This window comes from Apteryx mantelli, chromosome Z, assembly GCF_036417845.1.
Source record: "Apteryx mantelli isolate bAptMan1 chromosome Z, bAptMan1.hap1, whole genome shotgun sequence".
NCBI classification, from domain to species: Eukaryota; Metazoa; Chordata; class Aves; order Apterygiformes; family Apterygidae; genus Apteryx; species Apteryx mantelli.
In genome coordinates this window covers 49193700-49337878 of record NC_090020.1, presented here as the reverse complement: position 1 = coordinate 49337878, position 144179 = coordinate 49193700, and the positions used below count along the sequence as shown (strand labels likewise).

Here is a 144179-nt window from a genome sequence, read left to right as displayed (position 1 = left end):
ATGCTAATAGGAGATGGAACATGTGAGATTGGTATTGTCAGGGTAGAGCCCCCTGAGACACCACAGGGAAATCTGAAAAGAGAGAAAACTATCTGCAGGGAAACATACAGCATCTTAAAGGAAAAGTCTCCTCATACCTGATGCCTATATCCTACCTGTGAATTTCAGTTGCCTTATTTTCTGCTTGCTTTGTAAGCCAAATTCTTTCTGATTCAAAGAAGTGCAAGTGTGCAAAACTTACAGTATAGTTCCACGGCAGATCATAAAAATGTCTCTTACTTTTTAATAAAATACTTGAATATTTAAGACTGGTAAAACAAGAATCTGCATTAATTTTACCATTTATAATTCAGCAGATGATTGCATACATGCCACCAGGTAAATAATTCAAGAGATCATGGTCTAAATAATACATAGGCAGACTAAAACATTAATAGAAAAGGCAAATAGCACATAGATGTCAGATGTGAAGTGCATGCTGTTTAACAAATTTAAGGCTAGCCTGCTGGTCAATAATAATACACAGTAAGAATGCTAGAGAAGCAACATGCCTCCATAGCTACAAGAAGTACTAGGACATGGTTGAACGTATGAGAAAATCACTGACAGATGAGCATTGCATTCTCAGGTGATATAAATCAGGATAGCAGCAAACACTGGGAATCTGACCAATGAATTTAAAGAAGATTCTTTTTTCAATTTAGATTTGTGTTTATTTTTGCAAAAGAAAAATACAGCATGCACAGGGAAAATATGCATGCAGAACTATAATAACATTAATAGAGTCGTACCAAACATCATATTGTAGTTAAACATTTCTCTAAAAAATAATCGGTTTGGCATTTATCCAGCATTGTTTGAACTGAGCACTTTTTAGAGCAGATGCATTTAAGCCTCATGCAGGAATTAAGATTTCCTTTTGTTGTTGCTAATTACGTTCATTTTTGCAGAACTGACTGTTTACCATATTTTTCCACAGTAATATATCACTGCTTATAACAACTATTTTATTTCACCAACTAATCATATAAAATTGATATTCATGAAAAATTAAACTGCACTCTAAGATAAAGGAGACAAATACTACCTTCAAGAGCATCTTAATTCAAATTTTCAAAGGGGATTCAAACCTACTAATTCCAAGGGGTTCAGGTGTATAAACTTCTACTTGCACTTACTTTAAGACCTTAAATGGAGTAATATGGAGAAGAATTTTAGGGGAAAATGGAACAATTAGGAGAAATTAGGATGAGAAATTGGGAGTAGACTACACATTCAGAATCATACCTGGAAAGTTGCTCACCATCTGAATTGAAATTATGTGTTTGAGCTTGAGTTTGTAGATCCTAAGTATTAGTCCTGGTTCTGAATAAAACCCAGATGCAGGAGAAGCTGACCTATTTCTTTAATCCTGAAATCTGGATGGTTCCTCATGTAGGCACAAAGGGTGCTGTCATGAGGGCGCAGGGATGCTGCCATGTCTGGGCCACCTCTAATTCTGGACCCAGAGGAAGCTGGGGTTTGTACCGTTTGGCAGATAGGCCCGTAATGATCTACCCAAGAGACTGACTCAAAACAGTCTGGGAAGCAGCTGAGGTGCAGACTGTATGACCTGTGAGAGCACACTGATCTACAACAACATATTTGGGAGAGTTTTCATGTGATTTGAAACCAATGAGTTATAATTGATGAAGACAAGCATCTTGTGACTAAATAGATATTTCTGTTCCTCTAAGCCAAATTAATCATATAAATCAGTCTTTCTGGCCCTGCAAGTGCAAAGACACTACATAAAAATATTTGATAAACTGCCGCTTTGTTCTCACTTGTTTCGAGGTAAGCATTCTTTATTAATCCTTTACTGTGTTTAGGTTTCCAGATAATGGGAGGAGGCTAGATACTTCCATTTGAATTAAGCTCTATTTAATGCTAAAAGTACCGGTACTGTCAAAGAGTTATGCCAGACTTGCTGAGCACAGAATCTTCCAAACAGATTTTTAAACTTTCTCTTGCTCTCAAACACCACCTCTTCCCCTTACATACAGTTCTCTTTTATAACAGCAAGTGACCTAATCTGCAGTCTTAGAACTGACTTAAGTCTGCAGTCTTAGACAGCTATATTGTCACCTTCCAGACTCCTCACCCCAAAAATCCACCTTTGCAATGACCTGCACAAAATTTTTTCACAAGTAGCAGGACACGTATTAGTGCAGGTGTTCCTGGCCCTCTATTCGTGTTTCCTCTGAGAAGTTTTATACCGTGTCTCACCATATAGAAAGTTAGCAAACTCTTTTGTCATCACAGGTGTGTCAAAGCCTAGCATGCCTGACATGCCAAGCAAATAAAATCTTGTGGCTTCTGTGGTGGCATAAACATTAAATAATAAAAGCTGATTCTACAATTTAGCCCCATCCCTCAGTAAGAGGTAGAGGGCTTCAAACAGCACAGTCCTATGGAGAGGGAATGAACTGTACCTTCTGAGCAAGAGTGCTTTGCCAGCAAGATTAAAAAGAAATAATATTGCTAGCTTTGCTGTGAGCTATCTCTAACTTACCTTATAGATTTTTCACTTTATAGAACAGGATAGATATTGAAAAATTTTCAAAGTAAAAATATTGGGAATACAGTGTACCCAAGAAAGAGTTCCAGTTTACCAAAGACATGTTCCACAGGTATCATGTGTCAAACTGTTGTCTTTGTAAAGAAAAGAACAGTTGTCTGGTGAAGACTAATTCCAGCATAACTTGGGAATCATTTAAATTATGATTAAATAATATTGGGGGGGGGGGAACAGAAGTCAGACATCAATTCATAGCTTTGAAGGCCAGGAGCAAACATAAGTCCTTTCTACATCACAAGGGATTCAACTATACAAAATGAAACCAGTAACTTGCATTTACCTAGAGCATATTTCCCAGAAAAGAAAGATGACATGCTTTGATCTGAGAACAGCAAAAGAGGGAAAAATCTATCACCTTCATTTGCTGTAGTGGTTTCTTAGTTCTCAAACCTTTTTTCCATCTCTCTCCTGTACTGAACCCAGTTTTTCATTATCTTTTTAAGAAGTTGTTATCAGAACTGGACAGTCCCACCAATTCATTCTCAAGATTCTTTTCTTTCTTGTTTTTGCTTCTAAGTCATATTGGTAGAGGAACACTCTTACAGCTTGTTTTCTACTCTCGCTATTAAGGTGCAACTCAAAAACAATCAATCGGGTAGATTTTCTAGAACGTTTGCTATATTGGTTTTGTTATATTGGTATTGCAGTTTTTGGTCAGTGTGTTACGTGGTCAGATAGCTTACAGTATATAAATATATCTACTCCTTTACCTTTCTCAAGTAAAGGTGTTATTTCAAGGAATAAAATCAGGCTTGTTTAAGAATATCCATTTTCCATATAATAGTATCAACTGACATGAATTACATTTTTATCCTTCACACTGTTTACCAATTGAGTCTTACAACAGCTATTTCATAATTTTTGTGGAATTCTCTAGCCATCATTATTTAGATCATCCTCTTAGGTTTTTTTCTTTTTTAATGCAATTATTGTCATTAATCTTCCCATCTCCCTATCTGAAAAAATGACTATTTTCTTCATGAATATTGTAAAATCCCTATCTAGCTATGGAGTTTTATATGAAATCCTTAACTCCCTTATCAGCTTTCTTCATTTCAGAACTTCTCATCTGTATCAGTTTCCATGTGACAACTAATTTCCTATTCATTACATACTTTCTATTCATTATATATTATATTATATTGCTATCTAATTTCTAACTGCTACATTCAGTTCACAGCTGAACCAGAAACGGCTTATCACTCAAATTCTTGATTCTGTATGAGAGGAGATGGACTTCAACACACCTTGTAGGTGTTTTCAGTAAGCATTTTTCCTTTACTTTGTTCTCTTAAGAATATAGAAAAAAGAAATTAGGAATTTGAAATTGGCTCTATTTTTGAAGAAGACAATATGATCTGATGGCATGATTAAACAGATAAGATGCAAAATAGCTGTTGTAACAGCTGCAGAAAGCGTCCTCTGCAAAGCACATGGCTGAGCTGCTCTTTCCTCTTATGCACAGGCTGATCTCAGGAAGCTGCTGTAATAGCTCTGGCTGAGAGAAAGACTGCAATTTGGCATTACACAGTATTTAAAAGATGATTTGAAGATGAGGGGTAAAACAAAATTACTAACCAAACCGATGATTTTTATACCTCAGTTGACAGAGATAACAAGAAGATTAAGAAAATGATATTATGGGTCACTAAAGTTGAAATGAAAGTGAGTAATGTGAAAGATCAGGTGAATAAACTGGAGTCTTAGAATAGCAAATGTCTATATGAATAAAACAAAGATTGAAAGATGATGATATGGGCAGGAAAAACAATCTCTGTGTCTCCTTGACTTGCCTGAAGAGGAAGGGAAAATAAGAAGAAAAGAATTAGCTGAATACCTCTTTAAAGAAATGTTTACAGCAAGTTTTATGGATGCATTCTTTGTCATGCAAAGGGCACAGAGCAGAGCACCTAGTGGCCTCCACAAAGCAAAGATAATAAAGTTTCTTAATTACAGTAACACAGATAAGCTGTTACAGCTGGCTAGACTGAATAAAAGTCTGATTTATAATTCAGATAAGTATTGCTATTCCTTGATTGCAGTACGAAAATACAAAGGAAGCAAAATCCATAGAAACTGAGAGGAAGCTTTGGGATTATAAAATTGAATGCTCCTTTCTATGCTGCTAAACTTGAAATTGTTGTGGGTGAAACCAGACTGTTTCTTATATAGTACAGGAAGACTATCAGTCTTGATGTACAGGAGAGATGAAAAAATGAGATCCCTATGAAACAGGAGGAGTGATATCCTGTACATCCTAATGTACAGATTTATGAGTCCTCACAAGAGTGAAGAGTCCTCAAGGTCTGTTCTCAGGATTTCTTCTGGATTTTGTCCAATGACTGTTTAATATATAATACTAAAGCATGACAGAACAGTGACTTGCCTTGTCGCATTGTGTCCTGTGCTAGTATTTTAAAATCATGATTCTTCTTGCCTGAATGTCTCTCCCCTTTTGGAGTAGTGGGGAAGGATAGATACCTTACATATATGGTTGTCAAACTTCGGTAGGATCCCTGCACTGAACACATGCAGAGTGCCAGCATGCACAGACATGTTTAGGAGGTTTTCTCCACAGCCAGTTCTTTTTGTTGTGTTTTGTTTTTGCTTTGGGTTTTGTTGTTGTTGTTGTTTAAAAAAGCAGAGCCATGAGTTTGCCCATGCCCAAAATGCATGGATGGCCTGGGAGAGGTTTCTGCCACTAAGCCCCAGTGGTACAGAGGAACTTTCCATAGGGCTTTTATTAGGCGCCTAGGACGGAGAGAGAGAAAGGATTTCAGCACATCCATCTCTTCAGCATTTCCTCTTAGACATTTTAAGGACTTTGGTGCTCAGCATGCTGGTCGCTGTGAATGCCTTTTTGAGTGTCTAAATCTGCTCAAATTGCTGTAGGGAATTTAGTCACTTGAACTCAGCATTGTGAGTCTCACTTGTAAGAAAGAAATCTAATGTGAAGGCATAGCAGTAGAGAGCATCACAAAAATCTAATCCCCTCTTGGCATTTGATCCAAGAGCTTCGCAAAACCCTTCAGTGGGAAGTATCAAGCAGTCTTAATGCTCTCTACCCTGCCTCTTGCATGTGCGCGCACTTTCAACTACTCTTTGTGGGTAGCATTACCTCTTCCAGGCATAGGGACTTCTATTTGCAACTGTATTTATGATTCTTTCAATCTAAGAACAATGCAAATTGAGTAAAATGCTCTTGCCTTAAAAATAGCTATTGAGTGAATACTTTATAAATATTCTGTTTTGCTGTTTCTCTTGAGGAATTTCCTAGTAGGGGGCTAATGGAAAGAACGCCTTTCACTGTGGTAACTGTGGAAATTTCTGCGCAGATATAATGGCTGGAAACGTGATCTGATTTTCGCAGGCTAGTTCTTCAGAGAGACCTCTCTGAGCAACTCACTGCGAGCCCTGCCCTGGCAAGAGACCAAGTACCGCAACTGCACTCCCAAGCTTTACACCTTATCATATGCTAAACCTCTCCAGGTGGTGGGTAATATGATAGTCATAATAATCCCTTCCTTTGCTTTCTGTGTCCACAGTAACTTGCTGACAAGCCTTCCTGATAACCTTATAAAAACAGAAGAGGTCAATTATATACAAAGTATTTTAAAAACGACAAGCCTGTGCAGAGGTGGAGGAGGGGAATAGAGCTGGTGCAGCTCACAGACTGGTGTAAAATTTGCAAACGTTATCTGTAACTGCCCATGGCGATTTAAAAATAAACAAATAAAGCCACTGGATGGCCAGTCTCACCAGCGGTGAGTGAAAGTGCAAGCAAGTGAAAGTGCTTGCCAATAGCAATCCCGCCACATTCCTGCCACCCAGGACTTCCCTAACACCTCCCATCTCCAAATAGATATCAGACTGCAAGAATCAAAGAGATGGACAACCTTTGGAAACAAATATAACAGCTTGTATGTCTTAGTGGGCAGGAGAAGAACATGAAGGAGGGGAGTGGTCTTATTTACAAATATTTGTCACTTCTAGATGTATAAACCAGAATAAACTGTCTGCATAGACACAGTCATTGCAGTACCAAGAGAAGAACCTGACAGACCCAACACAGCTGGGTTTTCCCGTTGTGCAGGAGAGCAGTCCAAAAGCCTGAAGAAAACCTTGGAGGCACTTCCCCAGGGGAGAGCATACATATTGCAGATTGGCAAGTATATACACTCCAGATAGATAGAGAGCAAAATGCAGACTTTATTAGCAAACATGCAGTTTTGGAAAGGAAAAGATAGTGAAATCTCCAAGTGAAATCATAGGTTTAAGTCAAAGAGAATATTAGAAGTTGTGAAATAGATTATCACACACACAGTGACCAGTATGAAACTTCATTGTCCAAATGATGTTTTTGTATGCATAATTTCAATAGTCTGAAGTCTGTGAATTGTATTTTCAGTCAGATACTGTTCTCGTACAAGGCTCAACAAATCCTAAATCTTTAGTAGCATCCCACCATATAATTCACAAAATCTGGGAGCACCATAAGTATTACATGCAGGATTCATCACGAAGCACAAGCAGCACAGATCACTAAGTTATCTCTCCTTTCTCTATAGCTTATTTTTATTATACCGATCCTAAAACATACATGATATGCTTCAGAGAAGGTGTTTGTTCTTGTCAGATCAGGCTTTATATGCATTTCTTTCTAATTAGGCAGAACACTAAAGCAAAGGTTGATGGCTCAGTTATTGTACATTCACACAGTGAATTTTCAGCAGACTTTATTGCTGCTTTTATGGTCCAAGTGCCACTATCATATAAGGATCTTGACAAACTATTGAGATAGAAATTTTAGCAGTAATAATTTCCATAAACTGGAAGAAAAAGTTAAATATACATTATCATGATCTGCTGCTAGAAGACACTGAAGAAATGCATTAGACACACATCAGCTATTTTAATTACCATTTTTAAAGCTTCACTAGTTCTTTTATCTTTTGTGCTTAATAAGCTTTTATAACAGTTTTATTAAATTTTTCTTCTCTATTTTCTACAGAAACTAAGGGACAACTGAAATATTTTGCTTCCAAGATGCAGCTTTTTTTTTTTTTTTTTTAATTCCTGCTATGTCTCCTTACTACGATACTGATTATCTGAATAGCTAACAAACAGGAAGAACCCTTGCACAAGACCAATATTTCTGATCTATTTTTCTTCAGCTCCTGAATACAAATAAATATGGTTTGATATTCTAACTTGCCTATGACTTCAGAGAGCTTATGAGATGATACCCTGAGAAGAGGTCAGGATCCTGCAATGCAGAGTCCTAATATTCAAATCTGAGGTTACTTGAAATTTTCTGTGATGCAGACAGAAATTTTTGTGGCTGTCAAGAAACACATATTGGTTCCTTTGTGTGGAAAAATTCTTCACAGTAATTATATGTGGTTTTTTTAATACCTGCTAAACAACAAAGCCATGCCCTGCAATAGAAATTCTTTCTTAGCTAAACTGCCCTTTAAACAGAAAGGCATACTCCTAAGCATATAAAGCATGCAAATGGTCAGTAAGAATACTAATGGAGTCTGGGTGTTTGACACAGACCTCTGTTTCAGGGTTAGAAAATACACGCTGTTAATTTCTGAGGACATTGCCGGTAGTTGCACAGCAGGTCAGAGAGTAAATTAGACACCTCTGGTAAACACAGAGTAACATTTCTGTCAGAGCCATTACTCCAGATCTATTTTTTAAAACATCCAACACAATCAAAAAAAAAAAATCTACTTAGAGACCATAAACACAGCCATAGTGCCTAAGAGAGTATTAAAATGGAAAAAATGCCTGCCAGGTTCTTAGGTGTACAAGAAGACACCCAAATGCCTCTGGTGCTTACCTAGCCATTTGAATTTTCATGCCAAGAGTGACTTACGTGCTGATAATTCTGTTCTGAGCGCTCCCAAAGAGAGTAAGCATCTAGAAAAACGTGTCCCATCTAAAGCTGTTTGAACTTCCCAGGCAACGCGTTCTTGCCGTCTTGATATATCATTACGGTCCCAGTCCATTGTACAGGCTTGCTGATACCTAACACACACTGCTTTCACCACATGGCCCAGTAGCTAGGGCTGCTTGAATGGGACTATGAAAAAACTTGCAAGAGTAAACGTTACTGTGAAGGCTGTGGTGACAGGCAGGCAGGCATAAGGCTTAGTTCCCATCCTGTTCCTCCTTCTGTGACTCTGTGTGTACTACATTAGAAAGTTTTTATATAAAAAAACATAACTAATCAGAACTAAAGCCAGACTGAGTAGCTACATTAGACTTTCTTTACAATACCTTCACAACAGCAGTAGAACCTGAGACTTTCTGCCTCAGTTTTCTCTGGCATTTTTTTCTTCAGCTCCAAGGCTTCATTCTTCACTTATCTTTTAGATAAAGTCTGTGAGCTGGACAAGGAGACTACAGTGGTGCATATCCACATCATTACAGTAATAGCACAATAGCTAAAATTAATTAAGACCATTTTATGCCATTTTAATTCACCAAACAATACACTTTACTCTTGTCCAACTATTAGCTTTACAGATAACTTTACAAGCAGTGCTGTCCTTCTGAATACAAAATACTTTGAGAGCTTAGAGCAGAAGAGTGCAGGATTGAAACTGCACTGATTTGTGGATGCAAAGAGCACTGATCAGGCTCTCCACAAAGCCCCACTGACTTTATTGTTCTTCTTTCTATTTTTACCCTGTGTATGACTTTCATTTCTCTAGTTCAGAGGAAATCTCAATAACAAACCTATCCCCGAGTTCAGCCTTCCGAACTGTTTCAAGATTTTCCTCACATGAAATCATGTTCCAAAGGTCTACAATATAACATTTAACCAAATTTGCTGGAGTCAGCCTTAAAACAGATAGTGTCCCCAAATTTTAGGTCTTTGGCTAAACTAGCAATAGTGGAAAAACTGTTGAGTTTAGGCAGTCATTTTTCCAAGATGGTCGGATCTTAATGTATGATAATCCATAGAGGGAATCATTGGGTATCACAGCCACATATCTAACTTGTATAGTTTATATATATATATAAATATATAGAGAGAATTTTATAGTTATATATATATAGCTATATATGCTTTCTTATGTCCCCTTCCTAGATGCAGATAGAAGGAAGGTTGTCTCAGAGCATTTTAGTCTTCCTTTGTTACCACTAGCTGGTATCATTGCAGTCACAAACACATAGCTTCCCAGCAGTAAGCCACAGCAGCAACAGCTTTAAAAGGCCCTTAAAATGAACTGTAATTATTTAGAGTCTTTAAATCTTTTTTACTATCTTTCTCTGAGATGAAAGCTTTTAAAATCCAGTTCTCTGGAAAATGAATATTCATATAATTGAAACAAGAGCCAAAACTACCAGGAATGAATCCTGTACATTATCTTTTTATTTTTGGTCCCTTAAACTCAGAATGTATCAGATTGCCAAAGCCAAGGAACACATATGATAACTTTTTCACTTAACTGGATCTTTCTTGCAATGAATAAAGCTGCTTGCAAGGCCATTTTTTCTTGCTTTGAGAAATGTAAACACAAAACAGCAATAATGATGGCTTTTTTACTAAAAACAACTCAAATCACAAGATGAAGTACTTTAATAATGTTGAAATTGCCATCATTTTCAAAATGGAACTTCTTTTTCTGTTTTGAACCTTCTGCTATCACTTCTTTGATAGTATCGTCTAAATAATAGCAACATAGAAAGTGGAAATTAGAACAAATTATCAAGCAATCATAACAAGATCTGGACTTGTTTGTGAGAAACTTCTTTTAGTTTCTTCCAGAGTTTCACTGTGTAAGAGGGATTTTCTGTTTTGAAACAAGAAAAACAAACTGTTTTCATTCCTTGAGGCTTCTTGGACTTTCTCTGAGCTGAACAATTTACTTCCCACAAGGCTTGGTCTGAAGATATATATCAGTGCATGGACTTGTCAGTTCCTGTCTTTCCTAGTGTTTGAGATCCTACCCCTTGGGCATCTAGCAGAGGAAGGAGGGAGGGAGGTTTTGTGGGGACTGCCAACCTATGCTATGCTAGGTATATATGCTACAGCTTCCAGCAAAGTCCCTTTAAGCCTGGGGCACTATAACCCTTGGCCATGAAGTCTTGGCACTCTAATGCCATGAAATCTTCCCAAATTTGTGATTTTATTCTCTAGATGGTGCTGGTCGGCAACCAGTGCTCTAGGAAGGATGGAATGGTGGAGCCAAGGGGAGCCTACAGTGCACTTAAGTCATATACCCACTGCAGTGATGTATGTATGAAAGAGAGGACACTTAGGTGAGGCTCAACTCCACAGGCATGAAACAGAGTATATGGTGGATAGCTCACATGAGGGCTGAGATTTGGAACTGTTAGCACAGGAACTGTCTTTGATATCTTGCTTTCACCCATGCTCAGGTGGAAAAAGGGATATATACCTTTTAGGAAAAAAAAAAAGAACAAGAACTGCACTAAGAAACCTAACTCTAGCACACACAAACATTTGCATGCTGAAATTATCTCTGGTCAAAAAGATTCAAAGAAGGATAATAGAATTTGCAATAGCTGACAAATCTAGAAAACTATGAATACCATAAATGTATATTTGCCTTTAAAATGGGGAGGAGGACTGTACTGCTCTCATGGGTGACTGGGCACATGTCTTAGACAACAAACACTCTTTCTGTGATCCATCTCTTCTGTTCACGGCCTGGTGTAAACAGGTATCCCTTCTTCGCAGAGTTAACTGAGATTTGCCATACTGTTTGCCCTTCTGACCCACATATTTTATGGTAAACTGTGCTTCTTGGATTGAATTGCCCATTTTGCAAAGAAAATGCAAGATAGAGCCAACAATTTGTAACGCCTTCCCTAAACTCGCACTGTATTCCCAGGAGAGACAAAAGTTCTCCCACAAGCTACTGGGAAAGGATCAGAGCTGCTCACCCCTACTGCAGCACAAAGAAACAAGGGATACATCCCAGAAGATTACATGTAACAAGATGAAATTACACATAGTACCTGAGCTCATCTAACAGATTGCTGCTGCTGGGAAGAGAGTTAGACTGGTTTAATCTATGTAGTATAATTTTATTCTTCATGGAATACATGTGCAGCAGCAATAAAGCTCACTAAATGTTCACACTTAAATCATTTCATACCGACAGAAAACAGAAATGCAAGTTAGGGTGAACGGCATCTCTTATAATCCATAGCTTGGATTTGTTTTCCTTCGTTCCAGCACTTAAAAGAGGCTGGCTCTGTCAGATTCAGCAAAGAGTTTTCAGACACAGGAAAGCCCGATATCTTTTTTTCACTTTAAAATTTTATCCATCTTCCTTTTGTGAGGAAAATATAATTTCCTGATTTCCTGAGCAGTGCTTCTATACTATGAGTTTCCATCACACATATAAAAACAACAACAAAACGCTCATAGCATTCAGCCTTACTTCCAAGTACTATTTATACAGCACAAGGTTATTCACATTAGGTATGCTTCTTGTGAAATATGCAAGCTCAGTAGGTCCTAATGGTGCTCAAGAACTGAGCCTTATAGTAATATAAATTTTAACTAACAAGGTAATGGCTACATTCTTGGGGATATTCTACTACATGCTCTTCTTCCCTAGTTAGCCACATTTCATTAAAATCAACATGATGATACAAAGATAGCTTACTTTTCCACTTCCATGGACACATTTGGTAAACCTTTAACTGTATGCAATAGCTACATCATATCAATTTGGAGTATTCTCCAAATATCAGTAATGCCTGAGACCAAACACTTTTTCCAGTTCCACTTCCTCTCTCCTTTTATAAATTCTTAAAAATAATGGTCCAGATTCAGATGGTCTAAATTCTCTGTGCTTTATATTGCTTGTTGGCAATTGCCACGTTTTCCTTGCCTGAAGGCTTGTTCCACTTACATTACATTAGAGTACATCAATCCTATGTAAACTTCCCCTTAAACTCTGAGATCCTAAAGGTTTCAAGCCAGCTTTGCAATTAGGAATGGAGGCATTTCAGAGAATTGCCTTCATTCAGAGACTGGAGACACTACAAGTAAGCAACATCTTTTCATTTATTTAAAGTCAGCTTTCAGGATCTCACGCTTGTTTTATTGGCTATAGTATGTACTAAAACCACATTTACTAAATGTTTGGGGGTTTTTTAAGGAGATCTACTATCTTCATGCCTTTTAGAAGCTATAAACCTTCCTGTCACTAACAGCTAAAAATGAGTATCTTTAAGCTCAGCAGACAGAATTCTTCAGTTTTGGGGCCAAAGACTCAGAGCTTAATTCTGCTGTCATACATCAGCTGTCAACCATATATACGGTGCAGGATAGATAACTTTCTAATATTCATCTTCCGATAAACCTTTTAGCTGACAAACAAATGAATCTGGAAGTTATTTAAAACCTCAAATAAAGACATAAAGCACACTTTACAAATAACTGGTTCAGTCAAGGTGCAAAGTAGCCTAAAAAGGGACCAAAAGGGACCTAAAAAAAAAAACAAAACAGAGAGAGAGAGAGAGAGAGAGAAAGAGAGAGAGAATTTGGAGAAAGCGAAAGTAAATTGGGAAAGACAACAGTCTGAATTTGGAAGTCAAATCAAATGTAAGAAATCACCTAATAGTTTCCTATGGATATAAATCCCTGTTGCTGTTTGGAAATAAAAAGAGTTATGTACTTTGTTCTACTGAAAACTGGCTGTTTATTTATGTGAGTACAACTTGCTATCCTATTGAAAACTGTAACAAGTCTAACTAAAATTGAACAATACTGTCTCCAAATCTTGAAATCAAATCAATCCATTAATGAATTAACAATAACCTGGAATATAATCAACAAATTCAATTACTAAAAAGACCACAAGCAAAATTCAACTCATGATGTTATCCAGCTTAGTACGAGTCTCCTGAAAGAGTAATCCAGAGATCTGAAAAGTAGAGCTTGCCTCCAGCATTTTGAGGTTGCAACTGCACCATTTCAGGGTACTATTTCTCAAGCAACAGGTATAGCTAACTCTTATTCTGCCTAAATATCTCCTGGGATAAAGAGTGGCTTCAACTCTTAATAGCTCTTAATAACTCTTAATAGCTCTTAATAACTCTTAATATAATAATACAACTCTTAATTTTCTTGATGGAGCAGTTTTACAGAAACACTTAAAATGCATTGTTAACAGTGATTAAGTTGGTCATTTCTAGAAATACACCCGTGCACACACTAATTTGAAATACAACTTCATTCATACTATAAGATTATGGACAGTAGTCATAAGTAAATGCTTATTAAGAATAAAGAAAAAAATTATTCTTTAGTTTGCGTGGTATCTCAGCAGACATTAGGCAGCCTTTGCCAGAGCCCATAGGATGTTCAAAGCAAACCAGAAGATAGACCTTGACACTGAAAACCTCCTCCCCAAACCTCTGCCCCAAGTAGAGGTCAGAGCTGCCATTCCAGATGCCACATACTGTCATTTTTAATTAACATCTCCAACCACGGTTGTCCTTTGGACCCTTGGCTCTCAGGTTGGTACAGCTGGGGGAAATTCTCAAGGTTTATTTATTTATTTTTACTCCTTTTCACACTTATTACAGGACAGCAAAGGCTCAGACCTTCCAGTACGACGTGGATGCCCCAGGAAAGCACACCTTTTTGTGTATTTATGGAGACCTAACTTCACAGCTGAGACAACAACTTTTTTTCTTCTCAAGTGTTTCTGCAGAATTGTTCTAAACAAAACAGGGGATTCATTTCTCTTACTCTGATAATATGAGTAGGGTAATAGTTTGATCTCATGCCCTTTAAGCAGACCTCAGATACCATCTCCTTCACTGCCTGTTCATATTCTCTCATTTCTATCAGCAAAAACTGTGCTCCGAGAACATCAGCTGGAAAGGAGATGTCCTTTCCAGGAGGTGTCACACAGCACCAATGCAATGATCCTTCTCCACGTAGTAGTGGAGAGGTTCCTGAAGCTTAGTCTGCCCGATTTCCTTTCTTGTATGTACATACTGTCTTTTTTTGCTCAGACTTCCCATGTTTTCATTTACATTTCCATTACCTAAACAATTTTTAAAGTAGTCATGACCCCTTTTGGTTACTTTGAGGAACCAAAAGTAATTTTGTTTGCTTGTTGTCCAGGGTGACTGTTATCTGATCACATTTCTCACTCTATTAATACAACCTTCTTAGGTAGTAGTTAAGCAATAATTCAAGCAACAGTTTGCAGGTTTTAATTTCAGACACGGAAAGCCCTGATCATGTAAGCCAAAATAGCTGCAGTAGCACAGCTTGTAAAATTAGATGGAAAGTTTTTTCTATAGAGGAGACACATTTGATTTTGCAACTCTGAATATATGTGAAAATAATAATATAGGGAATTTTTTGATTTTTCATTACTGTTATTATAGTGCTTCTATAACACTCTTTCTGCAAATACCAGTTTTATTTTACAGTTTTAATCAATATTTCACAGTGTAGAACATGCATATTCTATCTCTGCCAAGATTAGATCATAAAGTGTAGACATTTTTCTTCATTTTTGTTGCTCTTTAGTAAGCACAAAGTATAATTTTTTACTTCATGAGATGAGAGAAAATTTTTCTTTGCTGAACCTACTGCTACTAATTTGGTTGAGTTTGTAACTTGGAAAGATATACTGTTTAAAAAAGCTTTTTATCTCCTTTTCAGAGTAGGGCCTACTAATTTCTTTATTTTTACCTTTTAAGGAAGTAAAATCAAACACTATTGCAAAAACAATGCTTTCCAAAAAAATTTTTGTTTGAAATATGTGGTAGAATTCTCAGTTAACCAAGGTTTTCTGACCAATTTTACAGTTAGACCTAAGGTGAAGATCACTCCTAGTGAAAAGCTAAATTTAGAGGACCTTTGGGCATCTTTACACAAGCTAATACAAAAGCTGTAGAAGCTCTGCTGCTGCCACAGCATGATACATTTCTATAGTTTTCTCAAGCCCCACAAACCTAAATGAGAACAATTTTTGTAAGCTCAAGACAAAAAAAAGAAAAAGAAAGTAAGAAAGTAAGAAAGTGATCTCACCCCAGGGTGAGATGTGTTTTTTCATCAGAATAAATTTCCAGATGCAAACCCTTGCGTTGCATGAAACCACTCTTCCCTCGCACTGGTATTTCCACATCATTCAGACAAGCACTGTGCAGGAAATGAAAGAAGGAACAAGACTTTCACTTCTCCTGTACAGCAGCGGGAAAGTTATTTGCAGCCTGGCCTGAAACCACTTGCTTCAGAAGCAACAGCTTCCTTTCATTGTGTCCCTGCCTGGTGCTGAAGGAGAGGCACACACAGCAGAGACTAGAGGAGGTGAAGCATTAACCTCTGCCACATAAAATCATCCTTTTTCCAGAAAAGCTCACAGAGCTCTAGGAACTCACCAGAGCTGAAGTACTGCTCTGTGTTGAGCAAAAAAGCCAGGGAGAAGTGGCCATTTAACTAACGAGGGGCACGCTTGCTGAAATTAGAATAATTGTGTCAGTAATGATTAACAGTGGTATAGACAACTCACAGCTAATGAAGTATCTGCTTCCTAACAGCTAATATCACAAAAATCTGCTTCCTTTTTCAGCTCAGTCTGCACATTAGGGGTTTGTACACCCCCGAGGAAGAAAAGGAGAATAAAACTTACATAGCAAAAATAGAATTAATTAACTGAAAACACATAACACATAAAACAGTAATAAAATGGCACTGCTTTGTAAGTAACTAAAAGTTCTGAAGAAAATAGCATAGGCAATTTGGCTGGATTTTCCTATGTGTGTGTTTATTTTAAATACAAACATATGCATTTCACTTCAGAAGTTTAGCGTGATATACATATATGTATGCATATATTTGTATTCTCAGCCTGTGAAGCAAAATAGGTGCAAATGCACAGTCGCAATTAGTGAGACAAGGAACTAACTCCATGTCAGCTGGGAATTAGCAAAATGAAGAACTTCTGGGCTAAAAATAGCAACTGATTTAAAAGACTTTTTTTCTAGGTTGTAGGGGACCTGATCTGGAGCAGACTAACATCGGCAGGAAGACTACAGTTGCTACTCAGTAGCAATCTCAGTTACCACAAGTTAGAGAAAACCAAGTATCTACTTAGTTTTCTGGTGTACTGTTGGGGAGGAGCAGTTGGGTGGGAGATTGCCTCAGGAAAGCAGCTCTCAGAAACTCAGCCAAGGAGTCATGGATAAAAAAAAAAATGAAGAAAGAGCAGGCCACTGAAGCACACAGCAACTGAAGACTCCACTTGACCCTGTCATGGTTTGCTGTGAGAGGGGTAGGAGAGAAATAAAACTGTACTCCCCAGGGATTGGGTGTCTCAGCTCCCTGGAACTCCTTTTTTTTCCTGGGGAAAGCAATTTTCTAGAGGCCTGTCAAGGAAGACTTTCTCCTGTTCAGCTTAGGGGGTGTCTGCACCCTCCACCCCAGAACCAAGCACTGAGGTAAGCACGATGGGGAAGCCGTAGGGTAAAACATTCCCTCTCTATGCTGCTATTTGGCTTTACCATATTCAATATTTAAAAGTATGATGTTTCTGGGTATTGAGGGTCTGTAAACCTACAGGAATGGAACAGTCTCATTTTAAAAATTAGTGTCTTTGGTTACGGGTGCTCATACAAGTCCCTATTACCACACTGAGTTCATGCAGTCCAACCAAAGCTGAGCTGCCACCAGAGGAGCTGGCAAAGCTTAAGTGGGAAAGCTCATCCCTAGCAAGCATCTCTCATGTTTTGTTAGTCTATGTAGTGCTTTATTATCATCAATCAGAATGATCTGAAAAAAAAAGGGGGGGGGACATAAAACCAGTGTAAAGGCTCCTTTTTGATAAGATTACCAGCTTTTGAATCAACACGATTTGTCTTCTGAGTATTGCTCTTCAGCTGCTGGCTGGCTTGCTCCCTGTCTGAGGACATCATGTTACTCTGTCATGTAACTCATTGTATTTGGAGTTGCCTTAATTTATGTAATCAGCTACAGAAGGGAGAAAGATCCTTGGACTGAAAAAGTAACTGTCACCAATTTTAAGTTTTCTGTTTGTATTGTCTGTGTGTGAATGCATTTGCTGCCGATCTGTGTCTGCACAAAACACAGCAACCTGTTAGCAAACGAAGAGGTTATATGCAAGTTGTTAAAGGTTTCCAAAACTTTGTTTCATTCTTTTTCCATACGAGGTGAGGTCAAACTGATGATGACCTCTTTCTGCTTTCATGCAGATATGCTAAAAGGCTTTGGTTTTGTTAGCATTTTGAGACAGCATCTGTAGAAAGGCTTTTAGCACTGTGAGGCTGAGCATGTTTCCTTTCTCACCTATTCCAGTTTTGCAACACTGCCATTCATCTGAAGAAAAGTTTCCCCCCCTCCATCTGCTGGGACTTATGCACACAGAAAATGCAGCACCTGCACAGTTAGCACGAAGGGGGGGGGGGGGAAGATCTGTGCTGCTGCTCTTTCTCCACACTGCCACTGCTTGCTATAGTCCCTGCATTGCTTTTTGCCTTGCCTCCACCTCCCGTAAACTCCATTTCTTCTGACATTAATCAGCCATGCTCAGTCTTAATCAAGCAATACACATTCTCCTTAGGGGAAGATTTTTGCCAAGCATTTGGAGCTGCATATTACCAATCTCCAGGCAAGCTGCAGTAGGAGCCTGGGCTTAGGCAGGAATAAGTTTGGGCATTTCCTCAGGTGTGTAACAGAGCTGCTGTGTTCCCCATTCTGTGTATAAAATATCCAACAGCTTCCCAGTTATACTTCGTAATTCTGGATTGTATCAGTGCAATATGGATCAATATAGGACAGCTGTGGAGGTGTCCAGACCATGGGCATGTAGGCGTGCCAGTTACCTGCTTTACGTGTGACAGTGGAGACGGATCTGGATGAAATTAATGATCCTAACTGAAGGGACAGTGTTTCTCAGGCCAGCTCCCAAGGGCCCTTTCCACTTAACTAAGCGGAAGATAGACTAAGCAGCCCCTTTTTCCCTTTGGGCTGATAAACGCCTAGTGACGAGATATGGGACCCCTCTTCTCCCCAAAGGGTTTGTTCTTTTTAGTCATTTTTCAGCTTGTTCCTTGGACCCCAATATTCATTTCTGCTCCTCTGCAGAAATCAAATCATCCCAGGTCAAATTTGCAGAAAACCACCTGAGATCAAATCATCAGGAGGAACCAACATCAAGATTAGCCGATATTCCCACAGATCAACCTCAGCTGAACACTCAGTTGAGAAAGCAATATACTTGGCTGCAAAGTTGAACCAGCCATAGCAAGTAAAGGAGAATAATGACAACCTCTTTACATTTCCAACACAACTGGAGGTTTAATGTATCATCATCTGCTAGAAATGACTATTCAAGACTTGCATTTTTATGTTACTATTACTTCTCCATCATTGCAGCTGTTCAGTAAAATTGGACTGAAGAATGATTTAGTCTGTCTTATACACTCTTAGTAAAGAAAGAAAAAGATAAAACATAAACACTTCTATTTTGCCCTCTAAACTATAACTCCATGCCAGGAAGATTTATCTGATTTGAAAAAAATCAAAAGATGTAAAAATTAAAATACAGTAATAAAGAAAGAAGAAAGAAAAGAATGAAAAGAGAGATTGGTAAGGCAAAGGAACACAAGAATTTTATATAAACAATTAGGAAGTCAAAAATGAAAGACATAATCATAGACCCTGTCCCTGCTTGACATCACCTACATGTCTAACTAAACAAGAGTCAGTTATAGCTCCTTTAAATGGGTCATCAGTTAAACAAAGAGCATGTAGATGGGAAAATAATTTTCTATGTATTCTGGCAGAATATAGTTTTTTAATTCACGGCACCCTCTGAATGACAATAAAAGCAAGACTGTAAAAGCTGTCATTTTTAAACAAATTTGGAGTTTTGCTTTGTTTCTTGGAACTCACCCTATTATTTAAATACAGTCTTGTTTTTATTTACCCATAGAAAGAGAAATTCATTAGTTCTAACAAAGAGGCAGGTTACATCCAAACTGTTTACTTTGAAAATATCATTTATCTTAAATTCAGGGGGGAAAAAAGCAAATTTTTTAATATAAATTTTCCTTTTTATTACTTTTCCATGGGATGTTCAAAATGTCTTCCATTGACAAGGGCTTGCTCTGAAGGCAGAAGAAATACAAGTGTTTTTTGTTTTTTGTTTTTAATAATACAGGCTTTTATAGGTATTATAACTAAATATTAGGATTTCGTACTTAAATCTCATGTATATATACAAAAGCTTCCTATCAAGTAAGATTTAATCAATGTCACAATCTCAGGGACACTGCGAGGAGACCCAAGAGAGGGTTTTCTACATTCTTAATTGACTAAACTTCAAGAAGCAGAAACCTAATCATCAGAAGTCGAGGACTGAACATCCAAATTAGCTGCTATTCATATAGTCCAGTCTCAGCTGAGACACTCAGCTGCAAAAACAGTATGCTTGGCTGCAAGTATGAACTAGTTGTAGGCAAGTAAAAAAGAATAATGAATAGCAGAGCATAAAATCAGAAACCAGAATCTCATACTTCTTAAAATTGCAATGCATTCCTTTTCAATATCCCAGGGTTTTGATTTTGTTTGCTTTACCATAGCTGAGTCCATATGTCTGCTTTGCTTATGACTTCCATAACAAAACCCATTATTTAAGTTTTTGAGAGGCTGGGAGAGGGGAAGGATTACCCCCCCCCCCAAAAAAAAAAAGAAAGAAAGAAAGCTTTCCTCTTATAATTTGTTTTTTGTTTGTGGGGGAGAGATACTGATCTCTACAATCAAGAATTTGGGGTCATGTAACATCTAGAGAAAGTCTGGTTCCAAGGGTGTTTCTGGAGTGCGTGTGTGTTCCTGTGAGAGAGAGCAACCGCATGTGAGAAGAAGCATTTGTCTTCGTCTTAGCACAACTGGAAACAATTTCTGACTTCTAGTCAGCACCTTTCCAATGAAAAATAAACTTCACTTCTGATAAAAAAATAAATGCAACTTTCCTGCCATAACTTTTCCTGGGTTTGTTCAATCAGATTTTAGTTTTTAACACCTTTTCCATCCCAGAAGGTTTCCCCTTTTTGCCGTCACAGCCAGCTAGCCGCAATCACAACCCTGTCACCGCCACGAGGGGCTGGTGGGAGACATGGACTGCCCTGTGCAAAGCGACGTGGCATGCAACAGCACACTGCAAACCTGCGGCGTCCGATTGCTCCAAAAACAGGCAGGTCAGTGAGGCCGAGGTCCCTGCATCCCCTCTCTGCAGGGAGCAAGAGTGTCCCTGCTGCTGGGGACTCGGCAGCCACCAGCCCCAGTGGGCTCTGCCCGGTCAGACACCGCAACACGCTGAGTGCAAACACCGTATTTGTGTCCGACTGCCTCCGAGGGCCATTTGGTACTAAGCTGAGAGGAATCAGCAGTTTTGTTGTAATTTGATGTGCAGTACAGAAGCCAGTAACTGCCAAAAAAAAAAAAAAGAAGTCCCACAAACACATACCCCCCGCCCTGCACCCCCCAGTTATTACCTCCCAAGGATTCAGTCTGCAAGAGATGGTGCAATTATGCACTGTGGGCACTAAATAAAATCATCTCTTCCAGCCACTGATTAGAGTGAAGATAATGTTTTACTCGGGTGGTATCAGCTGCAGCACTTCAGCTGGGCTATGGCTGCTGCCTTTAAAAGACTTTGATTTGGCTAATCACAGCCATTTTTCTGGGACGCTAACAACAGACTCCAAGCAGAACAAATTCATTCCTGACAGCGCCTTGCAGCACCCGATGTCAAATAGTACAAATGGAAGCCTGAAAAATGTGATCCATGTGGAATTAAAAGCCTCTGCCAGAACAACCGGACAACCTGCAAGTGAGCACCAGAGAGGCAAAGGGTTATTGAGAACTTCCTGGTGAGCTGGCGTTAGCCCTCAGCAAATGACCGTAAATTAAACACCCATTCAATAATTCTCCTTAACATGGTTTGTATATTCTTTTCTAAAAGACTCCTCTGACAGACTTCATTTTAAAACATATATGAGGCAGTATGCAAAAAAGATATGTGAGACACCTTGCAAGTGATAAAGGGGTTGTATTCTGCCTTGACCCATGCCCACGTCAGAACATGGTTAGTAAAGAATGAAGTGGGACCATTTCATTTCCAATATCATCATCATCTTCCCCATCTTTGTAGCCTGGTGCTGAGGATCTTCTGGGAAGAAGTCTTCCCCAGTACAGCTGGGCCACCGCTCTCCTTGGCTATGCACCTCTGTCTCCTTGGAGGTGGCTAGGTGTGGGGGGATGCTCCCAGCTTCCCCCCACCAGAGCCAAGTCATTCACAGCCACTCAAACTCCTCCCTTCAGTGCTGAAGAGTGCGCGAGGCAGCTAGCCTGCCCTTGGGGGTGTTCGGCCACCCCCCCAGCCCGTGACTGTGGGTGCCATGGTCATAACAACGACGGAGAAGTTGAGCCCTGCAGCAGCGAAGAACCAGGGCCTGTGCCTGCATGAAGGGAACTGCAGCTGGCCTAGCAACTCCACCGCCACCATCCCCTGAAGGGTACAAACAGGTTGGCCCCGGAGGCCGTCCTTGGCTCTTCGTGGGTGACAGAGGGTCTGCCAACTTGCGGAGCCCCTCGGGACGGGGATGCCCTCCCGCAGTTACTGCCCTGGGTTTGAGCCCTGGGGCTGGCCACTGAGGCAAAGCATGGGTAAGATTAATCAGAATTGGTTCGCCTAGTTCATTTGTTTGGGTATTTACAGATAGTATAAATTAGCTGTCCTTTTCTGTTTACTAAGTAGTTACTGTTAGCATAACTTTTAGTGTCATTAGAAATAAGTATTCTAGTTGAGCTGAGTTTCTGTTAATACGAATTCTTGCTTTTTACCATTGCAGCTTCTGTAGTAAATGTTGGTCTTTGAAGCAAGTTGTGGAGTCATGCAGTAAATCTCCTCTCCCCCTCTTCCTCTCCCTCGCGCCACACAAAACCCACGTGGTCCGGGACTGTAAGATAGTCGGTTGTCCCGCGACACCAGGACGCAAGAGACACATTGCTCTGGCAGTAAAGGCCTTTTGCTGGCTATAGTTTATCAGCACATCACTGCTTTAACTTCCTCTTCTCTGTGTTACTGGCAGAGGAAAGGAAAAGGGTGCGGTGGTACAACAGGGGCTATTACAGCTTCCTATATCTCAGAGGTTGCATCATGCCTATCGGAGCAACTTCAAGCCAAAAAAAAAAAAAACCCCACATGGGATTAATCGTTCGTCTATTTGCTTTATATTCTTTCAGCCAAATCCAATCAGGAGGAATGTAAAATTTAAAAATGATTGCTAACAATTAACTAGTTTCACTCACAGAATGAAAAGCATCAAGTAATGATGCATTTAAATTGTTCTTACTGGAATATACACTTACTTTTAAAGTTACATGAATGCCTGCAGTGTATAAACCAACTACACACTGGTTTGCCAAGCACTGTGTTAGCATGAGACTGTCTGATGTCACTACAGTTTCGTCCTGCAGACCTCATTCAGGCACCTTTCAGAAGATATTAGCCCTCTCAAACTGGATTATCCGTGCCAAGCCCTGTCCCTCTTAGTGCAGCCGTGTCCTCTACTAACTACAAACTGCTAACTGTGTTTGAAACACAAGCACTTTGAGTCCAAATCTTGTGCAAGGTGACCTTATTATCGCTCATGGCCCATAAGGGCCCACAGCCACTCTGACATAGCCACGTACCCACCAGTCACAAACACAGACAAATACCTTACGACAACCCGAAGACCTGTGACACGAGACATGAAGTAATTCACACCATGGCCGGAGAGACCAAGGACTTGCCAAGGCTGAGTCTGCAGCTACCTCTACAAAATAGTAGTGACAGCTCCCTGGTATGTTTTGCTGATATTAGCAGAAGTTTTCAGACATTGGACCTGCCACGGTGGCTCCCTTGTGGCTTCCTGCAGGCAGAGTGACCGCAGAGCAGAGGACTTTTTCTCTCGAGACAGTTCAGGGATGGAGAGGTCTCCTGAGGCCACTGGCTTCAGCAGAGCTTGGCTCAAAGGCTGCTCTAATACTGCTGAGGGGCTGCTCCATGGATCAGAGGACACAAAGGGGTATTAAGCCACCTTTGCAGCTTGTTTCTTTTATCAAGTGAACTAGAGATGCTAAGGCTGCAGCCATCCCATTAAATTACATATATTTGAAAGTTACTACCCTCTGAAAATCTGCATAAACATTTCATGCATATTTTATAGCAAAACTGACAAAGCATATTTACAAAAAAGTGGTATGAAACAGCTGAATAGTTTTGGGAAAAAATATATGCAGTCCGATTACGATCACATTCACTTAGTGATATGAGATAATGACTTAGAAAAATGATGGTAGGAATGTTATTTGCTTTTCAAGGACAAAGCTTGTGGAACTACAAAGACAAAATATCATTTTAAATGAGAGAACCATTAACTGACTTTCTCTTCTTTTAAGATCCTCAAAATAAAAAGAGAAGTTAGTTTCCTCAATGATAAATGTTAAAAAAAAAGTAACAGATAAGAACTATATTTCTGGATTTCTATATATTTCTGGAGTTGTGTCGTCAGGTAAGGGAGTTACGGGAGGAGGTCAGTAGGCTGCGCAGCATCCGAGAAGCAGAGCAAGAGATAGACAGGGTATTCTCGGAGACTGTGCAGCTTCGGGAGTCCCAACCCCCTGCAGCAGTGGAGTTGCCAGAGGGCTCTGTGCCGTGTGAAACGGTACATCATAACATCACAGAAGAAGGCTGGAAACTGGTCACTGCTCGTGGGAGGAGAAAGGCTCCTACTCCTCCTGAAGACCTGAAGCTGAAGAACAGGTTTAGTGCCCTCCAGGATGAGGAGGAGATGGGCATGGCTGCCAGGGAAGTACCTGGGACAACAGACCCTGTGCCCTGCCGGAACGCCCGGAAGAAGCGGCGGGTGATTGCTGTGGGGGACTCCCTGCTACAGGGGACGGAGGCATCTATCTGCCGACCTGACCTCATGTCTAGAGAGGTTTGTGGCCTGCCGGGGGCTCGTGTGAGAGATGTCATGCAAAGACTGCCAAGGCTTGTCCACGCTTCGGACTATTACCCACTGCTGCTCTTCCACGTGGGCGCCAATGACACCAAGGGCAAACTGGAGACCATCAAGCAGGATTTCAGAGCTCTGGGGATGGTGGTCAAGGGTCTGGGAGCCCAGGTCATCTTCTCCTCAATCCTGCCAGTGAGGGGGATGGATGAGAGGAGGAGGAGACGGACTTTCCAGGTTAACGACTGGCTGCGCCGCTGGTGTTGGCAACAGGGTTTTGGTTTCTACGACCATGGGACCCTGTTTGAAGATAAACAACTGATGGCGAGAGATGGGATCCACCTCACGAGGCGGGGCACACAGGTCTTTGCCAACAGGTTGGCCAACCTGGTAAGGAGGGCTTTAAACTAGGAAAGATGGGGGAAGGGGAGAGTTATAGTGACAGGGTAGTTGGCAAAAGACTGCTCAAGTCAGGATGCCTCCAACAGGTGAATGCAGCCAGGGAAGTGCGCATGGGATGTGGCTATGGAGGACCCTCTTGTATCCCTCCTGGGAAACCTGCATGCTCGATCACCTCCCTGAAATGCCTGTACACCAATGCACGCAGCTTGGGGAACAAACAGGAAGAACTAGAGATCTGTGTGCGGTCGCAGGGCCATGATCTCATTGCCATTACAGAGACATGGTGGGATAGCTCGCATGACTGGAGTGCTGTCATGGATGGCTACGTGCTTTTTAGGAAAGACAGGCCAGGAAAGCGAGGTGGTGGAGTTGCTCTTTATGTGAGAGAGCAACTGGAATGTATTGAGCTGTGCCTAGGGGTGGATGAAGAGCGAGTCGAGAGCTTATGGGTAAGGATCAAAGGGCAGGCTAATAGAGGTGACACTGTTGTGGGTGTTTACTACAGGCCACCTGATCAGGATGAGGAAGTTGATGAGGCCTTCTACAGACAGCTGGAAGTAGCCTCACGATCCCAGGCCCTGGTTCTCATGGGGGACTTCAACCACCCCGATATCTGCTGGAAAGACAACACAGCTAGGCACAAACAGTCCTGGAGATTCCTGCAGAGCATTGGTGACAACTTCTTGACACAGGTGGTGGAGGAGCCAACAAGGAGAGGTGTGCTGCTGGACCTCGTACTAACAAACAAAGAAGGACTGGTGGAAGATGTGAAGGTTGGGGGCTGCCTTGGCTGCAGTGACCATGAGATGGTGGAGTTCAGGATCCTGCGAGGAGGCAGCAGGGCACCAAGTAGGATCGCAACCCTGGACTTCAGGAGAGCAAACTTTGGCCTCTTCAGGGACCTACGTGGAGGAATCCCATGGGTGAGGGCCCTAGAAGGAAGGGGCGTTCAAGAGAGCTGGTTAATATTCAAACATCACATCCTCCAGGCTCAAGAGCGGTGCATCCCTATGAGTAGGAAGTCAAGCAAAGGAGGTAGGAGACCTGCATGGATGAGCAAGGAGCTCCTGGCAAAACTCAAGCAGAAGAAGGAAGTATACAGAAAGTGGAAAGGGGGACAGGCCACTTGGGATGAATATAGGAATGTTGTCAGAGTATGCAGGGATGCGACGAGGAAGGCTAAGGCCCGTTTGGAATTAAATCTGGCTAGAGATGTCAAGGACAACAAGAAGGGCTTCTTCAAAGACATCAGCAGCAAGAGGAAGACTAGGGAAAATGAGGGCCCTTTGCTGAATGGGGTGGGTGCCCTGGTGACGAAGGATGCAGAGAAGGCAGAGTTACTGAATGCCGCCTTTGCTTCAGTCTTTACTGGTCAGGCCAGCCCTCAGGAACCCCAGACCCTGGAGGCAAGAGAGAAAGTCTGGAGAGAGGAAGACTTTCCCTTGGTGGAGGAGGAGTGGGTTAGAGATCATTTAAGCAAACTTGACACCCACAAATCCATGGGCCCTGATGGGATGCACCCACGAGTGCTGAGGGAGCTGGCGGACATTATTGCTAAGCCACTCTCCATCATCTTTGAAAGGTCATGGAGAACAGGAGAGGTGCCCGAGGACTGGAAGAAAGCCAATGTCACCCCAGTCTTTAAAAAGGGCAAGAAGGAGGACCCAGGGAACTACAGGCCAGTCAGCCTCACCTCAATCCCTGGAAAGGTGATGGAGCAGCTCATCCTGGAAGCCATCTCCACGCATGTGGAGGAAAAGAAGGTGATCAGGAGTAGTCAGCATGGCTTCACCAAGGGGAAATCATGCCTAACCAATCTGATAGCCTTCTATGATGGAATGACTGGCTGGGTAGATGAGGGGAGAGCAGTGGATGTTGTCTACCTTGACTTCAGCAAGGCTTTTGACACTGTCTCCCATAGCATCCTCATAGACAAGCTCAGGAAGTGTGGGTTAGATGAGTGGACAGTGAGGTGGATTGAGAACTGGCTGAATGGCAGAGCTCAGAGAGTTGTGCTCAGTGGCACAGAGCCTAGTTGGAGGCCTGTAGCTAGCGGTGTCCCCCAGGGGTCAGTCCTGGGTCCAGTCTTGTTCAACTTCTTCATCAATGACCTGGATGAAGGCACAGAGTGCACCCTCAGCAAGTTTGCTGACGATACAAAACTGGGAGGAGTGGCCGATATGCCAGAGGGCTGTGCTGCCATTCAAAGAGACTTGGACAGGCTGGAGAGGTGGGCGGAGAGGAACCTCATGAAATTCAACAAAGGGAAGTGCAGGGTCCTGCACCTGGGGAGGAATAACCCCATGCACCAGTACAGGTTGGGGGTTGACCTGCTGGAAAGCAGCTCTGCGGAGAAGGACCTGGGAGTGCTGGTGGACACCAAGTTAAGCATGAGGCAGCAATGTGCCCTTGTGGCCCAGAAGGCCAATGGTATCCTGGGCTGCATCAGGAAGAGAGTTTCCAGCAGGTCGAGGGAGGTGATTCTCCCCCTCTACTCAGCCCTGGTGAGGCCACATCTGGAGCACTGCGTCCAGTTCTGGGCTCCCCAGTACAAGAGGGAAGTGGCACTACTGGAGCAAGTCCAGCAAAGGGCCACAAAGATGATTAGGGGACTGGAGCATCTCTCTTATGAGGAAAGGCTGAGAGAGCTGGGCCTGTTTAGCCTGGAGAAGAGAAGGCTGAGAGGAGATCTTATCAATGTGTACAAGTATCTTAAGGGAGGGTGTCGAGAGGATGGGACCAGACTCTTTTCAGTGGTGCCGAGCGACAGGACGCGAGGCAATGGGCACAAACTGAAACACAGACAGTTCCATCTGAACATGAGGAAAAACTTTTTCACTGTGAGGGTGACAGAGCACTGGAACAGGTTGCCCCGAGAGGTGGTGGAGTCTCCTTCTCTGGAGATATTCAAAATGCGCCTGGATGCAATCCTGTGCAATGTGCTCTAGGTGACCCTGTTTGAGCAGGGGGGTTGGACTAGATGATCTCCAGAGGTCCCTTCCAACCTCAGTGATTCTGTGATTCTGTGATTCTGTGATTTTTGCATGTGGGATTTATTGTGCCTTGAAAAAAAAAAAAAAACATTAACAGCTTTCCTCCCCTGCCTCCCCGTTGCTCACTAAGACACAAAGTGAGGTTTTACAGTCATATTTTTAAAAATAAGATGCACGCACACCCCTACCTCTTTTTGATATTTAGTTAAGTATTGAAGTCTGGTTTGTTACTTTGTTCTTTAAATACTTACCATGAAGGAGACGTGTTCAGGAGAAACTGGTATTTTGTAGTCCTTCAAAACCAAGCTTTATTTTAAATAACACTTCAGTAAGGAGCTCCCTTTCCCTGGAGTTTGAAACATTTAAATATATTAGCCAACTGCCCTTTACAAAGCCTGTGTGTTAAAAATCAGTTCTGGCTTAAAATACTAAATACAAAACATATAAAGCATAGAGGTTTTACCTAAAATGTGCATAAATGGCTAGAATGTATGTTTACAATCCTGCATGCAGGCAGCTACACTGCGCCTAAAATGAGCTGCTCTCACAGGAGGGAGAGGATGACATCCAGCTGCATGAACTCTACTGCAGGACCTGCCTTTAATTGTCTAACGCCAAAAATCTAGACACTCTCCCACCAAAAAGCAACTCATTGTATTCTGCCTTCCTACCGGCTACCTGTTGATACTGCTGGAAAAACAGAATAAATACCTACCCATGGCTTCGGTGACTCTGGGGATGCTTGGTTCTGCAAGCGGGCACACACTAGGAAAACGCATTAATGATGGGTCAAATGAAGCTGCTTGGACGTTTTTGCCCGCAGGGAGGAAAGTCTGGGGCAATGAATGATACCAAAGCCCCAAAAAATAAAGGGGCAAAGGGCTGGGGCAAAACAGACCTTAAAGAGAGACTCATTCAGTGTATAAACTCCGTATTGCCCCTCAGATCCATCTCACTCTCTCTTGCTGGCAGGATCAGAGGTAGGCAGTCAATTTTCCTGCTTTGGATCACCCTCTCAGCATCAAGCATGTCATTTTTAGGCATTTCAGTATGTAAATTGCAGTGTACATATGTGGTAGGTGCTCTAGATTTTATCTGCAAATAGGTCACATTCGCACTATATAAAACCTCCCTTCAACTAAGCGAAGACTGAGTTTTGAAGGACTGAAAGATTAGGTACTGCATTCTGGGTCTTACACCGCGACAATATTTTAAGCTTTCATTGCCACAAATATCAAAAACTTAAATGGAGAATTCCACAGCACTTTTTAAATTACAAGGATTCTGGTACAGATCATTCTGTTACATTTCATCACAAAGCTTTGAAGCCAGCTGTATGAATCAAGTCTGCATTTAGTCTTTAAGTGAATGTTTTTTTATCAAAACAAAGATAATAGCTTTCCAGCCTTACAGCAGAAATAATGGATACAAAAATAAACTAAAAATCACAGGGCGTGACACTTCTAGAACAAATATATTTTCATATATATTATGAAAGAAGACAGGGAATAAAATTTTGGTTTATATACAGCAAGATTTCACAGAAATTTGCATAACATAATGAAGAGATCTTCTGTACCTCCCTTTCTCATGCACGGCAATTTTTCTTAGCACCTTCAATAGACTGGGACAAGCTTAGAATTATCTTTAATGTAATAACATAATGATAACATGATGATGAATGAACCTTGAACTTTAACGGTTATGCTTGAAAGTGAATTTCCTTCAGGTTCTGTATCTTCTGATCAGTAAAGCATCTTTTTCAGAATAATAAAAAGTGAAAAAAATTATTTAGTCTTCAACTGCAAACTAAGATGCCGTCACATTTCTCTAGTTTTCTGGAACACTGCAACAAACTCTTTGGATTTTCTGGACTTTCTCTTCCTCACTTCTTATGTCTTTTTTTGTTCTGGTAGGTTTTCTCTCTCCCACATACCTCTAACAATGCCCTTCATTTCCTAATTTCTCACCTTATCTCCATCCTTCCTCTCTCTTCTTTTTCAGTACTCCTCCCAATGTTTTGAATCATCCTCCCAGTTCAGTCTTTGGTCTATCCCAGTCCAATTTTCAGCTTCTCTGCTTTAACACTGCTATATTCACCAGGATTCTTTACTGGTTACAGATGTCTTTAAAAGTTTTATCTCAAGAAACTACTCTTTGTCTTCCATTACTTCTTGGTTGTCTTTAACCCATTGATCATACTGTTAAGATTCTGCTTGTTAGACACATTTTGCTTTCTTCAGTGTATCTTTTAGTGGCTGTGGCCCCTTCTTCAAAGACAGGCAGTCCTGGGAAACACACAGGTAGGACAGCTTCTACTTATTTCTCTAGACCATTGATAGACCATCATGGTATCTGTTAAATTTCTCCACTTGCCCCTGCTGAACACTGGCCCTATTTCTACGTTTCTATTCCTATCCAGTCTGCCCACTCTACTCTAAGCTTTATTGGGTCCTTCTAGGCTGTAGCATTATTTTTACTCCTGGCACGTATTTTAATCTACTTTTTCACAAGCACCATGTGGTCTCAGGATGGGTATTCACTCCTCCATTCCAGCACACCAGAAACATGCTGACCATCTGTGGGAGGCCCACTGCTATGTGTTAGACATAATGTACAAACACACCCACGCATCTGTTGAAGTGTCGCTATCCTTGATTAAAAAGGCAAATCACTACATGTACTGATCATCCAGACAACAACAACAAACTTCTGTGTGTAGAGGTTCCCGTTCTAGCTCCTCCAGCCTGGGATGATTTTCTCTTGCACAGGATAAAATAGTTAGTGTGCCTTGAAACTAAGCTAATGAATTCTGCTGTGAGGAAGGAGATATTAGCGTAGCAATGAACTCAAACTAATGTGATTAAATAGGTTTAGGTTCAAAGTTGACTTTTATTCAGTGAGCTCAGAAAACAGGTTGCAATCTGTTATGTAGTTACTGTCTCACACACTAATTCTGAAAATCACAGCCTCTGAAAATGTTTTGCCTTGAATACCTTCCTGGCTGATCAGGTTGAGAAACTTTTACTTTGAATATTTGGACTACAAAACTTCTACATATCTGCCTGAATATCAAAACTTTTCCTCATATTAATCTAGTACAAATTTTCACTTTATACTATATGAGTGAAGTGGAATAGACTTTGCTAAGGGCTTATGTGATTTTTCTAAACCTCTTGGAAGTCTTGCTATGATGGACATATTTTTCTGAGGAAAATAAATGTGACCATTCACTGTTCTAGACAGGTAGACATGTGAACTGATAACACTTGAAAGAAAAGAAAATATAGGAACCTAGGGATTAGTGTGAAAATGATTGTAAATTTACACCTGAATGAAGATAAATAGCTCTTCCATTAGATACACTTATCTCATTCTCAGTAAGGGATGAACAGCTTTGCTATTTTTCTCCGCTAACTGGCCAGCAACGAGAGAGAATTTGTTTTAAAAACATGAGGTATTCAAAAGCACATGACTGATTCATACATTTGGAGAATGCTAGAAAGGTTACACTAATTCCTTAACTTCATAAAATTAAGAAACAGATGAGGCCTGCCATCATTTCGTATTTCACATATATTTGTCAGCCAAATGGATAGCTTAATATATTGCTCTTTTCACTGAGCAAATCTTTTGTGTAGGCTTACATTATTTTGAGTATAAGGAGCCTGAAAATTGAAAATCATCTTTGACCAGCTAATGCTTGCCTAATATCTTGGAGAGTCAAAACAATTGATGAAGGTTTTAGTGGATTTCAATCATCAGATATCACCTTTGAAGAAATGTGCTGGCATTTCTCAGGCGATACAATTAATTTCATGGCAATACTTCACTAAACAGAACTAATAACTGAGACATCTTGTACAACTTCTGCTGTTCCACACAGGCAGGGCTTTTCTTTCAGAGATTACTGTCACCTAAATCTCCAATTTATGTCTCTGACTGGACTGTAATGGGACAGGACCATGGGAAGTGCATTGCCAGCCAGGGCAGGGGCAAGGTCCTGCTGGGCAAGGCCAGTCGCTCTGAAGCTGTGGCCAGATGCTCGACACCATTAGTCCCTGACTTTCACTAACCCCTGTGCAGCTGTGGTGCTGAAGTAATATACTGCGCTCTTTAGTCAACCTGGTTTACAGCTATGTAAGCTCACAGGGGCAGAGCCTTGTTTGAAGACTTGGGGGCAACTGCTTTAAAAGAAAAGGTAAGAACTTGGCCACTGAAAAATCACGGAATTGCCTGCCCGTTTCTTCTTTATATCTCAAAAGTGGTTGAGGTCCTAGAAGAGAGGAAAACAAACCACTAAAACCATACTCTGATTTATACATGTGCAAACTGAGAACAAATTGAGTAAGCATGCTTTCTGAGTGCTCTGTGATGATGCCTAGGCCTTTTTCAAATGTGGGAACAGTTTTAAAATAATCAGTATGTGGGCCTAATAGTTGCCATATTCCTAATTATGAGATGCTACATCTGTTCATTTGCGGTTGCATTATCTCTCTTCCCTTCTCTCCCCCCCGCATCTTCAGCCTGTCTTTTAGCTTCAATAGTCATCTTAAAGTGGTTATTCAATCAAAAATGGTTCACTTTATGATTTCAAGTGTCTCATGAAGTCAAGAGCATTTACTTTGTGCTCTCTTCACCAAAGATTGAGGCAACATGAGAAATGTTGTATTACATCTAAAAAATAATCATCAACCTTATAACATCTTTGGTTGGGATTTTTTTGCTAATGCACATTTATGAGAAATCTGCCACTAAATTAAAATTCCATACTTGCTCACTGCCTCCACCACCACCCCCAGCGATTTCAACAAATACAGCCTTGAAAGGCATTTGGGGTATTTTTTCCAGTTCTAAGATGAAATTTCTGGTTAAAGGGAAGAAGAGGAACCACTCATCTGATGATAGGTTGGCAATACTTAAGGGATGGGAACCTGCCGGCCACTGATAAGCTCACGCGCCTGCCAGCTACCAGTCCTATGAGTAACCACGCAGCCCTGTAAATACCCTGCTGCCATTGCTAGTAACAGACCATAAGTTTTGTATCGAGTTTGCAAGACCTCAGGACTGAGGCTTTTCACACTGCTCTGACAGAGCTCTCCTTGCTCTGCCTGCAGCTTCGTTTAACTTGGTTTAGCAATTTAGTGGCAGCAATTCCTCTAATTGGCCAGGTGTCTATGGCTAATTTAGTTTACTTTTGTTTATCTTTTTATGGTACGCCACAGTTTTATATAGATAGCAGCCGCAAGTACTTATTCTGCGCAGAGCAAGACATTTAGGACTAACACAGTGAGGAAGTGTAGAGACATACAGGCCTGGCAGGGCAGCGGTGGCTTGCGAAGGGACGACACAGGCTGTGGCACAGGGATCAGGCATGGGATGGTGAGAGATGGGGCACAGGCTGGCACTGGGGACCCCGTGGCTACAAACAGTTCACCTGCAGTCAGTTAAACAGATGCACACCTGGAGCTGGGCAAAACTGGGTTTTGAGGTAACAAAGAGAAGGAGTAGTACCTAACATACATAAAAGCATCTAAAATATGCATATAGTAAATTTGGATGTAATGTGGAGCTGCAGAGCAATGAAGAAAGAGAAAAGTGCAAGTGCATGTTAGCAAACATAGAAAAATGACCCCCAAAGGATCCTAGACTGCAGAAGAAGAAACCACCACAATGAATATGATATTCCTGCTGGGGAGGCCCTGTGGGGGCCGACAGCTCCCTGTGACACCCCCACCAGCACCAGAGTGAAGCCACCGACCTCAGGACCCAGAGGAGCTGGGAAGGAGAGAGCACACCAGGGAAAAAAGGATAGAAACTAACTGGTGTGTGTTTGACAATTTAATTGTATTATTACTACTGTGCCTGAAACTACAGTTTTTTTCCCCATATAGAAGTATTCTAACTGTATTATTATACTTTCTTTTTCTGTAATAATTAGATCTAGACTAATAGTGATTCTTGAATTAGACTGTTAAGATTTCAGTGGTACTAACAATCAGTTCTTGGCTTTATATATAAGTTGTTTTTCCTCTTTGCCCATAAAGATCTTGAGCATAATGTATGCGTTGACCTGACCCTGTGCCATCACATTTCTCTGTTACATACGAGTTCAGACAATTCAGAGAGCAGTAAAAGTGTCCCCAGGAGACCAGAAATTTAAGAACAATGAAATGGGAACTACAAAGGCAAAGAATTCTCACATGAAGCCCCAACTGTTGCCACAACCTAAATCTTTTTCATACAGTATTTCATACAGTATTTCATACAGTATTTCATACAGTATTTCCAGTATATATACTGTGTTATGCTTTTATATACAATCTATCAAGAAACATTTGAGTTAATGCTAAAAGGGATCTTCTCAGAGCTGGTGAGCCAAAATGATATCTGTCCTACAGTCTATTTATGAGCACTGACAGTGCTTTCTCCTCACACTCATGATCTGATCATAAGATTACTTTGAGCACTCAAATAGGCCACAGTTTTTCTTCAGGAGTAAAAGAGACGGACAGGCAGGATGGAGAGCTGTTAGGACAGTCATCACCGAATGTAATTCAGTGCTTTTTGTACAGGGCTGGCAAGCAGCCTGGCTGATAAATTGGAGATTCAATATGTTTGCATCCTCTGCTGAGACCTGCTTTAATGACTGTGTTTTGGCAATGCTCTTTCTTTTTGAAGTACCCTCAAATCTCTGGCCCACTGGCTCAGCTCTTTCTTTAAAAACTTATAGCTGAAGATGCTGTTGCCATCAGACAACAGATTTTTGTCACTGAATCTAGCAGAAAAGTCATTTTTAGCTCAGTATTTCATAATCTCTAGAATCTGTTAAAAAAGTACCTAGGGAAGGAAGACTGATTTTCATTCACATTTATATCTTTCACATTGCTTTAGGCATCCAGACTGTCCTTAGGCAAGATAGATACATTTTGCTCTTTTCCCACCTCAAGCCTTTTGGCACTGCTAGAGTAATACAGAACAGCTTCGGTGTCATCTCCTGTACCTCAAGTGTGGGTGTGAAACTTTGTGCCAAAGGCAGTGAAATGTCTTCTGTAGAGCTTCCAAGGCTAGAAGGGCTTTTGTGCACCACAGGGTTCAGAATTATTTCTATACTGAGGTCAGCAGCTCTTCATTATTTAAAATTCATATTCCCGAAAAGACCACATGAAATGGAGAAGCCACCACTTTCTCACCTGAGTCGTCTGCCAGAACTTGACTGAGCCAAAGGTGATAGAGCTTAAATTTAAAAGAATCTTACTCCTTTAAATTTAACATTTGTTTATGCCCTTGTCCAGAACCTTGTGAAAAATTACACTACAATTCCTGGTGCTGAATGAGCTCATTTTCCCTTTCCAAAAAGCACAAATCAGTTGGTTTAATACAACAGAAAACTCCAAGGGAGTAGATAAAGGGGCTGACGGTTCCAAGCTAACACACTGTTCCGAGAGCCTAGAGCACACCTACTCCTATCCGAGTGTCCTCCCCGCAGCAAGGCAGCTGGATGCACACCTTTACCCTCCTGCGGGAACATCCTTCTCACAACAGAGGAACTGCCGGGCAAGGAGGCTGACATGCCACAATCCTGCGTGCGGTCACCGCTGTGCCCGGTCGCTCCCTCGCGGCTCTCGCAGCAGCATGGGAGTGCTGCAGACCTGCGCGGCTCCTCTGCACACAGGAAACACTTCAGGTTTATTCCACCTTCAGAGCAGCTTCCTTCCCAGGCTCTAACTGCTGAGCCCTGAGGCATCCTTAGGTACAGTGAGCTGGCACATATGTCCATACACTATTCAAACCAAAAACTTTTCCCCACTTTAAGATAAGGATGTATTAGACTTGGTTTTGATAATAAAAAAAATAGAAAAAAAGTAAAAAGAAAAGCCTCGTTTCAGGCCTATTAGACCCTGTGTTGTTTCTTTTTTTCTCTCGGCCAGCTTCAGTAGAGCGCTTGCTCCAGAGAGGTCTGGCTTGTCCTGGCCAGGCCACCACGCCTGTCCCTGGATGCATGCTCCAACGCTTAAGCACCTGTGCTGCTAACATGAGGTCACTTACTTCCCACTGCAGCTTGGCTGGCTTCGGTTCTAGCCACTGATTGCTTTTTTTAAACTTTTTTCCACTTTTCAGCTCCTGTCATTTTTCCTGTGTAACTGTACACACAAGATGCTATCTCATCTTGATTACTACCGCATCCTGCTGGGTTTCCATCCTGGCAGAAGGAAACACAAACATTCCTTTGCTTTTTTTTGTCTAGCTCTCACAGCATCAGAAAACCTTTCAGCTATCAGCTACCTCTAATTCCTAATTCGTGGCTTGCTGAAGGAAAGCTCTTAAGGCAAATGGAAAATCTGATAGCAATTAGCAGTGACATGGTGGTGCTTGCTCTGGAACTGACTCATTAATTTTGATCCTAGCTGTTGCTTAAGCCTAAAATATAGATTAATAATAAAAAAAAAAAGAAGACGACAACTAGAAAGGGATGATTGACGACATGCGGTAATCACAGAATCACAGAATCGCTGAGGTTGGAAGGGACCTCTGGAGATCATCTAGTCCAACCCCCCTGCTCAAGCAGGGTCACCTAGAGCACGTTGCACAGGATTGCGTCCAGGCGGGTTTTGAATATCTCCAGAGAAGGAGACTCCACAACCTCTCGGGGCAACCTGTTCCAGTGCTCTGTCACCCTCACAGTGAAAAAGTTTTTCCTCATGTTCAGATGGAAGCGTCTGTGTTTCAGTTTGTGCCCGTTGCCTCGCGTCCTGTCGCTCGGCACCACTGAAAAGAGTCTGGTCCCATCCTCTCGACACCCTCCCTTAAGATACTTGTACACATTGATAAGATCTCCTCTCAGCCTTCTCTTCTCCAGGCTAAACAGGCCCAGCTCTCTCAGCCTTTCCTCATAAGAGAGATGCTCCAGTCCCCTAATCATCTTTGTGGCCCTTCGCTGGACTTGCTCCAGTAGTGCCACATCCCTCTTGCACTGGGGAGCCCAGAACTGGACGCAGTACTCCAGATGTGGCCTCACCAGGGCTGAGCAGAGGGGGAGAATCACCTCCCTCCACCTGCTGGCAACATTCTTCCTGCTGCACCCCAGGATACCATTGGCCTTCTTGGCCACAAGGGCACATTGCTGCCTCATGTATGTATGAGTATGTAATGTATGAATAGAATTGTTGTGATTTGTCCAAAGTAGCTACTTCATAGAAAAGGGTGGGTTTTTTGCTCTTTCATTTCAATCAATCTATGTACCATTAACAGTTTTAGCTAGTACCAGTGTTCAAGGACCAGCAAACAAAAAAAATGACCAGAAAGCTTCTACATTAATGAACTCCTTTTTTTAGCAGCTTAAGATTCAAACAGTCTGAGTACCTCAAGCTCAAATTCAAATCAATGAACCTCAAGGAAGTTGAAGCAGTGCTAAGAAAATAAGACTAAATTTAACTGAACGTCAGCCTGTGGGTGCCTCAGGTAGGCACCTGAAGTAGAAAGCATTTGTCTGCAGTCCTCTAAGCCTTCATCCCCAAGTGGCAGCTCTAATGAGGCCAGGTCCATTCTTCTTCCTCAATATCTGCTGCTGACAAATGGCCGCAGCCAGCAGGTAGGAGCACAAGGACACATTCTCATAAATAACATGAATGGCTCTATCGCGCTGCTGCTCCAAAACCTACTCGCACCAGATGATGTTTGCTGGAAGCACTTAAAAGAACCAGCTCCTCTCTCACCACCCCCAAACCCCCCCATCCCTCAGGACAAGCCAGGCACCAGCAGCCCCAGCCCTGTCCCCGGCCCCATGGCCGCCCTTCGGGCCTCTGCACAGCCAACTGCACCCCCTGCTAAACCTCCTCAGCTACGGGGGGACTAACATCTACTTTCTAAACACGCACTGTCTCTCCCTCTTGTCATGTTTATACTCCTCCTCATGTGGCCATTACCTCATTACCGCTGATCGCCCTCCTGGTCTGCATTTTCCTCTCATTTACTCATTTCTGCCTGCGGTTTCAATCTTTATTGCAGAATGTTTTTTCCTCAAGCAGCAAAATCTCTACTCTTTAATAAAAATAATCTATGCAGAAATTACCTCCTTGCAACACATGCCAAACACCACCGCTCAGTCCCCTGGCTCTTGCTGCATCCGTTTCCTGTCTGCCCTGCGACAGAGCCGTCAGAGCAGCACCTGTGCTCCGATTTCATTGCTCCTTGCCTGCAAACTCCTGTGGGCAGGAAATATTTCAATTCATCCTACATACTGCCAAAGAGAAGCTGTTAACATACTATTGGTCCTTATCAAAGTATGTTTTTCAAATGTCCACACTCGTGTTTTGTTTTCTGGGGGTTGTGTGTGCACACGTGTGAAACGAGACACACTGAAAACTGCCTTAATTATTGAGGAAACACTGGTCTTGCAAAACACAATACATATTCAAATAGCTAAAATCTAAGCCATTGCTCTGTGCGTATGCTATATGCTGTACTGTAGTATTAACCGCCATCACGGCTCAGGGGAGCCCGAGTGCCTCACCTGAGCCAAACCACAGAAGTTAAACGGACTTCCTCATTACTTGAGCATGAAAACCACAGGACAGAAATCCTTGTCATTCCTACAGCATTATTATGAACTAAGCAGGCCTCACACACAGGCTGTTAATCTAAGTTAATGGAGTTATACACCTAAGGCTTACCGGTGAGTTTTTTGCTCTGCTATTGGTATAATACAGGTCTACTTTCCACCTGGTCTCCTTTTCACTTTGGCTTGTGTCTCCCTCAAGCAAGAGGGAACAGAAAAGCATTCAAGTGTGTTCTTTGCCAGAGGCATCATCAGAGTCACTTCAACAGTGAGATCAGCTGTAAGCAAGACAGCAAAATCCACAGTTCTGAAATACACCTCTATTAATGAGCTCAGTCTGAAGTCACATTTAGCATGTCTCGTTCTTGATTTACAGTGCGTTCTGCAGGCAAAAGCCACAGCTTAATAATGCCTTTTGCAAATTAGAAGTTTGCTTAAAAATCTTGTTTATCAGCTTTATTGCTTCAAAGGCATAGTGACTAATTCAGAAGGTCAGCAATATTTCTATGCTTTGTAAATTAAGTAAATACATATGTGTACATCTTATCTATTCTACTCTTTAAAATGCTTATTAGTTAACCAAAGCAAGTCAGGAAGAATGAGTTTAAACCAGAATTCATATGCTTCTCTTCACCAGCTAAGAACACTGCTTTTCACCAGAGATTTTTATCAGAGCCGCAGTCCTGCCAGACAGTGTCCTGTCACCTCCTGGGAAGCCAAAGACTGCAGTAACAACAGGCTCCTTTCCCATAGGTCTTTTACTACTTCTTTCTCACCAGCTGCATGTACAGACTTCTTGTTTCCAGGGTTTTGAGCTGCAAGTAGGAAACTCCCTCTGCAGAGTAACTAATAATGCACTGGTCGTTGTTACTTAAGTGTTGCCTTCACGTTACCTAATTGTCTTGCTGCTGTATTCTTGGCTCTAGCAAGGGGGAGCTGAGGCCCTGCACAGGTGGCTGGGAGAGGGTGCAGTGGCTGCATGGCTGCACACAGGCATTTGCCCAGTCTGCAAGGTCTCCTGCTAACTCTCCTCTCACTGACAGTGGGTATATACAGGATATAGACCTTACGTGTTCTGTAAAAAATATCAGGAGAGCAAACAAGCAAGAACACTGTGAAGAGGAAAGTTCCTTCATTAAAAAAGTTCTCTTTGGAAAAGAAAATGCAATGAAGTCAAAGAGCCATCTTAAAATTTTCAATAATAAACTTTAATTAACTATGCATATTGCTATAGCATATTAGATGCTCTGTTTAGTGAGCAAGTGTGTACTATATAAACAAAAAACACAAAGAGGACATCTGTCTCAACTCAGCTACTTCTTGTCTGTCTTTCTGTTGACTTTCATGAAGCTAGCATTTGAATTGAAACTGGAATTTAGCAACTTCTTGGCTGTATGCTAGATTTAAAAAGTCAAGTAATTGCTAAGAAATACACTTTATCTGAACTGTTTCTTTACCAAATAATTACTAACATACATTCTACTGCTATGTGCTATTCAAATAATCTCACAAAGAAACAGGATACAAAGAGATGAACAATCTCTCCTATTTTTAGAGAACCACTGGTTTTCAAACCACAAAGTTCTTTTTTTCATGACTTGTTTCAACAGCAAATTGAAGCAAAGCCAAAATCATCATCTTCTTTTAGTGTAAGTCTTTACATGCAAGCCAGCTTTCAAGCTTATTTCTCTATTTAGCACTAAAAACAAAGATCAAAATGAAGCCATAAGTTTTTACTAGATTTTCCATTAATTGATACCCTTTTTAAAAATATGAAAGTAACCAACACACAAGCCTCTCTAGATTCACTTGCTTCAACATAGTCAGTTGAAGGCTTGCTGAAGCCAGAAGCCATTGCAAGGCTACACAGCTACAATATGGGCCACCCAAGAACATGGGAATAAAATTCACCAGGGCTGAACAGTAATTCTCATATTCTCCTTAAAAAACAAGTTACATCTCTTATCAGGAATTCTGCATTGTCTTTCCAAACTTCTTCGTCTGTTCTAGGTGGGAAGCTACTGAAGGTGGAAAGAGGAGAACAAGGACTTAACTGCTATTCACCTGCCTTGGTTTCACACCTGGTACCAACAAGTGAGGGGGTTTCAAACACTGTGAGTAGCAGCAGAGGCTGGGAACTAGGATTTACATTTACTGAGAGACAAATGATTACCTGGATCCTCTTCAGGCAGCTGCTTTTCAGTCTTCGCTGCAGTCCTGTAGCTCTGCCTTTGCTGTCTGCAGGTCGCTTCAGCCTGGTACGGTGAGGCAGCAAGGCTCAGGCGATCACATCGCTTGTCTGCCAGTTCCTCCTAACAACTTACTAATTCCTTAACCAAAGTCAGCCACATTTGACAGAAGAGTAGCTATCATAGGCATACTAAATTTCTGAAACTACATGAAAATTCATAGCTTTCTGGGAAGGAGGAGAGTGAGCACCTCTTGCTGCTGCAGGGAAGCTGAGTAGCAGCCTGCATTCCCACAGCAACAGGAGCTTGCTAATTAGGGACTGGCTCATTAGCAAAAGCTTATCAGCCCTTGTATGGCTGCAGACCAACATTACAGATAGGCACCTTTGCTTGTCTGCCAGGCCAGCTTCTACCACTTTCTCAAAAGAGGGGACCCTGCCCCACTGCCATAGTGGATAGGCTGGTATGGTTACTGGAGGGGCCAGCAGGCTGGGCGGCAGCACTGAGGAACAGACTTAGGGAAGATGGAAAGGGAGCTGAGCTCTGATGCAGCTGCCCTGGGCGGGGCTGAGGTTACATCAGGACACAACTGTGTGTGAAACGAGGCTTTACATGTTCTGCTTCTTGTACAACGGCTCGTTTCGTGCCCAGCGTTAGGGCCATCAGTAGCACTGAGTGCTCCCGGTGTATTTGCACTGTGCTCCTCTATGCCATGCCCTGCGGAGGCAGAGCACAGAGCATTGCCGTGATGCACTGCCCAGGCTACTCTATTCATTTCCTAAAAGAAGCAATTCATCCACATGGAGTACCACACTACAATAGCTATTCTTCCAGGCTGGTGTATCTCCACATAACACTGCCTCGGGCTTCAAATAGTCTCTCTTCGCACACAGCTTTCAGAGACGGCTTGCACTTGCCCACGAATCAGCAGCAGTAACAGAGAGCTTGGAGAGCACAGGGACAATCCCTGAAAGGACAGGGTGATGCTGTGTATTTTGGGGTTGAGAAGGACACCTGCAGGCATCTGCTCTTACTTCGTAATTGTTTTTTCGTTGCTGTCCTCATATTACGTTATTAACCTTAGCTTTGACTGCTGCTTTCCTTCAGTTCTTCAGTCAGAGGATTATATAGGAAAGAAATGTGGGAACTAACTAACTGCTCCAAGAACACTGCTGAAGTTATCGGACTTGAGGCTGATTTCTGTTAGTCCAGTGGTTAGAGGCATTAGTCCAGTGGTTAGAGATAAGGTTTGGTTTGGCTCCAGAACAGCTGCTGAATCATGAAGGTGAGCTGGAGACATCTGGCAGGAAATGCGAGCAGATGAGTTGGATTTAATAGCAGCTGTGCATCTCTGAAAGCAACGGAAGTCCCTGAGAATAATATTCATGAGGTTATAAGGAAGAAAAGGAAGTCAGAGAAACACCACCTAGGCAGCACAGCTAGCTCACAGCAAAGATTTTTTTGCTAAGGTGCGAGTTGAAAAGAGGTGTGCACCAGTAAGCACAGCACTTGCACCTGCCTAACTGCTACCATGCAGGGAAATGGGCCATCCCAGCCCTTCTGTGTTAGTTAAACACATGGTGAGATCGATTTCCCATCCTTGGGATTTCAGAAACTGGCTGATTGCTTAATAACTTGAGTCAAAAAGGCTAACTACAAAAACCAGCCATCTCCTTAAAGCATTTGTTAGAGGCATGCATTAATATTAAGCATGATGGTGATTATTTGGAAGAATTAACTCTATATACAGAGCATGTTTTCAGACAGTCACTCCCCAGGCATTATGTCTTGGTTGACCCTCTGTACCCACTCTGACACTGGGACAAACTGCTTTCCCAGCTTTACACTGGCAGGGGGCTTAACTCCTGGACAGTAGCCCAGTGTGTTAATGGGCTCTCTTTTGGCAGGGGGATTTCCTGGAAGGCCTTGTGTGGCCTTTAGCAGGGGTGTGTGTGTAAAGGCAAGAATGCACCTTCACTTCAGTAGCCTCCTAATTGTTCTCTGCATGTAATTTGCACATTGACATAATAGTAATGCTCAAAGCTGTTCCACCACAGTAAATCGAAGGAAAAAAAGGTCATTAATAATGATGATCTGCAAAATGGTCTATTTCTGAGAAGAAATACAACAGTCTTATTTATGTTATTCTCAAGAACTGAAAGGATTGTTATATGAAAAGGGAAAATCTGAATTCATTGCAAAATACACAATAAAGAATTCTCTCTTAGCCAAATACAGTACTTTGAATTTTTTTTTTTTTTTTTTTTCCCTGAAGCAGATAATGAGTTGAGAGATTGAAAATTTTAAAAATCATGTTTGGAAATGTCTGTATAGGTAGTTTAGGCATTTGGAGTCCAAACAAAGCACTGTTTGCCATTCCTGGATGGAAATGTTTTGCTCTGTAACATTTACCTGGGCTTTATGGGAGTTGTATTTTGGGCAGGTGTCTGTATTTTCCACTCTGGGATAGAAATTCAGCCTGCACATTGCCTCTCAGACGAGTCATAAGATGCCCCCGCTCTGCTCTTCAACAGAGGATGCTCCTCAGAGCACCACAAGAGACACTCGTCTGTAGAGAAGAAAGGAGTCAGAACTTCCCATCTGACTTTAGACAGGAGCATTAACAGCAACAGAATGAAGACTGTATTTTTTCCCGAGTCTTTGATGTACAAGTGCCTATACCTATACCTTTGATGTACAGGTACCATGTGCCTATGGACCTGTTTTTCCTCATTTTTTAAAAAGACTAAAATACGATTTTATTTTAAACACACTCTGCACTAAATAGGAATCAAATCCTCTAGTTTTCACTCTGTGGCAATTTAAAATGAGTGAAAAAGGTGAGAAGAACTAAAGTACACACCAAATTGTAGAAAACACAGGATATATGGAATTATTGTGGAGAGACTGCCTTGTAGGCACGTCTTCATATCATTAAACTTACAGGCTGCTGTAACAACAAAGTCAATGGATATGATTCAGTTGGTATTATGTAAATGGCATTTCTTCAGCTATCACCCAGGGTAATTGTGAGCAAAATCCGCCCAATAAGACCATATACCAGGTTTGATCTTCACAGAAGTTACTACCAAATTCCAGAAGAGATGAGTCCTGTTTGCTCTAAAACAATCAAAGAGCACCGAGACTCCCCAACAAGGTCTCTCTGAGAGGACTCTTCTTGTTGCATCTTTATTGTTTCATGTTTCTAATTGCACTTTCCTTTAAATACATTTTAGTCTTCAGAAAACACTTTTTTTTCCTCTCCTTTGGGATCACAGCATGTCCACTGTGTTATCTAGCTATCCAAGTGCTTGGCCAGCTCTATTATCATCTGAGTGCCACAAACGGACAATTAAACTGGAAGTGGAAATTATGCTTCCTTTGGCCAGACTCTTTGGAAGAATAGTCTTTCATATTGTTAATCGGGTTTCTTAAAGCTCAGAAGAAGCACTTAAATCATGTCTAATGTCTTTAAAGTTTTGCAGTAAGAGAATGCTGGAAGCCTCTCCTTGATTTACGTATGTATTTGTTTGGGGACATGAAAGACAGAGGATAAGACAGCAGAAAATGAATATAAAAAGGAGGAGCCAGCAAGGTCATTGTTAAAGGCTGCGGAAGAAAGCACAGCTGAAGTTTTCCAGTGTAAGTAGGTCTTCATTACAGTGCAAGAATTTTTCATGGACACAGTTACTAATCATGAATTATATGCATATATTTTCATGGTAATAAGTAATTAAAAGACAGCACTTTCCCCAAAAAACCTGATAGCCATTTAAGATAACCTAATTAATATTAGAGAACTATAGGCAGGATTCAGTAAAATACAGTGTCTTGTTTCTGTGCCATGGAAAAGAACAGAGCTCAGCAAAATATTGACTTTCATGGCATTCTCAAATTATACACTAGTTCCAACAGTGTGCGAAGGCTGAATCTGCAATTATAGAATAAAAATATCAAATTCATTATGGAATAGCAATTTTTACCCGAGTTTTTATAGGCAGGGCAGAGTTGTATACTTGTTTTTGCAGCATGGCTGGTATAGGTTTAGAAATTTGCTATTGACTGCATAGGCTTTAAAGTATTGTATGGAATGTTGTATATGATTTCTACAGCCTATTTTTTCATTTTCTTTTAAATTCAGAAGTGTAAACAGAGGTTAATTCTAGCCCGCATTGGCTAAGTTTTGCTCTCCTATGAACTACTTTAAACATTTTCTAATAGATCGTATTAGTACATAATTTAAAAATCTTACCACATGAAAATAAAATCAATGCCAAACAAATTACAAAGGAATATGAACAGAATATAGCAGAAAAAATGAAAAAAGTGTTTATTTTATAATTGTACAAATAATAAAACAATACCCCAAAGCTGTACATGAAATAATATTAAACAGTGTCAGACATGACAATCCTGACAGAATACATATCAATACTTTAAATCACAGAAATGGTATTACATATGCTCAGTAGCAATAGTACTGTGCAGGAATGATGCTCTCTGTAAACTCTCTTTCTTTATTTTATCTACATTTAGAACAATTGTGCTTTTCCCTACACAAAGTAACAGTGCTCTTAAAAATAAATAGTAATGTGCAATTTAAGAGTCAGATCCTGAAAGATGCCAATCTAGATGCCCACCTAAGTTCTGGACACGTCACTCCCAGTAAAGTCGCTGTGAGTAAGGAGCGCTCAGCACTGCCAGATCAAACACTAAAAAACGTACTGAACCCACATCGGCTTTTCTTCAAATTGCAGTCAGTTAAAAAAAAGGTGCTGACCTCAAGTATGTGTTGATTTTATTCTTTAACAAAAGAATGGTACAGTATTTATTAAATGAGGCCTGGTTTCTTATTACATATCAGATCGTGTAAACCAGACAAAGTTTGAAAGGTTCAGTAGATTTTAAATCTGAAGAGTGGCTCAGAGCTGAGGGAGAAAGAATTGTCCCAAAGCTGAAAACTTAACCATCAAATATATTTATCTATAATTTTTATGAAATATGAGAAAGAGTCTCTTGCACAGAAACATTAACATATACGTTAATAAACAATTCACAATAAATTTACCTGAATGAAATCAAATTCTTCAATGTTGAGCTGCCAAGAGAACTGGAAAAATATACAGTCTGCTGTCTTGATGTAGCTCCCTGTTCTTATCTTTAGCATACTTCTAGGAACCATGGCTGGCAATTGATATGACATTCTTGAGGATAAATTTGAGGAATACTCAGTCAAAGGGTACCCCTCAGTTGATCCTCACCAAGACAGATATCATTATAATATCTGGGATCCTTCTTTTTATTCTAGCTATTTTGTATTAGTCACCGATAGTGTTGGATGATAAGAGGGATAATTACAGTAAAGCACACCTGACCTGTGCCATGGGTCAGGAAGGAGGCATCTACTCTCAGCGAGGAGATCGGACCAGGTCCCAGCCAGAGGGGAAGGTGAGCATGGCCAAGGGTTGGGAATGAGGGCTGGGGCTGGCGGTGCCGGCCGTGTGCAATACAAAGGTGGAAAGCATGCAGGAACCGAGGGCGAGGGCCAGCTTTGAGAAGGTCCGGGTAAGCTACTGTTGCCTTGGAAGGAGGTGCTGCTGTCATGGCCTGCACAAAACCAAGTCTGAGAAAACTTGCCCTGAACTGCCCCATTGGACCAGACTTAGTGATAGGGTGGGATTTTGGACTCCATGGCTTGTGCACTGCAGCTAACCTCACCCACAGAGTATCAGATGTGACCCTTGCAGGCAGGTCTTTTCTCCATCCTTCATTTGCTGACTTCTAAAGGCACCCTCCCTCATCTATCCCTCACCATTAACGTCTCCTTGTTTTCATTTATTCAGTTACAAAAGTAATTTTTTTTTTACTACCAGAGGAATTATAGTGTCTCCATCTACTTTGCTCTCAGAGAAATAATCATATTGGTGTATTAAAACCTTCCCTGAGGTGAAAAAAACACCTGTCAGTTCATATTGTAGTCAACGTGAATTCCCTTTTTGTTGATGGCCTGACAGCGGAGCAAAGAAGAGAGCACATTCCCAGAGGAACAGATAAAGCTAAACATGCACTTCTCTGAGCTTCTGTGAGACTGACATCTGTGAACCCTTTATCTCAATAGAAAGTCAATCAGTGTATACAAAATATGTCAGAAAAAAACAAACAACAGCAGCAAAGCCCTAACAGAAAGAATAGGAATACACACACCTTTCACCAAGCAAATGTCCTTGTCTTAAACTGCAAGCTTACACAGTGTACATATAACACTCTGTGGATGATCACCAACAAATTAAATACATTCCAGTCTGAATTGCTATTTAGTTCCTAGTGATGCCTTGGTTTCAATGCTGATCAGATTAGGACTGTGTCCCACACCTTGGCATACAGCCAAAGTAAATTGTCGTGGGTCGGAGAGACTGGTGAACAGGAGACTGTTACCGTTTCTTAGCTATGGCAGGATGGCTTTCTATTTCACATCAGCATCTACCAAAACGGGCTGCAAGTCGGTGATTTAGGCTACTAAATTCGCATAATCACAGACCTCTAGTCATGCATATGTGAACTTAAGAGGAAACATGGCTAAAAAGTGGCATTTTTTTAACTGCTAAATGTTCTTGAGTTTTGTGCTACGCATGAAATTCTCCAAGCTAGCTCAAGGTTTGGTATGTACAGTGGATATAATATTTGGAGATGAGGACCTATCCTAGAGCTGAAAACATAACGGGAAAATACCCATATGTTGTATCTGCATGCCTCCTCCTTAGCCTAGCCTGCTATGAAAACGGTGGAACCAGGTGGCCTCCTTTACCTGCTCCTGTAGAGCTAAAACAAACCGTACGCACACAGGTTTTGTACCTTTGTGTACATCGTACTGACTCTCTGCCCTCCCCTCACTCCTCCAATTTCTTCTTCTCTTTTCTGAAAGGAGAGAGCAAAAGAATTGTTGGTTTTGTGAATAAACAAAAAGAATGCTGCTCAGAAAAATCAATGTGAGATAATACAGCTCTGTGTTATTTCAGTCAATTATACATCCCTACATCAAGCTGATACAAAGGAGGTATATTAGAGAGATGTATTATCCAACACCACGAGAAATTTAAGTTTTGAAAGAACTGTTTGTTCTACAGTTCCTTTATTTTTCTTTTAGTTGGCTAGGTCTTTTTTCTTTTAGTATGTTCCAATATGTCAGCTGAGTTCCTCTAAACTTCTTGTTTTCCTTTCAATTAGGAATAAAAATCATATATATTTGAATGTATGAGATACTCTCTCTGCTCCTGCAGATTTTTCTGAAGAATAAAACTCTGCAGGCAAAGTCAGTACAGAGGCTTTGTCTGAGATGCTTCATGCAAACAATTTAAACAATATAAATTATTGCAAATAAAAGATCCAGAAAATGTTTCCTTCAGCAGCAAAGAAACATCATATGAAATGTATACCATTTCTTCAAGAAAAGGAAAAAATGTGTATAAAAAATAAGAATAATCTTTGGTACCAAAAATAAGGGCACCTTTTTGTTAAGTGAGTCTTCAGATCCAAATAAAACTGAAAAACCTCTCTTTAAAAAAGGCTCAAAGTGACCAATCTCTGAGTGGTTCCATGTAGTGGGTACTGACAGCTGTAGCTAAAAAAACAATCTGGGAGGTTGAGAGCTGTGTGACAGCAGGTTACAACACAATGACAACTGATAAAGTATTCGATGTTTCCCTCCAGCCTCCCTCCCTTACGAATCTTTTTCTCCTAAGACAATTCCTTAAGATACATACTTTTAATTATTCATAATGTCCTCAAAATCCTTGAGGGGTTCCAATACCCAAGAGCAACAAAACCCAACCAACGACAATAAGAAAAACAGCAACAAAAGCTGAGGTTATAATACAAGATCAGAAACAGTCCCCTGACTGAAGGCATTTGCTTGATCTGTTTGATCTTACGGACTTCGCTTTCTCTGCGCAATCCCATCATGACCTTCTCTGCCGAAGCCTGGCGTATTTCCTCAAGAAACTACCGCATCCACCGGGGATTTCTTTGATAAGCTCTCTGGCCACAGTGGCAAGTCAGCAATAAGCAGGCTATTTGTTTCTTCTTCAATTCATGATGAATGTATCACTGGGTCCTGTAAACACTACTGAGTATACATTCAAGCTTTGTTCTTAGTGAAAGTGGCACTTACTTGAACCCTTGCAGTCAAGATAGCTTAGTTTTATAGCACTTTACAGGTATAGTAGCTGGTTATGTACTTCTGATAAAACCCCTTTTTCCAATGGCTTAGCGGGTATTGAAATATATCCTCACTAGGATCCCATTGCCGTTCCACAACATCTTTATGATGAAGTGCATATTCTGGACTTCTTATTGTACTTTACATGTGCTTTATTGCTGTACACATTTCCCTGTTGTTAGTTTAAGTGCTCCTCTGTTATGTAGTACATATAAAGTTTTAAACTCTAGTGGCATCCTATGAGGGCTGGCATTAGAAAAGTACCGATACTTTAGATCATCGTAATAATGATATTTGACTGGTTTTCCATGTAAATCTTTTGGGAATGGCCAAAATCCATACAGGTGAATTTCATCACAAAATCTGGTGGCGAGCGTATACATGAGGAGACCGGTGCTGGGTCGCTTGATGTGGACCTTGTTTGTCAGCCAATAGCTGCAAAGAAACCAAGAAAAGTATGTCAAGAAACATGCAAACAACTTGATGTGAATAAACTGTGTGAAGTAAACTCGTTTTAGCTATTCATTTATTTAGGCAGACATTTTATACGTTTAAAAAAAAAGTTGAGCAACAGAAGTAAGTCCCTAAATGGTAACACTGGTATTGGCACACATTTATTCCACCTAAAAGAAATATAGAAGTGAGATCTATTTAACACAAAGCTGAAGAAAAGTTAGCCAAATGAGGATCTGAGTTCAGGCTCTCACCCTACCAAGAACTTGCAAGTGCAGGAAAAAGGCAGTTCCTCTCCTCAGTTCAGCAATCAGGGAACACAGACTCTTGCAAAAAACCTTGATCTCTTGCAGTATCTGATCTACCTCATCAAATCAGCCCTACGCTGATATTTGATTGACATAGTGATTATTTCACAGATCACTCATCTAAATAGAAAGTGAATGGAAATAATAATACAATACATAAGAATATAACTTTCGGAAGTAAAAAAAACCTGAAGCCTTATTTATTTTGCTTGTGAATAGGTACTTAAAGCTTCCTATTTGCTAGTGACAGCTTCTGCAAAAGCAAAACCTTATTTGGTAACTTTAGAGTAGTTTGGTTTTGTACTGACTAGTACACATATCCCACCAAAGCTATGGGACTGCTCTTTTCCTGAGCCAGTGACAACATGTCTAATCACGGGTTTAGAAGCCTCAGGGAGTTTCCAAAGACGCAAATGGTGGTTAGGTACATATGGCACATGGGAAGTGCACAGGATCCTGGCATGTAACTCACATCGGCACCTTTGAAAATTGCCACCAACACTGTTTTATGTCCCCAACCCTTAGAAATAAGACTTCATTAAAATAGTGTCAGCACTGCTGAAGCACTTCTCCCAAGTCTGATTCAATAGCTTGTTAACACTCTATAGAAATAAAGATGGGTATTTAGAAACATAAACCTGGATCATCCTGCTGATACAGTGAAAAGAGCAGCCATACACACAGTTGCATTGGTCCAATGCAGGGAAGAAGAAGCTGCAGGTACGGAAGATGAACAAATCCTTACATAGCATTGCCACCCAAACCTAAATCATTGTATTGTCTCACTATATGCTTAATTAGTTGTACGCACCAAATTGCTTCTACCACTGCTTAGAGAGGGGTCAAGCCAGATTAGCCTCACTAGCTCAGAGTCTTTGTGTTAAATTTAAATAGGGTTCCCATAGGGTTGGAGCTGTGAGTATACAACTGTGTTTTTTTAAAGGCATTTAGTGATATGATGATTCCTGGGAACATCTATTCATTAGTATGAGAAAGGATGGTAAAAAATAAATCTTTAATCAAACTAGCATTAAAGTGTCTTAAAAGCCTCAGATGCTGTACAACACTAAAAATAACTATCCTGTTGAAACTGGCCTTTTCAGTTTCACGCCTTGCCGAAACCACACTGCCTAAAGGCTGATGTCTTTGAATCACAGAAACATATACGCCTGAAAGAGAAAATTTTTCCATTGTACTGTTTCTTTTTTGAAAGCTGAGGGACTGTGCAAGTGGGAAGCAGTTCTAGGCTGCAGGGTTGCTTCTCCAAAGCCAACAGAGGGAATGACTCAGAATTTTGTTTGGCCATAAAAAGCAGGATGGTAAAAGCATATTAAAAAAGCAAATGCAATAGGGAAAGGTTAAGTGTGCAAAGGACAAATGTATTGCACACCATTTTCTTCAGTGGGTACATAAACCTAAGTTTTCAGATGGGAGAAACTTCTGAGACACAATGCTAAGCAGTTTGCTTTCAGCTCAGAAAACTGAACTGGCATTTTAAAACAAGGCAAGTCAAAGGAGAAACTCTAATTTTAGATCTTTCTTTTTTTCCATTTTCACTTGTAGAAAACTTATTGAAAAACTAAATCTGACCACTTTTAGTACTTCATATGACAGATAAAGCAGAACAGACTGAACCTGAAACCCAATAACTTAATTTTAACAGAAACAGATATTTGCCTCTTCAAAAGTAAATTGGTTCCCACTGTAACCACACGCAGCCAGCCATCTACACGACTGTCTCTAGCCAAACAGTAATCAGACCTGACACAACTGTTACAGTAGTGACCTCACACAAACAGTATCATCCATGGTGAATTCAACCTTACAGGAATAGGCTGATCACTGTTGAGAACTAAATTAACAGCAAACAGGCAGATCAAAATATTTGAAAAGGAAATTATAACAATTTTTTACTGAGCATTTGTGTGCAGGAATATGTATTAAAGATGTCATGAAAAACACTAGCACATTAGAGCTTATCAAGGTTTTATACTTTAAAAGCAAATCTTCTACTGCTTGTCATGCTCAGAAATCATACAGAAGAGAAATGTGACTGCTGGGTTTCTCTTACAAATGAAAAAGATAACCAAACCTATACTCAAAGTATGGTATTGGCTGTATTTACTATTGAGATTTGGCAACTTGAGATCAATTCTGCTACAGATGAAAAGAAGCCAAGTAATGCAATGAATGAAATGGTTAGAGGCATTTAAGGCTTCAGGCTGAAGCTTAAATCTTCCTGCAGCACATCTCATCTGCGCAAATCCCTGGCTCCCAACCTCTGCTTGAATTGATAAAATGACCATGTGGTGTAGTAAGCCTCTGTGATTTTGGTCCTGAAATACATGTATAATCGTTTTAGTGATTCAAGTAGCTACTCTAACATGAAACTAGTTAAGGCAGATTTTTAGCAATTCCTCGATGTTGTAAACGCTTTGACCACTGAACGCTTCTGCACCTATTTTTCTGTTGGTGGAGTTTTGTTACAATGCTAGTTTTAAGCCTAAAGATACCCTTCTTTCCTATTTATCTGAAATGCACTCGTTTTCTGTAAAATTAAGATGACAAAGTAAGAGAAGCAACATACCACAGACCCATAAATCTGAGGAGATCTTTTGTTTCCCACAGCGCTAATCTCTAGATTTTCACCCATGACCTGTCGATTCCCAATTTTCAGATTGGATATACAAATAAGGCTAAATCTACAAAGGGATAGGTGCATCTCGCCAGTTTTGGACAACAGAGTCTCCTGTTTAAGCATCACTGTTTAAGCACCGTTAAGCCCATGCGTGGCAGGGTGTAGTCACATCATGCACCGCTGCAGGAGTGAGACAGCTCCTGTCCCACCTTGTTGCCCCAGTCACTTGGTTTCACGCTACAACAAATGTTTTGTGGGGCCATGCTGTAAAGCAGATTACTGAACTTATCCAAGTTAAAAATAAACCTCCCATGGTAACTGAAATACACACCACTAAAAAAAGCCATCAAAAACCCAAGCAAGAACAGAGAGTTTGGTGAACTACTTAAAATGAAAGAGAGGTCAGTTTATCACCTAATGGATTTAGGTTGGTTCATGTCCTCAATTGTTATAAAATTACACAGAATTATCGCCAGGATTGCAACCAGGTAACTAAAAATAGCACTATGCATTGTAAAATTAGAGGCAGGGAAAGGACACTGCTGGCAGCAGAGGAGGGCTGAGGCTCTCTCTATCCCTGGTGAGTAGGCGGGCTCGCGTGGGCGCTGGCTTCTCTACCCATGGCCCTCTGCTCCCACTCCCCTCTTCAAACTCGTGCCAGTCCTGTCTGATGGCATCTCAGCTCCTCATCCCAGTCCAAGTCTCTTTGCCTCTGCAAAGTTTTTATCTGGCATCAGAGGTGTTGTGCAGTAAGTCACAGCCACACCTCTCTAGACTGCCTCTTCCATCCAAACGTGGATCTCTTCTCTATAATCCTCTATTTGGCAAACAATTCGATAGAGATTTCACTACATTTCAAAGAGATTTCACACAATTTTAAAATTTGAAGAATGCTCTCCTTCATGTTTCACTATATGTTACAGGTAAAAATAAAAATAATGTACTCTGAAAGACATCTTTCAATGTTTCCATTAAAGTTGGAGACAGGTGTTGTCAATAACAGATTTGTGCCAGCATTATCTTAATACTTCCAAATACTTTAGGTATAAGGAAAATGTTTGGGCCTTCCTTTGTAATGCTATTATCTTACTGACACCTAGGTTTTTTACATGTAGTTCCACGCCATAAATAAGACACTCACATGTTTTCCTACCCAGCTCACCTCACTCCACTCGGTCAATGCCTTTCCTATATTAGAGGGCTCATAACGGGACGCAGTACGCCCGCGGCGGTCTCTCTGGGGCAGAGGAGAGGGGGGTGATGCTCCCCTCGACGCGCCGACCATGCCTCTCTCCCTGCTGCATCTCCTACGGCCCGTGCTGGCCCACCCAGATACAACAACAGTGCGGGAGACAGTGCCGCAAGCCTGGCTTTCAGGCATATGGCACCCGCTGCACACCCCTCCTCCACACATTGGAGGGGGTTTGCAAAATGCTCCGTTGTTTTGCCAGCTGAACTTAGTCAAGATGCACAATCCTCTCTTCTTAATGCAAGTTCCTTTTAAATTTGGAGCAAGCAAAAGATAAGATTGTGTTCTGTTCTTATTCACACTGACAACAAACAATAAATTATAATTCCTATTGTTAGAAATGGAAAGATTTTGACATTTTCTTGTGGTAGCTTGCTTTCATACTTTCATAAGCAAGCCAAAAAACACTACTTAGTAGGAAAATACTACAGTTTCCTACTATCTAGGAGAAAAAGTGGCTTGAAAACTATAATCAGTTGCAGTTATCAGTAGTTCTCAGTGAATAGAAAGTTGCATATTGAGAGGCTCTGCAAAGCTGTGCCTTGGGTCTGGTTGTAGGCAATGGCAATGCAATGGTCCAACAGCATGTAATGCAGTAATGAAACAGTTTCAGTAACGAAACATTACTGAAATGAATGCATATACCATGGGGGGCGGGAGGGAAGTGGAGGATAAGACTCAAAACACAAAATAAGCTTGACAGAATAGACAAGAAAAAAAGACAGAATTCAGTAAACAAGAAATGTAAGTTACTGCATGGCTTATGCAGAGATAATTACCTGCACAGGCTAGCGAAAACTGGTAAGGTGCCACTTCTTCAGGGTGGCATGTGGAGGTTGGAAATGGTCCTAAGCTGCATATGAGTCCACAGGGTAAACTGCTGATACATTTATTGTAACATGTCTGTAATTTGAGAGATTTGCATGCCAACTCCTGCCACCCCCAGAGCTGTAAGGGGGCTTTCTGCTCCAAGTAGAGAAGCAGAAATTGGAAATAACTTCTCTCTGACAGGGAATTCCAGTCCCACACTTGCTGCACTCCTATCAGAATCAATGGAATCACATTAGAAATTAAGCGTTTCTACTGAAGTCAAAGTCTCTCAGGCTGTCTGATCTCAGGACTTTCTAAATCTACATTTGAGTATTATATATATGTTTTTTTGGAACATTTTACTAATGTCTTCCAGTCCTCACAAACATTCATCTTTCTTAACCTCAGCTGAGCTCTAACTATTTAACTCAACCCTGCATGTAAGAAATTTGAAATAAAGTGAAGCCAAATGAAAAATAGAGCATGATCTGAATATAACAGAAAACATTCCTTCTTTGATCAGGCAATAAATCTTCTGGCAAAATGATTACCCCCAATTGCATGTACAACACTTCAATAGCTGTACCCAATTCTCTGTTACTGGGCCCTGAAACAGTTACAATAGATGCCGTACCAGTTACAAAGGAGGTGCACTGTACATTGGTCTCAAGGCTTGAGTAAGCCGTAAATTAGTGTAATTTGTAATGATGTGGAAAAATGAACAGAACCATGAAGGAAAGGAGTCAGAGCAGCAAGGAAGAACACTGTAAGAAAAGCAATTAAACTGAAGATGTAAAAAAGTCTGGCCTAATGAATGCGAGATATATCAATTTTACACACCCATTAATCAGTATTAATAGATGACACTGCTTTGATACTTAGCGTTTATGGCACCCCAACATTTCAGGCTGCCAGATCAAAATATTACCTATGGTTTAATCTGCAGTCAAAAACCAGCAAACTTCCACCTATAATTAGCAAGATACTTTTACATTTATAAAACAGAATGTATTATTACCAGCATGACTTCAGAGGAAATGTTAATTGAATAGCATGTTGCTATAGGATAATGACCTCTTGCAGCTATCGACAAAAATTAAATTCAAATAAACACACAAAAAATACAGACATTTGTTTTAAAAAAAGATGACACGACCTTCTGACAAGATTCTACTACAATGAGTAATATAGGGAATGATTGGTATCAATCATCATTACATTAAGTGGATACTAGGGAATTTGAATGACAATTGTTTACTCTGCTATGGTGAAACACATCATTACTTCTGACTAAATTAAAACATGATATGCGCTTTCCCAAGGCTGTACTCAAAATGATATGTATTGTCTGAGATACAGAAGAAGCTGCCATGATGGGCTACATTCAAAAATCAGATAATTTAGCATATATAACACCTTTACTTACCATATCTGCATATCAACTTCCCTAGAATTACTCAGCACAAACGAGATCTGAATCTGGTCAAGCTTATTTCAATAGACTTTTAACTACTTCACCTGGACAGGACTGAATCTGAGAAAGCACATACATGTTTATAACTCTGAATCGCTCTGAAAGATTACATACCAAACTGTACTCAGAGCGGCAGGCTGGTCTCCATGTAAACCCACTCATACACACTTGCCTGTCACTGAAATTCTGCTCCTTCCACAGCCACCAAATGGAGAGAGTATTTTTTAAATGACCTTTCTGAGAAATATCACATGATATACAAAAAAATAAAATATTAACATAAACGGGGAAAAGATTGTGAGAAAGAAGACAAAAAACCTCAGAGTTACTCAAGAAACCTTCATCAGCTAGAAACTGTATATTGTCCCCATCACCCTCTCAAAAAGTACTGCCGAGCTAGACAAGATACAGAGAAAGGCAACATCGTCTTCTGACAGTCTTATCAGAAAAATAAAGCAACTCCTGTAGCAGGAGAGAGAAAACAGAATAGCCTGCAAAAGTGACAACTAAGTGGGGATACGACAAAAAGCTCTAAAGTTATGTAGTATGTAGAGAAGGTGAACAGGGATGTAATTACTACTGTAACACAAGAACTACGGACTCAGTGGAATTATTCAGTAGTAGGTCCAAAATAAACAGATGGAAATACCTTTTCACACACCGCACCACCAAAGTTTGGAATTCATTGCACTGCTGATTTTTTGGATGACAATGGTTGAAATGATTACAAAGAGACAAATGGGTGGAGTTCACAAACGCAGTGGTCTGGATGAAGCTCCTTCTCAGGGGCCAGCTAAGCAGCTGACCACTGGCGCGCGTACCACGGGATGACCACTCGACACCTCCTTCCTCTCTGACTTTTGTGCTAAGCATCCGTGCTGGCACCTGTCAGCACTAGGACTGAGGGGTCTAATGTAAAAGGCCACTTTTATGATCTTGGATCCAGTGTCTGCTTTAGACAGTATGTATAAAAATGGAACAGGACATCAAAGAAAGAGTCGCAGAAGTCTTGTCACAGAAACATTGTACACCTTGCTATAAAACTATGCTGAGACTGTCAATTTTATTATATATTTACTCCTGAGTCAGAAATGTTGGACCACACAAGGTCTGACTTAGACCTCTCTGGGGTCAAAGGCTAAACTTCCACTGTCTTCAGTGAGGCAGGTTTCCTGTTCAATTTATTTATCTAGTTCTCTGTAAGGTGTCAGCTAAAATAACCTCTTCAGACTCAGAAAGGATAAAGCATCCTCTGGTGCCCTGTTCCACTTTCCTACACTTTCATGTCTTTAGTGCGATTAATCACGTGAACATTACGAACAACCCTTCATCTGACCATCTCAACTTATGTGAATGTAGTAGCTAAAAATTTCTATTTCTCCAGCCCCTACTGAGATATGCATTAGGCAGGAGGCTGTACAGGAAATCTAGAGTATGAAAAAATTAAATTGTGAACACTTACATTGAGAGAGTGACAGCCAGCCAAGAAATACTGTGGAGTATTTACATAATATCTACTTTGCAGTTTTCAATATACAATATTTTGAAACAGCATACACAACAACTATTTCATCAAAAGGAATAATGCACTTTATGAAGAGTAGAAACACTTACTAAAATTGTCACTCTCCTTTTAGCAAGCTGAATTCACTGCATGGATGTAAACTTTTTTCTCCTATTATCCCTTCATTTTGCTCTGATAAGTAAATTCACATTCTTGTTTATAAAGCCAATTCTGAAGACCACTCAAGAGATGGGACTCAAGATGGCAACGTTTCTGTTCCTTAGAACAGTAAAAGAAGAACCAGTAACATAAGGGCAAACACAATCACGGTACAGGATACATCCATACCCTGTAGTGCTACAGCTAAGCATGAGCATGGCCCGCAGGTGGCCATTCAGCACAACTGCCACTGGAGAATGCAAGCTGTTTTGAGCACCGTCTACTGGCTGTGGCAAAATAATTGAAAACATATTGAAGCTCAGTTTTAACTGTCTTAAAACAAAAGAGTTCAGCTTCCCTGCTATAGGAGACTATTCTGCTCTGCGCCATTGCTCTAGCATAATCTTCTCTTAAAGCAGATTTAATCAATGTATTGAAGATCACCTCAATATAAGAAGGCTCCAGGATATAGCAACATTGTGCTTCTTCTGCCAGTGAATTAAGAAAGGTTGCCACAGTTAAGACCAGTTAAGCCATATGAACTCTTTGCTCAGACAAACAAAAGATTTTGGTGTCACAGATGGAATCCTCCACAGCCATAGGCCAAACACATCAACTTTTTCTGTTTAACCATCATATAATCAGTCCATGCTGCAGAGCCCTTGACTCTCCTTTCCTCGACAAGCACCTCCTGAATTGTCCACAGATTTTGCTGATTTTAAAGCAGCAGCACTCCAGCAGGATGGAGAGACAAAGGCCCTTTCCCAGAAAAGCCCTCCGATTTGCGGTGGAGCATGACTGCGGAAAATGTGGGCATGAACCTTCTCACAAGGGGGAGGAAGAAAGTTTAGGCTCTCCTATCCTCTGCAAATGCCCTGTACCCTGTGCTGTGGTACAAAAGGAGACCGGGAGTCACCATTTGCCTTCTAGTTCAGGAACACCGTAAAGAGAGCAGCAGTGGCTGGAGCATCTGTTTTTAACAGGCCCAGGACCTTCTCAAAGCACATCTACTAGACTAAGCTCTGTGACAAGTCAGGGAGAAGGACACGTTGCCCAGACCCTCACAAAGCCCGCGGAGAGCTACACGGCACCCTGCTCGCCGCTGTCATGAGTGAAGCATTCTGGAGTGGCAACAAAAATTAAAATTTATGCCAAAAATTCTAGATTTTAGAAATATCTGTGGCATTCCCCTAAACACTTACACCTCTGCACCAAACTGCTCGTATGAGGGATCTTTCAGCTGCAGCCAGATCACTGCTCTTACTTAGCTAGGAAACTTGTAAATGCTCTTTTGTTTTCACACTATTATGGGGTACAGATCTGTGAAACTGGTTAATGCAAACGGTCTTTCAGGCCTCAGGAATAACCAGTGGAAACAAAATTGTATGCTATTTACAAATCAAAGTATTTTTTGTTGTTTAAAGCTTAAAGTATTTTTGTCTGTTATCTTGTTCTTACAGAAGATTTTAAATGCCTAAATATTCACGTGGGTATAAATCCATTCAAAACCTACTAAGAGTAGCTAGACCAACGACTCTTAGCTGAGAAGGAAAAGCTTTTTAAAAAATACTCTGAAATTTCCAAGAAATGTTGAGGTTGCTGTTAGAAATGCCCTCCTTTTTGAAGAAGCTGAGCCTCACTCAGGTAGTAAACCCCTGCAGAAGGGGCTTAAGCAACAGGAGTTACAAACCTCAAAGAACAAAAAAGAAAATAAAATGAACCCACATTTAAGCAACAAACAATACATATTTATTGCTAGTCAATACAACACAATCCAAGTGCTGCAATTAACCTACAGAGACAGCTGGAATACTTATCTGTGTATATTTCAAAAAGCAGTTATAATTCTCTTCAAAAAGACTTTACATGAGAAAGGAAACCATGATTTAATAGCTAGTTCACTTTAGATTTCACTAATGAGACTAGCTAGCATTAATGTAAGCAATAGTGTATTAGTCTCTCCTAGAAGGCCCCTAAAGAACCAGACTGTAAAATAATATCTTACATTAAATTTCAATCAATAGGCTAAGTGAAAACACCAGGAGTGCAGCGATACTAGTCCCAGCCTGTGTATCTTTTGTTTTGCCCTGTGTATCTTTTCTTTTGCAATAGCAAGTTGTGCGTAGCACTAACAAGAAATGTCTCCAACTGCTTCTGTGAAAAGAGAACGATGTGACTTCCAAAATGATAAACATGTCAAAGTAAAAAAGTGATGTCTTTTTTCAAAAGACAGTTAATGTGTGATTGGAAGTGTATTGCTTTCATTCCACAAGCAAAATCCTAATGATCAAACTGGCAATGTAACTTTTTTGGTTACTCATACAAATATTACTGTTAACATTATTTAGACAATATCCAAGTGTAGATACTCTGAGAGCAAAAAAAAAGGATGTTTACTATACTTCTAAATCTTTTTTACATCAGTAGCTCTTTTGAAAACCTAAATACGCTAGGAAATCCTGATAAACAAAACATGGTTTGAAATTTAGGTACATATTGATTTCCCTTAAAGGAGAGTATCAGTGAAGGGCCTCCTCTGTAACCCTTCCTACAAGAAGTAAATCTCATGTGGATAGTGCAGTTGACTTACTTACACACAGTTAACTAAACTATGTTTAAAGATAACTGTGTTTAAAGATGAGGGATGTGGGATTGCAAAGGAAATTACACATGAGGAAACACTTTGAATTTCAGTGGTATTTACATACTAACAGCCTGCCAGATGTTTTGAACTCAGACTTCAGTCTGAAAAAGCCCTGGCAATTTGCTTGCTAGAAATTGAGGGATATTTTTTGACATGATAATTTAAACTCTTACATGAGTATTCCCTGATATGCAGAAAATGTCTCTGAAGTCAGGCACTAACAGAGGCCTAAATACTTTAGCAACAAACATTTAAAAAATTAACTGAATTTAAATTCTTGCAAAAATAAAAACTATAGAATACTATCCTCTAACAAATGCATTAGTAATATCTTTCAGTTAACAGACAGTTTCAGCCAAATACTGTTGTCTCAGGATACCTCATACCAGAAATCAATCCTTAAAACCAGTAATGACTATGGACCCTTAGAGCTAGGCTTGTTTTCTTTCCTCTTCTTTCATTTTTTTTACCGGGGCAGGGGGGGAAGTGTTCTGTCTTTACCATGGATTATATTTACTTCTACAACATAATCAATGTTACAATGAAAAGCAGGAAATCATTTTTTAGAATTGCATCTGTCTTGCAGCGCTCCACAATAAGACCACCATTCAAATACAGAATGCGCAGGACAAAAGAGTATTTAAAATTATGCCAAAGTTATCTGGGTTTCTGCTCCACACGCAGTCAGTGACTGGACCTACGTTAGCCAGGAGTGGGGACCATGAGGAGCTGCTCTGTAGGGTGAGATGGATGGTGCTGCGTAGGTGATGGCCACACCACACACGTCCCAGCTGTTTTCCGGCTGGCACCGTGGGGCGAGTGCCCCTTTGCAGTCTGAGTGTACTTGGTGCGCTATGGGACCGCCCCAGCTTATTTTTGCTGGCAAATCATGTGCTCTAAGACCTTTCCGTGACATAAAGTACCGTAAATGAGAATGATCAGGGCATTTACTTAAAAAGTGCACTCCGCATCCAAACTAAACCCACGAATATATACACACCCGGTGGCAGTTAACTATTGACCTAAATGGTAGCAGGAACAGTCCCCAGGATTTCTCTTGAAGACCACAATTAACATGTGTGTGCTATTCTTTGAGGACTCTTACCAGAACTGGCCTGCTGTGTTTGAGATACCAAGATGAATTTTCTGTTTTTAAATGAAAGTGATGTCCTTTGATTCTGCTTAGAGACTACAAAGCTGCCAAGAATGGCAATCACGAGCAAATGTAACAACCCTTGCTCGGTAACATAGGCTAGCTTTGGAGCTCATCAGGAAAGACTGACTGTAAATGTGATGTTAGCACAATAGCGAAGCCTGACTTCCCATTGTCATGCTTTGGTTGCCATCATAATGACCAAAGTAAGTAAATAAAAGAGAAAAAGAAGAAACAGGAGCGGAAGCTTGTCTGTGCTTGTACACGACAGAGTGAATGAAATGTCAGCTTCGAAGAGGAGCATCCTTTAGGAACTAGCTGCTGCTTCTTCAGGACAGTGAAGAACCCAAATCAAAGCAATGGAAAAATGATGTTTAAAATATACTGTGATCAAGATGATCCCAACTGGAGAAGCAGGTTGGAAGTAAAGAAGATCACTAGAGAGGCTTAAAGATTAATCCTGTTTATAACACAGTGCTGTTACTATCAGACTGAGCTTCATCTACTCTCACTAATTACTGTCAGGAGGATCATCATGCCCACATGCTCTCTTTATTCATTTCACAATAACCATCTTCTCATAGCCTTACTGGGCAGGCTGGAAGACATACATACCCTGTAATGTTTAAATACTGTCTTTTTTAAATCTCCTTAACAAGTTTTTTTTGTGCATCTCGGAACCTATATTAGAATTTCTCAAGTCCTAAGCTGTGGCCATTTTGGCATTCCCTTAATAACTTCCACTAGCCAAGGTTAGTTTTGTCCTCTTTCTTTTTTATTTTTGGTAGAAAAGTTTCTCTTTCCCCAAAGTCTGCTTATCATTGGTCCTCCAGATCATTTATTTGTTCTTCACTGTCATCTACAACTAGCCACATCATACTATTTCAGCTGTGAGGGAAGCTGCAGCTTCTCTCACTCTACTTTCTTCACAGTGTAAGCCATATTCACGAGAGCTTTTAAAATATGTTTACTGAGCAAATCTTTTGTTGACATCTATGGGACAACCCTAGTCTTCAGGCTGTGCTTCGCAGCTCAGCATTTGCACAAAAGAAAATTTAATTTGCACAGTGCCTTTTAACCTGCTCCTTCTTCAAAGTGTTTAAGCTTCTGGGAAGTTATTTCAATCACTCCTGACTTCACTGTGCGACTTTTGAGCTGTAGAAATGACCTCTTGTTTGAGGCCAGGCCACCAGAGCTCCTCTTGCAGATATCATTTTGGTATGAAGTCATTACCTCTGCACCAGCCCATCACCAGTCACTGGTCCCTACTGTTCCAAGCACTTGGATTTTGCTCAGACTGGTGTCTCCCTCCTGCTCTCCAAACATCTGGAAATGTTGATTTAATGCTTGGGTACTTAGAAATATTCTTGGTGACACCACATGACAGAAGGGCAAGGAAGAATAGAGGCTATTTACTTACATAACTAGTGAAAATAACAAAGAATACACATGAATAAATTTTAAAAAATCATTTAAGCTGTTAGAAATTCATTTATGCCAACAAGTATTGAGCCTTTGCAAGTAAATGCCTTTTGTCTTTTGTTGCATGGCCACCTAAACACTTATCTTTGCTTCAGCACCATGGAGGTCATCAGCTGGCATTTGTTCTAGCACACTATGTGCCTTCACTTAAAACTGCCATTCCCTCAACTCATCCACAAAATTCTTAAGAGCCAGACATGTTTTCATGTCAAAAGAAGTCACCTTCAATTCATTTAGAGAGCACAGAAGAGAAACAGTGCACTGGCCTTTCCAGAATAGACCTAGAGTACATTTTACAAAATAAGAAAGCTAATGAAGACTCTTCTGGAGAAAGGGTTGGGTTTTTTTGGCAAATTAGTTCCTTCCGCAAGTCTGGAGGAAGCAGATATTTTTCACAGTGGTTGCTCCATTTCTACCTTACTTCTGTGCCATATTTAGATAACAACATACTCCTGGAATACAGATAATGGGGCAAAATACATAATTCTATGAACATATGTTAATGCTTCCTTCAGGTTAATTGATCCTGACCTGCTCAAAAAACCCTACATTTCTTCCTTTTGGGGGGCCTAAAATAGAATCCATCAGTGATAAATAATAAAATTACAGCAATTTCTTCTTGTTTTACTCCCCCCTCACACACTACAAATGAACGAGCTATCTTTACACTTAGATGATCAAAGTCAATGTGTCAGTTTGAAAGTTCAAACCAATCTATTTTTGATTAATATAGACTGAACCTGCAACAAGTAAATTAACTTCTTATTAACATTGGTTAAAAGTTGCTGGCATTAGAGGGGTCTTTCTTCCTTACACTTCCAATACTTAAAAAAGACTCTGAACCTACAAACTCTTGTTTATATATTTCACTCTTGCCTCATGGGACTGCTTAAACATACAGAAACATTAAGGGCTAAAATAAAACCGTTAAAATAGCAGAAAACACTTGAACAGAATGAAGCAGACTTATTCAATAAATACCTTGAGGGTAAAAATGATGATCAAAAAGCATGTATGTGAATTTATGAGGATCTGATATGGAAGATCTGAGATCTCTTTAGATGGCTCAAAAAACAGTCAATTCTTAGCTAATACTAAATAAACGCCATGATGTCTGTAGCAAAGTACAGTAGCAATGATGAGAAAACAGCACAAAAAAAAGCGCATTTGATTAACTAGGAAAAATGTAGAACCAACAAGTTGGATACCAAACCCAAGCAACTATTTGTCATCATTTTACAGTCCTCCTCCTTCCGTTGCCTTATTTTTTCTACATGAATTCATGGAAGAGAAACGATTTTCCTATGTGTTAAGTGCAGCTACAAAATGACCCCATTCATTACCTTTCCATGACTTGTAAATGCACTAATTTAGCGAGTTTTTACTTTCTTCTCCTTCCCCCTGTCCTCAACTTTCTCCCTGTTTCAGTAAGGCTGGGGTTTCATTTAGAGACTCTAATGGGAATCTTTTCTCATGACACACTTTCACTAATGAAGTAAAATTTTGAGCCTGGGTGTGCCCTCTGTTACACGAGTATCTCCCAATTTCCTGCAAAGCAACCAAAAAGAAGTATCTGGTTGGAGCTTCATGGACAATCAGTCCGTGTACAAGCTAGAAAGGAATTCAGCTCAGCCGTTCATGGGCCCCGCAGGTCTCAGTGAAAAGCCATGCTTTCTCTTCCTCACTCCTTTTTACACCCAGGGAGGAGGGGGCAAAATGCCCAGCAAAGCTTTGCTGAGTGTGGCAGTTGGTTTCTTGGCTGGACAGGCACTTGTACCATGCAGGCTTAGAGACCTACAGAAATATCTAGTGATAACAGCAATAGCCTGCCACTCATGATTGCAGACAGTAACACAGTCAGAGAATCTGAGTTAATACTAATGCTCACGACCAGTGAACGTGCTAAGCGTAATGGGGGAAAGGAGCTGTGCTGCTTTGCCCACGCCGTTCTGCTAATGCACTTCAATGCGAGCAGGTCCCTGCGACTCCAGACCAGCACACTGCTCCAGAGCAGGGACCGCAAATAGTGCTGAGCCATGCGTGCCCTTTTCCTATGGGTGAAACACACGCTAGGGACTCCATCGAAACCCCTAAACCCATTTTAACCAGTGAACTAGATCCCACTTTAATATAGATCTTTAGACATTAAAGATTGGAGCACCACTACGTCCCCATTCCGCTAAATCACCCATTCAACACAGGCAAATGATGCTTAGAAAAGTTAAGTATTCTGACCGTGCAAGCAAAAAACCTAAGTCTCTTTGTCAGAAAGAGCAGTGTTAGGTTTATGTTTGGGAAATACACTGGGCCCAATCCTAACAAATAGTTATAAAAGCCAGTGGCCATTTGTTACTGCATTTTAAGTAAGTGGGACTAGAAATATAAGTATGTTTTAGAGAGAGTCCCTTGCTTTTTTCTCTCACGTATATTTTAAATATTACTTATTTCCTTTTCTAAAAAGATTATTAGAATTAGCACAGAGTAAACGGAAGGGATGAAGCAAAGGGATGAAAGGGAAGAAGAGAAAGAGATGACAAAAAATTGTACTTTTTGTACTTTGCCTAATAATTGATCTAAACTGGTAAAAATTATCCAGAATTTAAAAATAAACCCCCAAAGTTAACCAAACAAAAATTAAGATATTCAAGTCCATAGACTGTAGCACACTTCAACTACAATAGATGCAGAGCTCAGTAGATATAGACATACCTATAGACATATTTTCTCTGGAAGCCAGTTTAATGATTTGGATACTTCCTGAAGCAACGCTGGACATTATGCAAGACAACTCTGTCCACAGAAAGAAAACTCTTTTCTCAAGAAACATGCGTAGAGGTGGGAGGGGGGAAAAAAAAAAAGCAAAGCAGAGTGAAAGTATGAAAGAGTGATAGACCAAAGAAAATGTGTTTTGTACTGTAAAATCTGTACTGGGGTCCTGCCAGGGGCACTGCCCACCGTGGGGTGGTGAGTACAGCACCAGCAAGCGCCTCACCGGTCGCTGGGGCTAAAACTGAGAAATTAGAGCCCCTGAATTTCACCTGCCCCACCGAGACAGTTAGAGCAGGCAGAGACCGGGCAGAGCATTAAATAAGCAGCCTACTTCTTCCCTCCCACATTTTCCCCCTGAAAGGGCTTTTATTTTATGCAGTCTACCTCAGAAAGGCCATTCAAGCAGCTTGCACAACGGCTGCGGTCAGCAAGGGCACTGCAGCCAAGAAATGAATTTGACCCATATCCTGCACCACAATGATAGTTCATCTAATAAACCCAGGCCGATCTATTTGAGGATTGACTTGAACTCACAAAACAAGAATTTTCCTGTTGCATGACTATTATATGATGCTGATTTCGCAGATGAAGTTTTAGCTGCCAGGTTAAGCAGCAAAATGTTCCATCCTAACTTTGAATTTTAGTTTCATTTGAACTAATGGAGGTTCACGTTAATGATGAACTTAGGTGCTTGGCTGAGCTATGCCCTGGGGCCCTGACTTCTTCTGGGGAGTGGTATTTGTGAGGGCATGAAAAAACGTTCATTAACCTTGGGCAAAGCTATTTCCCACATCAAACATGGGCAAATGGAGCGGAAAAGGAATTTGTTTTGTAACAATACAGGAGCGGGACTGAATGGGTGGGACTCTTTAACCACACAAGCCATTGCTTCTCTGGGAAAGCCACATCCAAGGAAGAACAGAGAAATAGCTTTTGTTTGAACAAAGACGGCAATTCAGCTATAAAGCTAGTAAGGGAAACAGAAGGATGTAGTCTTACTGCAAAGTTGCAATACTAGTAATGTGCAGCAGACTGACTGGTGGACAGAGCTAAGTGCTTTGAAACCCAGTATATCAGCTAAATCTATAAAATATGCATTTAAAAAAAAGCATGAGATTTTTGATATTTTCTGAAAGCATGACTGCAAATTACAATCGGCTAGTATTTTTTCCTCTGAAAACTGCATCAGCATGTTACTGGAGTGGTGTAATTAAAGTTAACAACTTGTACTGATCTACATTTCAGCATTAGCTCTAGTCTTTCCTACTGGTATGAATAATTGTTCTTACACTAATGCGAAGTATTTCTGCAACAGACACCCACCTACCTCCCACCCAAAATTTTAAAAACACTGTAAAGGCTATAATGGACATAAAAAAAGAAATAAATATATGAGAAATTAGAATAAAATGCACTGTGTTCAGTATGTTAAGGAAGTAAGAATGCAAGAACAGAAGCAACTACCAAAGTTATTAAATTCAGTCTATGTCACCTCAGAAAACCATGAAATAAATAATTAGATCTGCAGAACATCTACCTCCCAGGTCCCCTATTCCCAAGAGACTGTTTTCTAACACCTTATATGAAATGTTAAACTTGCCCTAAAAAGACAAAAAGACACAACTATGGGACATGCTGCTCTCTGCTGTGGATTATGAGTGTCTGGTGTCCCTGCAATAGGTGGCAATTTACCTAGAGGACCCCAGGACGAGGACTATGCCCTGTATCACAGAGCAATCTATTAACTGCACTGATACTTGAACTGATATTGAAAACTGCAGACTGTGAACCTGAACATATCTTCAGGATGCTCATTGCTCACTGGGCTGATAAACAGTTTAAAACGGCTTTCAGCTTATGCCCATCTCCCCTTGAAGGCTGAAGTCAATAATGTCTAATCTCAGCTCCTGATAGATGCACTAAAACAACATGTTCAATATAATGTTATTTGTTAGACTAACGTCAGTTATATAGAGGAAAATCTGACCTATTTTGATTTAATCAATACAATTTCTAGTCTCCCTTTTAGAGATTATTATATGAAATATCCATTACAGGCACTTAGATTTGATCAATGCAATGAATCAGAGCAGATTAATCAGATATAAAAGGTATTGATTTTACAGTAATAAATCCCACTGCTGTCATTGCATTAACCAGAAGAGTCAGGCTGCACACAAATAAAAATAAAGTACTTCAGTAAATTAACGAGGTAGAAATTGCTCCCTAGGATCAAGATTCCATAAAACCTTTAAACAGTTAAAAAAACGGGCACTAAAGCATGTGCTCAGAGTTAGGCATGTGCTGAAGAACATGATTGAATAGGAACAATTTGCTGCATCACAACCTAATTGAATACAGAGCTCAGAAGAAGTGAGAGATTGTCTTACAAAGTCCATTAGATATGCAAAGCACACCTCAGCAACACACAGGAGGCTACATGCTGCCATGCCAAAGGACGGGCGCCTTTAAAGAGCCACTGTTGCTCACTTTTCACATCCTATTAGGCTTTAGCTCCACTGCAAGCAATGCCAACAAAAATGCCAATTAGCAGCAATGGGATGTGAAAGGAGCTGTGCCAAGCCCACCAACCGGTTTCACAAGGACACGTGCTAGATTGAGAAAAAATAATTTTAGGTCACTGCTACACTAGGTCAGAGGCAAACAGATGATACCTACGCAAAAGACTCCAGATCCCGCTACTAATTCCCCAAGCAATGACTACCCAACAGAAATTCCTATGGTTTTCAAGTAAGGAGATTAAAGGGCACTTTTTCTCCAGAAAGATTTCCTTTCTTTAGCTTGCTTTCCTCCAAGATCTGCCAATCTGACAGCTTTCTACATCGGCTTCTCTTTTCTACTACTTCATAATGGAATATAGAGAAATATGTCAAAAGCTGTTGTCATGATTAGCCAGTATCTGTCAAAGAAATTTAGAGATGTGTGCTGTCCACTGTATAACTTGCCTTATTTTATTACTGGGGGGTTCATCCACTTTTAAATATATAATAAAGGTGTCCAGGTAAGTAGCTCTCTACTATTATTATTGCTGTCATAAATCAAATAAAGAAAAAAGGAATTATGACAAATTCAAAACAAAGCAGCTAACCAGTTCAATGAACTGTAAGGAGATTTTTTTTCCCTTTTTTAAAATAAGCTGTGTAGAAGTATTTTTAAAAATTCTTTCAAAAGGAAAGGGAATATATGCCACTTTCTTGGTTAAAGCCTTTAAGCAAAAACCAAACTGTCTTACTCAAAGAATGAATATTAAGCTGAAAGTCATGGTATATTGCCACTGACTTTACTAAGCTACCACGCTGTACCAGCCATGTAATTAATACTAATTTGAAGTGAGGTCTTCAGTTTGAATTCAAGCTATTCAACTTCAAGTCATCAATGTCATAGAAATCAAGGGTGTTTACATATTGGCACATTTTCCAGATATTTCATGCCTGGAACTTGTTTTACATATCACAAACAAGTTTATAGAAATTAAAAATAAAAACAGAAAAAAAAGCACTGTCTACTCAGACACATTTCTTCTTCTCTTTCTCCTCTATGCCAGAGGATAAGCATCATACCAAAATAGCAACAACAACTCAGTAATCTCATGATTTAAAAACAGAATGTCTCAGGCAAATTTGGTGCTCCACCACAGCCCTCCTGCATCACCCTGGGCGGTGAGGAGCCTCCTTGCCTCTACAGCAACTCCCAGCAGCTTCAGCAGGAGGAAGAACAGACGTTCACTATGGATAGCCTGAGAGAGGAGATTTCCAAATCTTCTCCTAGCCAAGTCCCCTCAGGCATGTGCCATCAGGCACACCGGGGCCAGCACGCGCACCTTGCTATTTAGAAAGGAGAAGATGCTGCAGCACTGAACGAAGGGCTCCTTGTAAGGACCCGGCCTTCATCTGCCCTCAGAGCTTCCCCTCAGTGATTTTTAAGCGAGTGCTACCTCTATTAAGGATGAAAAAAGGAAATTCTGAGATTATTTTCTGAAGGATTCCTGTTGTCGAGAGTTGTGCGCTGTAGTCTACCTTCTGTTCCTTGCACCTTCTTCTACTCTGTCCCTTGCAGAGCAAAGGCGTAAAGGGCCTCATTTGGAAAGCTCATGCCAAACAGGAACCTTTCCAAAGCCCACAGATGAATATTACATTGTAGGAGCAATACAAAGCGAACGCTACCCTGCTGGAAATGGTGCCGATTTCAAGGCTGCAGCACTGTTAGTCCTTCTGCATGTTACATGTTTCATCTGAATCTAAGGATTTTGACTTAAGCATAAGCTGTGCCACCTGTTTGTTTCTGTATGACTCTGATATACCCACTACTTCCTCTCTGCCAACACCTCTGGTGAGCATGCCCACGTTCAGATTGAAATAGGAAAAGAAAAAAAAATAAAAAGCACCTCATGAGCCTCCAAAACATTCTGAAACCAGTAGTTGCACTTGCTCTCAGTAGGGTCTTATCTCAGATCCTTTTGCAGGTCTTCTTTGCTTGCAAGTTGTAAGAGAAAATGATTACTTGTTCTGGCTGGAAATTCCCCCGCATCCTACTGCTAGCCAACAAAGCGCAACCAAGTTTAAAGAGAAAAACAAGTGCTAGCAATAACTTTCTCTAAGTCAATGTTCTTTGACTACTTCACTAAATGCATGCTTCAAAGAATGCAAATAATATGACTCTTGCGCCCACTAAAAAGAGAATGAAAATGTAAATAAGCTGTCTCCACTGTGCTCATGAGGTATATCAAGTATGATTTCAGTACAGAAATATTGTAAAAAAATTGAAAAAATAAAAGTAACAGTTTTCACATTTTACAAAGAGAGGCGATACTCTTAATTTTTCCTGTGGCCTCGGGCTCACAGTGTGAATCCACACCCAGTGTTCACCTCCTGGACTGTCTATCCATGGGCATGGGAATGGCAAGGCACCTAAGAATGGGCTTTGCAGAAACTGGCTGGTCCTGAAAGAGGTGTGTGAGGCAGGATGTACAGCAAGACAGAGACTTCAGTCTAGCCCGTGGAAGGAAATGAGGACAGGCAAGAGATTTTAATCTCACCCCCTCTCGCCCCTCAGGCACCCATCATCTAACCCAGCTATGGGTTCTCTCCAACACTGAGGTAACACAACCCAGACCCCTCTCCTGACAGGTCAAAGTCTATCATGTTCTTTCAAAACATGTTCTTTGCTTAAAACTAACAGTGAGCATTACAGCATTGACGAAACCACCCGGCCTTTTACCCCCCACCACTCCCCTCCAGTGCCTGAAACACAGCCTGGCTCACCATTTTTCTCACTTTCTAACTCACTGAGCCTCTAATTCTCTGATGCGAAGTGGAAAAGCTTAGCAAGCTTCCCCTGGTCTCTGAAAGGCCTACACTTGGCTGATCTAGCAAATATTCAAATAAATTCAAATAAATTTTCCCAAGAAAGAGGAAGGACCAGACCGTCTCTCGCTTACCCAGCCGAGGAGTGCGTCAAGCCCTGGACTCCCGGCACAAAAGGAGACGGACCGCTTCCCCCGCTGGCTATGGGCTGTGGCAAATTAACCACTAGCTATGGCATTTGGTAACCTGAGACACAAAATACCTAAATCCTGCCTAAGTCTTAACCTGAAGCACTCAAGTCTTTCTCTGTATTTGAACAAGAACCCAGCAATTTTAAAGAAACCCTTCAAAGCGTTCTGGAAGAAACTCGTGTGAACTAAAAAGGGAGGCTACAGACGATATTAAGCCAAACAGCTCCTTCATACACTGACACCTACTACTGTTTATTCAGTTCCATAAACAATCCTGTGACTTGAAAGGAAGTAAAAAGTAACTGTCAGGGCCCGCTGGCATCATCTTTTATATATCACGGTCACCCATGCAGAAGAACAATTCACACTTTGTTCTTGATCTAGCTCTGTTTAAAGTCAATGTGACAGCCAGAAGCGTAGTATTAAAGAACTACAAAAGGAACAATAACAGGTATGTACCTCCATTTCTGTCTTCTCTCTTTTGTTTTGTTTTCTTCCTGAAAATATGTAACAAAGATTTGAAGAGAAAAAAAAAACCTAAGCCTTCTTAAATTTTCTTATTGCGATTAGTTATTTCTTTCAGGAGATGAAGGGATTGATTTGGAAAAAAAAATCATAAATATATACCTGGTATTTAGAACTAGTACAATTTGTCGTATCGTAAAATGGCATCATAATAGCTCTCCAGTTTTACTGGAAAGTTCAGACAGAAAGGCATTTTCAGTCAGAGCATTCACAACTGTAGGTGTTTCCTGATTTCCACTGAACCTCAGTAATTAACTAACAATTTGAAGAAATCTATTACTGACAGGATATTCCACACAACTGCTCCTCATCATAAAAGTTCAGTAAGACCAAAAGTTAACTACATACGTCTTTGAGAAACCTCAGTAACTCTCAGACAAAAAATATCAGAACAGTTTTTATTAAAAGTTTGAACTTAGAAACACGATTATAAAAAAGAAGCAAACCTCCCGGGACTTCCTCACACACACGTACATCGTACAAGGTCAGTAGATGACTCAACTCACTCATCTCAAAACTGGAGAACCTACTTCCCATCTGATTAACACCGTCAGCCCAATACTAACCTCAAAACACTCCAGTCCTCTCTATTTTGTTCCTCCAAGGCTGACTATGAAAACCACATCTGGTTTACTCCTCAGCTTCAGAGCTACAATTTTTGTTACGAGAGCAGAATACGGCCAATGAGAGCTAATTAATTTTGCACATTTTTATAGTTATTCAGAAACACAGAAAATAATAGCCTTTATTCGAAAGAAGGAAAAAAAAAATCCTGAAATGCTTAATATTGAAAAATATTAAGACAGAGGCCAAATAGATGTCAAAGTAAATATAAAACTAAAAATACACTGTATGAATAAACTATGTGTTATTTCCTGCATAGTTTGTTAAGTCATTAACATTAGGCACAGTGCTGTTGCTCATGGTAGATAAACTAAGCTGCAAAAATCTGAAAATAAGCAATTTCCTTACTATTTTTCTCATGACTGATTCTGCTGCTCTCCTCTAGTTGAAGCCTGAAAATTAACATTAAGAAAGTAAGTTTTACAATTTCTAATTATATCTATTTCTGATAATGAGAAACAAAGCAGTTGCCACAGCAAGAGGGAAGGAAAAAAAAAAAAAGAATTCTATTATCACCAGATAAATAAAAATAAGAATAAAGGCTGTCCTGCTAAGATCATGACCAGGCTTTTCATGGCCCACTTTGCTGAATGTATCAGGAATGAGGCTACATAAAATAAACTGCATAAAAAGCAGACAGTTTAGTGCACTTTTAATTCCCCCCCCTCCCTCCACTGTTTTAGCCGGGCTTGCTCCCATTGAAAAAGTGCTTCTTTCTCTCAAAAAGTGACCTATCTTGCTAAATCTTTCAGAAACCACAAGAAAAGAGGAGATTTTATGTAAAGGAAACAAAAGGCTATGGTGCGAGGCTTTGAGCGCGAGGAGAGGCTCCCGTTCAGCGCGGGTCCTGCTGCCATGCCTGAGCTGCGGGCCAGCGCATCAACCCCAGAAGACAACCTCCAACCTCCAGAAGGGACTGTGCTATCTAATTGACTTCCTTCTTTCTCCTAACACCTTTAGGATATTTACCTCTATCTCCCCTGCACTGATGGCATGGCCAAAACCCGCTTCTTACTCTACTACTCTCCTACCAGTCATCCTCTTTGCTGTGCTTCTGATGACTTCCCCCTTAAGGAGCGTCACCTCCTCCTCTCATATTCACAAGGGACCCTGAGCTCCAAAGAAAGACTAAAGACTTGACACAATATGTAAGTTCTCAAAATCCAAACTAACTGGCAAACTGTTTGGTTGCCTAACTTTGCAAACACAGCCAGCTTTACTGACGTGCAGGAGGGTAGTATAATACAGAACTTCTATTTTAACATCCATATATATGAAAAACAAGATTGTATTCCATTGGAAAGCAGAGAAAAGTGTGATTTTTTTTTCCTCATAATTTGAAGACTTTTATGACATGATTGGAAAGATCTGGTCATTTTATATTTAATATAACATTTGATTCTTAGCTAAATGGCCATCATTTTCATTTTTTTGTTTCAGCAGTGATTATTTATTCATCTGTGTAGTCCAAACTGCCTTTGCTGAAGGAATATATTTTAGCAGTAAAAAACAACTAAAGTGTTAGGAAAAAAAGAAGTGTTTGCAGTATCGATTGCTCCCAGCAATTGTTTTTTTATTAGCACAGAGCTGCTGGAGAACTATTTGACTTCTGCATGTTTGAGTTTCTCAAAGTATTTTTTCTGTGCTTCCCACAGTGAAGGACACTGGAGCTGTGGTGAAGTTGTAGAAAAGGTCACTCCATTCAAAACAACAGCTGTTTGCTTTCTCTAATAAAGGAAAAACGAGTCCGCCTGAGAAGGGACCATAAATAGGCACAGCACACTGTTTACTCAGGCAAAACGTGGATTTCAGTGGGAATTCTGCCACAGTTAATGTAGGATCAAGTTTAATACTGTTCTTTTACAGGCCATAGCAAGGAGGAAATGAGCTTAGCACAGGGAAATCCCATGGGACTTCTGTGTGATTGTCCTTTACCCAAAAGACCAGAAGGAATCTCACATGAAGCAACTCCAGTGATATCACTGCTGAGTGACTAACAGTCCATGGGATGGCTCCAAGAGGAAAAAAGGCCAAGAAAACATTGCTGCACATTAAGATGAGTGTGAGAACTTTGTTTTGCAGAGCTGGAGGAGGAAACATGAGAAAAGACTTGTCAGAATACAACAGGACACCACAGGAATATAGCATGGGGGCAGTTATTCCTCCTCAGCAAACGTCTTGAGAAATCCATCCGTGGGAAGCCAGGGAAGAGCTGCATGAGGCCTCGGGGCTGAGCACTGGCCTCTGCCTAACGCACCAGCAACGCCACCCTTGAGGCCTCTCCGTCCTCTGTCCCAAGGACTACAAGACAGGCTATCCAGAGCCAAAAACATGTCAGTCCTACTTTCAGGGGTGGTTGCCTGCCATCACTGGAAGTAAAAAACAAGACCGGGACTCCAATGTCAGTCAGCTCTGCTTTTGTTCGCCTGCCATTTCATGCACCTTCCGTGGGAGCTCTGACTCTGTTACTGAGTCTGGACTCTCTATACAGACACTGTTCATACCTCAAAGGCTAACATTCACTTGGAGATTATTATTAAAAATAATCCTAATGAAAGAGTTCAGAATGAAATCTCAGGTCCATTAATAAATCAAGGTTTCTGAAATTTGTTGTTAAATTCAATTTATTTTTAAAAGCTGTATGGTTTGCTCATTAGAGTAACTTCATAATTAACCTTCCTGCCAGTGGCATTAGAGAGCAAAGAAAGCCTTTTAATCAATTAAGCTCTTAATTTATGGGTTCTGCTTCCATCTTGAACACTGTTAGGTATTGATTACCTCAATTATTTTGTCAATAATGTATGCACGATTACATTAAAAGTTTCATAAAAAAGCTTTTAGAAATGCTGCATGAGTAAGTCACACAACTGCCCCAAAATCATGTTCAGAATCCCAGATTCTAAGAGGAAATAACGAACTCATTGACCAAAAAGTACAGAGAAAATTTGAGAAAACAGATTATCAGATGAAATCACCTGATCTCTTGGACAAAAACCTACTTAAGTCAAAATCTGAATGGTCTAACTTAAGACAGGCTACTGGTTAAAAAGGTAGTTACCATCTTGGACCTAGTATTTACAAAATCTGTGTTCACAAAACTTTGAGTCCCCTGAGATTTTAGAGACGTAACCATCACTCACGGAAGTTTAATAGGGCATGAAATCTGCAGAAAAGCAATCTCTTTTTTGAACACCACATTACCTTTTTTATGACCCAAAAAGTGCACAAATGGACAGAAAAAATAAAAGTTTTTCAAAATGTCCTCAGAATACAGTCATTATGCTACTATCTGAATAAGAGCAACTCCCAAACCCTGTGGGCTTTTCACTGCTTTCACTACATGAGAAAGAAAAACTAGGAGAGAGAATTTCAGTGCCATACGCAATTGCTGCAGACCTACCCTGTTTGTATGTAAAACAGTACATAATCTGGCCACACTTGATCAGAATAGCAGTCTAACAAGACCAATGTCCTGTCTTTAGAAATTTCCTATGCCTTACGTTTTAAAGAATGATGAAGGAAAAAATGAATTTGCCTGGATAATTTGGCAGTGTGGTGCACAGAAAAAGAATAAGGGCAATCCTTTCCATACCTTATGGCATCAGCCTGCACCCTTCAGCATTAAATCTCTCTATTACTATTTAGCGTGTCAGGTTGGAAACATAAACATTAGTTATAAAATCATTTAGCTCACAATACCCTACGTTTCCTTATTTTTCATAAAGTTTCTGGTGCATTAAATCAGAGCACTCTGGACATCAATTTAAATTTGCACTGGTAAGGACAAAGTTTTGTTTGTTTTCTTCAAAAAAAAGTTATAATTGTAAGCTTTTCAGGATAGATATCACTTCTTTTAGGCAGTTTTCAGCCCTATAACACAGAGTTTTTTATTTTTAGGTTATGAAGACTTGTAGTTGCAATGTAATAAGGTGCTCAAATTTCAAATAAGATCCTCATTCTACCCGGCAGAATGCCATGGACATGATGTAGTCCTCAAAAGGAAAAAGCATCATGGTTGCATAAGCGGCAATGAGCCTGTTAACTCTACAGTATAAAAATCTCTGTCTTCCAAAAAAGCTTAATGGCCTCTCTTCGCTTATTAAACATAAAACTGCACCTTTTATTCGTCTCCATAAGAATATGTTTTCAGGTTCAGGACACTACTTCAGTAGATCCTCCTGGTATTATGTCTTTGGCATGGTCTAACAAAATCTCAGTGTTTCAGTTATTATGACTTTGGAAGGATTTCAAGACATAAAAAACAACATAAGAGCCATACTGACTTTCCTGACTGATTCTTTTATTGTTTAAGTCTAATTTAAAACAGCTCTAACTACCTTCATATAAATTACTATTTAATGTAAAACATGCATACTCAAATGAAGAGTAAAGCCATATGGCCTTTGAAAATATCAAGGCAAAAAAAAGGGAACAAAAGAAGCGAACATTTATCTGTATGGAGGTTAAAAGGAGTTTTGGGAACATTGCAAATACAGGACAGTGCTTGCAAATGCTACAGTCCCATGTGCGTGCTCTACGCTTTTGTAGTTTTTAAAGAAAATCACTGAGCTACGTTCAAGGGCAAAGACAGGAAAATTCTAGCAGCGCCGGTATTCCACAAAACAAAGGTTGCACATGTAGCGCACATTCAAGTAGTTTCCTCCTGTAAAATAAAACAGGATACAAAAAGCACTTTTTGCAATTCAGCTTTCCTTATCATTCTTTCATCAGTATCTCAAACTCTATTTCCTCTTATGGTTTAGGCACTGAAAGATGTAGCATAAACCCTCACAGTGAGGCAAGCGTGCTCCGCCACCCTGCGAAGGGGACCAGATGCTCTGCACAAGTCTCACTGCAGGTTTTAACCTGCAGCTTTGTGGGTAGGTTTCCTGTTTTCTCTTCTCATCCAGCAATCTGCAGATTGGCTGCATTGTATCCTTTCTGTTTTGCAGCACCACCGGGTCTCTAATAGGTTACCACTGTTTACTTAATACGGTCACAAAGGCTTACCCTAGCAAGCACACAGAACTCAAAGGCATCCAAGATTAACGTTATACAAAAAAAGTTCAGATTCATAAAACAAGGGGAAATTTATAGGAGTTCCTTTTAGAAAAATGTCTCTTAAGAGGTTTGTAAATCATCAGACAGTTTACAGTGGATTTAAAATAAAAAAAGAGCCGAACAGATAACTGCACATAGAATATATTATTATTAAGTTTTTCCTTAAAACTAAGGTATGGGTAGGTGAACTTGCACACACCATTTTAAATAGCAGCAGAACCAGCTGTCCATTTGTTTCAAACTAGTACTGAAGTTAGCAGGTGTAATGAGCTTAAACTTTCCCAAGTCTTATTCTTCCAAATGGACTGATTTGATAATCAGATTATGCAGTTTTAAGTTTTACTTTATTTTTCAAGTTACTTTATTTATTTGTAGGCAACATTAATTTTTAGCTCAGGCACATTTTAATTTAAGAAGAGCTTTTGCTTACCAATTTCTCATGCTACTACAGCACTCCATTTGAAATATAAACCAAATAAATCTGTGCTGCCGCATCGTATGATATTGCTAGGTATAATCTCAAATGGTTAATCTAAATTTTCAAAAGCAATTAGCAATTTTGATGGCAGAGCTTTTGCTGCTTTTCTTTCAGAGAGACAACATAGGTGCTAAATCTTCTCTTAAGACAAGACACCCTGAAGGAACCTCCAGCTGGCCAGCTGAAAGACTGCACATCCTGAATTACCATTCACGTTGGACAATGTTGGCTAGATTTAACAGATGGAAGTGAGAACTGCTGTTTGTAAACTGGAAGTGAACTTATTTCTTTTGATTTATATACACAAGCGAAAACAACTGCACCTATCCATGTGCTTTAGGCACTTCAAATACTTGAAAAATTCAACACATTGAAAGCCTAAAACGTAACTATAGAGTAACTGAATAACAAAACAACCTTCTACTAACAAACTGAACAACTCAGTACAAAATTAAAAAAAATTAAAAATTCTGAAAGGGACAGATTTTTTTTCTCCAGTGCCAAAAGTATATTACATGAAGATCACAACAGTTAATCTACTTTGGTCATGGCAGAAAGAGGACAGCATATTCAAAGGCCCTAATATCTTCAAAAATAACATATTTTTAGACTTTATTCTCATCTATTGTATTGAGGCATCAGTTCTAACAATCCCTCTAATCTTTTCTCTGCTGATGTAACAAGCAATTTTTCAGACAGGTATTATAATCATTAACAGCTGTACAAGCCAGTGCCAATACTTTAAAGCATCCCCCCAAACCCCACAAACAGAGCACAGGTCAGGGAAGACAAGCTGAATCGGTTCACATTGCGATAATTCATCTAACAAATACATATTGCACTACCATCATCCCCTGAGTGTTTTTTAGCCCTATATACTCTAGCCTTGGAGTGACAACGACATGGAAAGCCTTCATCTAACAGTCATGTTTGATTATGGGGTTGAAAAAAGGGCTCATCACTAAGCACAGATGGATATTTTTTAAAAACAGCTGGCTACATGAATGCTTTCAGTGATTCTGGTCACTTGTTTTGAATTGTTCAAGCTTCTGGACAAATTCAAAAGGAGAAAGAATGCTATAAAGCCCTGGACATTTTGGGAAGGAGCTCAGTATTTTCAGATCTGCCAGATCTCCTCCTTATTTACACATTGTTACCTAACCTCCCCTGCTTTTTTTTTTTTTTTTGTCTCCATAGTCTTGCCAAAAAGAAGCCATGTAGCACTTTCAATGTCCTCTGATGTGCTAAGACTCCCACGTATCCTCCGAATCCAGTCTGTCTTCTCACCAATTTCTCATTATAATGGTAATAAAAGCATTTTGTACATAAAAGTGCAAGCGAAAAGTCACAGCGCTAATGCATTCCAGTTGTTTGCTTTAGAGCAGTCTAAAAGAGTGGACGACATTTATTACCAAACAAATTTACTTCATCATAAATGCAATCCATTATGACAAGAATGGAAATACCATACCCCTTTTAACATTATACTAGAGCTTCTTTCTGTCTGCTAGGAAGCCTACTTATACAAGCTCCATTGTGCCAAGGACAGACCAGTCTTTTCCAGACACTTACCCTCTGACAGCATGAATAAGTCTCAGTGATGGATAGGCAGTTCGCACTTTCAATTTATTCTTAAGGATTAATGCATTAACCCACTCCACATGCTTCTCTCCGCCTTTGACCATGAAAGCAGGGATCCAAAGGACACTGTCATTCAGCATGGATAGTCTATGCACAAATTTTTCTCTGTCACTCTCATTCCGAAAGCCTCCAAACGCTCTTTGTACAACTGATGGGTTCATGGTAATAAAATCAGATTTAGCTCCCACATCTGCAGCAAACTCCACCACAGGAGCTAGATTGCACCTGAAGAGGAAGAAATTAATGGAAAAATGAAAATAAATATGAAACATTAACTCAGAAAAAGGTATGCATGAAAAGAAAAGCTGAAAGATGAACACATAAGCCCATTTCAAACTATGTGAGAAAAAAATACAAGTGGCAATAGGTGTGATATCACACAGCCTTTTACCTAGCTTGGACACTCTTCAGACAAATTTTTTAAAAATATTACATGTAAATAACTCTGTGAGAAAGACACTCTTCTGTACATTTGAAGATCATGTCATCATGCTTTAACAAATGCAATGCATCAATAGCTAGATAAGCACTTATGAGTGCGAGTATGCCTTCTAACATCTATTACCTTTCATTAGTGCTCATTTGTCATCAACTTGTTACCATTTCCTGGGAACAGCTCACATTCTTAAAGCCATGCCAGTCAAATAAGGTATAATTTATACAGCTTATGCATTACCTTTTTTTTTTTTTTTTACAATACAGTATTTAAATATGATTTACAAATCAACTTTAGCCAATGTTAAATGGATTTTGGCATTTTAGATTATCAGTGCATCTCACCAGATGTTTTGACATTTAGTATTTTCATTCCATTTTGAAACTAAACTTCTGGAAAAAAGTATACAATTTCTTATTTTTTCCATCATTTCTCACTTTTAAACCTTGTTTAATTGGCAGGAACATTGTGCTGTTTTCTAAGCTTGAGTAAAAAGGCCTTTTTCACCAAAGTTTTTGTCTCAGTTATATAAATAAATAAATAAATAAATAAAACATCAAGATAAAAGAAGATAGTTCTTTAAAATTCTAGTATGCACTACATTTTTGCGATTAAGGGAATCTTTCCTAACACAACCTATGTCCTAAAGTTGGTAATACTGAAAATCTGTTCTGGAATGTAAATGATTTAAAACTTCTACAACAAATTAAATTTCCCAAGTTGACTCAACACAAACATGCACATGCCCCAAAATCAAGCTATCAGATAATTCAGGGCATTTCTTGTTTGCTTCTTTGTTTCAGCAGTCATTTCCTAATTTCCATTATATAATTTTTTTCAGTGAAAAAAGTTAAGTTTTACAAAAACGTCATAACAAGCATCTAGATTAGCAGGGTTCTGAACATCTTTATGGGTTGCTATCCTAAGAACAGTAAGGAATGTATCTTCACAACATAGCCATGAAATCAGGTGCAGAGGCATTAAGTGTTTTGCTCAAGGTCACCCAAGAAATCTGCGATAACGACCAGAACTTGTTTTCTCAGTCCCAGCTATTCTGCGGAGTGAAGGGAGATATGAAGTTATGTCAGATCTAGGACCTGCAAAACATTTGTCTATTATTATAACACTAATCTAATATTATTCTATTTGTTCTCCAAATCTTTTCTAATATAATGATCTCTACTTAAACTTATTCACTAGAATCTCCTAATAGCCAGATCTTCATGTGCTATACAGGGCAGTACTGGTTAACATCAACTGATGATCTAGTGTTGGATGATAATGTTACTTCCTCAGACCATTATTTTCATTCTGTAATTATCAAGCAAAGAAGTGGTCCAGATCTTCTCCAAAAAGAAATGTTTAGAAGACTATAAAGCCTATATATTCCTAAGAGATAAAGCTGCCTGAGTTTCTGATGACATGCGGGCAGACCTAAGTTTTCTTAGGAGACGGATTCACATTCTTCAGTATCTTTACACTTATGTTCCACAAACCATCTGCATATATTACAGGCAGCTAAGAGTACTATCTTCTATAAAGTGGTAGCTAGGGCACAAGCACAACTCCCATTAATTTCAATACTGGTTTTTAAAATCATTTCTTAAAAACTTAATGCATTTACCTAGAAACTGGAATTGTCAAAAGGCTTATGCTGCATCAAATCTAAAAACCAGACTTAAAATCAACTAATCAAATTCAGTGTGTTACTGTTGCTTTGGAAAATACCTCTTTTAAAGACTGACTTCTCAACGTAAAGAAGGATTTCTGCACAGCAGGAATTTTCAGCAGAATCACACATATATGCAGATGGTGGCATCTATTGCTTACATACATGAGACAGGGCTTCGCATTGCAAATCCTGCTCTCCCTGCGTGCAACTTGTAGAAGCACCTACTCATACAAATTATTGTGTTTAAAAAGCTGTATGCCATATGCAAAGTGTTCACATATAACATGGGCCATATGGTTCTAATATGATTCTATATGTCTTTTGACAGCCCATTCCTGATCTGTATCAATGCCTGAATCTTTTTTCAATTTGAAAGTTTACGTAGTTAGAAAGCAGCATCTAAATGTAATTTCCTCTAGAACCTGAAGAAGAATCATCACAGGCACACTAAATGCAAGGACAGTCTACCTTGCATGTCATTACTGCTTCACCAGTAATATACTTAATATTGAAGGCTGTATTTCAAAAGATTTACCACATAAGGTATCTAGCAGTATACATTTTTAACATGTGGCATTTTCAGATTTCTCAAGTATAATTTAGGAGTAATGAGCAATCCAAATGCACTCAGTGACAACAAAGTTGTCCATGAATAGTTATCAAAAATCTTAGTTATATTTTTCATGCTTTTTAGCATGAAATTAGACACCTGATTATAATATTATAGGCAGGTAAGGCATTTTGTTTTCCAAATGCTGAGCACCTCTTAGCATTTGATCTTTTAAAAATTCAAGCATATAAATATGTATTACTAGCAGTACTCAGGTTTGAAATAATGTGATAATAAAGTACATCTGCACGTTGAAAGGCCCCGTTTTCAAAGAAGTAGCTCACTAATGCACCACCAATGTTTTACTGTAGTAGAACACTGCCATAAGACACACTGCTACAATAATACCCAGCTCTGTTAAGGGAATAAACAATACTGTATTAGTTGTAGTAGGCCAAGTTATAAGAATAATTACCCTGCTTACAGCCACTTCCCACTTTCCTAGCGGTTCCTTCTTTCAAAGAATGATTCCAATGCTCATTAAACCAAAAATGTCAAATTTGCCTATTTACTTTATACTTATCCCTAAAGTTGGCAAATATAAAACATCTGCTAAAATCTGCTAATTAAAGTTAGCACATTCTTCAGCAAGGAATAAAGGGCGCAGTTATTTCTGAAGCATTTGCCTATCAGTTCAAGAGTGTGCGTGCTAGTGATCCACCCTAGCACTTACCCTGCACTGTTAGTACCAGATGATGTTTTATTTCCAGAGGAGTTCTAGAAAGTTTTATAGAAAAATATCTTTCAGGGTATCTTTCTTTAAAAAAAAATTTTTTTTGGAAGATATACAGATAATACAATGACAAGGGGTCAAACAGAATAACTGAGTGATTACTCAGTTACTCATATTGTCCAAAGCTTCAGAAAAAAACCCCAAACATTTAATAATAAGCACCTTGAGTAAAATTACACATATGCAATAGCATTCAACTCATACATGTATTTATATAAGCTTGAATACGTTTGTTGACATAAAGCAACTTTGTATCATCAGCTGCATGTTCTTTACTTCATGGAAGAGGGTTTCTTCCCAGAATTGAGCACTGAGCTTATTAGCAAAGACATGCTAAAACTGAATGCATTCTTGTTATTATTTCACATTTGTCTGGACATATCAGGGACCTCACGACATTCTTCCCTAATCATAAACCAGCTCAGGGATTCATGAATCTGGCATTTCTCAGAAAGATCCAGAGTCTAAGCCTTATAGTAGTAATTTCTATTGAGGCCTTACTTCTGTTCCCAGCTATTCACATCTGAAACATATAAAACTAGCTATTGAATATTTGCATATACACCTGAGTATGTGCAAATAGCTTTTGATACTTTTGGTACGAAGATAAAAGCTTTCTGAGCTTTTATCATAATCTCTAATGCTTCTTTATAGTATGCCAGCTGCATACTGTTGTTGGAATTTAAAAAAATTTTTGTTTTTCTAGTGGACAGCAATGACCTTCTGCTATCAGTTCTATGGCCTCTTTCAAGAAAACATCCTACTCTGAGACACCTGTAAGCATATATCTAACTTTAGTCATATTCTTATTTATCATTAAGTCAAACTAAGGAACCCATTACCTGAACAATTTTGAAACGGGCACTGCAATATCTTTCCTTGGTTATACTCTTTAATTCCAGCTCTTTTGGGATAAGGCACAGAACGCCAAACACACATACAACAGGGATTAGGAGGCAGCAGTTCAGCACCGTGGCTTTGCCACTACAGGTCTAGGAACTTGCACACAGCAAGTGAAACGGTACCTTTCTTTTATTAAGTTGACATTACTACATTAAATCCAGAAGGAAGAATATTTAAATATATAGAATATATATATATGTATATATATAAAAATATATAGAATGTATTTTAAAAAGTCATTTACTAAGCTTCCACTTTCCGACATGCCACATTATTGATAACTTGCAAGTATAAGGCTATTTAAAATTTGACTCCAAAACACAATTTTCTGCAATGGACTACCACTACAGATATATCCTTTCTTTCTAAAAAAAATTCGGTGTTGCTTTACCTTAGTCCACCCGCAAGCAAGTGGGCTGCAGGTCCAACCTGAGCAGGACAGACTTGACTCTGAGAACATGCAAACAGGTTGGAAGTAACAGTTGTATATAGCACTGAAGATTGACTTGGGCATGTAAGTAAATAGCTGTAAATATGAGCGTTGAGAATGATCCATCACATTATATGAAGGTTTGTAAAACACTCTCTACTGAGCCCATGCTATTGACTGTTTACAGAGGAACTAATGAAATACGGATTTCCCCAGCAAAATAAATTTTGCAAAGATTGATGGTTTTCGTTAGTTCCTTTGTTTTCTTCCTTAAAAAATCTTTGTAAGTGTATTCTTTAAAACTAACAGGCTATTTTTTTTTGTATGTAAAATGTTTTTCTATCAGAAGCTTTAGCTCCTCTTTTTTTTCCCTTGCATTACAATAGCAAATAAACAGAGTCAGTATTTACCCCCTTACTCCTTCCAAGCGCTCTTTCTACAGCAGAAGTGCTCAGAAACTGGTCTCATGGCACAAAAGATTTGGTTAAGTTGGGGGAGGCTGTTAGGACAAAATCTAAATAAGTGGGAAGGTTCATAATGTATGTGATCCATCTGCTCCTCCTAAAACTGTCCATTGAGTCTACTGACTACAAGGGGATATAACGGCTGAAAGTCTAATAAAGGTCAATCAGGCAAGGGCTGGAGTTGCATGCCAGGAGAAAAGACCGAAGTTGTCACCCTGGGTTGGCCATGAAGCTTTTATGGCCAAAACACACGTACAGCACACTTCATTTCTTAGAGAGCAGAGCTTAACAAAGTCATGAAATGATGTTCTTGAAAGCACACTCAAATGGGAATTCAGTTATTCCACAGAGCTGCAGTTGGACTTGCTAGGTCACTCATAGATATGCAACTCATGTATATAGCACACACATGTCCAAGATGCAATATTTATGAGCCATACTTGGTTGTCTTCTTCAAGTTAATTTTAAATAAAAGCAATAGAAACTTGCCTGAGTAAAAGTGATTACTCTGTTCCATTTTATTTGACATTAGAACTAAAAGAATATCTTCATACAGTAATAATGCAAGAATTGCCCTACAAATCTGTACACTTGTTAAACCTTTAACAGTCTGTGCACTTGAGGGTTACAGGTTGAAATAAATATTTGGAAACCAATGTAAAGCCCAGGCCACACAGAAATGCAGTAAAAGTGTGTTCTCTCTCATTAATGTCTCCTTGTGGAGCAAAACCAAAAATATCCATCACACAATATTAACCACATACGCTCTGAGAAACCAATAAATGAAGATCAGTTTGTTGCTGGAAGACTTACACTATTCAACTAATCTGAAACATAAGGAACAAACACAACTAGTATCAAGAACATAAATTCTTGTCCTGAACAGCCTGCAAGCTCTAAAGTTTAGATTCACACACAGACTCCTGTAAGAATCAAAATTGGAATTGTGAATTCCAATTTCCAAAAGATTCTTCCAAAAGATTCATGATGTTTTAAAAAGCATCTGGGTGGGGAACTGAAATTCCAGGCTCAAGCACAGAGGAGATCTCCAACTGGAGCAATCTCTACCCAGCCTATTGACAGCACATCACCCCGGCACCTGCTTATGTGTAGTGCATCATTTCACCCCATCCTTCAAACGAAGGTGTGCAGCAGCAGTACGACTCCTTTCACATGCACATACCCCCCCAAAAATGGAGATTTGTTATTAAAAAGAAAGAAAGAAACAAACGCCACTAGTGATTAGAAAAATGTATGTATTCTAGGATGTTCTGTGAACTTGTTTGGCTCCTGATAAAACTAGAATTGCTTCAACTCAACTATGCAAGTGGATTAGCAGGGAGTCCCCTGACATACCTCACTTCATGCCTGCTGCTACCCTCAGCATGGCACAGCAGAGAGTTTCTCACGACAGCCGTAAGCGGCGTCTACACTAGAGGCTCGGGCACAGCAGACTTGTGCGTGAGAGTCACATGCAGAAATCACATCTGTCCTTTCAGATGTGTCATTTCACCTACACCATTACTGACTCCATACCCCCTTTTCTAACACCTGTCGACAAGAATCCTGAATTTGTGACTGATTTCACTTTAATAAGAAGACGCATTTTTGTAACACCACCTGCTAATGAACTTCCTTACTTGTTGTTCCCCAAACTAGAACTTCTACCCATAATCATTAAATTCCTTCTTCCTGATGTCTTAACACCAATGACTGAAATGCAAGCTATCCTCAATCAAGGCAGCACAGCAAAGTGACAGAGAAGGTCCAAGTGGCGTTAAATACATAGAGACAGTAGCAACACACATGATTTACCTCCTTATTGGGAGTTCTTGCTGCACCATTACCCATGAATTACTGAGTTGTTACTCTTGCTTCCAATACCATTACTTTGACACCCTAATAAAGAAAGAAATTTATATATATATATATATATATGAATATATATATATATATATATATGAAAAAACCTACAGCTGTGAAATATTGAGGATGAGATTTTAATCACAGAAAAACAGGGAAATGGAAAGAAGTCATTTCTGGAATACCAGTATCTTTGGCTTTTCACGTGCATGTACCTTTACACGTTACTCCTGAAAAAGGGCTTATTCTACAGGGCAATTCTCATGGCACTGTAAAAGTGTTGCTGTTATGGTGTGGAGAACAGTTCTGCAACTCCCTGAGGGCAGAAGGCATTAAATATTTCCATTGTACTTTCATTAAATTCAGGCAAAATGACTGTTTTCATTGTTTTGGAGAAACACTTTGGGGTTGCGAGTCTGGAATACAGAAAAAAAAGGGGTAATTTGAACATGCCAAAACAAAGAAGAGCAAAAAGGGCAACCTTTTGACTGAGACTGTCCTAAACAGTAAGTCACACCTCTTAACCACACAACGCAGTCAACGAAGAAGTGGATTAGTGAAGCCATCTTGCTGCAGAAGCAGTAACTTCTGGGAGAAGAGGTTGCAGCTTACTGTCTCTTATGTCTGCAAGGGTTTTGCCGCATGGGGGAATCATCCCTGCCACGTAATCCAGAGTCCTGGCAGATTTACAACTTTCTAAACAGAGAAAAAGGTTAACTCTTTGCTGCATTAGAAACTGCTTGGGAAATTACTAAATTAAAATATCTATATTATGAGAAATAGGAAATTAGCAACTTAATGAAATTTTACCTACACTTTCATTTTTTTTCTTGCAGAATAATTACAGAAAGAGTCAGGCTAACCCTCTGTGCTCTAGATTTGCATGCTCGCAGGACATCTATTTATATTGAGGGACCACTTTGGAATCTTTGAGCATTTTTAGATGGTTTTTAGATGTCACCCTTTATGGCCATTTCCTTAGTCTTCTGAACTTGTTTGGGCCTCCGAGAGGTTCACTGTCCAACTCCACTGGAAACACCCAACAGCCACCCTGACGCCCCCCCCTTCTCAGGTATAACAGAGCAAGATCATCTGCAGATAGGAGCCTTTTGGCTTTGTTTATCATTCTCATGTTGTGTAACAGTTTGTAGGAAGAAAAGAGGGAGAGGGAAAAAAAACCTGCCATATTTGAGAGTTGAAAAAGGTCCAATGAGCTACTAATGAAGCATTCAAATGGTATTTTTCAGGTGAGAATCACATCTTGAAGCAAGGCTGTAAAACTGGCAGCTTCTCTTTCAGCAGATCTGCTGGCTCTGTGCACCCAGTTCTACGGTCACAGTGGTTATGCTCCAAGCAAGGCATATTCAATAAATATTTGGACATAAAAGCTGATACTTACAAGCCACTACTAAACAACAAGAAAAACAAAATCCCAGATTACAAGTGCAGTAACATCCTAGACCTCATGCTTCTGACAAATTTATTATCATTTTCCCCATCAATTGACAGAACAAAGCAGAGGAAAGAAGATGTAACAGCTTCTCTGCTTACACTCTCATTTACATGTTTACATGTTAAAATTAGTTTATGCCACCACTTTTTTTCTTTTTTGAGAAAAGTAACAACTAGAAGGGACTGATGCACCTGCAGAATCTCACCCTGAACAGCTCTGCTAACTGCTGCTCATACTGTCACTGCTTGCATGCAAAACCACGACGTCAGCAAGGAAGCAACACAGGGTCTATTCCTCCTTGTATACAATCAAGCAACAAACTTATTAAATGAGTGTGAGTTCTTTCTACGTCAACCTCACTGAGCACAACGAGAATGACCAAGTCAAAGGACACTGGGAAAATAAGAGCTGCATCTGACTAGTAATTTTTTTAACTAGTGATGACTTATCAGGCAAGGCTATTCAGCTTGATTCCCAGATGCTGGCTGAGTTAGCAGGAAAACAGACTGCTGGGAGAAGAAAAAAGGCCTGTAATGTATAAACTAGGTACTTCAATCTAAAGAAAGAAGCAATTAAATAATAACCTCTCATGGCTGTTCCTTGTCAGAGCAGTTCTCTGCTAATCAAACAGCTTCGCTTAACACTTATGTCAGCTATTTCAGGTCTGTTCTCCACATAGGTCAACTGAAATGAATGGGACTTTTTCAGAAGTAACGCTACTGTGAGCAAAACCACAAGAATCTGCTACTTATTTACTTTTTTTTTCTTTTAAGCAAAAAACCTCCAAAACTCTATTTGACGCCCTGCTTTCGAAAAGTTCCCCACATGTATACTGAATTCTATTAAAAATAATCGGGATGATTTCCACGGATCTTCAGCACCTTTCAAACTGTGAACCTAAAGTTGAACTAAATTCTCTCTGGTACTTACTGGCAATCCAAGAATCCCAAACTCATTTCTTAGCAATGTTTACTATTACAACGTTTATTATTACAGCACATGTCTCAAATACACATTATAGTTATTTCAGGAAGCCCTGTGTAACTATTGTATTGCAAAAATTACCACTTCCTCTAACAAGTTCATCTGTTCTCTGATATATGCAACATTGCTAACACAGCCCTGGCATGAGAAAGTGTAGGCAAGAGGAGAATAAGACATATCGCAACTAAATCTCAGCTGGAAGCAGCACCATGTAGATGACCACCAGCTGCAGAGACAGCAGAAGAGCAGCACCGTGCAGAAAGCAGCTCCTGCATCAGAGCCGGGCCATTTCCAGATCCTATGTGTAATCAACTTATTTATCTCATATTTTACACTTCTCATTTATTTTAAGGAAGGGAAGATTTTGGAATGCTACAGGAACCTTTTCTGGATATAGTGTCAAAACAGCATGCTTTGGCTCACCACCATGGAAGTACTAGATGGGCCAGAATCAGTAGTCACTTAACAGGGTGTAAAAACTTCAAGAGGTAAAAAGGAAGGTGATATGACAGGAAGAAAGAGTTTACAGCCAGCACAGGTTTTTTCAGTAAAAAAGAGATTCTCCTTGCTTCCCAGTTTAACTAGACTGGGTCAGATTTTCCACTGGAAAAAAGAGGCATGATTTCACTAAACTTGTGGAACTAATCCTTTTTATCCTAGCAGATGTGTCCCTAGACTCTTGATTTCTGATCCATGAGAACAAAATAAGGCCCTATGTGATTAAGTAATTAAAAAAAAAAGCTACTTTAATGTTCAGTAAATACAGTAAATCTGGTTAAGCTGACAAAACATTACCTTGTTTGCAAAAATGACTCATATAAGCACTTTCAGTGTTGTCTAAAGAGAGGAACAGCATTCTTTTCCCTGTAAAATTTGCTGACACAGTTATATGTTGACTTGTTTATTAGGTGCCTCTAGTTTAGCTGCCTATTTTAAAATATTTTTCTTAATAGAAGTATTCTAATTATTTTCTGTTGTAGGTGGATCAATGGTCCAGGAGAGGCACTAAATATGCTGAATATCGCAAGGAAAGGCCAGTTATTAGTAACTTTGGATGACTTTCAAAGAGACTTACAGATATTACCAAGTTTAAATCAATTAAAGTGCCAGGTATTGACCATCTCCTTGTATCCTTGGTAAAACATATATTCTGGGTCTTCATCAGTTATTGCTAACATGTTCAGATCACCTTTAAAGGAGCTTCGAAACTCAGAATATTTGATTTATTGTAGTATAATGCAAATACTGGAGGATGTCTATCATATCTTCTTCACTGTAACAGATCTTCACTATTAACTTTATCATTAAATTAATGATATCTTTGGTGTTATATCTAGCATGCACAGAATGCTCCCATTCCACGAAATCTCTCACAAACATGCACACTTTTGTTTCAATTTTCCTGAGAGGAAAAGAACATATAGTACTATCAAAATCAACTGAATTATATATCTAATAAAATAGAATGACATATTTATCACAGCACTTAAGTATAATGCATTCAGCATCAGGAAAGTTTTGTTCATCAGTCTACACCGCCAGCAGCACTCGTGATTTAGTTTATACGTATGGTAACTGCTTTCCAGAAGCACGTCATGTGTTGAGTGGAATGGGTGCATTTTACGTATACATATGCATCCCCCACCCACACACATGTAAGTAAACATCACATTGTCTAACCACACAGAATCTGTGAACTTCCAAAATGTTTAAAGTTTGATTTGTAAATTCAAAAATCTCACTGTATTAAGCTGTCTGTACACTGTAGGCTCCGGTACTCTATTCCTGGAACCTCATGAGAAATGTGCTATTATGCAGAATATCCTCGAATTAACTAATTGTTATGCAGATTATCATAGACAGCCATGCACCATATGAGAGATGTCTCTCCAGTCTGAATAGCCGATTAGCAGGTTTAACTTCCTGACGTTCCTATTAAGCTACATCATTCATCTCTTATTCATATACAATTTTTTAAGAAATGTATCTTTACTCCTCATGGCTCAAATTAGTTAAAAACTCCTATCAGGTCTCACTGCCTAGTTTCATCACCAGTTAAAACATGGAGGATGGTTTGGAGATGCCTTCAAAAGGAATTCAGCACATGGTTTAAGTAAAAGTGTGTGCTTTGCTGCATTGGGCCTTTTTGAATGGCAGTCATGACTTTACCTTCTAAAAGAAAGTTTTCATCTATAAAATCTACTATCTAGATTTTTCTGTACTCTGTTAAGTGGAACACATTTAACCTTTGAGAAAGTATGAAAGCATGCCCATAGCCTAAATGTGGTTGAAACATGTAGTATTTATATTGGGCTCCTTCTGCAATAAGCAGGCTAATTTGAAAGACTGGTCATGGCACAAGCAGCACAAGCAAGAAAAATGAAAGAGTGGTGTGTTACTGACGTGGTGGCCAATTTCTGGTATTCTTTTCAAATAAAATACAACTTTCATGTGTATATCCTCTTTTGATTTATGAATTGAAGGACTATAATTTTCCTTTTACGTATCCTTTTGATATTTTTTTCACTACCATCTCTCCTCCAGGCGAGAAAAGGAAAAGCGAGGAACCTGCAATGACAACTAATTCTATATTGTTTCCTATCACCACCGTTTCACCCTTCTCAGACCACACCAATTGCAACTTCTGCTTCAAAAGCAAAAGGACCTATCTTTTGTCTAACATTTGCTCTCTCCATATAATGTCAGCCCGTCAAATGAGCCAACTATTTCTTTTTATTTCCTATTGATCTGTGAAGCCCAAACATATTATATTGTGCATGTTTGAGTGAAAAATGAATAGAAGGTGAAGCATATGAACACTTTTGCCCAAACTGCAGGGATACACTTTTAGAGCAATGTGAAGGGATTTAGATGCGTGACTTCCAGTTACCTTAATGGCAGCCATCCGGTTCAATCCCAATGCATCATACTGAAATTTTACCCCATACTGCACATAAATAAAGTAGTAATTTACAACATCCCTACAGGCCATCTCTGTTGGCCAAGAGCTAAGAAGGGATATTTTGGAAAAAGAAAAGACTTTGCATTTATCCTACCAACTCTTTCATCAGAATAATTATTGTGTCTGGAACAAAAACAGAAAAAATAAGCAGCACCAATCTCTCTGCTCTCTCCAGGCGTGACCCTTCTTTTACTTTCACTACAAAAAAGACTCTTCTTGTCAACCACATGGGAACATATTTAATTTGGGGAATTCCACAGGGAAAGATACTGTTTCAGATAAATTACTCAATAATTTCAAATAATCCCTGAAATTGTGTCTCAGATTAAAGCATTTCTCACAGCTTTTGTCCAAGAAACAGATAGCAGACTGTAATTGTCAACAGCAGATGCGAGCTCACCTTATTACAAAGTCATGGCTATCAATCTCCTTTCCACATCCGCTGTCCAGAAGGATGCCAGAATTTCCAACAACTGCACAGGTTTTAAATCGCCGATTCTTCATCGGGGAAACCTCAGGGAGGAGACTGTGCAAATCCTGTGAGATATTTAGGGTGCGACGCCTGTCCAGCACGTAATGGATTACGTCTCCTGGCTTAAAGCTGCTTTTGACCACCGAGACATCTCTTTCAGCATCCAAGAACCGAAGAATGTTCTTCCTGTCAATCAACAAAAAGGCACAGATAAGACCCAGAACTCACCGCTCACATTGAGTTTATTTGGCAGTGGCACCGGCCGTACAGAGCACACAGCATGAAGCCGAGGGCAGACAGCTTCAGATGGACTAAGGTCATTTCCCACGCTCTGCAACAGAGCTAAAGCAAAGTTGTTAGGGCAGAATTCAAAGGTTTGATTACAACATTATATGTAAATATTACAGTGATAGAGCTCACTCACTTTATTCAGATAAAGGCACTGAGAGACCAATGGAAGATGACTCTAAACTTAGAAGGAGCACTATTTTTGATTAATACTTTACAAAGCTTTGCACAGATGCAAATCTGTACACACAGATTAAAAAAAAAAAGAAGAAGAAAAAAAAAAAAGACCAGAGCAGCTAGTTTTCCTAAAAACATGTTGGTTAAAAGATAGGGTATTTATGAGTTAGGAAATAAATGCTTCACTATACTCTCATGTCTCAAAAGTCATCTTGGTTCAGGAATGACCATGTTTTCTTTTAGATTCTTATTTCACTGTAAGAATAATGTATTTAGTTTAGCTTAAACTTGCTCCTAACTAACTGAAGGCTCAGCCAAAGTTATCCTAACTAACTTGAAATAAGAACACCCTAAGTCTTTTGTACCAATTTAACAAAATCAGCTTAAAACCACACTGCAAATTGAACGACTGCAGGTTAGTATGTAGCCTAGATGTTAGCTGAACTCAGAGAAGCACTTCTTGGGAGCTCTTATCATCACTTTGAATCAGTTTAGTCAATCCTTTAGCCTGCGTCTCTGCAATTAAGCGTTTAAACTGTTAAGGGGGGTTTAGCCACTCACAATCAAGCTATCAGATAGCACAAGTCCAGGGAATGGGGCTAATTAAGCATTTGTATACTCCCAGTCCACAGCAAATAACAGGAGAAGTATGTCAACCGAGGAAGTTAAACCACATTAATTTGTACCTGCTTGAGAGGTCTAGGAGGGAGGAAAATAAAAACCAAGGCTCTTTAAATTCACCAGCTCAGAACAGACACCTTTAAGGATGGTGGTTCTGCACGGACCGGTGCCTGCACCGGCAGCCTTTTGTCAACATTTATCCTCGTGATGACAAGCTGGGAAAGACCCCGGCCACCCCCACAGGCCCCCGTCAGTCAGAGACCACGAACAAGCCCAGCCTCGTGAAGCACACTGGTATTTTCCGCTGGTGTCAGCAGGTGGGAGATTATTTAAAACACAACATTTTGTTGAGTAAGAGGATGCTATTTTTACACAATCATTTTTTTGAGCGGAGCTTTCTTAGATTGGACCAAAACAGGAAAAGCCAGTAACTAGAGCTGCTGCAGTCCTGGCCCCGTGGAGCGCCGTGACGGGGAAACCATCCCATCCCAGAGGCAAAGAGGGACAAGCAGCAGGAGCCCCGGCCCCCAGGCAGCCGCCGGGGCCACCGCCGCTGGGACCAGCGCGTGCCGGCTCCTTGCAGCCCCTCGCACAAAACGGTTGCCCTGGGATCGACCTTGCATGCCGAAGGGGAAGTGAAATGTGATAAAAATATTGTTTTCAAGTGTTTCCTCTCACTTCTTAAACTGTGAGGAAAAAAATAAGAGAGAAGGGCATCCGAGGTTCCCTTTTGCAGCCGCTGCGTATAGACAAAGCAGCACCAGGGCAAAGACGTCTTGTGCCGAGGCAGGTGAGGGTCTCCCAGTAATGAAGCAGGGTAGAGGATATTAAAACCTTGAGCGCCTAAAGCTTTTGGTAAGTGGTATAAAAGGCCAGGCAAGGCATTTCCGTAAAGCACGATAAAGCCTCTTCCTCAGCCTGTAAGTTCAAACGGACTTAAAAGTCCCGTGGTCTTGATAAGCCTCGTTTTGTGGGCACCCTGCAACAGATAGGTAAACGGCTACAGAATGAAAAAGAGAGGGAAAGAAGGAATCGTCTGATCCAGCAGCACTGAAAACAACTGGAAATATTAAATACTAGGACTGGAACCATGGGGCCCAGGGCTCTGCAGGGGACCAGGCGGACGCAGCAAGGCCCTGCCAGCAGCAGGCGAGCTCTTTGGAGGCTCCCCATCACGGGTACCCCGGCACAAGGAGGGGCGGCCACTGCCAAGGCGCAAAAAGCCAGAAAAATTATCTGCAACGTGGAGAGACTGAGGGCTGCGGCTGGAAGCAGAATTGCCTGTGAGCCCAAGGAGGTTCACTTGACTTATCGAAAGCCCCCACCCCGACAGCGAGAATAAACAAGCCCCCTATTACTTGTGTCTGCAAACAGAGGGGCAACGCTTGTGCATGAACGGAGCAGCTTGTGTATTATTTTAAAACACAAGAAACTGCAGTGCAGTTATGGAAACAGTGACAAAAAGTAAGATAGGGCCTTGGCTTCCTGTATTAATTCGGGGTGGGTAACTTACAGGCAGAATTTCCTTATGTGTCTACATATGCTCAGAAAAGTCTTCCAATGGGTTTCAAATGGAGCTGAATTAGATTCAGGCAATCAATCAATCATTAACAGAGCTGAAACTTCAAAAACGCCTAAAGAATTTTTTTTTCATTAAAATTTTGAGATGGGCAGAAGTCACTGAATCTTAATATGTTAAAAGTATATTTTTATCTGAAGCTGTGAGTAGCACATTCAATGGTAAATGTATGAGCAGGTGTTAGAGTATGTGTAAGAATCTCTGTGCCAATATGAGACGTGTAATAACACTAGCTTTAAAATATCTTTAACTGATTCATTTGACTGTATCCAATACTGGAAGAAATGTGATTAAGCATGCAGGTGTTCATGCCATTGTTTTAAGTTCCTCCGTGCTACTGACTCATCTGTACTGTGGGGATAGTGGTACTTCCCATTCTCAGATGGGTGCTAAGAGGAAAAAATATACTAAGGTATATGACCAAAAACTAAGTACAAAACATACATGGGTTTCTCAGTCAATCTTGATGTTGGTTAAAAATAATTTAAAAGAAGTGCTAATTCGCATTCAGAAACTTCACAGCTCAATTAGAGAAGGGCAGGGGGAAACCATGATTTTCAGTGAACCTCAGAGCAAAGGTATTGAATGGAAGGAACCTCTGCAAGTATAAGCTAGAATGCGTAAAGAAACTGCTCTGCTGAGGTGGGCTTTGAGGGTTTTTTTAATGAATAAAACTGTCCCAGGGTGCAGCCAGAGCCCTTTCCAGGCAGGTGAGGCACAGGGAGCTATTGGGGTTAGCTGGAGCCCAGTAGCTATTTGCAACATGCTTACACGACTGTCAGAAATGCAGTGCCACAATCTGTGGTTGACCTGGGTTTGTTTTGATAACCAGAAACAGATGTTCAAAATACTTAAACATGAAGCGCAACTCCTGGTTATCTGATGAAGTATACATAACAGATACCACTGCCTTTGCATAGCTTTCCAAAAGATATAAAGATGTATTATTCTGGTGCAATGTGGTGACATACTTTCTATTTATCTGCACTTTTTATTTGGCACAAAAGTCTTTGTACTACATAACAGTATCATCCTACAGCAACCTCTCCCACATCTGCCACAGAACTGTCTGAATTAAGGAAAAAAAAAAAAATCACTTAAGTATTTGACTTTTAGGACTGCAAATATTTTTAAAGACCTTCTTTCCAAGCAAGGCAGTGCTAGAAAGCCTCACCATGGGACATCAGGGCTTGCCTGGCCAAGAAGCCCAAGAAGCCCAAGCCGTGGGGTAAATCCGCTGAAGGCCTTCCTCAACACTGGGGAAACCAGCTCGGGCACCAAGCCCTAATGCTGCTACAAATACAGGAATAAAGCCAGCTACACAGTTTTCTAGTCCACACCCTGCCCCGCTGAAGGTGCATGTGCCTACACCTACCTCACTCCTGGCACATGTTTATCAAACACATTCCTAATGGCCAGTGGTGGGGGCTTGGCAAACACCCTCTGCAATCAATTTCCGTGCCTCCCTGTCCTCCCCAGCAGTGTGGTTCCCCGAGCGTGGACCAGGGTCGGTCCTGCAGCACCTGAAGTCCGTTCCTGCTCCATGCAGCTTGCATAGGGAGAACGAGCAATAACCAGGTAATAACGCCTTACTCTGTGGCAAGAGCCTTCACACACTTGAGGCTAATAAAAAAAAAAGAAAAAAGAAAAGAGGGTTTAAGATAGTTCATGTTTTTTTAGACCTCGGAACCTTCCTGCTGCTCTCCCGTGGGCCTTCCCCAGGTGATTCACACAGGCCTTTAAGCACCTTGATTTGCCAGAGATTTGCCCCTCACCCGAAGGAGCTCTACTGTTGCTCTTCCCCTCCGGCTGGTTTGTAGAAGGCGGCTTTCGGCTTTTAAAATCATCAAGGAAGACAACTTAGGTAAACATACTCCTGGTGGATTAGAGGCCTCTTCCCTTGAAGAGGTGCTCCTGAAACCACCTTTGGGCCAGACGAAACTGAATCACAGCAGCACCCCGGGCTGAGCTCGGCCCTGGGTACAACTGCCCACGGCTCCCCGGCTCCGAACAAAGCCGACGGCACCGGAGACGTCTCCGAGGGCAGGCTGCGGCCCTGCATTGCTGCATGCTTCTTGCTTGTTTTGTCGTTTGTATGTGGGCACACCAAAAATATTCCTGTCTCAGAGGAGCCGTGCTTTCCAACTCTGCTCGCCTTTAGCACCGAAAGAGAAATAGGGAGTTAAATCAAACTGCGTTCGTCTGCTTGAGTGAGGGAAAAGCATGCAGTTTAGTTTGATTAATTATCTTTCCTTTCCAGTATTTCCTTTTTATGCTCTCCCTATGCATATTGATCACAAGGAGCCTTTTAATAAATTAAGACCAGATCGGACTTTTAACCACAGTTTTAATAGTTCCAGCTCTTATGTTTCTGAATGTGCACGTTATGTGACTACAGGGAGGATTTTTCACTTGCTACCAAAACAAGAGATTGATGTTTTGTTTTTCTAAAGATACACTGATTACAGAAAGGCCAAGGGTTACTCATATCCAAATATTTTTATTTGCTCTGTCAGGCAACTCACCATAAATATTTCAATTTCAAAATACTGTGTTGATCATTTCGATAGTAGCTAAACAGTTTAAGTACTGAATTTAGACCTCTCTTAAATTGAACCCATGCTTTTCAAGTTCTAGATTTTTTGGACTCGCTTGGTGCTTTTTTTGTGTGCAAGGCAAACAAACATACAAAGTCCTTCCAATATATAACCAGCAAACGTCCAGTGTTACTAAGCACTCTTCCAGACAAGTGTTAAGGAGTTATTCAGTAACTTTGGTGAATGTTGCATACAGGTTTCCACCTCCCACTACAGCAAGATCACCAAGCATATATATATATATATATTTTTTTTTTTTTTTTTTTTTGAAAAGAACATAACATCTCACCCTCAGGAGATGCCCATTCCCACCAAAGTCAGTGCAGATTCCTACTGACTTTTTCTCATTTAATTTTGAAAATTCACTAAGGTTTGGAGTTGATTTGTTAAAAACATGCATAATTGCAACTAACCAGGGAGAGCTTCCCAGCGCTCCCCAGCCCGAGGCGGACCACACTGGCACCCATCTAGGCACGCGGTGGAGGGGGTCTCACCCGCCCCAGCTCCCTTTGAGCCCTTCAGGCTTCCCCCTTGCCAGAAACATCACTTCCCAGCTGAAGCACATGCTAATCATGCCACAAACCTTCAGTGGGCACACAAAAGGGAAATGGGGGCTTTGAAACAAGCATGCCTGGCTGCTGCTTAGCACATGAAGGTCAATCACATATCGGCTTTTAATGAACTTAAGCAAGTTAGAATCCAAAGGGCGGAATCAGTGGTGTTAACCACCCCAACCGAGAGCAAATGCCAACTCTTCAGGTGAGATAAGGCTCTGAGGGAAGCAAAACGCCTTGCAAATTTCTGGGAAAGCTTTCAGGTTTATGATGACTGAATCAGCCCAGAGAGTCCCAATGAGCATGTCTCGGAGACACGCAGGTTCGGAAGGGAACAGCCCGGCTGGCCTCAACGTGTCGCTCCAAAAGCTTCAGAGCTGCTCCAGTGCCAGCTCTGTGTTTACTGCACACACTTCAAGGACATATCATAGCTGTTTCACATCTTCTTGCAAGACAAAAGCGATAACAATCTGAGCCCTTCTATAGGGGAAGTCTCTCTCTCTCTCTCTTTTTTTCTCCTCTAAATGAAGCTGTTAACATATTACAAGTTCTCACACTTCTCTGACAGGAAATTTCCACTCATCAAGTTCTCACCCACATCACAAAGAGATAAGTACATCCTAGACACGCATTGGTTTTTTTCTTCATTTTGCCTTCCTGCGATTCAAAACTTCTATCTGTTCCTTCCAACACAAATACATGCCCCCACTTAATCAAAAGAAGTGGAAAAAGAAAATCACGCACTCAGGCCTTGACTGTATTTCATTTCACATAGACTGCAGAGGTGCTGGCACAGCACCAGTCCTGCTTAAGCCGGCTTCCCCAGACGGGTTTGCATCACCTCAGCCGTGTCTCTCCGTCCTGAAAGCACAGCCTTTAATGGAGCTGAAATTTTCCAATTTCCATAATTGGAAAACCTTCAAATTGCCACAGACAATAGGAAGGATTTAGACATAAAACCCCACAGAAGGTGGATCCTCTCTCTCCCATTCCTACGTGACTGAACCATTCAGATGGTCAGGGATCAAGCAAGCAGTCCTCCTTCCTTAGGCAGCAGAATTACTAATTATTCTTAAAGAAGTTGTCAGCAATCAGAAGGTACCATCCATTAAAAAAAAAAAAAAAAAAAAAACACTCTCCCACTGGTACAGTCATGATTGGCAAGGCAGCAAATCTGCTGCAGTCTCTAGTAATTAGCTAACGATACCCACCATCCCCACCTCAAACATGCAAAGCCTAGCTCTTTCTTCCAAGCAGGCACCTCCAACAGGGCTGCTACACCCCCTCGACTGCCTCTTCTGCTCACAAAGTCCAGGAGAGCATCTCAGGACCCCAGATACCCCACAGAAGCTCTTCCTCCTCCCATGGGGTCCTGCTTATGGAGCTGCTTCACTCATTGATTCCTATGACCTGGTCAAGAATTCATTTCCAATAGCAAATAGAAAAGACCTCTGCAGTTGATAGAAAGCGGTCATTAGCCCGAGCAAATATAAAATGGCAGGAGAGGACACCCATGGTCAACAGAACAAACAGCAAAGCACAATGTCCCAGCTGCCAACCTGCTAGGTCCGGACACAGCATAAAACACGCCGTCCTTACAGAAAGCAAAACTCACTATCGCATTTTTTCCACATTTTTAAATTTTTATTGTGGGTGCCAAGCTGATGTAAGACAACAGTAGCTGCCATTTTAGGATGATTATAAGTTTTATGAAATGTCTGTATGATGTACATTAATGGTTTCACAAACTGTTTCTCCACTGCTAAAAAGTGACAACTTTTTATATATTATTCAACAGGTGCTAGCTTTTTTTACTATATTTCTCTCTTGTCATTACCCGCTATGGCGAACCTCACACCACAAGTCAAACACTATTCACATTAACAGTTGCAATAATAGAGCGTGAATCATCTTCATGGTCTACACAGTGCATGTAATGTACTTTGGAGGACCCAACCATTAGTCTAACCATGAGAACACTCTAGGAGATTGCCACATACATTTAAAGTTAGTCCTGATTGATAGTTCTATAAGCGTAAGAATATTAATGGCTAAGATGTTTCTTACTGCTGTGACAGGGAATAAAGGTGTACAGCAAACCTCCTGCAAAAGCAAAAGAAGAATGCATGTTTAGTCACCGTCAGGAGTGGGACACACATTACAAGGGGCTGTTTGTGGTTTATGCAAGGGAAAAACGCGCCAAACTTCCCTCCCTCACTGCTGAAGAGCGTACCCAAGTGTGTTACGCACGTTAGCCAAGACGATTTGTCGAAAGGACGTGCACTGGCTAGTAGCCCTGGTTCCCTCCACAGCGGATGTCAAATTTTGGCCCTAAGTCACATTAGTCTAAAATCTCATATCGGTTCAGTGAAAACACCTCCTCCTCTGACCTGCTGTTCATGATGATAGCTATTTCATCTCAAAATGAGACCAAAGTGGACATCTAAATAACCTCAACTTTATGCACTCTGCTATACAGAAAATCTCCATGCTGACCAAATGGGATCTTTACTGTTTAAACTAGTGTACAGGATACATGTTTTTCTCCACTGTATCACTGAGAAAAAAAATACCCTTCACTGTTAAGTTTTTAAAAACCACAAAGTAATTACATCATGATGTTTCTTAAGAGCACATTTATAAAGCAAAAGAACTTTCTCATCCCCCAACAGTAAGAAAAAAAGGTATTGTTTTTGAAACTCAGGTTTTTGGTAGAGTGAGATGATATGTATGTAGTAAGAATCTTAAAAAAAAAAAAAAGTAAAGTACTTTGTTTGACTTCTTTGTCTGAATGATACAGTTTGCTGTTGAAATAGGCAAAAAATGAGCACCTCAGAAGTATCCCAAACTCCAATTTCTCTCTTAACTTTACCTAAAGAGTCATTATAATTCATTATAATCGTTTGTTTATTGTTTGGCTTGAGCAGCAACATATTGGTTTTAAACGGTTCTGAAACGTGATACTTAGTTCTTCACCAAAATGGGACGAAGGAGAAGAGTTATTATAGGTTTCTGTTTATAGTCTCTCAACGACTTCCAAAACAAATCAATTTACATCACAAGCAAAACAGTGTGCTGTTTTTTTCTCTTGTCAGAACTATAGCCTACAATTTGAAATTGTGACACTGTTCAAGTTACTATCTGTCCAGCTTAAATTGTCAGTTACATCCACATAAATCTTAAATATTGTTATTGATATAGGAATTCTGCTTATCTTCCCTAAATTACCTTGGAGTGGAATCTAGCTTTTACACAGCAACCACACACGGCTCAAACAGGCGACATCTGCACTGAGGGTCTTGGGAAAAACACCAGTGCCAAGACCTGGGAATGCTCCTCGGCTGCATTTTAGGGCGAGAACCACGTGTTCACTGGTGCGAAACCCAGGTGCCGGGGGCACAGCTGGACCCCCCAGGTCCCTCAGTCCAGGGCACCCAGGGGTTCGGGACAACGCAGCGCACCACGCAGCGCAACGCAATGCAGCGCGCCGTGCTTGCCCACCTGCTGAGATACAGCCGCAGGCTCCAGAGTATCAGTAGGAGCAATCATTGCTGCTACCCAAAATCTGCTGCTCTTCTCATCCCTGTTGCTGTTCCCCTGCTGTTGCAGCGGGGCTGTGCTAAGTCCATCATAGCTTGAGAACTTCAAGAATTTCAAGAATTATAACTGCTCCATAGTTTACTTCTACTACAACTTTGCACACGTGAATCATTTCTGAGCTACAAATATCTTCTGCTTGTTTTAGAATGAAGAATGTAAAACAGTAGCCATAAACCCAGAAGTCCCTTTTTCAGAGGAGCCATGCTTTTCATACATGGAAGCATTGCCTCTTTAAGGGTTTCATAAGCTACCCTTTAATTTATACAAAACTGAAGAAAGAGAAGTGACACAGAAACCACATTTTAATTAGATCAAATTCCTACTCAGCTGTAAAACAGTGCTCAGATTCAGGAAAACAAAAATCCACTCCGCTATGCCTTTGCTGCTGAAAAATACCTCTTTTCTATCACCTTGCACAGAGCATGACAGGCTCAGCCATCTGTCCTGCTAACCCGAGCTCCACACCCTTCCTGTCCTGGCCACCCTCCCAAGACGGGGAAGATGTGACGACAAGAGCCCAGTAACGCTTGCCCTGATGCAACTGTTAGGAAACACCAAAACAAAATTTTGATGTCACTCCTCTTAATTCTGCCCTTGTGTCCACCTCCATGTGGACCCACGACTCCTTCTGGCCTCCACCTGCAAGGGACGGAGAACTGCACCAGGTGGCAGTGGTGCCGATGCCGCTCGGGCCAGTCGCAGACGTTCAGGGTAGGAGTCGTATCGTCCACCAGCCTCTCTCAACCCCTAGATCTAAGTCATCTCTCTAAGCTCTCTTTGCAGAGAAGAGAGAAATATAGGTACTTTCAGGATATTTTCATCTGTCCTCTTTTAGGCAGCTACAGTAGCTTGGGACGAGATCATGTCCTAAAAGCGCCAATTTCTCACCACTGTCTGTAAGGGAACACGAGAAAACCAGCTCAACGCAGACACACATAATGTAGATGTTGTCCTCGACGGTCTGATTGACATAACTAGATGAAAACATGTTATTTATTCTTGTGAAGGGCAACTTTACTTCAGAGTCTGAGGTCGTTCAGTTGCATTTAACATTGCACCTAGGTAAGTACAAAGTTATAAAACATCCTCCTGTAACAGTGAATCAAATGACTATGATAAGTTTTCTAGACCAGAAGAATTATAGGCAATAGTAATATGAAATGAACTTTAAGACACTCACCTTATCTCCAGTACCAATGAGGAATTGATTTTCCAACCTTCTACAGAGTGCTGGAAGATTGAGGAGCCACCCTTTCGAATTATTTTATCAGAGCTATTGATCATTGATCTACTCAAACTCAGCTCACCATCTCTGCAATGCAACACAAAAAAAACACAGTTATGTTAAGGCTAGTTCTAGTTTGAACTCATTTAGATCACAAGCACCAGTGATACTTTCTTTTCATCCACAACAAAACATAGCAATTACCTCCCCTTCTCACCTAATCTACTCACCAAATAAAATAAACTCTACCTAAGAGAAATCTATGGGAGATCTATATCTAATACTTTAATACTTAATTTAAAAGCTTAAATACATTTTTAGTTTTATTGCAATAAGCAAAACAAAAATTACAATGAACTCCAAATTGTGAAGCCGGACCTGGTTTGCCTCAGTATATGTGCGAGGCAGATTCTGCACTCCTATGTCCCATACTTCCAGTATTAAGACAAGAATTAAGACTTAACTCCCACTCCTTCCTCCAGCAATTTCTCATGTTATACAGTAACGCCCTAATTAACTCTCTTTGCCTCCTACCAGTAATAGGAGACTTTCACGCTGGGAATTCTGGAGTTTCAGGGTATACGAAACACAAAATTTCCCTGAAACTTCCTGAAACATTTGTACACTCAGGGCCAGACAGCCTCAGTTGTCTAATCCTATTCTCTAATCTCATTATATCCACACATTTTGGTAACTTTAACAAATAAAAACTGCAGTTAGCAGCAGCTGATGATCACTGCACAACTGATGAAGTATCATAAAGTTACCAGCCACAACCATACCAGCCAATAGAGCCACACAAGTGTAATAGGAAAGCTAAAACTCTGCAAGCAGGACTTATGTCTTAGGTCTAAAAATCTGTTTTTACCTCCATATGTGCAACCATAATGTTTCCATTTACACACCAGAGCAACATTCAGCTCTCTGAGTTCAAACATAGCTGTTTAATCCATAATTGTTTAATATATCAGACTCTTTGGGTATAACATTTTACCATGCAGAATGTCTTATATCTGAGAAGGAATATATAGCACAGTGATATACAGAAATCTCTTTATCTGTTAAGAAAGAAAGCCTTCACTGAAATAATACTACTAATAATAATTCCATTTGGCTTGCAAATAGGAATTTTGACCAGCAGACATTTGACCAACAAAATGGAGCATGAAAGATGTTTCATTACAGTCTCTGAAAGCGACTGCAAGCTTTCTAGGGAAATGCTGATTTTTGTTTCCCTGACTCTGTAAGTGCTTAAAACAATAGGATCCTGCTCCATTATAAGAGCTACTGCAACATTATTACAGTATATATAAGCATTAACATTTGGTAAATTATACAGCAAATTAAACTAGAACTAACCTGCAACAGGACATTAATTAGGCTAAACTAACAAAACTGGTACCTGGTGTTCATTTGCAAAAAGTGCCATGATTGCAAAAGCTCCTGTAGGTAGTAAACAATATTTTACGCTTCATTTAAAAAAAAAAAAAAAAAAAAAAAAAAAAACACAGCCCCCAGTGCCAGGGGCACCGCTGTCCCTCCCTCACCCCCATGCCAGCCACTGCAGCAGGGACCCGGCGCTGACTCAGAGCTGAGAGTGCCACCTACTGAAAAACCAGCAACTTCAGGCAGTTTGTGCAGGTCCACCACCTGTATGCGCAGCCTCCTAACCACACTCACGACTGGAAGGGTGGATGTTGCCAAAGTCGCTAAGCATAATAATTAGAATGTATTTAATATTTGCTCTTCGATGTTTTTGATTTTATATTCAGTATGCAAATTTACTGTTGTTTTCTTTTCCACAACTGTTATGAATGTATTTATTGCATATATTGTCCTGCAACAAGATGTGTATGCATCTAAAGGAAAATTACCCAAATGCATCAGGTAAAGTACACAGTGTAAGAGTACTTCAGAGATGCCTCTAGTTGAGGCTGAGTAAAAAGTTACCCATTAGACACTAACAGTGAAACAGGTGACAAAATTTAGCAGCAAATTATGTTCCAAACAGGTAAAGTACTTGAGCATTTGAAATGAGATTGTCTTGAGTATTCACAATTTACACCTGCAATAAACTATGTATATGGTTCAGAAAAGCAATCTTAAGTTATGTTCTCATGAGCAGAAAGAAGGTCCTAAGCACTTTGTGTTAAAGCTCTACTACAAACGTAAAGGTGTTTGCTTATATGCTCCTCTGCCTTTTATTAGTAGTTTAATTTTCATCTAAAATAATATTAAATAACATGATGCATAAAAAGGTCAATTTGCACCAGAAAATTTTTCAAGTAAGTGTGAAATGAAGATGCAAGTTGGCCCCAATTTTAGAATTGCAGCAAATCCCCCTTGATGTTAATAAAACAACTGCCATTAAAAGTGATGGCAACTTGTGGCTTACAGTGTCAACCTCAACTCTGAGTCGCCTTGCTTTGGTGACCAACTAGACCAACATAATAAGACCATCTCTTATCCTGAACACAGCTCATTAAACATAAAAAAAAAAGTCTTAGAACTTTAAAAAGCATATTTTCTATCACTAGAAGATAATGCAGTTTAAGACTGCATGCCATATAATGCATGTGTTTCATTACTTGAATAACCTTTAAAGGGGCATTACAGTCTAGTTAAAGAATGGCATGCTTTTACAATTACTGTCCTAGAGATTTTGCTGTGAAAACATAAGGGTGCAAAACATGCTTTGGAATCGCACAGATTCTTATACAGTAACCTATTTTAGAAAACATGGGATTTACTGGCAGTGTCATTAATAAATACAAAAATGGCCACCTTGTGCATTCAGAATTCATGATTACTGGTACTTCTGGAAGTAAAACATTCCATGAAAAACTGACTTTGTTCTCCCATGTGGCCCATCAAAAATAACCAAATATTTGAGTGAGCTCTTCCCTCGGAAGACAGACTGGAGTCATAAGCGGTGGCAGAGGGTAACAGGAGACTTAGTCTTCCCGTTTTCTGATTCTTACTGCTGAGGGATGGGACAGAAGGGCTGGGAAAAGAAACAGTATTCCCACATCCTTTGCCAAAGAGCACAGCACCATACTGCACAAGAAGTTTCACTGACAATAGAGATGTCCGGATATCACTAAATGACCTGGTTGAAGTACATTATGGTTGTATTTTTAAGTGTTGTTAGAGACATACATAGCTATGACTAGATATGCTTGTTTTATTTCATGTAATATTAAAGCATCAGTGCATTTTAGTACCCTTTAAATAATGTCAAATACAATATATCATAAGCTGGAGGAGTGGGGTTTTTTTTTTTTTTTCAAATATGAACCGATTATACCTAGTGACTAATTTCTGAATCATTTTAGCGACTACCTCTAGTCTGAGATGAAGGACAGTGCATTATGAAACACGGGTGTCTTTGGTTAATGCCGATTGTCCCTGACACATCAGCTCTCACGTGCATTTTCCTGCACCTACCAACATATAATTTGAACTTCAGATGTCTTGTAAGTACACAGATGCTACAGCATTGCCGCGGAGCCTGCGCTTACACCGAGTTTCGACAAGAAGGAAAGTTACAGCCAAGTTGTAAAAACCTTTAGCACGCAGGGACCGCGCCACTGACCACGCGTGGGGAAATCCTCTCGCACCCAGAGGATGCGGCCGCGCGGGCGAGCAGCAGCCCCCAGTCTGTCCCCTCCCCCCCCCCCGACGTGCGGGGCAGGAGCGGGAGCCGGCCACCAGACCTGCTCCTTTTGGGGGGACCCGGAGGCGCCCGACAGAGGCGCGACCCCCCGGCGCCCAGCTGTGCCCGCGGAAGGGGGCGCCTCTGCCGCGTCTCCCCTTGGGGGCGGCGGGGCGGCACCTGCAACCTCTTCTTCCCCCCGCCCCGACCACGGCGGGGGCTTACAGCAAAGCGCAGCCCCGCTGTGACCGAGGCCCCCCCGCCCCGGGCGGCACGGACGCACGAGCGGGACCCCCGCCGCCGCCCGCCCGCCGCGCAGTCACGCACCCCTGCAGCCGCCTCCCGTGAAAGCCCGGAGATCGTCCCTTTCAGACGAAAACCAGGCTCGGCCGAAAACCCAGCTTCCTCCCAGGATAGCTACAACTTCGGGGAAAAAGGGAGAACAGAGGCCCGCACAGACAGGCGCGCACACGCGATGTGCTGCAGCGCAAGAGAAAGCTGAGACTCGGACGGAAAAGGGCAAAAGACCTCGCGGCTTTCATTTTAACCGAAGACAGGCAGGAAAGGAGAAAACCCGAAGCCAGACGAAGGTCCGAGCGAGAGCGCGGGGCTCCGCACGGAGGCGCCTCCCGTGGGGCGCCGAAGTTGGGGGCGGTCCCGGGCAAACCCGGGGCCGCCGCGGGCTCCCGGCGGGCGCCCGGCTGCGCCCCAGCCCCGCATCCGGGGCAGCCGGGTCCGGGCGCTGCCGGGCCCGGGCGCCGCCGCGCGGAGCCGCCGCCTCCCGCGGCCCGCGGCGCCCGCTCCGCACCCGCGCGGCCCCCTGCCCCCGCCGCCGGGGCGGGGGCGCCCGGCGGCGGCCGCGCGCAGCCGCGCTTACCCGGGCAGCGGGGCCTCCCGGCGCTCCTCGGGGCGCGCGATCTCCTTTGTCTTGTAGACGATGAGGAGGATGCTGATGGTGCACGCCGTCCAGCGCTTCCGCACGGAGCGCATGTCTCCCGCGGGCGCGGCCCCCGCCCTTCCCTTTGTCTGCCGGCGCGCGGCTCGCCGCGGGCCCCGCGCGCCGAAACTGCGATAATTAGAAGAAAAAAGAAGAGGAGAGCGCGGGCGGGGGGCGCCGGGCGGCGCCGGGGCTCACTTCGGCTTTCTTTGCCCCTTCCTGAGCTTCACACGAGCGGGGCTCGCGGCTCCCCCCGCGGCGGGGCACCGGGGCACCGGCCCGCCGCGGAGCCGCTGCGCTGCTGCGCTCCTCGCTGCCCGGCTCCGGTCCGGCCCCGCTGCGATCGCGGCGGCGGCGGCGGCCTAGGGGCGGTGCTGGCACCTCCCTCCCCGCGGCGGGGCGGGGTCTCGGGGCGGCGCGGCCAATGGGCGCCGCGCGGGGCGGGCCCCAGCGCCGCCGCCCCGCCCCCTCCCCCTTCCCGCCCCTTCCCGCCCCCACCGCGCCCCGCCGCGCCCGCGGGAGATGCGCGCCGCGGCGGCCCCGCCGTGCGGACCTCCCGCCCGGCTCCGGGCCCCGGCCTGCCGCATCCCAGCAAGGGGGCTGCTTCCCGCCTTCTGCCGAGACCGCATCCCTGCAGCGCGGCCCGAGCCTTTAAAGTGCATAATGCAACTTTAAGAGATACCTAATGCAACTTTAAAAAGTGATCAGAAACTGGCTCCCACCTCGCTCGGCAGCCCTTGGCCCGCCCCGGAATGACCTGGCTCTCCCGGACTGCTTTATCCTGCCTGACAGAGGTCTGCACTATAGAGCAAGCTTCAGCACCACCACCACTCCTCTCCCACGGGGAGCCAGGAAGCTTTAGTGACAAATACAGCGCGACTCCTGTGCTCTTGGCTCAGGGGACACAGCCACAGGGTGACAGAGCCTTCCCCGTGCCCATTTGGTCTGATGTGCTGGCTCCAGAACTGGTTAGTGTCAGGCATTTCACAGCAAGATGAAAGAAAATGTGGAGATAAGCAGGGATTTTTCTTGCCCAAGAGAGTATTACCTCACAGACATTAAAAGAAAAGAAAGGTTAGAGAAATTCTTGAGCATGTCAGGGCTGCTAATAGTTGCTATGCTCTAAAAATCTTTTTTATTTATTTATTTTTTAATAGGGAAGGTTTAATGCAGCCACGGTGGAGAGGAATGGAAGCTTTGCAATTCCTTCCACACCAGCCCGATCGAGCTGCGTTCTGTGTTCCTTTGTGCTGCAGCTCTGAGAACCGGGGCCCAGGAGCGACCTCCACATAGCAATGGCAGCAAGAGGAGGGAACCCCCTCTATCTGCAAGTGCAAACTTCAAATTTCACTTGGTACAATACATATGACACAGTCTCTTCTGAAAAAAAAAAGTGCATTCAATATAAAACCCTATTTTAACACCATCGTAAAAACTGCACAGCTAACACAGTAGGAAAGTTACGGCTCCATCAGTGCTATCAGCCATGTTGAATACCTGTGAAACTTGGTATTTTACTGTTTCTTGTTAGGTGTACTTACCAACAACAGATGACGAAAATGTATACAGAGGCTCCAAAATTCACTCACCTTCCGTGGTGGTTTTGCTTGGTACCACCCGTAACTCCCAACAACAGCTTGCAATGTCACTGTCAGCCATGGCACATCTTGGTTTCATGCCAGGCCATGGGCACAGTCAGAAAGCTGCGTGCCTTCGTCTTCTCCTTGCTTCACGCCCTCCCCCGAAACTGCTGCCCCAACTCCTGGCTGCCCCTGTGGACTGGCCCCCGTGGGGACCCCCTGCCTGCAGCTACCGAGAGGTGTCAGGGTGGATGGGGAAGGGTGTCACGGGTAAAAGAAATGGCTCAGCAGGGCCTTTCCTCTCTGCACGCGGGCTGCTTGCAGCTGAGCTGTCCTACACCTGCCACCACCATCCAGAGAGACCCAGCAAGCCCAGGCTGACCCGACGACCAGGGAGCCACTGCCGCCTCACCCAGGCGACTGGGCTGCCTTGTTATAAAGCTGTCCATGCAGTTTTAAATACTGTCAGCAGCACCAGCATGAGCTCCACGATCCTCTTGAGGAACCAACCTACTATTTTAACTACAAGCTCTGAACTCTCAATAGTCCAAAAGTTCTATTCAGTGATGTTATTAAAAGGTGAAACTGTCAATTTACACTCCCATACAATATGGAGGAAAACACTGCCCCCAAAGCACACATTAACAGCCAGTTCTCTCTGGCTATTTTGCTGAAAATTCGAACCATTCCTAGGCCTGTTACTCTGCTATCACAAAATCACGCTGCTGCCTCGTGAAAGGACGGTGGGATACCAGGAGGCAACCCAGCCCATGCCCCGGCACAGGGCAGGACCAGCAGCATCGCTCACCTGCCTTGTCATCTCGCCTCTTCTTAAAGACTGGTACTGTCAGCGACTCCGCCATCTGGCTTTTCCATCGGTCTGACCCTGTGGGGATTCACCCACCGCCTTTACCTTCGGTGCCTGCTGTCCTGAGCTCTGAAGCTATTCGTGTAGCGGGGTCCCTGAGGCACAGCAGCTACTTCAAAGTTGACCCAGGGCGACTCACCAGCTTGTTCAGCACTCTCCCAAAGCAGTTCTGGTCTCTCTTTCAGAAATCACCCTGCCACAGAGACCACGGTAAGGGAGACCCCTCTCACAGCTCCATCCCCTCCATCCCCTCCATTTCCCTCTATTCCCTCTCCTTATTCTCTGGCTCTCCAATGTGCTCAAGTAACAGACAGAAGCATACAGTGAATAGGTATATAGTACATACATAGCATAATTGAACCAGGTGGTGTACTTCATTTGTAAAGACAAAGTTTATTACAACCCCAAATGAGTTTACTGTATAAAGAATTTAAACATTTGTATCTAGTACTTCACCAATTCCTTTAATTACCTTTCTTTAATGTATCATCAACAGCACTTCATAACTCTAACAAGCTATCCAAATTATGCCTTGAAATGATTTCTTTTTTCTTACCCAGTCTAACGATATTTAAATAACAAATAGAGTTTATATCAAATAATATGGTTTATTTTGTATGAATTAAAGAAATGGTTCAGCTCTGAGAACCCAGAAACACGATCAGTAAATCCTATTTCACGGCAGCTGGTGATGACAGTAAAATTTCTTTCATAAAGGAGTAGTGGAGGAGCAAAAATGTGAATAATACAAATAACCATGCATTTAAGCAGTTCAAATTTCAGAGTGCTTAATTAGTTCCTACGGCAAAGAGTTCTTGAAAGGGCTGCATTTCATGCTGAAGGAAGTAGCTAGAGACTGGAAACATTTACATTTGTTAAAACATATTACCATATAAAGTCTTTCTTGCATTAAATATATTTCATGTTGTGTGTGGGTGCCCAGAAAGTGTCTTCTGACTTACTTCTGTTCTCGTTATCACTGAAGATAGAGAAACACTGGAAGTGATTGCCTGGGGAAGCTGCAAAGTTTCCATCACTGGATGTCTTTAGGAACAAGTTACATAAATCTCTCGATTCTTAACCCAAGGTGGAAAGAGAGATGATGTAGCTTCTTCAGGTACCTTCTAACTCAGTTGGGTTTTTAATGATTTTAATGTGAATCTGTTCTAATTACAGTAAAATACAGGTCTCTGGTTCTTATATACTAGCTTTTCACAGGACACTCAATGTTGTGATAATGTCACGTATTTGAACATGCTTCTCTTTCAGGAACAGGTTTGGTTAGTGCTTTATTCTTGCACTTGCTTATCACTTAACGTCTAATGCAACACGTTTAATAACATTAACTATTCTAGTTTCGTTGCACAAAAGAAAAGTTTTTTAAGTACTGCTGATACTTAGATCTGTTTTCACACAGACATCAATATCCTTCAATATTTTCATTGATGGCTCAAGCAAAGATATCAGACATCCCCATTGTTTGCTTAATGTTAATGCGCACAAAACACTAATACTTTGCAAAAGAAAAACTCTTACAGCCTGAATTTGAATATCTTCTGTGCTTCTATTTGTCATTATCCATGCACACTTTTGTTAAAATAGCTTTCTCTTTGATATGTAATCCACTTGTTATTGTAGTAGAAGCATAGTCCTGTATTATATTTTTAGCATTACTGGCATTTCAAATAGCAGCATTTCCAATACATCAGCACTATAACGCAACGGCTTTGCTATACGCAGCAGAATTAAAGATGAGGCAGTAAACTTCTTTTTTGTATAGTTATTCCACTGTATAGGACTCAAGGTTTGGGCTGGTGATGCTTAAATTTATCTTGATGTTCAGAGGCACAGAAAACAGGTCAGAATCTGTATTCAGATTGCACTCCCACTTCCCCTTTCTTTTTTTGCGACTAACATGCAATGATGACTTATTGTTTGCAATTGCCTTACAGAACAGCCACAGGATCAATAATGTGGAGACAGTCGCAATAAGCTTACACAAATCTCTCAGCAGTTTCTTTCTGTGTGTGATAGGGAGAGAACTTCTTTTTCTCTAAAAGAAATGCTACAGTAATTCCTTAGAAAGTGTTAGAACAAAATCCCAACGAAGCCATATGCTCTGTTTTACCTTCTTTTGTGCAGTCATGTAGTTATCCAGTGCAGAAGTCCCCAGATGAAGTTGCAGTGTAGCAGCAAGGAAGGATGCTTAATTTAGGGACACGCACTACTGTGGTTATTGCATTGCAGGTTTCCCTGATCCAGGCACACTTTTATATGGTAGTAAAATATAAACCAGATTAACATTTCAAGCAGAACGATCATGCAGAGAGAGGCCAACCTAAAAGAAGGCTAAAAGAGCAGACATTGTCAGTTGCCATGATTTTATCATTATTTCTGTGACAAGGGGTATTGCAAATGTCCCATAAACTTTGGTTATAAACATGCAAATTTTCTGCTAACTCAAAATGCTATCAGCTATTACGCCTTTCAGGAAGGCTAAAACCACACTGCTCTAAATCAAAATGGCTATCATATTCCTAGAGGCTGCATGCATGAAATCCAATAATGATGAGCACTACTTCCCATATTTTGTTTTCAGTGAGACTCAAGACAGTCTGCCTTCAGGGAAAATGATCATACTGTACATTTTATAATTGGGATGAACAGAAAAAATGAGGAAACAGAAATAAGGATGAGAGAACACTGGGAATAAGATAGAAAGAAAGAAAAGAAAATAGATACAGAAGAAAGATTTTGGTGGAGAGATTAAGGAGGGATTAGGAACTGGTAGAGAGGGAAACAGTTGTGTCTGGTCCAGTAAAATATATGGTAGAAAATCTGAGTCAAGAATGGGACATGAAACCACTTGCATGGAAGAGCGTGACTTATTCAGACCATGTGAAGAAGCTGATTTGTTCTAGCCAAAGAAAAACATATTTTTTAAAAGGGAGAACAGAACAGTTGCCTCCCTTGCTTAAACTGGCCTGAGCCTGTGCTCAAACCCGACTTCACTTTGCTGTTTGGATACAACTCTATTTTGGAGTCCATATCCTACCAGAACACATACTGTTGTTCAGCTAGGACTTTGCTGTTTATTTACAAGTGTCCTATTTGGTCAAATGAATAAAAGTCAAGACAATTTCTGGCTTATTTCCAACCTTGCAGTTCAGCATTGTGTAAATTACAAACACAAATAAAACGTAACTAGATCAAAGATTACATCTCCAGAAAATACTCCTCTCTCTGATCACACCAAACCTCCAGCTCCTCACTTTGTAAGAGGAACAACACATTAAACAAGGTGGTGGTTTAAGATCAGGGAAGCATTCCCAATTAAGACTGCCGGAGTTAATCAAGAAAACTTTCACTCCTGTCCAGCCCCTGAGAGACTTTCCTCATGAGTCATGAGAAATTACTGAGAGTTTAAGAGGACTGTGCATACCTTCTTAGGACACTCATTGACCTGTCCACATTGCAGGCGGCAAGGTGAAGAAGGACCACTGCCATGTATTAGCATTGGGATAGTCCTGATTTTTTGTGTTTGCAGCAAAGCCCAGGTCCAAAGTGCAGCCGCATGGCCCGGGATATCCATAACTCAGCTGCCATGAGTCTGCTCCGTTCTGAAGATGGCTTCAGACTCTTGATCCCAGCAGGGTCCCGTTATTATGTCTGATGTTGGAAAGCACCCAGGTCATCTGCCATACTTGGGTCCTACGGTGTTGCCAGGATGCCTCCCAAGACAGGCAGTGAGATCAGACATCTCCTGCCTTGTGTGCTCATTCAACACAGCCAGTTCGGGATGGACGCGGCTCTGCCTCTCTCCCCTGCTCTGCCACACTTTAGGTGAGCTCCTAGAGACCTGCAATCGCAGCAAGGTCAAGCTAGGGTTCAGCACAGCTCAAATCCTTGCTCCATATGCAGGCAGTTTCAGGAGCAACGTCAATCGTCCTTGCCTGAAGTTTTACGTCCTGTTTTGTGACAAGAGGCAGTAGGTAAACACAAGACAGGATATCTCATTCCTAATTGTAGTCAAGTCATGTTGTCAGCACAGCAGCTACCAGACTACTCTCCAGTTCTTATTGCAGATGTGAAGTTAAAGGAAGAAGCTGAAGCACACAATCATATTGGCTTTACATATATTAATATGGACCTTGCATGGTGGAATTTTTTTTTTTTCAAGTGAGTAATCACAGTTATAAAAGCAAGGAAGATGCAATATTAAACAACTTTTTCATTTATTTGAAAGGCTATACTTTAGTGTCATTTATTTATAATACTTCATAATTCACTACTGCATGCAGAGCAATATATTTTCTAAACACATTATAGTGAAAAGATAATACAGGACATTACTGCAGGAATCTTCCATGTCTGAGAACTGGAAAAAGATTTACATTTGCTCATAAGTTATATGGTACAGGGATTTGTGAGATTCCACTATATTTTAATAACTGTGAATGGTCTCTCAGTGAGAACCATCATTTTACTAATAGCTCCCAGCAGGACACCCACCTAGGCACTATAGATTCGGACATAGGGAAAGAAGCTTTTTGTCTGAATTCATGACTGCAACAGGAGCCACTCAATCTTTGGGAATCAGCTCCCATTTTTATTATTACCATTTTTAATTTTGCTTAATTTAATGGAGGTTAAATTGTATATAGATACAAACTAAAAAATTGCCTGACTTTTATTGCTTTGTGTTAAAAAAAATGCTCAAAAGAGCTTCCCACCTGCCTTCAGCTACATTTTGTTACTTATCTGTTTGACAGTAACACTTAGAGGCATTTAGTGAGATCAAGACTAGAGCTGCTTGTGAATTTTTTGACAAATTTTGTTTTCATTGGAAAACTGTAATTCAGCAACACTTTTATGGAATCTTTATAAGTTTCACAAAAGGAATCGTTCTCCATGTCCAAAATTGAATTTCTGGTCAGTGGGAAAGGTCAGACTTACCAGGAATTTAATCTGTTCTGTGCTCACCTGGCATACACAGGATTTGGGCTCAAATCCCTGCCAGAGAAGGCAGGTTCTTTGGCATCGTCAGCGCTGTCTTCATCAGCAGCTTATAGACCCTGCATGGGCAGATGAACAAGGAACCCGTCTGTGCTGTCAGCTAGGCTACCTCAGACTCATCTCTCATTTGCTCCAGATAGGAGCATGCGGGCAAACTGTGACTGCCTAATAGCTGATAGACACACTGTAAATTTGCAGCATGTTTTCTGCTGTGGTAACCTGTTTGGGAAGCCATACTCTCCACCTGTATCACTGTGATCAAATTCAGTTTTAATCACTGTTTTTAATGGCAGTTTTCCAGTTTGAGTGAAAAAAGGGAGGCTTATTCCATAGCCTAGTGCTTAAGGCAAGACAAAACCCCTGGTCTACCACATTGCAAATAAGGTCTTTAAGCACTGGACTCTTCAGGGCAAGTCATTCTCTCTAAAGGGCAATTATCTCCTTTGTCCGTAATATCCAGATGTCACGCAGGCCAGTGGGCAGATGTATGAAGCAGACCTAAGATTGAATTTCTAACTCTGTTGAAGGAAATGCTAAAATTTTGATTGACTTCTGTAGGGTAGGAGAGCACTTCAGCTCCCTTGCCTCCCAGTCCAACACTCCACTCAAAATAGGAAGCCACTAAATATAACAAGAATATATCAAGCAAGATAACTAATTTTACTAAAGTACATTGCATTAAATATTATCTCTTAGGCTAAGACGTTAAAAAATGACAAAAAGTATAAATGTATTCCAAAGAAATTGCATTAATAATCTAATCCTATTATTTGTAGTCTGCTCAAAGAAAGTATAGTGGAAAAGATTTTTTTTTCCCATATTTTATGAATCAGGAAAAGCATACAAAATTTTAACTGGTCACAGTTATAGAAGTAAGTCTTTTAGAAGCTTTTCAATGTTAAGATTTATTCATCTGAGGAAATGTAAGTACTGTATCAACTTCAGAGACTTTTTCTTTTGGCTCTTAAAAATATAATTTTCATTAAATGAAAGCCAGAGAACTTTTTATTTTTGCTGAGAATACTTTAACTTTTAGAGTTCTTTAAAGCAAATTATGTCACAAAATCAAACACAAGTATTTTTGATGGAAAGGAATAGCACAATAAATATTTTTATAGTTCAGAGGAAGGCTGTGAAAAGCAAATTTGATTTACCAAGCTTATAACACACTGTGAACTTTAACATTTAAGCTAAAGGAATGTTTGATTTTGAAATCACTGTTTTAGCCTTGCCTGAAATAATATACTGTGTTAAGAAAAGAAATATGTATACGCACATGTAAAGTGCTTTATGTTAAAAAATGTAAATATGCTCTAATTACCCAGGAAGGGACAAATATGAGTCTGAAGTGCTTAAACCAGAAAGTGCCACCTATCTGGGCAGAAATCTGACAACAGATTTTTACGTGGCTATTTTGGCCGACTGGAGAGTGGGAAAGTCTATGTTTGGGCTAGGCTGGACAAAAGCATAATATAATTAATCTAGACCCGCTCTCATAAACAGGTCATTCAAAATGATTTTGCTCAGCTGCCGCAGAATTTCTGTAATGTGGTTGTGTGCTCCCAGTGAAGGATTTCCACAGTGCAAAGCACAGATGTGCCAAGTCTAGGTCTGTGCTTCCTCTCTACCTCCTGTCCTCAAAACAAAAATTTGCCAAGGAAATGGAAGAGGAGAAACAGGAGAGCTGTGGTCAATCCTCCCCAGCAGTGACTGGAAATTGATCCGGGGCTGGGTCCCACCAGGCCGAGTGCTGGTGCCAGGCACAGAAATATTCTGTGCTCTCAGAAGGAAGGGCTTGTCGAGCCCTTTGGCAATGATAATGCACCATTTATGGTGAGTTCCAGCAGGCACTGGCTTCCCCAAAACAAATGGCTCAAAGTTTTATAGTATAATACAAAAGAATGTCTCTCAGTTTGAGTGTACTGACATTCAGTTTTTGTAAATATCTGTGATGCATTAGCCAATTTTGACCAGCTCACTGCAAATGGGCTTTAGCAGCTCCTTTCTCAGAGTCTTTCTCTGGACAGCTTAGTGCTGGATGTATCTCAGATCTAGGACTTCTCTCAGTATTTCTGTTAACATCTCCAATTATTAAGATTTGAACTGTACATCTTGCAAAATAGCATTCTTGTGGGGCTACTCTGCAATTCAGGTTGATGGTTTTCAAGAAAAAGTGTGCTTATTTCCAGGAAATGTAGTACTTTTCCAAACTGGAGGTGGAAGCAAGCTGGTGATGAATGAAGCCAGGCTTGCTGCAAGCCATCCGTGCTCCTTGCTACGTTAATTTTTCTCCCAGGTGTGTTGTTCTGTTGTATTTCCCTTTGAAATTGTATAGGGCAACCCAAAAAGTAATTTGAGGAAACGGTATCTCTCAAGAGAAAACCCTGTCGCATGTTCACAGATCTGTTCCCCCACTGGCATATCCTGCCCCACACAAATCCTTTCTTTGTCCTCAGCAGATACAGCTTTTTCCTGCATACTGCTGATACTTGGGGTTCTGCGTACAGTGTGTTTGTTTTTCTCAAATCTAGTGAATTACCTGCTATAGTGTTTATTTGTTTTGTTTTGTCTGCTTATAGCACAGGACATTTTTCTAATGATTTGCTGATTGTCCCTTGGTCACTTTCAACTTTAGATTTTACCTTGCTGAGGGCTTCCTATATGCTGAAAAATATCTTCAAACTTCTACCAAATTAATTTGATCCCTTACTGTTCAAGTGAGAGTACCTTTTTCATGAGGTGAAGCTTTTACAACCATGCTGAACAATATCGCTCAGTAGTTTTCTTTTTCGATTCTGTATTTAAGCATACTTCTCATTCTCAAATTCCATCAGGAAGATGAGAGTAGAAGTGAAAATCTTGCATTTTGAGTTGCTGTGCAGTTGTCCTTCCTTTTACCCACACTGCACATGCTCTATAGGTGCTAGCCACCAGCTAGCCAAACTCTGCAACTCAGCTTTTCTTGCCCTTTTTCCCCATGTTCCAGGCACTGCCCTGGCTTGCACTGGTTGCTGCAGCCTGTGCAGCTTCATCTTCTGGCTCTTCTCGATTCTGGCATTTACATTTCTCCATCAGGGTTTTATTATTTACGGCAATTTGAATGTGCAGTCTCTGCCTTAACGTATTATTCATTCTTACCTTCAAGTTTCTTCCTGGGCTAGTAGGTTTGGGGGGGGGGGTTGTTCATTTGTTTGTTTTCAGATGGTTTGCTCCATATTTCAACTACTATCACATCTCTAAGGTAGGACTCATTTTAAATCAAGACTGTAAGACTTCCTCCTCTGCAGTTTCACTCTTTTTGGACTTCCCTGTTAAAAACTGTCACTTTTGTATGTTTTATTTTCGTATTAAGTACAACAGTTCCCCAATTTCTGTCCCAGGCCTTGAGCGCATGTTAATTGAAGCCCCCACTTCAGTCTGTCCCCTACAAGTACCAGAAGGTTGTCACTGAGCTGGTCAGGCTGCCCGCCCTCTCCATCTGGCTGCGCCATCCCTGTGGGAACGCTCTCCCGCGAGCACCCAGGGCTCATCGCCGGCCCAGGGCAGCTCTGGCCTTCTTCATGCAGTGCCAGAAGTCCCACGGTCTCTCTGTAGCACAACTTGTGTGTTGGTGACACGTCCTTCCTCAGAGCTCCGGTCTCCGAGAGGGGAAACCACGTAAAACCAAAGCTCCTGTTGGAAGCTGTGCCTGCCGTTAGGCAGTGGCTCTTCTCTGATGTTAAACTAGTTGAAACAGGAGCAGGAGGTTCACAGCAGCAGCTGCCAAAGCAAATATCTGGGCTACTTCTGCCTTCTTCTTACTGAAAAATGGAAGACAGACAAGGAAATTCATCTCCTTGACCTTTTAAACTTGCTCTGGTTCCTCAGTGATGTCCTCAAGTGCCCAAAGAAGGTAACATGTTAGGTGTCTTTGTCACCGAGTTTCTGGTCAGTACAAACAAGGAGCTTCCTAAGAGTAGATGTTTAAGTCAGTAGTTTCTTAATTAACAGAGGTAACATCTTGCCACTTGGCATTTGACAAAGCCCAGGAAATTAAAATTTTTCCTCTTGCCATCCGTTGTGTATGTCACACTTCCATTACATGGTTTGAGAAATAAAAGAAACACTTAGCAAAAGTGAAATAAATAAAGCCACCACAGTTCCTTCTGCTTCTGTCAGTTTGAGTCTCTGTAGAGAGCTTTTGTTTTCTTCTTGAAGCAAACCGCAAGGTAGAGAAATCAGATGTGTGAAATCCTCCACATTTGAAAGCTTCAGAAATCTATGTATATTCCACTGGGAGTAGGAAAAACCGCTAGACTAATTTATTCAAAATCTAAAGAAATCTTTGATCCATGCATAAGGGATTGTTATGGGGGAAATTACAAGGTGCCCTGCGAAACTGCAGACCCATCTTTTTACAGGCCTATAAAAAAAGCTAAGTCATATGAATTTGAATATGCAAGTCAGAAACCAGTCTGTAACCACATTTCGTGTGACATAAAGACTGCATGCAAAGTTAGCGTGAGGAAGGAGCCTCGCTCTGCAAAGCCCAGGGAATATCTCCAGGGCCAGGGAGAACTGTGCTTCCCAAATGCTTTTGTTAGCAAGCAGAGGAAGAAAAGAGCTCCACCTAATTAAAAATAGATACCACAGAAAGAAAAATACAAGGGTAAATCACTGATGGAAACTAGCTGTCCCTGCAATAAATGGGACAAATATCAAAGCAGAGTGCAAGGTGTGCGGGACAAGAGGCAACAGATCATGCAATCAGTAACAGCAACAACATTAACAGCTTAGAACAAACTACAGATGAAAAAACAAAGAATCTGAGGCTGGTGGTGGTGCAGCATCAGTCGCTTGCCAGGGCTCTTTGTATATCACAAGGAGACATCCTACAATTAACTCATTTATTACAGTGGGCTAAATAACCAGGTTACTTTGGTACATTTCAAAAAAGACAGCGGTGATAAGCTATTTGAAGCAAGGCTTCCACCAGGGATCCCTCAGCCAAAAAGAGGAAATGGAGACATCAGTTTTGCAAAACATTGAAATAGTTTTGTCCTGTTCTCCTTAATTCAAAGCATATGCATTGTGTGAAGATGATGCATATGCCTGCAGATGATCTCATTTTTAAGTACTTCTGGACTCAGTCAGGAGTGCTCCGGATTTAACAGAGCCAAGACTTAAAGTTCTCTTTTTCCTGAACACATTTTGCTTTCTGGTAGTAGGCTGAGCTGTTTTACCAGTCAGCACTTCAAAATGTTTTAATATTTTAAGGCAAAATAATAGTTTTCTAGAACAGAATCCATTCAAATACTTTTTATTCCTTATAGATATAAATCAGCTTGCTACACAAAAGGCTGAGGACAAAGCATCATTTGAAAAGAGATTCTGTTTTGGGAAATAGCCTACACTAAATTATCTCTACTGTGCCAAAGTTAACTTTGGCACATGCAAAAAATTAAATCCATTCTTCTGGTAAGATTTTTACATATATTAAAGCACATATTTACTTTTGTTTTATTACTGATCAAGATCAAAATTTTATCTTAGTTTAACTATAATAGTGAATATGGTTGGAACATTACCCCAACCACTTCCGTTTTCTCCTCTTGTGTTTTAGCGTTCTCAGGGAAGAATCTTAAAGCTTTACCAGTTTAATGACAATCAGATTCATTTATATAAAGCAATGAGGGAGAAAACTATACCACCCCTCCCCTGCACATGTGCAATACCTATTAAGGAGATTTTTTTAAAAACCATTTTCTGATGACTGGCTTTATGGAAGCACTTACTTATCTCTAGGCATTGGATTTACAACATATTTATGGACATGTAGACATTTATCGGACACTATAATTAGATTTTTTTTCTCCTGACCAGTGCTTGCAAGCACGTTATATAGTCATTCCTGTCTCAGTAACAAGCATGTTCTTCTCTGCTGTTTATAGTTGAGGTATGAGCAGTAGGACAGCTACTGTCTTCTCTTGCAATTCAAAATGGTGCACAAGGCACTTCTTTGGAGAAGACTTTACCACACTTTATAGTCAGCAGAGAAAACATCAGACCAATTTCATCTTCAGTATGGGATGTCCGGTATATGAATTTCTCAGGAGCTTTGGCTAGGCTCGCAAAATAGCAAGGACATAAAGGGAGACAACCCCAAGTATGACACTGCAGTATGCAGTGGACTACATTTCCTCTATATTGCTTTAGAAATTGCATTTGTAATAATTTGCTTGTATTTTGGATAGGGTTTTTTTTAATCACACAAAGGTTGGAAGGATTTCAGACTAAAGCACCCTTTTCAGGATACTGCCTAATCCTTACAGTTATTATTTGTATACTTCTATGTTTTCTTCAGCCTCATTCTACTTTTTGGATACGTTTAAGAACAGATGGAGATGTTTTTAAAAATGTATGATTTTTTCACGATCTAAAATTACTAACAGGGTGCATATGTAGTTTTACATTTATAGAAATAAATACAGATTAAGAAGAAGTGCCAAATTTAGGAGATTTTTGGAGTCTGCTAAAAGCCATGCTCAAGGCAGTGTGTCTGAAAAGGGTAATATATCTAATGCATAGCCTAAAATAGGCAGGAGATTGAAGTCATCTCATATTATTTTCAAAGGCTGTGCTCTGGAAGGATTTAGGGACAGACAGGATTCACTCTTATGATGCAGACATGCAAACAGCTTGCTGTATTACTTACATGGAAAAGTTTTGCCAAGTTGTTGGATTCATCTAGCAAGAAGTCAAAGCACCAAAGCAGAGAGCCAGCATGAGGGAGTCTGGCTCAGCCTGCATCCGCTCCTAGCACATAATCCACAACTGGTAGGATCAGCCCATATCCAAATTGGATTTGATTTTAGTGCCGTCCCAAGCACCCGCTGATCAGTCCTGGCCACCTTGTTGAGCCATGCTGCAGAGTTTGGGCCTGGACTGAAGGCTGAAGGCTGGATAATGTGCTAAGCCTATGCTGTTGCATCTTTATTTTAGCAGAATTTCCAGCTGTGTTTCTAAGATCACCTACTTGTGTTTATCCCATCATCTAATTACAGCCTCAAAAGGCAAAAATACAAAACTACGTTGGGTGTGTTGATAGTCTTGCAATGGGATATTTACAAATCCTAACACTAGAGAGCTGAGTCGTACTTCAGCAGTTGTCAGGATCACAAAAACAGATGTAGGCTGGCAAAGCCAGGGCTCTCATCCTTCATTTTAGAAACTCTAGCAAATCACCAGTTGACAGCCCACTACAAAACTCTACTACTATTACTGAAGAGCTATGAGGCAGCAGGAAGCTGGGATCCCTGGCTTTACTGAAACCCACATCAAAGCCCACCACCCTGCATTTCATTTGAACAATTTCCATGAAAGCATGCTCTGAGAATATCTACTGTGTCAGACCCTTAAAAAAGAAAAAAAAGAAAAAAAATCAAGACAAATAGTTCACTTCCTAGTAAGAGAACAAACCATAAACCAGGAAAACATACATCTGGGTGAATTTAAGCTTTAGAGATTCCTAGTATACAGAGTCTAAATAAAATGTTTAAACATTTGAATGGTTGGACTGTGCTGCCAAAAGTAACAAAAAAATCCTTTTGTATATCTACCATACATTTTTTTCAATATATTTTTAAAGCATTTTGGCTTCTTGTTAGATTGTATATTGTTGCTTTTTATTTTTAATGTGTTAAATTGATTATTTGCCCAAATTTTTGCTTTTGTCCTACATAGACCTAATTCAGAGAATCATTTCCATAACAATTTTCTGAACAGGGATACTCTCGAGTCAAGACCAGAAACAATAGAAAATAAAAACATACTTATTGAAGAGCTGAAACCTTTGATATTCTACTCCTCCCAGTTTTCCATAATCCATAAATTAATAATTTGTAGGCTGATAGCAATGAATTGACATATAAATATATTGCAACTTTATACTAGTACACAAAAAGATTATATACACCTGCACATGATATTTTTACAGTACTCTCTGAAGTATAAAATCAGGCAAGAGAGAGCTGTCTCACTCCACTCGCCAGCTTCAGCTGTCTAATAACTGAAAAAAAGAAATTCCATTCTATTTTTCAATCACAGAATCACTGAACTGGTGAGACCTCTGGTAGATCATCTCATCCAGACAGTACTTAATTTTTGATGTTCAAAAAGAGAAGAAAAAAAAAGAAAAAAGAAAAAAAGTGCAGCAGAAACCTTTGAGGCCACTAATAAACTTGAACTTATATGTAATTCCAAATTAAGCTTTACTTCCTTTTTTGGAAAAAAAAGTTATCTATAATACCATATGTCCTGTAAATCTCTCCTTCTTTTTGGTGCTAAAAATGCTGTAAGTTGTTTCTTCCCTTCATGCTGTAAATCTGGAAGCATGTCAACGTGTATGCTGCAAATGGAACAAAAGGGTTATTTTAAACCTTAGCTGAGAATCAGAAATAAAGTTAGCAATGACATTTCGACCATGAAGTCTATTTCAGGAGTGCACTATAAAACAAAATATGAAAGTAAGTTTCTTCTTGCAGTAAAGTTAATATACTATCACTTTGTCTGGAACATGAGTAAAACAGGCCAATTGTTTTTGAATTTGCCAGGGCCTCAGTTATTCCTAGCCATTACTACAACAAACTCTCAAAGGGCAGACCTGCTAAGGATGAAATAAAATTGCTGGGACCTACTTGGCCTCTCATTTACGTGAAAATAATTCCAACTTTGCTGAAGTCTTCGGAATTATAACATGGCAAAATAGTATACTGAAGCATCAGGTGAGTGATTTGAAACACAGTCTTGGGTCCGGAAGAAAGTTTATAATAGAAGGAGGCAAACCTGCTTAGTTTGATTCAGTCTCTGGAGCCTGTCTGTTCTGGCAGGTTACCATTCTTACCATTATAAAGCTTTTCCCACGCGGCCTACACTGAATCTGAGATTGAGTCAGCCAGATCTTTAAATACCAGACCCAGACAATCTGAAAACACTTAACTTATCCAAAATACTCTCCTGTGTCTCCTCTGCCCGTTCTGGATAGGGATCCCACTCCTCTGTCTCCAGTACTATCTGGCCTCACCACTTGCACGCAGTTTGAAAATGGAAACACACAGTTATCACACAAAAACCTTCAGCACCGGGTTGTATTAACATCATACAAATACCTGTGGTGTTCTATCGCTTGCAGCTCCCTTTGAGACAAAGCAGATGCTCATCAGTTTTCGTTTTGCTCTCAGCTACAGGGAGATCTGAGGTTGGTTGAGAGTGGTCCCACTAATGAACACTTTAGAAAAACTGAGATTCATCATTATGGCTTACCAAGTTAACTGGGTATAAAGTGATATTTTTAACTTCATAAGAATCCTTTTTATATATCTTACACAATCCTCATTTTAAAAACTGCATTTATTTCCGTGACAGTAAAGCATAAAGGGATTGAGTGCAGTAAAGCATCTGTTTGAGAGCTGCAATTTGAAAGGACGCATAGTCATGACACAAGCTAATTGCTTTACTTTCATATAACAACATGCCATAAAGTTAATGCATTCCAGTTAATGCTCTCTTTACACTTTCATTGAAAGTTACTACTAAAGGAGCATATTGAACATTAAAGATATTCATGTCTGGAGCTTGGGGCCATGTAAGTTATAACAGTTAGAGCTAATCAAAAATATTTTAGGGGGAAAAGGTATTTTTAATGCAATTTCCATAAAAATCTTATTTTTCTATAGAAAATCAAAACCAAACATTTTCAGTCAAAACTTAGAAAATTCCTTTTTGGAATGTTACTGTACTGTCTGATGAGAACCTTTGGTCATTGCATTCATGTCCCACAAAATCACAATTTTCTTGCTTGGATGGTGATTTCTGCATGATGTCAGGTTCTTCTTAGCCACTGTGAGACAGCCTGAAAGTCCGTTTCTGTTATTTCATGAAAGATGTAGTCCAGATTTAAAAACAAACAAACAAACAAAAAAACAACTTGAAAAAGATAATCTACAGGAACTTTCAGTGACAGAATAACTCTCAAGTGGAATTTGTTTTTCAATGCTAGGCCAAAAATTAGAGTGTTCATTTCCTCAGCAAATAGCTAATATTTTCTGCATTAGAAAATAGTTTACATAAGTGAATCCAAGTAGCTGAAAATCCATTTTGGGGTTGAAAAATAATTTTCATTGAAAACATTCAATTATTGCAAGTTAGAGTATTGCAATCTATTATTTAGAAACAAACGCTGTCTAAAAATCACACAGAAATTAAAATTTCAAATAATCAAAATACAATTTAAGAAAATAAGGTCCGGGAAACCCAAACAAACAATGAGGCGGGGGGAGAAAAAGATACAATTATTGATTCTCCAGGTAGGAGGTTGAGTGGAAGGCCAAAAGCCCATCTTAAGAAAAATTAAACTCTAGAGAGATGAAAAAAAAAGATGGTCATTGTCTTTGTTGGACTGATAAGCGTTAATAACAAAAAGCACTTGAGGAGCTACTTACTAAAGGAAAAACAAACTCTACAGATAGAATTCTGGAACAAGAAATCAATGTGTGCAGCAACAACAAACATGCAAGCAGAGAAAAAAATGAAGGAATATAATGTCAAAGTTCTTGGAATAAATGAATGCAGAGAGACAGATGAAAAATGAAATAAAATTAATAATGTATTTGCAAAGGTAAGATGTTTTGCTCTTAGAGGAAACCGCACTGATTATGATTTCCAAAGCAGAAAAAATACTTATGGTCTAGGAGGCAGTAAACAGCTTAATGGTTTTAAGGTGGGACTAAGCTGTGAAACTAATGATGTTATGAACTAAACAACTATAATCATGCAATCAATTGTCATTTTAAAAAATGCCTCTCAAGCTCAAACTGACCATTTTATGTATAAAAATGGCAGACATTAATGCCAAGACTGGGGACTGCAGCAATGGAGAATATAATGGGGAAATGCGATGTCAGTTGTCCCAGTGAGGATGCCAGCGGTGGGACAGAAGCGCATTGTATGTCAGGGCTTGTCCCAGAATGGCACTGTCCCCACAGGGATGGATAGGTGTTCCCCATTTGTCCCAGGACAAACCTGGTCATGTAATTTTGGATAAAGACGCAGACCAACTGCATTCTCCGTTATCACAGAAAACCAGCATCCAACGATCAGCGTCAAGAAACAATTTCCAGTTCACTCTAGAGCCAGCTGGCATGTTACTGTATTCCAAAGAGAAAAATTCATGTGCTGACAGCTGTATGTTTATGTATATTAACTAAGCAGCCTGTATAGTTGGAGTAAATGCAGAAGCAAGTGAACAGTTTAATAAGAACATTGGTGCTAACTGCAGCGTGAGACTTTCATTTCTACTATTTCTGTCTGCCATTAACTTCATTATGAAGAAAGAGGCTGACAGTTACAAAACAAACATGAAATGGCTTAAAAATATATATGTATTTTATGCACTTTAAAAGGACTAGAGAACTTTTATGCTGTTCCATGCCTATATTATACCTGCCCACACTTTCTCTCATAATGAAGTTAATGTCTCTGCCATGCATTAGGGGTGAAAGAATGTAACCTTGAATAGTAAGTCAAAATTTACATTTCACTGCTATCATAACTCTAAGTGATAGCTCTACCAAAATTCCAGCAAAGATTGGTCATCACCCTGAAACTGTGTATTTAGTAATGATAACCTTAGCATCCTTCAATGGAAACAGCGTATTAGCAGCCAAATGAATACAACAGCCAAGTCAATTCACACGCTCAGCAATAATTGCACACTGGTTGGGCTATCCAAAATAATGTAACAAACTGGCAGCTGTTTTCAACTTATCTAGTCAACAACTTGTTTGGTCATCAAAAAGCTACAAATTAGAGGCAAAATTAAAGGTATATATTCTCAGTTTAAATACTAGTTCTAGGCTAACATGTAGAAATGAAAGCTGGTAATCCAAAAGGTGCTAACAGACATCTAATTGCCAGAGTGGCTAATACTACAAGTTAGAAAGAATGTATTTTCAACACATACTAAGATTATCAAAGAGCTCAATATTTCCTTATCTCTGAAATTACCCAGAAAAAAAAAGGGTGGATATATTTGGGATTTATTAAGAAAAAAGTATGAGTGTCTGGAGGGCAGCTAGGAGAAAATGTGAATTGAGAGGACTAAAAAACTCATTATGTTGAGTAATATTTAGAGAGCTAAAAACATATGAAACCAACAATGGGGAAGAGATGTAAAAAACTGTCCAGAGTAGATAGGGTCAGCTGAGCTTTATTTGTGCCATAAATGACAACATGAATGTGCAGAAAAGATTCAAATTCCTTTTCTGTTATCTTGTTTATCCAATATACATTCATCAACTATCAGACTTTATAATGAAAAATAAACTGAAGCCTACTGTTCCAATCAATACTGTATCTGCAAACACATCCAAACTGGAACTCAAACGTGCCATGACAGATCATCTGCAGAGACGCAAACAGACGGATGCTTTGAAATATTCCTCAGGTGTGACTGGCTCCTCAGCATAGTTTCATTAGCTGGGCAATTTCAAAGGAACCATGCTGACTTACAGTAGCTGTAGAGCTGGTCATGGACTTTATTTTCATACAGTCTTCTCTTGTATTTTCCTGGGGAGAAAAAAACAATGAAAATAAAATGCATAACTAAGGCCTACAACTTTCCAATAGGACAAAGATGGGAGAAAGGGAGGTAAAATTGAAAGTCCATTTTTATCAGTAAATATTTATTTCAATCTTTCCAGGTTGGCAACTCCTCCTCTGGGGCAAAAACAGGTCAGCACCAACACTGAGAGGTCAACCTGATTGCCACATTTATGGGAGTGTATCAAAGACTAACAGAAAAGACTTGATTTCAAAACTATGTAGAGAGGCAAGAAGGTTGGAAATATTGTTTCTGTTAATGAGTGGAGTTGACCATTACTTTATGGATTTACAACCTTTAAAGGACAGCAATGTACAGAAAAATGTATTTTCTTTCCTTTAGAACTGTAGTACATAAGGACTGTTACATTGATTCAGACCACTGTTCCAACATCATGCCTTTAACAGTGGCCAGCAGTGCCTGCTTAAGAAAACTGTCTAAGGCAAATACAGAGTGATACATCTCCCAGCATGCCTTCCCAGGAATCAGTGGTTTCATGACATCCTGAATCAAATTATTGTATTCAGTAGCCCCCATGGACCTATCTTCCACTAATTTGTCTATCTAATCTTTTTTGACTTCATTTATACTTTTGGCTTCTACAACCTTCTGTGGAAATTAATTCAACAGTTTAATTAAGCACACTGTGAAAAAGTATTTCCCTTTAAAAATAAGAAGCCCAGAAAAGCCTCCTGCTTGCTCATTTCAGTGGGTACCTGCCAGATTTTGTGCTAAAAGTGGTAATGACTTGTCTATATTTGCCTTCTTCCTAACATATCTGATTTTGCAGAGATCTATCAGATGCTGTTTTTGTCTTTGCTTTTGCAGGTTGAAGAGTCCTAGCCTAATCAGCCTCTTCTCCTGTAACAAGCATCCCATAGCTTCAGTTACCCTTGCTACCCTTCTATACTTTTCTACTTTGGCATTTTTGAAATGGGGTTACAAGGCCCATATATGCTATTCAAGATGTGACTGGGATAGTGAAATACTCTGTTAGGTTCTTTGTTTTTTTTCCTTATTTCTTAGCTTTTTGGACTGAGCTTTGAACTGCACACTATCTCTCCCTAACTTCTTTATGACTGGCAAAAGTGACCTTTAATTTGGAGTTCGTCACTGTCAAACTGTAGACCAACCTGCTTTTCCTTATGTTCATTCCTCGCTAACTCTGCATTTCATTTGCCATGTTATCACCTAGTCAGCTGGTACCTACTCGTAGGCAATTTTTGTTTTGACTGCTCTGAATAATTTTGAAGCAGCAGCCAGCTTTGTCAGCTCATGCTTCACCTCCTTTAAAGATCTTACATGAGTGGGCTGAAATGTCAGAGATATGTGGGACAGCCACCAGGGAACCTCCTTTTGTGAAGACTAACTGTGCATTTCCAACTTTAAAATAACTCCTGATCTGTTATTAATACATGACAAGACTACCTTTTTATCCTGTGACGGTTAGTTAGTGTCTTTGGTGCTGGATACATCAACATCTGCTTGAATATAGGAGCATTATCTGCATCATCCTTAATTGCATAATCACTGCCTGCTTCAAAAGAACACTCCTAGATTTGTAAACTATAACTTTCCCCTACAGAAAAACAAGTCAATTCTATTATATCATAATTTTACGTGTTTCAATGAATTCTTCCCCCTTTTTTTTGGTAACATTTCAACCAATTTGCCTAGTATGGAAACCAGACTTAATGATGTGCTGCTCCCTTGATCATCCTAAAGCCCTTTTTCAGGTTGGTGAATACAACTTTGTTTCTGTTCTAGTACTGAGGCCGAGCGAAGCAATACAGTTACACACTTTGGTTAATAATTCTGCAGTTTCATATTCAAGTTTCTTTAGTACTTTTGAGTGACTCTTCCCCCTCTCAGCACTGGGGATTCGTTACTGTGTATTTCACTGACTAGATCTACACCACGTTATATATTCTTCTATTGGCAGTTCAGTCTGAGACAAACCCTTAGGCTCGTTCCTTGTAGAAGTGGTTCCAGTGTGGAAACTTCCAAGGCAGATCTCTAGATTGTTCAAATATAGATGAGAATTTGAACATCTTGTCCCTTCACTCTGATGCCTCCATCCCTTCTCCTTTTAATTTATCTTCCTCTGAGTGGAGAAACATGTGGTCAGACCATGCAGCCTGGAATATCCAAGAATGCAAAGACACCTATTAGCATGATTTTGCAGAAGACAACTCACCCCAAGTTGTGTGGTCGGCCAGTTCTCCTGGTCAGTGGAAAGCTGAGGGAACATGTCCCGCGTTCCCCTAATTCCCACATTTTATAGGTTTCAAATGTTCTGTAAGGAAAGAAATATAGCCCTGCAGCTTGTGGAGGACAGGAAGGAAAATTTTGGTCCTTCTGCTTCCACCAAAGAGCAATGAAATCTTAGTGATATCTTATGTCTTCAAAAACAGGTAAGCACAGCGCTCAGCTGAGTCAACAGCAGAACAACTCACTACCCACACTGTTAACAGGCAAGCCTAAAATAAGAGAGTCCTTCAAGGTATCAGCATAGTCAGAGAGATGGAATATGCTAGTTACTTTAAAATGGACCTAAACTTGCTCCCTCATTCATCATATCTGGCTGAATCAAGCACAGACAGGCCTGAGAAGAGGGTTAAGGATCATTGCCAAAAGGACTTTATATCTGTCAAAGAGAATTGGAACAGTCTCACATTCAGCTCAGGGCTCTCTAAGCATACAAACGCAATAGTATAGTGAAAAAAAAAAAAAGAAGAGAAATGGAAATAGAAAAGGGGCAAGTCAAATAATCTGTCATGCATAAGTCTGCTCTAGAGCCTTCTATCCAATTCACGGTGCAGTCTTATCCAGCAAGGTCAATACTAAGTTCTCATTTACTACCTTCAGACCAGGACTCTTCTGCAGGTGGTGATGTTTACACTTTACTGTCCATGCAAATAAAGGCCAGAGAGCATCTGATCCTTACTCTGCACACTATATACTTGTAAACACCTTGTACAGGTCTTAATATTCTCTTCCAGCAATAAACACTAACTATTCATCTCAGTACCTGCACAACAGATTATTTATGTGCAAGAGTTCTATTAAAAATAAGCAGACAATGCTACTGTAAAAGTGCACTCCAGCAGGAATCAACAAAAAAAATTACCAGCCTGGCTGTGGACAGTGCAGAAAACTATGAAAATGCAAAATCTAGGAAGATGCGCAAACCCATAACATCAAATTAAGGATTATCCTGATTTGGGAAGAATCTAGTCCAGCAAAAAATACTTATAGTATGCTTTGCAAAATAATATCTATAACATTGATATTTCAAAACAAACTCCATTTTTTTTTGCTTCATAGCAAAATCTCTACTCCTCATTTAAGGCCATACCTGGCCTGGTTCTAGGTACCTACATGAGACACGAGAGCATCATCATTTTCCAGGAACTACCTGTTCTGCACTTTCCACTCAGCCCCATGCAGGATTTGATCCTATTTGCAGGCCAACCTTTAAGCTTTAAAGCTATATATCAACAAATATATGTACATATATGTATACATACATATATAGCTATACGTGTGTGTGTATACATACACACACATATATGTGTGTGTGGTGTATAAATATATATACACACACACATGAACTAGCTATATATAGCTATATATGATATTTGAATTTTTTGAACAAAAAAGACCCCCAAACCCCACAGCCTTTTTACATTAAACAGCTTATTTGTAATTTAAAAGGTGCTTATTAATCTTGGTAAGTGAAGCCTATTTCTTTTCCCCACACATATCTCAAAAATGGCAAAACAGATTTTTGTAAAAAGCTTCTCAAAAATAATTCACTTCAGAGATAAAAGAAAGCACGGCAAAGATGAGCCCAAACAGTATATATTCAGTATGTTAGAAACATAAAGGTTAATATTTTCAGAACTTCTAAATGACTTCAGAGCAAGAGTACCAGTAGGCTTCAGTGAGATTCCGCTTCCTAAGTTATTTCAGTGTTTTGAAAAATTACACCAAAAACTGTATGCACCTTATCTTTTTTCCCCTTCCCCCAACCCTTCCAGAACAGTTGTTTTTCTTATGTATTTCCTCATTTTTTTTCCATTCAGCATCACATTTAACCCATCTTTATCCAATTTCCTGACTAAAACATATAACACACTTTCCCACTAACTTTAACAGGTATAAGTGTACTTTGTGTCTACGGATAAAAATTGCTACTGCGTTCAGTACCAGCTTGGGTGGTTGTCTGGACCCCAGCTAGCTCCGCGTTCCCTCGTAGCAGCAAAGTTCCCTTTTGAAGCTGTAACCTGGCTTACAGTTTCCAAAACAAAGCAGGTAAGACGGGCACTACTTACGGGTTTATGATGTATGAAGGAATTGTTTAAACTAAGTAAAACATCAGGAAAACACATTCCCCCTTGTGTTAAACATTAACACCATTCACAGGCTGACGCTCATTTTTATAGTAACATAAAGATTTATTTTTTGTAAAGCACAATCTCACAACCTGTGCTCAAGCTTGATTTTGTTCTGATGCTAAAATGAGTACAGTGTAACCGCTTTCTGTCTGGTTTATTATTTCCCTGATGGTTCTCACACCTTCACAAGTTAAAAATTAAACCAGTGATTTCAAGGCTTATAGGATGCAAAGGGCTTATAACAAACTTCCATCTGTGGCAAAGATGACAAAGAAACAGAGGCAGCAGCTATAAGGGTGATCCCCTGCAGCGCTGATGTACAATGTATTTGGAAAGAAACAAGAAATACATTTTTAAAGGACTTCAAATTTAATTTCCCTTCAACCCAAATCACACTGGGATGATTTCTAGATAAAGAAATCAAAACCCACTACATTGTTTGGTTATGGGAAAAAGATTTTTGAACAAAAGCTCCTTCAATAATTCCAGTTTACTAGTCAGAAACCTGAGAAGAGTGATGATTTATGACATTATGACATTTAATATGACATTTAAAAAAACCTGGATGTCATTCCCTGCACTCTTCATTTCATGTACATTAATAAAAGTTGCACAGCTCAAAAAAATTGTGAAATGCCTTCTGAATCTTTTTTTTTTTAGTTTTTTTTTTTTTTAAAGACTAGGTCAAGATGTCTGAATAAAGCACATTATTTCCTGTCTATGTCCATCAGAATATAGTTACATCCCTACCTCTGACAGAAAATTAATTGGATAAGTAAGCTACCAGGGCTTATGGTAGTCAGTAGCTATGCTAACCGTCACTTAAGTTAGGGCCAAAACATCATAAGCCAAAGAAATAGCAAAGTTACATGCTTCCTGACAGCCTTGTTTCACTGCCTGACCAGTGGTCACAGCATACAATCTCCATCATCAGAGAAAAAATGTTGAAATAATATTATTATTGGTGAAAGAATATTATTGCTATTGCAAAGGTAAGCACTCAAAAGTTAAGACATATTGGCATTAAGTTATTTTTCCCCATTTAGTCCCCATATTTAGTCCCCACAGTGTTAGGATAGGCAAAAAAAAAAATATTATTATTATCCAATTTTTTTCCCCCATCTCATTCAGTGCACCCTGGTCTCACTGAACTACAGAGTGAATGAAGCAGAGTATTTCATGTAAGAAGGAGGCAAGACAAAGGCTGAGCTCTGGTTAAAATAACCAAAGGCTACCCTGGAAAACGAGACTTTACTGTTCTCTTTGCCGCTGCATTCCTATAAGCACAGCCTTCTTTTCTGGGTACTGCAGTCGAGGTCCTGTGGCTATGCCAATACAAAATACATCCTAATTCCCAGGGCCATGGCATGAGGCGAAGTGCTGTCCCGTGACACAAGACCACGAGCACCCTTCCTGCAGGTTCAGTGCTCAGCGCCAGCAGTGCCCAGGCACCGGTCAGGTCAGCATCGGCCAGGGACCGTTCACAGCAGGCAGCAAGAATGGGGCCACCCTTGGGTTTTTTGAGAGGGGAGAAAAAGAAGGAGGAGACCTTTGCGCTCTTAAAACAAGATTATAAACCCAATATAAACAGACTCCACTTTGCAGAGTGTCAAGCACTTATAGAAGCCATTGAAGTCACTAAAGTTGTACTTGGAATATATGAACGTGATATTGTGCTAAAAGTCTGGTCTTAGCACCTCAAACTGGGTAGCCAAATCTCGTGGCCAATGCTGACACCTCTGCAAAATGGGATTTATGGCACTCCTTCACCTCAAAGTTACTTTATGAAAACAATTAATTAACATTTAAATCATAAAGATAAATTTCGCAGCAATTTCAGGGAAGGCTATAAACGTCCACAGAGCACAGTTTGAACAGCAGGTCATTAAGCGAACCCTACGTATTATGAACGCCAAATGAAGTAGGAGACCCTGTGGAAAATACAGTATATATGCTCAATCAGCTAAATTAAGGTTCCGTAGTCAATATTCATTCTTTTATTTCCTAACTTTCAAGTAGCTCGTTCTGAAACCTCATTAATGTTCTTTTAACATTTTGTGTTTGTTTAATAAGCAAGCATACTACAAATGCACTAGTTACACTAAAGACATGCCAGCTTGAGAAAAGGCATATGATCAGCCACTTTTGTACACTATAATTGTGATTTAAATTACCTAGCTTACTGAATACTTAGTTCCAGTAAAGAGGCTTGTTTCTTTTAATTATTTCAAGACATGAGACTACATAAGCAGTAGTTACAACAGAATTCATGCATTATATGTAAATCTATACCTATTCAGCCAAGGAAACCTGAATAAGTTAAGCCTGCTTACCCACACAGTAAAATAAAATTCATTTTATTTAAACAAAGGATTTACTGACAAATTTAGTTAAATGTACTCAACAGTGCCAGAAAGCAAATGAAGGTAATAATTTGCATTAACTTAAAATGCGTTAGTTTTGGGGTGGAAAAAAAATCCCCGCAAAGCAACAGGATTTATTGTAGAGGCAGAAATACTTCTGAGATGCCTTTCATAAAATCCTTTCAAGGTACTGTTTATAAAAAGCAACAAATGTTTCCTTACTAAATCAGCCTCTGGCTTCACAGCTGAAATCCTAAGCAAATAAAAATTTTGGATCATATTGTCCCATTAAATATCAAGCAATACTTTCTACTGATGTTCTCCTTAAGTGTGATGGCATAGTCCCCTTCCTATTTTGAAAGTAGTTTTACACCTGATTCAATCATTTTCAACAACTGAATCACAGGCAAAGAGATCTCAATTGGAAAAGGTTATTGTGTCACAAAAAGGATCAAATGTAAAAAGGAAAAGTCACAATTCATAGAAAAATAGAGCACAGCCAGTTTCCAGGTCCCTTATACTAGTATAAAAATGGGATAACTGCCCTGGTCACCACAGCTACTTTAAAACATTAATTATTTTCACAGCACACTTCATACTGGTTCAAGTTCTTAGTTCTTTAATTGGGCAAAACTTATTGAAGAAAATGGGGAGTCATTTGATTAAAAAGAAAAAATTGATCAAATTCAGAATTCCCATCTTATGCCAGTCTTGACACTTCAGTTTTTTCATTCCAGAGCATATAAATACTTAAGAAAGTCTCATGAAACAGAATTTCAAAAGCCGCAGCTTTCACACTGCAATTGGTTTTATTTCAAAATATTTTTATAATTCTGTTTTACAACTTCAGTATGCATAAGAAATTTTGGATCCAATTCCATAACTTGCAGCTATTGAATTGCATCATGACATAATATCAAATATAAGTACTACTGCAATGATTACCTAAAATATATCAAATTTTCAGTAAATATTTTCTATGTAGCTTTGGGAAAGACAAGATAAAAAAACTTAGCATTATTCTATATATTGAAAGGCTTCTTTGCATGCATAATTTGACATCTGAAATAGTCTGGTTTACCTTTGATTCTTGTCCTATTCTAACTGGTTCTTTATTAGCTGAGGTCTTCAATTCTAACAGAGAGAAACATTTTTCCACTGGGCATCCTCTCCTGGTGTAATCTTCTTGAGAAACATGTAAAGGAGCTGTAATTATAAGAAAAGCATTTATATAAACAAATGTCACCTTCTCAGCCAGCACAACTCACGTCTTCCCACGTATTGACCCAAAAGAGTACTGTAAATGCTTGTAGCATTGCACAACCATTAAGAGAACAGCATAGTGAGCCAATTCCATTTTCTCAGCATTTCAGATTAATACAGCAAGCCAATTTTAATGCTGATGTGTATTGACGTATTTCCTTTAATTTCAGTAAAAATGGGTCAATTTACAGCAGCTGAAGATTAGGGCCAGAATTATTGTAACATTTAAGCAAGAATGATGCAAGCAAAAGAACCCCCGAGACTGCAAAGTGAGAGTTAAAAAGTCATTTTGGCTTAGAGCTTCAAAAGAGGCTAAGTTTTTGCTCTTCTATCTGCCATTCAAGCACCACTGACATCCTCAAACTGTAAATGTCAAAGAGTGAGCCATGGGGATCAGTCGCGTGGTCTGTCCTGTACAAGCGATGCTCCACTTCATGGCCCTCTCATCCTCTTGACACTGGGAGCTCTCACAAGCACTCTTTGAAGACAGCGCCTTTCTCCAGCTCCATGAATGCTGAACTTATGTACAGTAGGGACGTTTCAGCAATGGAGATCAAGCAAGAGCCACCCTGGAAAGACCACCAAGCTGTTAATTTAAGTGGAAGCTGTTTGTGATCTATGTACTAGAAAAGTCTCTACAGCCTGCCTTTCAAAGAACAGAGTGGGAATCACCCATTTCTATGGTGCCATTGTGGTTTGCTTGTGGTAGGCAAGAACCCTCTTTTCCACAGCACTTTCTGTTTAGAGCCCTCACCTGGGAAGTGAGATCTGGACTGAACTCACCTCTTGGCTTGGGGAGATCTATCTGTGCACTCCTGGCTCTTGGGAGAGTCCTCTAACAGTATTACTCCGGCTGACAAAATCTCTTGCTAAAACTAAGCCACGGCGCAGAAATGATTGTACCGGAGACAGAGGAGGAAGTGCAAAAATGCAATCAAAAGCATCCCTCTGGGACCTTCCACTTAGGCACAAGCTTTACATCCCAGGCTTCCTCCCCAGGACAGTTTGTTTAACTTATCCAGCTGTTAACATAAAGTGCAGGGACAAGTCTGTTGACTATTATTTGCTGGCCAGGCCATTCTCAGGTATGAGATCCAACCTTTCCAGAGATGGAAATTTAAGCTGGTTACCTGGCTTAAGCCTTAAATGCTAAGCTATCAAAAATGTGTACAGTTGTTACTGTAAGAGAAAACAGGCATCACAAATGCACTCTGAAAGAGTTCTCTCCTGTTAGAGCGCTTTGAGTCCACCCAAGTGGTCCTGTAACACTCAACTGCTTGGACTGCATGTGAAATCACACTTTGAGAGCTCTTACAATTTCAAAATGAAGTACCACCTAATAGATTTTTAACAGAAGATAATCAGGTGTCTAAGATAATTTTATACTTTGATACCTACACTCTGCCTATACATTCCACTTTAAGCAGCCAGATCTTTTCTTGGCTCTACCTCTAGTTTTTGACTCCTAGAAAAGATCTGGCTGCTTAAAAATTTTATATACCTGCGATGCAATTTTCTTATATATGAAACCCTTTGAATACATCTTTAGTCCAATTTCTGACCTCATTCTCTTATAAATGCTCCTTCCTACTTTTATTGCAATAGCAGTTTTACCCTGTTGAAGTCTATGGAGTACACAAGACTCAAAAGCAAGAGGAAGGAGGAGAATCCAGTGCTCAGGTGTAAATATCTGGAGGGCATGCCTGCTGCTAACTCTGGTCATAAAGACCACAGAAGTGCGTCATCTTTGGCTGTAGAATGGTACTTTCAAAGTTCTTCCGAGAGAAAATTGTAATAGGTTTTAAATAATTAAATAAAACCAGAATTCTGTATGAAGTGATTTGGTTATCAAGGTTGATAATACAGCAGTTTCACAAAAAAAGATGAAAAGTTCTTGGAATTCTTTTTTCAAGGTCTCAAGTAGAAAAAACAAAAAAAAAAAAACAAAAAATAGAAACTTTACAGTAGTTTATACTGAAGATTCACATATTCTACTCAGTTGTTCATTCCTTCCACCAAACCAAAAACCTCTGAAAGATCAGTCTCATGAACTAAACACGCACTGGACTGGAACAAAGGAAAGCATCACATTCCTTTATCAACTTTTTTTTTTCCCCCAAGAGGTTCAACTCAAGTTCATATTATCAGGCTGCTTTTGAAACACCATCCAAGAATTTCCTCCTCACTAAATTCCTTCTAGTATTATTTAAAAAAAAATTAAATTAACTTATATTCTTTGTGGAGCTACTCAAACCTATTTTGGCTCCAACACAACTCTCTGTGCTCAGATGTTCTTTATTTTTTCAAATGCAGTGGGAAGATTTACTTTTCCTTTAACAACATACATTTCCATCTTTACAGAATTACCTGTATAGAAGTTGACAAATAATGACAGAAATAAAGTTAATACAGTGGTTTGTGAAGGCTTTGAACCATTGAATTGAGGCTTTACTAGGAACTTTACTACTCTGCAGATGCAAAGACAAAAAACTGACATTTAAAGATTCCTCAGCATTAAATCCTATAGCTGAGAGCAACACAGAGTTGTTTTAAACTAGCCACCCTCATGTGGCTATTAAGGTTCCTCATTTATCAGGCAAAGAGACAGGACCAACTTAAGTAGAGCTGGTTGTAAACTTCTCATTAAAAAGAAGTTCTCAATCCACTGGAAAATACTGGCTCAATTTAACTACTAGTGGAGATATGTAAGCCTCCTCATCAAAAACCTGCTGATTAATGGAGAACATGCTGAGCACATGACAATATGATCCTGGGGTCAGAGCACTCCTATACTTTTTTGTTTTAAAGAAGAGATTTTACCCAAAGTCTTCACATCTTAGGTGAGTGTCCTAATCATCAAACTGCTGGTTGCATTACTCTACAGAAATGGAGCACATCAATTTTTTTGTTCAAAACTCAGATCTTTTGCACACTATTCTAGTTTTTTAAAACCCAGAAAATACCTTAGAACTGGAAAAGTGATTTTTTTTCCTCTAGTTTTTCAAGCTAATATCCTCTTTCTAAATATTTCTTATCTGTCAGCCTTTTCAGTAATGTTCAGATTACAGAAATCCCTTGACAAATACCAAAGCCAGAAGAGCATTTATTTGTTTGGAATACAACTCAGATTTCACTCTGATGAGATTTTAATTTTTTTCATTTACCATGACTGTGATTTAGAAGCACCTTTTCATTTCACAAGGATGAAATTTGCTGTATGCATTAATAAATGTATATATACACATCCTGTTTTAGGACACTTAAGTTTGTTTAGCCACTTCTGGATTTTCATTACTTTTTTTTCCAGTTTTAAGTCCATTAACCAATCAGTAAGTACATATTAACTTTGTGACAACACTACTGCTAACCGAATTGACAATCATTTAGAAAACAGCTGAAGGCCAAGCTTAATTCTGAGTATGCACTGAAATTAGTGGGATTTGAGCAGCTAAATGCATTGCTATCCCAGGACTATAACGTTGAAGAGCCAAAAGGTACATACATAAATAAATAAATAAATAAATAAATATTTCCCACCTCCCTTCCCCATCTCTTCATAAATGTGAATAAAGAATCTAGTTATTTAGCATTAGTAATTTAACCATGCCAAATGTGAAGCATATACATAAGGGTCTTGGACAGGCTCTGGAAACTATTATTTCCTTGCTGTGTCACAGCCTTCTGCATGATTTCAGAAAAAATCACTTATGCCCATATCCTCCACAGACTATTTATTCGCCTGTCACTGACTGCAAAAATCTAACATCCTTGAGAATCTCAGCTTTAGAAGAAGAATAACAAATGGAAAAGCCACCACTACAATGATGCATAGCAATGTTAAATATGTAAAAACTAAGGACTGCAAAGTGTGTAAGTGGGGGCAAAGTGATATTTATGAAGCATGTATAAATGAGTTAGAAAAGGAGATTTTTTTTTTTGTTTTTTTATACCACAAATTAACCAGTACACATTAAGATTAATATACCTCTACACTCCTGAGCTCAATTTCAAGATCAGAAAACAAGTGAAAATAATCGTATTCAACAGCATAGCAGGGCATGCTATTCCATTACTGGGAAGACACATATGGGGAACATATTCAGAAATACATATGTAAAAATATATCTATAAATCCTGAGAACAAACTTCAATCATCTAAGGAAAACCCACATTCAAGTCTAAAAAGGCCACACACAAAGTTTAGCATACATTTTCAAGCAGACACTGGCAGGAATGCTAAATGAAGCACTGGTTATTGACATTCAAGTAACAGGGTACAAACAACAAACAAAACCCATCTGCAGTTCAGAAGGAATCATCTGTAACCATCTCAGTGTATAAGGGAACCATGACAATTCATCCACTCTGCCTCAGTTTCCCCACATGATAGTCCAAACCCGCTATAAAAATCACCAGATTCTCAGACTAAGTCACTATAAGGGGCTCATTGACTCTTCTGCGAAGAGAAGAGAATGAGCTCTTCTTACGCTAACTCCTTTATCAAATTACAGTATTTGTAATTATAAAATAACTATTAATTCTATCTAAGCTCTACTTTCAGCAACCTTCTTACTGGTCAGCCTCTAGCTGCAGCTTTCACATAGTAACAAATTAAGATTAGCTTTAATCAAATCTGGCTAGGTCCATTCCCTTCTACCAAAGAGTCTGGTTAAATTTCCAGCTGAAATTTTCATCTCCAGTCAGGAGCAGTCTGCTACTCTGCTTGGTAAAATTACAGTGAGATATTTTGGATCTCCTCCAGTTGCCCCCTCTTCTCAGGAACCTCCCAGCTTCCATCATTGACCTCTTCTCTCTTTAAAGGCTCAGGGGCATTCAAACCCCTGAATGCACCCAAACCAAGCACCTCTCATTCTTTGCCCTGCCTACAGCCCCATTCCAAGAACTACCAGGCAATCCCAGTGCAGGCACGTGAAGTTAATTCAGCTGTGAACAATTCCTTGTGGTTGTGGCAAGGTTTTGCATCCCAGTATAGCAGTTTTCAAGAACTGTTACGTTCAAGGCACTGGAGTAAAGTTGTGCAGCTTCCTTTATGCAATTACAGGTGTTTCTGTAACTCCTGGGACAATTCTCTCGGAGGGAAGGGCAATTTTGCACAGTTTCACTCTCTTGAGCGAGTGTGGTAAAGTATAAAAAGTTTCCCTTCTGTGCTCTGCTGCTAGATATTCAAGGATATGCTGGAGACTCATTAGCCAGATTAATTTAGTAAACTAAACAAAGGCCCATCACCTAGCCCTGAGGCTAGCTAGCATTGACCAGCATGTGCCCACACCATTAAACTCTCTCCAAAAAGGTATCACAGGTGCCCATTAGAAGTGATCTCCTAAAATGCACTAACTCCTAATGCATACCCAGAAAGACCATGGCACAGCCCTAGCTGGGGCAGGCCCAAAAGACAGACAGACAGACAGACAGGGACTGTTTTTAACAGTTTAATAGCATAGAGGATTGAATTCTGCTGCCTGGGAGCTTTCCCTAGCACTATTTAATGTACTAGTATAGACATAGCTGCAATGACTTGGTTATCTTCATCCCTGCTACACCTCTCCAAGCAGGTCTGTCTGCTTTGGAGAGGATACACTGACTTATTTTATACTTTAAAAATCATAATGCATTACCATTTTTTAATATCAGTCAGACCATTAAATGCCCACCTGACAGCATCTAAGCCAGATTTATTCTCTGAACAGAAGTAATGCCTTAAATTCCTTTATGCTATCCCTCAAGGTCTGAAAGACTGATTAATTCTTTTATGCTTTGCAGAGGTAGAGGAGATTACAGGCCCTCCAAGAAATGCTTTTGCAGCAGTCTTCTAGGATAAAGAAGGATAGCTGTCAATAATGTTTTTTGTCTCAGTAAGTAGTTTAAAATCATTTTCTAAACAAATTAGGGAATAAAGGTCTTCAAATAAAGCCATTTTAGTCCTCCAGAGCATCTCACTCCCCAGAGTTTTAACTTTAACAGAAATAGCTGGAACTATAGCAGAACTGAAAATGAAAACATTGCCAGTATCAGCATAAAACTTACTGGTCCTCTAAAAGTTTTCTAGAAATACTATATGCCTGAGGAAAAGATTCCAGAGGCTGGAGGGGGATAGCAGAAAGGAAAGAGAAGAAGAGAGTTTATTGCTGCTTACAACATGTGTTAGCCTTAGGGGTGAAAGCAGCACTTGCGCACAGTGTCTTATGAGTACATTTTGGATATTTTTATTGCAGGCAGGTGTGCAGTGTAGGATATCTGAACTAGCTTCAAATGCCCCCCTCAGGTACCAGGCAAACCACAGCAGCTGGAGATAAGCAGGACAGAGTAGCCAACACAAAGCTGCAAGCCACAGCAGCTAGAAGGCTGCTAGAAAATACACTAATCTGTTATAATCTTGGGGGATCTCTACGCTATGCCTACATAGTGTTGCAGCCTACAACACAGACTTAGAGTATGACCATACTGCATATGTCCTGCGTCCAGGTTTTTATCTCAACAATTTCCTGCTCACAATAAGACAGGTGGAGTCCTTAGCTATGACAACTGTTTTACTGCGCCCAAAAGCACTTGTCTTAGCAGAGAGCTGGCACCTCAGAGTGATCTTGGTCTACCTGTAATGTGAAGAGGGAGTGCTGCCAATGGGTGCTTTCTGCCTGACACGGACACTAGCTGTGGGAGCACTTCTTGGGAAAGACCAGAGGGTAGCTTTGAAAAATAGCTGATGATTTCTGGGTTAGTGGCAAGTTAACCGAATGTATGGTACCTATAATTGTCTCTTCCCTAACATATTTTTAGCTACAACTCCTGTACGATGCAGTGGTGGAAAGAGGAGCTATATTCTTTTAACATATTGTACACTCTCGTAGAGTTTTACACAATCTCATTATTGTAGAATGGTGTGGATATTTTATATATTTCATGAAAATATGTTAAAACTACTTTTAGTAGCTTTGCCCTCTGATAAAGCGTCATTTGAATCCCATAAGGGAAACAAATTGATTTGTGAGAACAGAGCCAGTAATTCCTGGGCTATGCTAGGGTTTATTTTATTATCACCAAGTAAAAGCAATTGCCAACGGAGAAAAAGAGAAAGCCTATCTCAAAAATGAAGACATGTAATTCTAACTCCTATCTAACAGGACAGTATCCGTAGCCAGAAGTCAATATCTCCCAGCAACCAGAAGGGAACCCAAATACTCCTACAAGCTTGTTCTCTGGCTTTCAAGCAGTTGTCACACAGTAATCTATCCAAGAAAAACACCAGTAACCCCTAAATAACAGAGTCAATAAATACTGAACCAGAATGACAAGAATAGACTTGTTCTTACTTCACCATCCTTCATCTGCACTTCATTCAACAGTATTTCTGTAAACTCTAGCCTTATAAAAAGCTCTTACAATCCTACAGAAGGAATTGAAATAGGCTACATTTTTACATAGCCTATTTCTATGTAGACTCTTATTCTGGAGCAATAACCACCATCTGTCACAAATATAGTGCTGAGCAGAACAACACTATCCAAAGATCACAAGATAGGATTTTCACTAAGTATTTAAGCAAGAGAAACAGAATGGAAAAAAATAATCATAACCTGTCACTGAAAATAAAACAACCAATCCATGTTAAAAATCCAGATTTGAGCAGGATATAGCAAAGGTATCATTGCAAGATGTGACTATTGTAATATCAATAATAACTGCAACCTAAACCAGATATCTCTTGGCATCTGAAAGAAAAGTCCAAAAACAGGGGAAAAAAAAAACAAAAAAAAAACCACGTGGGAGAAAGCAAGCTACTACATCTGCACTAGGCTATGGGATAAATTTACTTACATAACTTGTAGCTCTAAACCTAAATAGAGGATACACTTGTGTTTATGCTTTCAGCTAATATAAATAGTAAAATTAATCCTTTTTGCATTTTCTATACCTTTTAGAGTAAATATCAGATTACAACCTCTCTGCATCTTACAAAGTCAGATACTGGGTACATGGAACACATGCTTGCTATATTAGCTTTTAGAGACTTCTGGAGGAAGGAAAACATTCTTAAATGCTTGTGTCTCTCAGAAACTTCTTAACTTCAGAACACCCCTTCTTTTTTATTTTCTTCAACTGGAAAATAAAAATTTTAATTACTTATAAAAATATATTTTACCTCTGTGGTCTGACTGCTTCCCTGTGCAGCATGGAGTTTTCACTTATCTTTGACATTGCTCAGCTACAAATCAACAAATCTCGGTCTTTTGCCATACAGGAATCAGGAATTTAAGCACTGCAAGCTCAGTAAGTTTTAGTTTGACTGTGGTTATTCCTCAAACTTAGT

The 144179-nt window shown here is 40.3% G+C and overlaps 1 protein-coding gene across 3 annotated transcripts; it reads right to left on the bottom strand.

Annotated features, from left to right (window-relative positions):
- Nucleotides 1-45115: 45115 nt before the first annotated feature.
- Nucleotides 45116-108052, bottom strand: ST8SIA4 (ST8 alpha-N-acetyl-neuraminide alpha-2,8-sialyltransferase 4). Of its 3 annotated transcripts, none has more exons than XM_067315536.1 (5): nt 107667-108052; nt 103090-103221; nt 92422-92679; nt 79443-79736; nt 45116-49459 (listed from the first exon to the last, which is right to left on the bottom strand). In XM_067315536.1, the coding sequence occupies exons 1-5, from the start codon at nt 107777-107779 to the stop codon at nt 49177-49179; spliced, it is 1080 nt and encodes a 359-aa protein (XP_067171637.1). In that variant the 5' UTR covers nt 107780-108052; the 3' UTR covers nt 45116-49176. The 3 variants fall into 3 exon arrangements, with proteins under 3 accessions (XP_067171637.1, XP_067171639.1, XP_067171638.1); XM_067315538.1 differs by lacking the exon at nt 45116-49459 and adding an exon at nt 72019-72723; XM_067315537.1 differs by lacking the exon at nt 45116-49459 and adding an exon at nt 72644-74415.
- Between the last annotated feature and the right edge of the window lie 36127 nt (nt 108053-144179).

Bases quoted from the DNA above. Each gene is read 5' to 3' on its own strand.
- ST8SIA4 (XM_067315536.1), bottom strand. From the start codon at position 107,779: ATGCGCTCCGTGCGGAAGCGCTGGACGGCGTGCACCATCAGCATCCTC. The intron at 103,222-107,666 runs GTAAGCGCGGCT...GTTGCATTGCAG, and splicing joins CGGGAGGCCCCGCTGCCCGG to AGATGGTGAGCTGAGTTTGA. The intron at 92,680-103,089 runs GTGAGTGTCTTA...GTTGATTGACAG, and splicing joins TCATTGGTACTGGAGATAAG to GAAGAACATTCTTCGGTTCT.